The sequence below is a fragment of the Perna viridis genome, chromosome 9 (assembly GCF_037379345.1).
Source record: "Perna viridis isolate PV_CMFRI_1.1 ecotype Kerala chromosome 9, ASM3737934v1, whole genome shotgun sequence".
Lineage (NCBI taxonomy): Eukaryota > Metazoa > Mollusca > Bivalvia > Mytilida > Mytilidae > Perna > Perna viridis.
This window is the reverse complement of record NC_142453.1, coordinates 7200043-7321938: the sequence shown is the minus strand read 5'-3', so window position 1 is coordinate 7321938 and position 121896 is coordinate 7200043. Positions and strand designations below refer to the sequence as shown.

Sequence of the window (121896 nt, the reverse complement as noted above, 5' to 3'; positions counted from 1 at the left end):
GTGTGTTGCACCACTACGGATGGAAACAGGACGTTTTATACGTTTACAAAAGAATGAAAGAACTTGCTGTGTGTGTAGTGATATTATCGAAACCGATGAACACGTCGATCCTGCTTGAATGTCCATTGTATGGCGATATTAGTTGCGAACTTTAGGACAATATTACTGAGACATTTCCACTCTTTGATGGACTGACAAATTTAGAAAAACTGTCAAATGTTCTAGCGTGCCAGGATGTACTTTTGATTCAAATCTGTGCTAAACCCAACACGAAAACAAAATCGTATCTAATCCGTCAAAATTTTAAAATTAGAAAATCTCGCGAGATATCGACACCGTGGAAGTAATGGCAGATATGGGAAACCTTTGGGAAGGTGAAAATAGCGTCGTAGAAAATAATTTGCCATTAATTCCTTAAATGGAATACTGAGATACATATTCATTTACAAATACATGTTTTCACAGCCTCATTTGTTGCCCAAATACACGAATTCAGTCCTAAACAAACTGTATCCTGAAGTTGTTTTTCCTTGCAAACATTTACACAAATGGCAAAAATGTTTTTTTTTTAATTAGAGCTCACAAAATATTATTTTAATACTCTTAACACTCTAGTCTGATAGTAGAAAAAATTATTTAAATTGTAGATATAAAAACATTGTGGTTATATCTTTATGTGTAGTTAAATGATTATTAAATGTGGTTCTTGTTTACACATACAACAATGCACTGTATCTAGTACCGCTGGTTAAAATAATAGTTCAAAATTCAAAGTCAAATTACCCACAAAGTTACCAACATGACAGTGTGCTCTATGAGCTATCTGGGTTTCAAATTTATTTTCAATTATTAAAGATCCCACTGGACTTTTCCAAGTTCCATAGCAAAATGGTCCAATTGAAAGTCTGCAATCAGGCACGTAGCTGAGGCCAAATTGAAGTGTAGGCAAAATTACGGCAGGGGGTCTGGGGGCCAAGCCCTGGTAGGGGGTCCAGGGGGGGATGGGGGGGCGAAGCTCCACGGAGATAGCGTTTTAGAGCATCATTTATGCATCATTTTATTGCGCCTGGCAATAAAGTGTCAATTAAAAGGGTTGAAGGTCAATTATCCAGGTAAATGGAATTTCATAGGCAGTCTTCACAACTAACTTTCCAGTTCACAGACCCAGAATACATTTTTTCCGAAAATTTTTATAAAGTGACTGTTGGCCTGTAGTAGTTCATTTTACTGGCCCATCTCTCTTTTGACAAGCCTTGGGTATCCGACTACTGTTTAACCATGAAAACGGCATAGGTCCTGCATCAGAAATTGATTGTCCCCTACCTTGGACCACCACCAGTTGGAAACTGGGTATCATTTATAGATAGTCAGAAATAAAATTTTAGTGATTTCATTGGTTGGAAATTTATAGTTATAATGTAACAGGTTAGGATTCTGTTCATCCAACCTCTAAGATGTACTTCAGAGAGCTTATATATTTTATTCACCTTCACACATGAGAACTTGACAAAATAAGAGAAGACTGAATTCCCTACATTTTGTATTTGATGAGAAAATCAAGCATTCCTTGAAATCCTTTGCTGCAGCAGTTTATTGAACAAACTTGATTTTTAAATTTGAACAAAACAAAAAAGTTTGGCTTGTCTTCAGTAAAACAAAGATAGCATAGTAACAGCAAAACCATAATGATAACAGTTCCAAGCAAATTAAACCATATAACTCTTTTTAAACCACAATGATCATGACAAAAATTACAACAAAAGAAGTACAAATACACATATTCAGTAAAAAGCTTCAGTGTTTAACATGTACTTTTATATTAGGATATCAGGATGGCAGGGGTAAAAATATGCACACTCCCGATGGCTCACGGCAAGCAAATTTCATGATTGGCAAGTTTAAGTCAAACAGTGCTTGCCTGCCTAGCGACCTAATTTTGGAAGATGTTTTTCCAACATATCATGAAGCAAGTAAACTTTACTCCAGCCTAGTTCATTTTCAGCCAAGCTTGCCAGATTGACCAGTTGGGTCAGTTGCACCAATTTTCTTATTTCTACCCCTGGGATAGTGTAATATGTTTTCTGTGCAATGTACTGGTACAAAAATGTATTATAATTGTTTCATTGTAGATTTACGTAAACAAGCCAGACAACTTGAAAATGAAATAGATCTGAAACTTGTGTCCTTTAGTAAGCTGGGAACAAACTATTCATCACAAAATGATTACGGAAGGTCAGTTTAAAATTATATGTTCGGGTAGCTGTTGTTTTTAATGAAACATGTCATAATTTGGTGCCAAAATAGTTTTGAAAAAATCTAAGTTTAGCTACCAGAAATATTTGAAAATAGTAAATATTTGGCTGAATATGATAGTAAGAAACAATGGTATTTTGTTGGTTTATGTACATGCATGTTAAATCCCATTTGAAAAGTCATTGTTTTTATCAGGTGTTTTATGTAGATCTCGTTTTTATGGATACTTAATACCATAGGGGTAAATGAACATGCCAGTACATTAAATGTAGCGTGGGACTTCACCTGCCTTTGTCTTTTTGCTAACTGATTGATGAATCCTTGTACAAGTGAAGTAAATGTAATTAACTTGATTGGTTAGGTAAATGTACATGTACATGTAGTTGCTATATTTTAACTTTAATAAAAGTAACAGTAACTTTTTTCGTAAGAATAATTGATGTAAATGAAATTATCAAGATGATATTTAATGGATTTTACAGGACCATTCATGTACTGACTTTACACAGTCATTCTAGCAGGAAAGTTTGCATTGATGATAATAGACCCTTCAATAATAATAGGGGCTTCATCTACCTACATTTACTTCTCAATAGTAGACATATCTGATCCTTCTCAAGGGACTTTATCTACCTACTCCTCATTAATAGATCCTTCTAAACCATGTTTTAGGGCATTATCTACATTTCCTACTGTAGACAGAGTATAGACCAATCTTAAAGGCTTTCTTCTACCTATTCTCAAGTTGGGAATACCTTATACCACAAATACAAATACATGTACTTGCATTATTATAAGTTGTATACTACCTAGAGTGATTTTGAATGTACATGTATACATACAGATCTTCAAGTCTGTACAGTTGATTTCAATTGCCATCCCCCATTAAGAAATATTTTGCCATTACTTTGCAATTACCAATAAGCATCTTAAAGCTGTCACAACTAAAAACTTTATGTTCTTTGTTGTGTATGTCTGTTTCCCATGTCTGGTCTTTGTCTCTGGATTACATTCTTTTGATTACTGCTATAACCTTGGTTCCCTTGATTACTCTTACATGACATTATACATGTATTATTATTACATGTATATAAAATAATGCTCTAATTTTTAAAGCTGAGTACCCATTCCTTGAATATTCATTTTTGTGTTTAGTTTCATCCATTTCTTAACATTTTTGAAAGTTCTGTAATAAGTCAAAGACATTTTGGGCAAAAATTGGCTTTACTATATTTATGCATTGCCTTCTTGAAAGGTTTTATTTTGACTGTGAATTCAAACAAAATTTTTATACCTTAGCAAGCAAAATCTCGGAGAAACATTACCAAAAAGGTAACAAGTGTGCCACTGGGTCAACCTTAATTCATATCCATAATGCTATAAATAGAATTTTGATATTGTGCATGTTTAGAACTCAAGTTGCCATAAACATGTGGTTTACTGTGAAAGAATTATTGTTCATGGTGTACTAAATTTTGTGGTTTTTGTGGGTTTGGTAAACCACTAAATTTTGTTTTCAATGATAAGAAAATTTCCCATTCATTTGTATGATAGTTTTCAAATCCGCAAATTCAAGAATGTATGAATTCATGCTTTTTTTGCTCTAATCAGGAAAATTGGTATTCACGAACTGAAGTACTTTCACAGTAATTGATGGTGGTAGTGAAACCTGTCTAAACTGAACCCTGAATAATCCCAAAACCTGTATAGATGAGACAATATATATAAGTCTCTATCAATCAATTTGAATGTATTTTGAAGCTTGTTAAACCAAACATGTTGTTAAACCAAATACCTGTCTAAACCAAACACCTGTCTAATCGAATCAGTATTGAAGCCCAAAATGGTTCAGTGTAGGCAGGTTTTACTGTATCCTTTTGTTGTGTTTTTTTTTTAATTGGAAATCAGCACATCATATCAGGAATCATTCTAGAAGAGTTGGGGACATTGCTTTTTATTCTTTTCTTTTACCCTTGTATTTTGGTAAATTGGGGCCAAAAAATCCTTTAATTTGCAGTCATACTTCATTGAAATGCTGTAATGGCTCATGGAATTTTCTCAGGGATGAATTTTTTTTTGCTTTTTATTGGAATTCCATTATTTCAAATTCAGATTCTGTTTTTGTCTTTTATTTACTTCTGATTTTGCCTCTTTCCACTTTGTAAATCAGCCCTGTTTTCTGTATGGCCTTTTTTGAATTAAGTCCAAGGGATGTATATAGCCTTATTGCCTTAATCCAGTTTCCATCAAGGGAGTTTCTTGCATATTCTTTGACATGTATGATACTTATATTCATTTATTTCATTATTCATATACACATTCAAACTTGTGCATGCATGGATATTGGAGCCATTTTCCTTCAGTAAAATATGGCTTAGAAATGCAGGTATGCTTAGTTTAAACTTTAATCAAAATGTGTTTATTGGTTAGCAGTATTAGCTTGTCCATTACAAGAAATAAGTGTCAGTCTCTGTAAGAATCAGGAAGTGGGTGAAACAATATGATATTAGCCACCACTTTACAATATAATGTGACTGATTGTACATTGTACCTTCAGAATTGAGAAAGAAAGACAAGATTTTTCATATTATTTTGGTGAAATAATTTCATTGCCATGCACTGTGACGGAGTATTTTTGGAGCAGTTTAATCTGTATAGAAAAAAAATACAAAAAATAGACTGGGAAAAGGAAACTGGTAAATTGTACCACATGTACAAATGTAGTTCATGAATATTTATTAATACATGACTGTATATTGATTGATAATTGATTTATTCAAAAGGTAAAATTTAAATGAATTAAATTCTAAATTTACTACATTTACGGGCAACTTAATTTACAGAAAAATATATTTGTGTTTATTTATTCAATTTCAGTGAGTCCGCTCCACTTATAAACAAATCCAGCAGTGAACATATGTTTGAATCCATGGCTATGCAGATTGAACAACTTCTTTCAAAGGTTAGCTAATATATTTCATAAGTACATTTTGTAATGTTAAGTAGCACTCCAGCTAAGAATCATGCAAAATGTGATTCATGGGAGAAAAGCCTACATATATTTATTTTTGATGTTTGGCCATAGTAAACAATAATTAAAATTCGGTTTTTTAATAACCCGTGTTCTTTTGAGATAAAAATTATGTAGAATGCACTGTAGATTTCAAAAATAAGGGAGATAACTCTGTAAATGACACTCAAATACAATAGAAGCTATTGGATTTTCAATGTTGATTATCTTCTAAGAGCAGACAAATTGGAATGAATAATTACACATTTCATAATATAGACCCATAAAACAACTTAATTACAAAAATAAAAATATGTAGCCTTTTTGGGTTGTATCATATTTTTTTAGATTTTGTGTGATTCTTACAAAGACTATTAAAAATAAAAAGCCCTATTTTTGACTTTCTTTTTGTCAGAAATGTATTTTTATTTCAAAGTAAAAATAGTTTCATTGTTACAAATGTGAATGTTATATTTATTATAATTCTAGATGACTTTAACACTTGCAGCTAAGCCAGTATTAACCAGTAAAATATTTTTTGTAAACAAAAAAATGTTAGAAGATCTACATTGTCAGTTTAATATATATTTATTACACATTTGCATGACACCCAGATTTTGGAATTCATCATACCCCATTTAGCTTACCTGTTTTTAGAAATGAATAAATTTTTTGTTAAATTAAATCATGGACAAAAAATAAAACTAAAAAATAAAATAAGTATAGAAGGAACAAAAGTAAAACAAAATCCATTAAAATTGTGAAACAGGAAACAGAGGTGAACTGCAAACACAATGTAGCAAACAGAACAAAATACATGTACAAAAAAAAAACTGAAGGTCAGGAAAACAAGACGGCATACAAAAACTAGACTAGTTGCTGATTGCAACATGAACACTCACAAAAAACTGAGGTGGCATCATATTGCTACTTCATCAGTGGTTTCTTTCGCATGTGAGTATAAAATCCATTGGGCATCAAGTTCAGTTGGTTGTCAGTGTGGTTAGATGTGAAATCTTCCTGTTGTTTCAAATTATAGAGTCTATCATTACATGAATTAATTTGCAAATATTTGTGTGCTTGTGTTTGAAATCTTGCATTGTATTTTTGCATAACAAAACAATTTTGCTGGGACTGTTTTCCCTCTTACATGTTCACCAAAAAGAAAAAAAAACTAAATTCGGTTAATGATACAATATTTTCAGTATCTACTTTTAACCAATCGAAAATTTGGCTAAAATATCAATGTAACTATTCAATGTGTTTTTTTCCTTTCAGTTACAAGATGTGAATGATCGTATGTCTGACTACACACAGAATATCAGTATGAGCTCGCCCAGTGCTGCCCTCCTTCACACACTACAGAGACACAGGGATATTTTACAGGATTATTCACACGAGTTTCAGAAAACCAAAGCTAATATTTCTGCCATCAAGGAAAGAGAAGATCTTTTAGGCTCTGTTAGGAGAGATATAAGGTGAAAATTTTATCTTAATTGAGGATTTCAGCCATTTCTGCTATTCTAACTTGTACTAACTATGCTAATATACATCCTTGGGTCACAATAAGCATTTTCCCACATTCCTGTAGCCAGAATTTTTTTTGGATGGGCAAGTTAAAGTCAAACAGAGCTTAATTCTGGGTTACCAGACATATCTTTATGATACATACTAACACTTTATTTTTCTTTTCATTTTCAAAGTTTATTATTGAAGATTGTGTGGTGACCTGTATTTATTTAATTGTTCGTTGCTTGGCATTCGGTAGATGAATATCTCATTGGAAAACATTCCACATTTCCTATTTTTATATTCAAAAGTATGTTTATTGCCTGTGTTTCTAGCTGTCATTACTCCTTTTTTGACTTCACAAAACAGCAAATATAAATCTTCAAATAAGTGAACACAGAAACAAACAATATGAACTCTACTAAAAACTAGGTGCCCAGATAATGAATACAATATAGGTATATTAGAACTTAGTTTGTCTTTATATGTCATACATTTAAGAGAGTATTTATTTTTTTGCATGGCATCTTTTTCTGTTGCTTTATTTAATGTACTCTCTTCTTCCACAGTGCATATAAAAATTCCTCTGGGCTCAACAGAAGAACAGATATGTATTTAAAAGAGCATGAACACATACGAAAGTAAGTTAATTGTAATTTTTTTAAGCGATGTTGGAGTTAGTAAACGACATCTTTTCCCTATTTTTAATGTAATAACTTACAAAAATTATCAATTCAGAAACTGCAGGACAGAATTAAATGAAAGTTGATATGATTGTTCCTTAGCTATGAATGTTAGGAATTTTTATTCAAGAAAAAACATAGCAGCTTTTACTAAAAGTAGAATGTTGCTTATCAAGCCAAGTGAGTGATTCAGGCTCATTAGCCTCTAGTTTTCAATCTTGAACTTGCATGTAGTTCCTCAAAAACATCATATTCCTTTGCCATTGCAGTCTGCAGTCTGCTCTGTGGTGTAAGGGTTCCCTAGTCATTCATTGAAGACCTATTGGTGGCCATGAGTTGACGTTTTTCATCCTAGTTGGTGTGGGAGTGGTGTCTCTTTGACATATCCATTCTTGTTCGTATATAGTTTTGGTAAATTTAGCTTTGATGTTACTGTATATTTCTACTACCATTTACTTTATTATACTTGTTGAAAGTTTAACATTTTCGTTTTTGTTTATTTCAGTTCAGAAAAAATGATAGATGACCAAATCAGGTAATAATTCAAACCTATTAACAGTTAGTGTTAACATTTAAACAGTGCATCACTATGCATAAAGCCAGATCATACCTAAGACTGAAACATTAGTAGTCACTGCTTTATAGCACTGAAAGAGACATACCATGATTGATCACTGGCAACAACACAATTACACACAATTGTTGTCTTTAGAAATTGCTGATATTTTTCAGTATCACTGCAATAGCCTGAGATAGAAAATATTGAGTGGTATAATCAGTGGGAAAATCTTATAACTGCTTATGAAGTTTGATAAAGCTGTAAAGAATGATAGATGAAGTTTTGTATTAGTAGAACCTTGTTTTGTCTAGTGTAGAAATTTATGTGGTAGATTTATTTAAGGAATGAATGTTATATTTTTTTTATCCAATCAGAAGGGGAGTTACTGAAATTAACTTATGAACTGATGGTTTTTTTTGTTTGTTTTACAGTATAGCAATAGCAACAAAAGATAACCTACAGTCACAGAGAAAAGTATTGGGAACAATCACACAGAAAATGAACTCATTAGCAAGTATCCTTTTACAAAAAAATCTGACAGGTTTGTTGGTTAAGTTTTAGGGAATAAGAAAGACAATTCAAGACAGGTTCAGGAACATCAGAATTTATCTAGTCAAATAATGTAAGATCAGCTTTACTTGTACAAAATTTGAAAGTATACAAAATTGCTAGGAAGAACATCTGGATGTAAATCTATCAGTAGTTCTATCATTCATTTTCATTTGGGGGTATATTGTCCTTCAACGAAATCAGCCACTGTGATTATTCCATTACATAAAGCGTCAATACATTGTATTTAAATTTCTTTATTGAATTTGGGAAGAACAAAACGAGGATTAAGATTGAATAAAGTCTGTTAATCATAAAGACTTTACTTGTGCCAAACTAGTGTGGAAAGATTTATTTCTGTAGAGAGTATTGACATGCTTTTCAAAAGTCAACTCTCGTGACTTCTACGTGTATGTCTATTTTAACATACCCTCACACGATGACTATTAGTGGTAGTATAGTGGAATATTTTAATTTTGTTAAATTCTGAATAGTTCAGTGTTATCGAGCAACGTTGTCCATTTTATAGAACCTAACTTGGTATTTTAGCCATGCTCTCTTAACTACAGAACTACTCCAATGAGGTATCCCAAAACACAGAAAAAAATGGCATGTAAATCACAAATGGTGCAATTAGTTGACAGTTGATAATAATGATCTGCATTGAAAAAATGTTGGTTTCATATTATAAAAACAATAAATTGTGATTTTATTTTTGTTTTCTGGTGTTTTTTTTTAATTAAAATATAAGAACTGTTTTCTATTGCTGGTTATAATATGGGATATATACGACTTTGGGTCGGTTTATGCTGCAACATAAACTGCATTTAAACAATCCTTTTATCAACCTCTCCATCTCTCCATCATTCCAACCACCCAAATTTCACTGCAGTTTGCACAACTTCAGATGAATGGATTGATTTTAATTTGGTATGTGGCTTTATATAGATTATAAAGCAATTTAATTTGCAGTTGGATGTAAGTGGGAGTATGTCTTTATGTTTGTATTACTTTCTTAACTGAATACCAGATCGCTTTCCATTGATAAACTCATTGATGCAGAAAATAAACCTGCGTAAGAGAAGAGACACAATCATTTTAGCTAGCGTGATAGCAACATGTATAATCATTTTATTGTTGTATGCTTTTCACTAGTACAAACTATTTCTATCTTTTTTTTTAAATTAAAAATGTGATTCTTTATTTATCATAAGTGATGACATTGCATTGTATATCATATCACTGGTGCATTTTGTTGTAATTTTTGGACAAAAACTCTCTATTTGTAACTTTCTACTTTGTTAGTGAGACTACAAATGTAATATAAAAAGAGAAGATTTGAGAACAGCATGTATGAAAATTGCAATGTTAAAAAGCTCGATGTATTAAACCTATAAACATACAATATAGTATGTTGTGTCGATATAAGTTGAATATTTTAATCACACAAAAAATTTATTGGAATTCAATTTTTTGGGGATAAAGCTGCTGTCACTAAGTAGGTTTTCTGTGATGTTGGAATAGTCCTTTTTAATATTTACGGAATGAAAGCCATTTTAACAAGTATTGCAAAGAGGCATAATCCACGACTACATTGTTGACAGTCTCATTGGGGAAAAGGAAGAACAGTAAACACTTTTCCTTGAAACTAAAACTCTTTTCACATCCATAAGTACCTAAATGGTTTAAAAATAAGTTATTTCAAAGTATTCAAGTACTTACTGTAGCCATAATAAAAGACATATTTCAATTTGAAGCCTTTTGCTGTCCATTGCTCCAATTAGACAGTAAACTTGTCTGTTGGGTTATAGAGTTACTTCCCTTTGCTTAGAATTTAAAAAATGAGGTCAAAGTCTGGAATATAAAAAAGGACTATTGCACATTGTGATTGATGTTGTAATATTTAAAAAAGTTTTCTGTACAATGTATCTGTTTGTGTTGCTGTTATAAAATGTATTTATATTCTTAGGGTTTTCCATTTTTATGTACTGATAGAAGCATTTTAAGTTATGGTTTCTATTTAACATGGAAATATTTTTTATATGCTCATTTTTTGAAAGAATTTCAAGTATCATTGTATATCCATGTCTGTCCACATCTAATCTGAAAAACAATTGACAAATTTGATCCATATGTTTGTCCATCCCCCGACGGTTTCCGTGATAACTTGAGAACGGATCAGTGAATTTTTCTGAAACTTTGTACATTTGTTATGTACCATTAAATACAGGTAAAGTTAAATTTTCAGCAAAGTCAAAATGTAAGTTTCCAGTAAGGTCATTTTGAACATTTTGCTACCCACCTTAACATTGGGGGGAGGTATCACTTGATGTTCAAATAATGCCCTATTTTTATCAAGGTTATGGGACTTTGAACATTGAAATTAGGATTAAATATGTACAGCATAAGCTGGAGCACAGCTGTTTTGTCTTGACTTATTTTACTTCATGTTTCCTTTGACTTCTAAATTGAGTGCTCTTGTTAAATTTTATTTTTCTACTTTGTTGTAATCAAATTGAAATTGACTGTTTTAGTATTATGTATACTTGTGCTGTGAAACTACTAGTGAAATTATATTTTCTACTTGTGTTATCTGAAATTAACTATGTTTGTATGAGTGTGATTTGAAAATAAGTGCATAATACCTTTTTCAACATTCCAAGTGTTTTGTGTATTTGAATGGTGAGTGAATAGTATGTCTTGTGTTTATATACTGTATTAGTACATGTACTAGTTCATGTTGGTAAATATTTTTGTGATTGGTCTTTTTCAAACATTTTTGTTTGGGTAAGTTATGTTGAAAGATATCATATGCTAAATTGTACACAGGTAAAAATGCCACAAATTTGTGTACACGTGTGCCACACAAATTACACATATTAGCGGGTACTTGTTTTTTGTGATTAATTGCTGGTAATAAAATTCAGGAAAATAAGTACACCTTGAATACATGTACAATTATAGTATTCTTCTTGTTAGTTCTTATACATTATTTACGAACGAATGCCGTGTAATGATGGTAGAAGTGTGGGATCTTTGTAACAATAGAATAGTAAGTACATGTGGGTTGTTCATTGATGCAAGCTTGATTTTACTTTCTTTATGGGGAGGTCTGATCATGGTAAATGGTGTCACAAACATTTTCTGTCTCATTAGTATTTACATTTACTGGCTCCATGAGCTAAACCATACTGCTAATTAGTCATTTCATTTATCCATGTTTTGTTCTGACTTTCCATTCCTAACGTCACAATTTTCATTTTGTCAATTTTCCATAGTTCAATTATAGTATAATGTTTCATATCATCTTATTTATATACAAAACCATAGCTATAGGTCAATATGATATCCTTGTCAAATTTTGAATGCTGTATGCGTCATAAAATGAGCCTGAAAAATAGGGCCCAGTTACATGATAAATCTATTAAAATTTTCTTATATCTTTGATTTCCAGCCATCTGATTGGTCAAAAGTTCAGTTCAGGAAGGATCCAAGGACAAACTTTATTTGAGATTGTTTTTAACCTGTCAAATTCATAAGCTGTCATTCCATATAGGGCATTTATCATAATTCATTTCTTTGAAGGGGATCACTCCAAATGGATATCTGAACTTTTTCTTATTAAACATTTGTACATTATTGTATTGTTATAAATTTATTTATTCAGTTGTACATATTGTAGATAAAAATAAATAAAAAGATTCAAGTAAATTTTTGTCCTTTCTTATACAACAACAAAAAAATATATGCCCCATAATGGTAAAAAATATGCTCCAGAATGGTATAAAATATGGCCCATAGTGGTAAAAATATGCCCCAGAATGGTATAAAATATGCCCCAGAATGGTATAAGATATGTCCCATGATGGTATAAACTATACCCCATAATGGTATAAAATATGCCCAAAATGGTATAAAATATTACCCAAAATGGTATAAATATGTCCCATAGTGGTATGAAATATGCCCCGTAATGGTATAAAATATGCCCCAGAATGGTATAAGATACATCCCATGATGGTATAAAATATGTCCCATAATGGTATAAAATATGCCCCATAATGGTAAAAAATATGTCCCATAGTGGTATGAAATATGCCCTGTAATGGTATAAAATATGCCCCATAAATTACTCACCTCTATATTATGTTTTAAATTCCTGAAACCACTTGGTCATCTGAGAAAGGTCTTTCAATACAATAAGGGTGTCATGCATATATTAATCATGCAGTCAAATTTACTCAGTTTGCAAACTATAATGCGACCTTCATTTTTCAAAAGTTGGCAGGTAAGCAATAAGAATACTAATTACTGACTTAACACAAACATACAAAAATCAATGTCCCTTTTTTGTTAAAAAAATATGCTTCGTGTTGAAGTGCCCTCTTCTCTGCACCCCTCTATTTTCAAATCCTAGCTAGAACACTGATAATGGTATAAATTGTGCCCGATAATGGTACAATGCTATTTTTGTTATTTATGTCTGTTTAACTTTCATTTATTTACATTACAGTAATTTGGGTAAAATTTTAAGACATTGTTCCTTGGGACATGGTGGAAGACCCTATAGTTAGAGGTTTTTGGCCCATCCCCCTTTGAAAATAAGTGGCAAAATGTTAGCTCACCTAAGCTGAAGGGTCATGTGAGCTATTGCCATCACTAAATGTCTGTTGTTGTTGTAGTTTGTAAACACTTTCAAACATCTACTCCTCTGAAACCACTGGACAGGTTGTAAGAGCTTTAGTTGAATGTTCCTTATGTTATCTTTAACAATCTGTGTGTGTGGATTCGTGCATGATGAGATTTCTGTGGGCAATTTTTTTTTGAAATCTGTTAAGCCATGTTTAAGTTATTGTCCTTACCGGCTCACTTGACCCTATTGCCATCACTACTTGTCCATCGTTGTCCATTAACTTTTTGGCTTTTTGATCCTTCAGGATAACAATACCTTATGTCACAATTTTGCCTGGAAATTTCCTACTATTTCTGAACTCTACACAAAAATATAGTTCAAATGTAGTTCCTTTTATAGCATTCAATATCTCTTTTATAACCACTAATTATGTTTCTGGCAATTGTTCAGCTCAATAATATTCTATAATTTCTGCAAAATAAAATTAAGATTAGCCTTCAAATCAACTGAAATTTTAGGGATTTATTTTGGACTTGAAAGATGTTTAGTAATAAAAGGCATTTAGGGAATTTAGTTCTTGCAGTGATGTGTCAACCAATATTAAATAAACACACTTGTCAGTAAAAATTTTCATCCAATCAATAATATTTACCAGTAATAATTAATAAACAGGAAGTTTAATCAAGTAAAACTAGTGGGAAAATTCAAATCGATGAAAAGTGTCCAGTTTTGCAAAATCTTATGTTCATAAGCTGAAATTGATTTTATTTCAGTATAATTACAAGGATAAATACTCAGTTAAAATAGTTTTTGAAGGTAAATGCAAATGAACTTTTGAACAGGTTAAAAAATTTGGGAAAAAGGTGAAATGGAACAATATTTGTATCAAAACTGTTTAACTACAATTCATACTTCAGAAATCTGTATTAAAGATTGACAACATTTCTACATTTTGGAAAAAAAAAGTTTTAAACAATATGGGAAAATTAGAGTTTATTTTACATCGTGTAATCTTTGAAAGTTTGACCATGCTACATTTTCACTAACATCAAAATCCTCCAATTCTAACAGCACTTTGATTCAAACATCTCCTTTGAAACTACAGAACAGATTGTGACCAATTTGATTGAATGTTTCTTAGGGTATCTTTAACAATCTGTGTGTGTGGATCTCTGTTCTTGCAACCAATTCTGACGGTATAATTGATTGGCATGGTGAGACAGACCTATTTTGTGTGAAAATCTATGAACCTATGTTGGTGTTACTGCCCCTAAAATGGAATTTTTGGCAATTTAAATTTCCAACTTTGAAAATCTCATCTGAAACCATTGCATTTTTCAACTAATCAAACATATATGAATGTAATTGCCCTTGAAGAGCCAAAAAATGACTATGAGAGATTTATTTTATAATTTGAAAAAATGGGTGGTAAGTTAAGATGCTCTCTATTGATAAACAATTCTTATAACACTGATACAGTAGGGTCAAAGGTCCAATTTCAAGTTATTGCTTTAGAATGCTAAAACAACTGTTTTTGACAAGATGAGTGGTACAAGCTCTCTAGAGCCTCTGGTTATAATTATAATTGATAGAATAAGTTTATGGTTAATCTGGTTTTGATGATTCTGTTGTCAATTTTTGTCAATGTTTGAAATTATGTTTAAAGAGTTTAAAAGACTTGTTTTTAACAGCTGTTGGGGTAAAAATTAGGCCATGAGAAAAAAAAGACCAATTTAACGAGGTATACTTTGGGTAAGGGACACAACTCTTAAAAATCACTGGAATGTTTGTATTCAGCATTTTACATCAATCTTATGTAAGCATCTAATTAACTTGGATTCATTTTATTCTGCTTCAAAGGAAAGCTAGAGAGGCTGTGGTGAAATTGAATATAATACAAACATATCACTGATTTCATGAGTTGTGCCCCTTACCCTAAATCTACCTCCTTAATTTTTTGTCTGATTTCAGATAACTCTTCTACTTTCATGTGTTATAGGGATCAAGGGCAAAGGTGTTTGATGAGCACTCTGAAAGCAGAATTTCTTTTAAATCAAATTGAATTTCAATTTGTGAAATATTAAGTCGAAATCAGTTTTTGTGTCAGCAATAAACCGGAATCCCCATGATTTAGTGTGTCAAAAACAATATTGTGTCCACATTTGCCACAAGTGAACAGAGTTCAACATGTTGATTCGAATGCTGTTCCATTTATGGTGAAGATCTTTAATCTCCTCTTAGAAACAGTTTTCATTAGTGTGCTCTGAACTGAGATTATATCTTGAATTAAAAATCTGCTGTATTGGCATACAATTAGAAAACCTCACATCTTATCGTAAGCTGTATAATGCAGTTGCTATTTGATGAAAAAATTGCTGATTTTATTATAAAAAATTTATTCTGTAAATAACATATAGTAACAATAAAAGAAGGCAGATAGAAACATGTTTTATATAACATGAATTGAAATGTAATACACCAAAAAAAAAGAAAAAAACAACTTTAAAAAATAAGAAATGTAAATTTCGGTATTAACAACTACCTTTTCTTAAGGAGGTAGACCTATGGTATGAGATGTAACTTGAAATCAATGATACGTTTGAATCATATTCAATTTAATTAAAGCCTATTAAGCTTTTATTTGAAACAGAATGAAATCAATCCAAGTTACTCTGATGCTTACATGAGATTGATGTGAAATGCTGAATACAAACATTCCAATGATTTGTAAGAGTTGTGTCCCTTACCCTAGGTCTACCTCCTTAATAAAATAAAATAAAAAAAAACAAATACTGTGAAAGTACTTTTATTAGTGGGTACCAAATTTCATGGTTTAGGGAAAACTTATTTGTTCATAGTTTCTTGAATTAGTGGATTTGACAACTCTACCATACAAACGAATAGGAAGTTTCCTTTTCGTTGGGAATCATATTTCAATGTTTACCCAACCAACGAATAAAGATACTTTCACAGTAATACAAAATAATATCTCCCAGTTAAAGTGAATCTACTAAGCACTTTTTAGTACAATTTAAAACAAAGCACCAAGTTATTGGACGGAAAACAGAACACCAGAAGAATATAGAGACAAAATCTGAGCCACAACAAAATATCTAAATTATAATGAAGCAGTGACTAACAATAATACAGATCACAAATTTACCATAACAACAGCATCTAGAAAAACTGAGAGCAAAGTCCATTTACAGATACCTCCCAACTCCACACTCCCCATCCCAATACAAATGTGGGCAAAAATTTAAACATTGTCAAAGTCATTGTATAGGTTGATTGATTGATCATTGGAGTTTAATGCCCAAGCAGCAATTATTTCCGCTATATTCAGGCGATACTGTGTAGAAAGTTGATTTACCTCAGTCTGAAATTAAATCTCAAAATGTGGCATACCTATATAAAGATATTGTTGAGTGGTTGTGATTAGTAGTTGCAGAGAAAACTGTAACAAAAAGTTGTTTATTGCCATTATGATGCCTCTTGCAAAATACATAAAATAAGGGGGAGAATAACCAAAAAATAGAAAGGAGAAATACGCAAACTTGCCCCAGCTAATACACAGGTATATCATGAGCTCCAATGAGTAGATGAGAATAGTGTTTACTATGGTTTGAGTAAGAAAACAGAATATTCATTACTCAATAGCAGATCAAGGGGTTGGGTGTAGAAGATTTGTACCCTCCTTTTTATTGGAAAATTGATCATTTTCTTGTGTAAAATTGAGAAAAAATTGCAAAAAATGTCCTGGCATCCCTGTTTTCTGAGGAATCCAACTGGCTCCCCTCCTTTCCGAAGTATCCGGATCCCTCCCTATTACCTATATAAATATCATTATTGCCTAGCAAAGGAATGTATGTGTACACTTGTAAGGTTCTTAATGCAGTAACCATTATATTCAGGGGTGAGATTTTGAAAATAAGGTTCCAGAAAAATAGGTTATTTCAGGCCATTCTTTGATCATTTTTAACTAACTTTTGCACAAAATAAACAAAATTTTACAACAAAAGGAGGAAAAACACGGAACACTCCATTCTTTTGATCCACCATTGTTAATTGATTTTTAAAACAAACATTTCATCCTGTACAATATGACATATGTATTTCTAAATCTTTAGCTTTTGAGTACATCTTATCACAGTTCTGGCAAGTAAAACTAGTTTTCCTGGAGTAGTGTTCCCCATCATCAGTGGGTGGTGACCGTTGTGGTTTTCCAGAGGTTGGCCTGGTTGGAACTAAAAAATAAAAATATTATATATTTTGTACATGTAAAAAGGGGAGACAATTAAGATGTTGCAACAAAAAGTTATATGCACATTGAACATTTATTCAAATGTTGTAGATTTGCATAATGTAAATGTATTGTATATTGCCTCAAGCATGAGTCTTTTTGTTCTTCAAGAAAACAAAAGCAGAGGCATTAATGGAAACAATATAAAAGTTTATGTTTTTTATTAGATTACATCCAAAACCCTTCCTGAACACCTTAGTTGACCCCAGTGTTAAGGTGGGCTCAGGCTTTCCCTTTCCTGTGTGCACTCATCTAATTAAATACAAATCCATATAAAATTCAGACACTGCATATACCAAAGTGATTCATGGTGAAGAAAAAACAAAGTGAACAAGTGATACTTTTTCATCCTACATACATGTGTATACTATATTTTCACATAACGATAATCCTTTCTGTATAAAAATCTGTGGCTTTCAGAAAAACATTCATTCATCTCCCACTAAAATCAACCAAATCTCAAAAGTGCAACAACCAAATAATAAACTAAGACCAGTTTTGTGGTCTGTAACCATTACTACATAAGAAATAAAAGTGATTTCTGTGGGTTTTTGACATGCATGAATCACCCCCTGCCTGATTTTTACAAAGACTGTTTTTAATTTTTGTCTGTTGTGCTTTTGGTTTTCCCAGCGATGTTTTGTCTACAAATTCCCCTTGTTTCTACCTTCAATATCTCTACAAATGTACTTCTTCCTAAGATTATGAAGATCGAACGTTCAAGATCAAAGTTTACTTCATAATAAATGTAATGTTTTTTATTTTAAATAACAGGTTTACACAATACACACATATCCTCTAACTTACATGTTTTAGTTTTTGGAGGTGAGTCTGACAGGTTGAGTTTTCCAGCTTTCTTCAGCTGTATATAAGCACTGATACTGCTGTTATTGATAGGAGTATAGACAGATTTTCCACTTCTAGGTCGGCCAGTTGTGTTCTCCTTCTTTTTAGCACTTGGAGGTCGACCTCGACCCACGACAAATTCATCAGCTGTTAATTTATTGTCTCTTTGTGTTGGTTGTGTCTTGACTGTATTAATGTACCTAGCTCTGTTTGTTACCGGTGCTGGACTGTTGTGATGGCCTGTCTGGTCTCCTGTTGTTGCGTTGTTGTTCTGGTTGCCGGAAGCAGGTCTGTTATACTCAGTTGTGTAAACAGAACTGAAATATATATTGTTCTGGTTATTCCACTTAAAAGATGAACTTGGTAATTGTCAGCCCTCTTTAGAATAATATGAAAATAAACTACAGCAAAAAAAAAATGGTTAACTTCAGGGAATTGACTTGGTCTTCCCTTGATTGAATATTCCTTACCTAGTGAATGTTTTAGGTAGTTAATGGGACAAGGAGATTTTAACTTTCTATTCCATAGGTACAGTAATTGAATCTAGGCATGTATGTCTGTATGTCAATTGATCAGTTAAACTTCAAAACCATAACTTTTAGTGTTAACAGTATAAAAAAACTTTACGTTTTATTGAAGTTTGTGCCATTACTGACCTATAGTAGATAAATGTCCATTGCTAGAAATTTCTGAAGAACATTTGATTGATTGAGTAGTCCCTACTTTGTACTGGACTGATATGCAGAGCTGTATTATTTATGTGCTAGCTAACAAAAGTCAACAGGAAGTCATGTTACACCTGACAGCCACATTATCCTGAATGTGAGCTAAACAGTTGCCAGTCCATCTCTTTTATATCCTATCCTGTACTTTGTGGAAAATTTAAGATTGTATGATGTGACCCTGCAGTGGATAGAACACAATATTTCTCATTTTTGAGGCAAGCATTGTACTGCTAGACCACTAAGACAATTTCTGTGCTGTTCCAAAGAGAATGACTTATAAAAAAAGTTTTTTTAATACTTTTGTACAATGATAACAACTGAAATTGACTGTAAGCTTATCAAAACGTAGACTACCAGAAACTAACCTGTCAGGCTGCCACACATGTTCATCTTCAGTTTCTTTCAGTCTGTTTAGATTCTCATGTGTCCACAGTTGTTTAGGGGCTGCCAACTATAATTAGACAGATTCAGTTAAACTTTAAGATGATTGTTTTCCCTTAAAAGTTTAATTTTTTAATTGTTGTGAAATTCAATCACTTCTTCAAGAAAAATGGAGTTCAGAAACTTTTAGTATTTGTCACTTTCATGAATTCACTTTGTTTCCTATGCATTAAATTTGTTAATATGCTCCCCTACCCCCCAAAAAATAACACTGACAGACAGACCAAAACCAATAAAAAATGAGCAATTATAAGTAAGCAATGAGGAGACTTATTCTTATCATTGCCAATTTTAACATCTAAGTGCAAGTACTTCGTAATATTGTGTCCAAAAAACTCACATGAACCTTACTTGCAGTTTAAGATGGAGTAGCTTTCTGCAATGTTTTAAAAAAAAAAATTAATTTGGAATCTAGCACCTTTAAACATATAGTCCTTTATGGAAGACCTAAAATCATTCAGCATGTGTATTTATACACAGTGTCAAATACAAAAAACATAAACCTGTTAAGTAGTTTTAGACGGACTTCCTTACTGAGTTAGGGGTATTTAAAACGTAACTCTAATATGATTTGAGGTAAAAAAAAAACTCAGTTGAACTTGTTAAGGGCAATGTCGCACGAAACAGGAATACGCAAGACTTCCTATGACACACACAGCATGACAATGTTATAAGTTCAAACAATCACTTCCTATTTCAAAATGCGTCACTTCCAACAGAAAGATTTAGAGTCGTTCATTTTTCGTAGCATCCACAATGTAGATTATACAGATATAAGATATCTCTGACTCTCCATCCTTGTAAGTGTCCAAACTAAAACACACAAACCTTATCAGCAGTTTTAGGCAGGCTGCCCTTCTGAAGTGACATAATTTTTGTAATGGAGTTCCTCAGCCCCTCATTCTGTTCTTCCAGAATTTGAATCCTCATAGCATTGGCCTTTACTTGATTCTCCATGTCAACAGCGATATCTCCTGTGCCTAGTAATATAAAAAAAATAATATATAGTGTGAAGTGGTTTATTTAACTGCCCATATGAATAAATAAATAACAGTGAAAAATGGCCATATTTAAAAGGTAAACAATATAATTAAAAACAAATGAACTACTGACAAAATGTGCTGATAAAGATCAGAAGCCAAGTTGACTTCTCTTGACTGGTGTAGACATTTGAAATTCTCCTCTCTTCTCACTTGGTGTCAGTCACCCCTGATGAATGCCATAAGGCCAAAACTTGATATCTATCAAGGTTGGTAGGATTATTAAGATAATTTTACTGAGATGATAGGACCATTTAGATAATTTACCAGTAAGATCAGGGTTGATAGGACCATATAGATAATTTACCAGGAAGATCAGGGTTGATAGAACCATTAAGATAATTTACCAGTAAGATCAGGGTTAATAGGACCATATGGATAATTTACAAGGATGAGGGTAGATAGGGCCATTTAGATAATTTACCAGGAAGATAAGAACTGGTAGGACCATTTAGATAATTTACAAGTAAGATCTGGGTTGATAGGACCATTTAGATAATTTACCAGTAAGATCTGGGTTGATCGGACCATTTAAATCAGGGTACTCAATCATTAGCCTCTCTCGTTCAGCAGCCTCTTCTATTTTTGTCTCTAAACTCTGTATGTTCTGTTGTAGACTGGTAATAGATTCTTCAAGTTCTGTCTTCTGTCCTGTGATAGTATCTATCTGGTTCTGTAAGAAAAACAAGTAAACTACAGAAACTCAGAAATTATTATTCCCTTCTGCAAAGAAGTAAGGCAGGAAGGAAGAACAGAAGTACGGAAGGAAGAAGAAATAGAAAGATGGACACCTATCACTATATATCCCCCACTTGATTGCAAAAGTCAGGTATAAAAATATAAAGTAGGAATTCTACACTTAGCATAACAAATTAGCAAGTCACATAGATTTCTTTTGTACAAAAATATGCAGGCATTTTGAAAAAGGGATAGAAATTCAGAGTCATCTTGATAGAGTATCTTCAAACTCTTTTTAAAAAAAAAAACAAGCATACATTTTTTTATAAACTTGATTTTCTGTCCTTTGATAACAATAACATTGTATTTTAAATATTTTTTAATGCATACCTTTTTGTTTGAATAATACCATATTTTTGGACTCAGCAGTTCCTATCTTTGTAATGGACTACATTTTGAATCATCTGGTCAATCATGATCATGATAGTGATCCAATGAAACAATCTATATCTAATCAGTCAAAAAGTTTGATAAACATGTGTTTTACACAATCATGTACCTGTTTTTCAGTGGTATCTCTCTGTAGCTGAGTAACTTGTTTCTTGGCAGCCTTTAGAGATTCTTCTATTTCTTCTTTTTCCTCTTCAAGAATGGCTACCTGGTCCTTCAGTTCTTGGTTCTCTCTATCTAATGAGTCCACTCTCTGTAGTAAGGAACCTTGCTTATTCTGTACGTTCTTAAAAGAAAAAAAAGGAAGAAGAGATCAAATATTAGTAATTTTCAATGAAAAAAGTAACTAATGTGAAAGTACTATTGTCTGTAGGGTACCAATTTTCGTGGTTTTCGTGGGTATGCCAAACCATGAAATTTGGTTCCCAACTAAAAGGACAGGCTTACAAGTGACTTTTTGTAAAAAATAAGGGCTATTTTTAGGGCCAAATTCTTAAAAAAATAAGTTAAATTTAGGATTTTTTAGGGCTTTTAACACAAAAATAAGGGATGACATTCTTTCTTTTTCAATCATAATACTAAAGGAAAAGCAAGTTACTTACCACTGGCTAAAGACAACAATATAAAAGCTATTTACCACCCCAGAAGATCATGTTAGTGGTCATCTACAGTTGTATTCAACAACTGCTAATAACCACCAAAATGTCTTCTGACGTGTTTATTTGATCATAATATTCATTTTTTGAAAGTATACTAAGGTAGATTCCATTAATACAAACAATATAAAGGAAAATTTCTATTTAAAAATTAAAAAATTCGAAATATACCGAATTTCTCAACAAAAATTTGGCTTTTTTAGGATTCTTCAGCTTTTATTGGAAAAATTTGGGCTGCTTTTGAATAAAAAGGAAAATAAGGGCTTGTTTGAAAGCCTGAAAGCCAAATTCCATTGAAGTGTATACTGAAAAACCACAAAACCATGAATTCAAGAATGCATGTGTTTCTTCCCCAATCCATGAAAATTGGTATCCACAAATACAAAGTACTTTCACAGTTATTTATTGACATGGATGCTTTTCAGGACAACTTGAGAATATTCTAGATGTTTTATCACCGCTGAGTTTAATAGCATTGAAAACATGATGCCATTCAAGGGTCAAGTCCAGTTAAATGTCTGCAATTCCAGTAATCAGCTAAATTTCTGGGATGTTATGTAAACATTTTGAGATTTCATATTCACTGTATTACCTGAAATTCATAGTACTTTTGCATTAAAATATTGAACCTTTGCAGGTTTTGTCTGCAATAATATTTTAAGAACTAGTCTGTCCGTCTGTCTGTCCATATGTTCATCCATCCAATGATTAAGTATTATGTACAATTTATTTACCATTTGAGCCAATAATGGCTTGTTATTCAGTAATAGTTGAGTGATATTTTCAAGCCTAGATAAAGCTCTTGCAAAAAAAACCAAAAAAAAACTAAAAAAAAAAAAAAAAACAAACAAACAAACCAAAAAAACTAAAAAAAAAAAAAACAAAAAAAAACTAAAAAAACAAAAAAAAAAACAAAAAAAACTAAAAACAAAAAAACAAAAACAAAAAAAAGAACAGGATATATGTTCAGGGTTGAGATCCCATGGGTATTAAAATGTTTCCATATTTTTCAGCAGATGTTACACCAGTTTCTATTTTATTGTACCTGACTGTGTTTAGATGCACTCCTACTTTTAGCCTGTTCCTTATTTAATTCTTTGGTTGACACTTCAAGTTTCTTTGATACATCTGATAATTTAGTCTGAAGCTGGTTGATGTCACCTTGAAGTTTGGATATTTCTGATGCATTGGCTTTGTTTTCTTTTAAATCTATCTCTAACACTGATTTTGTCTTCTCTGAAATATAAGAATATATGTGCAAACTGAGAAACAATTTCAATATAGTTATATCTCCCCAAATATTTATTGTAACAATAGTGTTTGTAACACATTTGGCATTGACATACAATGTAGCAAGAAATATTGCTACTCAAGTTTTTGAGACAAAAAACCTTGTGACTTGTGTCCAGAAGCTGTATTTTTGGTCCTATACTAAAACTAGATTACACTCACTTGCAATATTATGGGTCCCACTGACAAAACAGGACATACTTACCCTTCCAGAGCATCTGATGTCACTCCCATTTTTTGGCTTGAGTTCATACTGCTAATGCTTTAGTATTTTGTGTTACGTCTTATTTTCCTTATTTTCAGTTTTTATATTTAATCTAAATTGGGTATGGTGTGCAGCTGGAGCTGGAACCCCCCATTTTTCATACATTTTTCAGTGCAAATACATACCCATTCATATATTATACCACATGACATCAATTTGAATTTTAAAAGAGAAGATAAGAGAAGATACTAATTAAAGATTACTTGGTGATGATAGAAAAGCAATAAATTACATACTTAAATTGTAGAAAATTTATGACCCATTGATATAGTACAGCTAAGAAATGACAACCACTTCACATAGGAAAGTAGAAAATTTATGACCCAATCACATATTTCAACTCTAGAAAAACAGACCCATTCCAGCAGCACGTCAGTATATATACTAGTATATATGAAGTGACCCCCTCCCCACCCCTTGTGTTTGTATTGAACCTTATGCTAATACAAATACAATGTAAAATCAGATAATGCAAGTTGTAATACTTGACAGAACATTGTTTAAAGCATCATTTGCTGAGGTTGATATCTTGACTAGCAGAGATATTCTACATGTATGTACTTCCTTCAAAAAAACATTTTAGTAGTCATTTTTTATCATTTGAGCTTTATTTCATATCCATTTTGTACATCTTTTGCAAAGTTAATAGTAAATGTTACAAAATTAAAACACCCACTCTCTGCATTAAAAAGTAATCCAATTATTTCCAAATACAAAGTGTATATCATTTCTAACAGAACAGTTTTCAGCAATGTCTGTTTTAGACCCCCTACACATAAAAGACATCCCCAGACACTTGGTCTTTTTCACTATACTAAAAAAACTCAAAACCAGGCTACCTATTTCTATTAGTTTTTTTTCCTGTTGTTCCAAATGTATCTTCAATTTACTGACTTCTTTTTCCAAACTTTGTTTATCACTTAAAATTTCCTCCTTTTGTCTAGTTACCAAGGAAACTGTTTCATTATGACTTTTTTCCAAATCTTTCAATTTAATGTCGAATTGTTTTTGTAAAGCATATTGCACTTCTTTTTCTTTCCTCATATCACTGTCAAAATTTGAAACCCGCTTTTCCAACTGTCGACTTTTCTTTTCTAACTGTTCAACTTCCTCTTTCAAAGGATTTATTGAAGCCATTAAGCTATCCATGTGTTTAGTGATCTTGGCCAGATCTTTGTTCTGTTCTGATGCCCATCTTATCACATCGTTAGCAGATAGCCACTTCACTTCGGCAACCATTGGTCTAAATTTTTGCAATGAGGATGGAAGTTTTTGTGCTTGACACATATTGATTAATGTATCACCAGCACTTTTTAAAGATTTCTGTACCACATGGCATGCTTCACAAGGAACAAATGCAGTTTCAACAGTCTGTGTATTTTTACTACAAGCGTCTCTCGCAATTTCTTCCATTTTGATTGGGCTTAGATATCCAGTTGTCACATTTCCAAACTTGCTTGGCGTTACACCCTCACCAATCACTGATGTGTGAGATGCAGTGCTTGCAGTGCTTTGATTTGATATATCTTCTGATAATTTCTTCATATTTGCTTCTAAGTCAGCCATCTTTCTATTCTTGGTTTTTATCTATAAAAAAACACCTTATACTTAGAATACTGTAAATGGATAAAGTTTCATGGTTGCTAATTTTCACAGATTCTGTCAAGTGAGTATATTCAAGGATATTAACAATGATCAATTTGGCAGTTTTAATGAATGATAAGCGTTTCAAAGTGTTAGAAGTCAATTTCGTTAGTACTGTTTTTCCTGACCATTTGCCTACCGCATAATAACAGAAATTAAAATATTCACCTATTGTACATTCATAACTCATTCAGATGTTTTCATAAGGAAGACACCATTTGATTTTTATGGGTGTGCTAGGATGAAATTTTCTATCCTGCTTTTTCATTTTGAGAAAATATAGGTGCTGGCATATTTGTTGTTTGGCACAAATCACCTAAATTGAAAAAAATATATATAAACAATGAAATGTTAGGACAATAAGATATCAAGCATTTTTATTTTTTCTTTATGGCCTGTCCTGCCTTTTTATTTCAGGAAAATTTTGATCATATAAATCATTTGAGTGCCTTTGAACCTCCGAAAGCATCATAATTTCAGATTTTGCTTTGATTCTTGTTTGTCAGGGCACTAAACTATTAACAAATTGATGACTTGTATTTACTAAAAAAAATATTCCAAAGCTAAAGTCGTGACAATAAATTTTCTAGGCCTATATTCACAAATGATGCATATACATGCAGAAATCCTAAATGTGCAGTAAGTGACGAATGAATGAATCACATTAAACTTGTTTTTTGTCACATATAAGAAAAACAATGGAGCTGCTTCTATAAAAAAATGTGTGACTGAGGTTGTTTAACATTCTTCCGCATGTACTGCAGCATATTTCATTGTAATTGTGGAAACATATTAAATTAACTGATTTATTGACTAATTGTTGTCTGAGGTCAAAATTTCCTCTTATGGCATCACAACCCATGAAGGGAGACCTAGCCCATTCATCCACCAGAGGTTAACACTGAAACAGCTGTATTGGCTGAGCATCTGACAACTTCCCAGAATTCAAAGTATTCTATATAGTTTTCTTTTATGTAAAGCTCAGTTCTGCCTTAGACCTGTTCTTTATAACATGCAAGTCAAGCATGGGTCTTAAATCTGCTCTACATGTGTGACTGCATGATAACTTACATCCGATATAGTTTGTTGTACAGTGACTAATAACTTACATCTGACACAGTTTGTTGTACAGTGACTGATAACTTACATTTGACACAGTTTGTTGTACAGTGACTGATAACTAACATCCGACATAGTTTGTTGTACAACTTACATCTGATATAGTTTGTTCACAGTGACTGATAAATAACATCCGACATAGTTTGTTGTACAATGATAGAAAACTTACATATGACACAGTTTGCTGTACAGTGACTGATAACTTACATCTGACATAGATTGTTGTACAACTTATATCTGATATAGTTTGTTGTACAGTGACTAATAACTTACATCTGACACAGTTTGTTGTACAGTGACTGATAACTTACATCTGATATAGTTTGTTGTACAGTGATAGTAATCTTACATGTGACATAGCTTGTTGTACAGTGACTGATAACTTACATCTGACAGTTGTTTGTACAGTGACTGACAATTTACATCTGACATAGTTTGTTGTACAGTGACTGATAACTTACATCTGACATAGTTTGTTGTACAAGTGTATGTAACTGTATCTGTTTATTACAGTACTGTTTTACAGCAAGTCCTACAGAGGAGCTATTAGCCTCAGTTGTCTCCCCTCCTGCTTTATTTAACATTGTCTTTGTGAAGGCTGATAGAGTCTGGATTAAGTAGATGAACCTAAAAATGAAAAAAATATTATGTTTTAAGTTATTTATTTTCCCTATTTTCATTACAGAAAACTGCAAAAAATAGTACACGGGAAATTGATTTTTATCACAATATAATGCATATAATTTTTTTTAATCTGCGAAAATCTATACCTGCAAATATGCTCACTTGACAGAATCCACGAAAATTAGCAAACATGAAAATAAATATGTTTACAGTAACTTTTTCTCCTCTGTAAAATGAACATTTCTGTCAACAATAGTGAGTACATTTGTCGCTTTCTTAGTTTCTTTTACTCATGATATTACTCATAGAAATTCCATTTCTGCACCCAATGGCAGTAATGAGTAATTACTAGGCAAAGTAAAAACATTTAATTAGTAACAATTCATATTTTGTCATATATGTACTGTGTAGTTCAGAAGACAATGTTTTGATGGAAAACATGGTGAAAAAAGGGAATTCTAAAATGACTTACTTAAAAGGCTTTGAGACCACAACTGTGGTTGATATTCGATTGCTACATGAGCAGAACGTGACTTATTGGGCATGGCTTGTGTGTGTGTAAATTACTGCCTACCTTTATCATGTAAACAAACACACGACACATTCCGATATGTATTAGCTGTTTTCATTCATTTCATTACTGAGAATGAACATCAAATTCGTATTTAATGAAAATAGAAAACGTAATGTTTTAGAAAAGTTATATTATATTCCGTAAAAATCACTTACACATGTACAAGGTAGCACATGCCATGTGCAAAACCATATATGGAAACAAACAATAACAATCGCCAATGAATGAAACATTGTACTTGTCCATGTGTGAACACTGTGACCTTTTAATGCAAACGACAATTGCCATATCTAACAATTATATAACTGAATTTAAGAGTTATGTCCCTTACCCTAGGCCTACATTGTACCTCCTAAATACCAATCCATATAAAATTCAGTCACTACAAATAGCAGTGGTAAATGAAGGTACAGAAAAAACCACCAATAGAATGAGGATTTTTCATTCTACAAAATGCACATATGTGTACACATCCTCCCCCCGGCTGAAAAATGTCAGTTCAAGACTAATTATGTTGTCTGTAACTACTTATGAAAAAATAAAAGTGAATTCGGTGGGTTTTTTTTATGTTCATAAATCACCTCATGCATGACATTTATAAAGACTGCTACATAAATACTTACCTGTCAATAACCAACTCATACAAGGCTATATGAGCAACTTGACTTCCTTCTTGGTCCTCCTCATCATAATCATACAGTTCAAGCAAGTAATTAACATCAACTTCTCCTGAATTCTTGTCAGGGAACTTCCATGATGGTTGCTCAACTGGACCAACTCTTGACACAATGTCTCCTATTGCCCACTGTAAATCTTTTATGTCATTACGCAGACTTTCAATAATCAGCTCATTGCCAAGAATTTCCGCCATTATGACTCTTTTTCTGAAAAAAAAAATTCAACAGATATGAAAAGAAATATAGAAAAAAACCTACCTAACCTTGGGGTTTAAATTAAATGTAGATATACAATGCAGGTCCAAGGTCTGGACACCCCACTTCTGACCCAGAATTTTTCAAGTTTCAATTTCATAGTTCCTGGACTTTCAGTAGATTAAATTGAAACTCTACTGATGACATTTAGTTAACATCAGCCTCAGGTGGACATTTTGATTTGAAATCTATGAATTAAAAGGACCTTCAATTCTAATTTATGCTTAAAAACAGTTTGTTTTATCGAAGTCTTTGCAGCATTTGAGACTATATGGTGTTTTCATGCTCTTGAATGCATACATGCATGATCGACTTAGGCATAAACAGAAGCTAGTCAGCAGCATGGCCACCACAAATATAGTTATTAATACAATGTAATACATTTTGTACATACAATTAAATGTACAAAGATGTTGTTAAAATGTTCATGAAATAACAATCAGAGACTAATGATTGGGTTGAAGTAAAGGTGAACCTGTGCAGTAAAAAAAATAGTACAATGAAAAAATAAAATAACATGAATATGTCTACATACATGAACAAAAAATGTTCCTACCCTAAATTTTTAGGTTCATCATAACGTTTTGCCAAATACATATACTTATATGGCCTCAAATTTACTACAAATTCACTCTGACTACAGATAAACCTGTGTATTGAGAACTTTTCTAAGGCATAGCATGCCCTAGATATGAAAAAAAAAAAATACACCGAATTTATGTAAAATTACATGTATATATAAAACTTATTCAACTTATGCTGTTTATTTTTTTATTAATTTTTGTAGAGAGTGCCAAAATAAATTAAGTTGAGATATCGTTTTGAGATGTTCCCTACCTATTAAAGATAAATTCTATTCGCATGACATCTGGTAAATAGAAGGACAAAAGCCGCCTACATATCGTATACACCGTAGGTGATTTAAACTTATAAATAAATGGACCATATCAAGTGAATCTCAGGTGTTGGGGTTACTTTATTTTGGTACTCTCTACGAAGATTAAAAAAAAAAAAAACAACCAAAAAAACCCCAAAAAACAGTACAAGTAAGGTCAGTTTACGATATTATTTTACATAATATTGACGTTACATTCTCATATCTAGGGCATGCTATGCTTTAACAATTTTCTAGATACACCAGTTTGTCTGTAGTCAAGAGTAAATTTTACGGTAAAATTGAGGCCATATTTGTCAAAAGGTTATGATGTACCATTAACAATGTAACCATAAATGGCCATAGTGTACTTTGGGAGGCTCTGGTATGTCTTCTAAAACTTTAAAAGAGAAGGGACACACTGTTTTTCTTTTTTCACTTTAGGGGAATTTCATTAATAATGTTCAATGTGTCTTCCATGTCATGTATATACACGTAGGTTGTTGGTCCTTAAAATACACTAAGGCATTATTGGGATCATTAAATTTACTGTAGGCATACATGTTAACCTAGTCAAACCTACATGTAATTGTGGGAGATCTCGTGCAATCCATCATAAAACTGAGGGAGATTTTGCATGACAACATTATCGACATATTTTGTTATGTTATAAATTAACTAAAACAAAGGATTTGAAATATTTTTTTCAAATAAATATATGATACATACAAATGAATCAACAAAATGAATTATACATGTATTAACAGAAGTGATGATTGGTATGGCATAAAATAGACTTTGCCCTGTTCCAATGTTCACCACTGGCATGTCAATGGATCTGATTTTGATGGACCTGCTTCCATCTTTAAAAATGCGAACAAGAGTAGCAAAGAACGTTTTGGCACCCCTACCATTGCTTTCATCACATAAAATACTGAATGGTTTCTGTTTACAGTTTTTAATCACTCTGCGTTTGTAGCCTCAAGACTTGGTACGATAACCTGCTTTATTATTTGGGTGCATTTAGTCCTTTTATATTAAAATTTCTCAGCAATTTTATTGTCAGGGAATGTTTTTTTTTCACAGTCATAAAATGATCAGCCACAGGGATCAGCAAGTTGTGTTCGGCCACAATGTTCGTAAATTCTTGACATAACTATCCATTCTAAATTGTAAATCATGCTATTTGTCGATATGAACAAAGATAATTCAAGAGAGACTTGTATGTCAACCAGCTGTTCCAACCTTTTTGACGACAAAACACTCTCGCGACCCATGCAGTTGTTGACTATCACCATCTTCCAGTACGAAAGTAGACTCCGCAAGGAGTGTGGAACCTCCTGGAAATTGCTGTGCTATATACATGAAATGGGGGTTGGAAATTTAGTGTTAAAAGATAAGTTCGCAATTCATTGCAATTAATGTTAAAATGTATAACAGAAGTCAAACATATTTTACATTATGTACAATGGTTGGGGTTATTTGATTTTATTATTGAGCTAGATAACGTCCTTCAAATGTTATCATGGCAATACCACTTTTGAAGGACTCTAGGGAAGGTGACATACATATAGATTCTTGGAGATTTTTCCAATCTGTTGTAGTGTTTGGGTAGAAGGAATACTTATAGAATTCTTTGTTTGTGTAAACTTGCCTAAATTTATGTTGGCCTCTAATGAGCCTATCTGATTGTGTGAGCACATCATTTGTAACTTCCACTAACCCCCCATGTATCTTATAAAGTAAAACAAGCCTTGCTTTTGTTCTGCGAGATTGAAGATTGTATGCCTTAAGGGACTCTCAAAAATAGCGTCTTGTGTGTGTTCCATGTCATATATGCAGGCTGTGGGTCCCCTAAAGTACACTGAGGCATTATTTTGACTATCATAAATTTATGGGCTGGGTCCCCTAAAGTATACTTAGGAAATTTTGAGTTCCCTAAAGTAAATGAAGGCCCTTTAACAGACATATTTTTCTTGGCCTAATAGAATACTTGATTTTTCTTTTTATATTGGGCATGTTTCAGGTTACAACTGTCTCAAATTTAATACTTTTATTGTCCATTTCCAAAAGTATTATTTTCAAGGGAGTCAATTTACTACAGTAAAACTGACATTTGATCTGTTGTGTTGATTTATTGCATTTCAAATCCCATTCATTCAAATTTCGTCCTTGAACCCAGTCTAGCCTACCCAAGCACAAACCAAAGCAATCAATAAAATGTCTTACAATCAGTTAATTACGGTAATTGTGACTAAATATTATGGTGAAACAAAATCAGTGGAATGGTGTGGAATGTTGTCCTCCATGTTGTTTATAAATTTTAGTTTTAGGGGTTTTCCTTCAATTTTGAAGGAAATTTAGAAAAGTTCCGAAAATACGCATAAGGGTAGATAACTCTATAAAATAAACATTCCTGTGTCAGGTGTCAGGTACGACTAGATGGAAAAGAAACCGGTTTAGCATCAATTTATGATCATGGCAGCAGCAGTTAGGACGACCATAGCTGACATCAGGAAGGCACACGAGCGTTTGAAACCCTACATTCACCAAACACCAGTTTTTACAAGCTCAACATTTGATAAATTGATAGGAAGAAAGGCGTTTTTTAAAGCTGAAAATCTTCAGAAAACTGGATCATTTAAAGCCAGAGGAGCATTGAATTCCGTGAGTGAAATTAAACAGAAATGAAGATTGTATAAGGAACCTTGTATAAGGCAGACAAAACAAGTAAGAAGCAGACAAAGGTTTTTTTTGATACTTTATAGTAGTCTATAGAAATGGGCAGAATTATTTACATTATGTTATAACACAATTAAGAAAATAAAGAAAGCCACCCCCATCTTTTCTTGTACACATTTAAAAAGCATACAGTAGAATTAGGGTGGATCATAACTATTACATGGCATTCTTTCCTGTCATCTTGCTTAATCACACAGACATATACATGCATCTCTTAAATAATTTAATAGTGTTTGAAATGATGTGAAAATGGTATATTTAAATTACTTTGAAAGATTTTTTTTACATTAAAATTTGTATGGTAATTTTACAAACATTAATTGTAAAAAAAAACTCTTTCAAGGGGAGATAATTGGAGGGAAAATGTTCTCAATTATCTTAAAATCAAGTTCAGTGACCTACAATGTATGTTTTTTTTTTACATTTAGATTCAAAAGTATGTCCATTCAAAATCTTCTTTTAGATAAAACAAGAAAAATATTAGGTATGATCTACCTTAAAAGATCTTTTTAGTTAAATTAAATGAAAAAAAAACAGTATAGGAATGAACAGCTACTTTGGTCGTCATGCATGTATGAACGGATCTCAGAGCTCCCAAACTCAAGGCCGTTCATGTAATATTTGGGAGTGGAGAGATCTGTTCATACATGCATGAATGACTGAAAATAACTGTTCAATCCTTATAATTCTATCTGACAGTCAAAGTTACCATATGAGAGCCTCAGTCAGTTATATTGGTACACTGTGTTTATGTTTATGCTTCAATACACACACTTTCCTTTGCACACGTATGGGAGCACGGACGAGTATTTACACATAATCAGCTGCACAATCAATAACAGTGAAGGAGGCATGGATGAAGTGATAGTTGGCATTGAAAAATACGAGATGTAAACAAGTCAACAGGAATATAATTTTTAAGGAAATACAAGAAGGAAGGAGGAAAATTACAACAAGGTGTTTTCAAGGGTTCAGTCAGACTCAGTTATAAGTTCCTTTCCCCGAGCTGAAAATTACTTTCTGTAAACAAACATGACCGGTAAAATCAATATGCATATGATAAACTATTCTTACGGCTATATTATGCTGTTCAGTTCCTTGCCACACTCTTTCGAATTACACGACCGCCATAGTGGTTTCAAGTTGACTGCCGTTCATGCATGTATGAATGATCTGGCGAAAATTCATGCATGTATGAACTTTCTGGCAACAACATTCTCGGCCAATTAAAAACAGCTATAAGCATGAAGAACCTCATGATTAGAATTATTTAATAATAACCACATGCTGAGATCACATAATTCAGGCCTCCAGAAGTTTATCATGTATCTCAATCATTGTCCATGGTGGTAAAGAGAATAGTTATGGTGAGGTGATCTGAAGTTTTTACATGTGTACATGCAGAAAAAGGACATTTTTGCCATTTTTGGCTTGCCTTAATTTCTAATTCTTCCAAAGATGTTCAGTCTTCCTACTAAAAAGAGCATCTACATGTACCAGCTTCAAATGTTGTCTTTTTCTATTGGGACGCTGTAACCAGTATTTAAACCAAGTCTCCTTTTGAACTTGGATTCAGTTTAAGCAGGTGTTCAGTTAAATAGGGTCAAAATGCATTGACACTAATATGAAGGAATTAAAATCTTTGGTTTAGGCAGTGTCCATTTATTTCAGGATTTGGATCAGACAGATTTCCATATACTATCATGACTTTGTGAACATATGCAGGGAAATGGTTATGACCTAAATTCTGTGTATAACTAAAGGTTCAAAATTTTTATTTTATAGTGCAGTTGGAAATAAAACGCTGATCATTTGTGGATGCGTATTACTGCCTTTAGCTAAAATAATTTTTGTTGGAAAGTGAAGAAAGCTGTTTGCTCTGGTTTACCGGTAATTAGAACATGTACATTTTTATGTACAACCTTTGAGTGTGTATGAGGTGGTTTCTGGTATTCCAGTTTTTGTACAAGTGTACATTGTAATGTATGAACAAGAAATCATTTTTGTAGATCATTATGATATCTAATATGAGGCTGTTGCAGCATCTACATGTATATTGAAATAGAAAATATTGCTTTATATTTTCAGGTGTTGATTTTGAAGGAGAATAACCCATCCTTACCAGGAGTTGTAAGTATGAATATCTAGTATTGCTGTTTTAGAATTAAGGATATACATGTACTCACTATTAGGAATATATCCAATATGTCTGGAAGGTCAAGAGAAAAAGATGTACATGTATCTTAAGTATATCTCCACCTACGAATTGTGCTAAAGTTGGCAACAAGTGATTCATGACTATATGTAACTTCTTCTTTCCTAACCAATAATTTGAGAACTGAACAGGTTGTGTCTAATTTAACTTTTACTGTTTTGACTTTTCATTCTTGAGAAGATTAATTGGCAAATCTTATTCATATTTGTAGGTGACACACAGTAGCGGAAATCATGGGCAGGGTTTAGCATGGGCAGCTAAAACTGCTGGTGTTAAATGTTGTGTTGTAGTCCCTAATAATGCACCAAAAACCAAGGCAGAGGCAATAAGAGGGTATGGTGCTGAATTGGTATGGTGTGAACCAACTCCTAAAGACAGGTATAACTTTCAATACCCCTGCTTTGATAGTGGGACTCGTGGAGGTATATAGTGATCACAGTGTGCATCCTTTCATGCATCTTTCCATCTGTTCTTTCATCTGTCTATTTGTCTGTTATTCTGTCTACATTGCTTGTAAACACATATTTTCCTAAAATACTGAGGGGATTTTAGTAAAATTGTATAGCAAGGTTGTGAATCAAATGTTTATGTTTTTGAAGGAATATAATTATTGTTGGAGGACTCGAAAGGGAGATAATCCAACTGAACGGCAATACAGGTTAAATCCCATTATGTGAAACTCCTCCTAGACTGCTTAAGGTTCTTCGATGAAATTTTATAAGAATGTTTGGCATTATATAGAAATATTCATGGTTGTGTAATTGTATCTAGAGGACTAATAAGGGAGATAATCCAACTTCCAAGAATTTGCATGTTAAAAAATGCATGCACCACTCCTCAACTGCTCAAAAGGAAATTTTGCAGGAAGGTTGAACATCAAACGAGGATGTACATGAAGGAATATAATTATTGATGGAGGACTCTAAGATAATCTAACTAAAGATTGAAGTATTTGAATCTGTGTGGAGCGGTGACTACCAAATTTTGAAGTCTTTCGTGTTACTTGGCTGCAGTATAAACCTATGACTTCCTGAACTTGAGGCGAGCTTTCTAACTTGAGACCACCATTAAGGTGGTATGAAATATTGGACATCAGTTCTAATATCATACCCTGTTAAATTAAGATGATCTGTTTCTTTGATGATCATGCTTTTGTATTGGTTTTAGGTCCATTACTGATACAGGTATTCTGTTTATCTTCTAGGGAGGAGACATGTGCTAGATTGGCAAAAGAGAAAGGATTAGTAGTTGTTCCCCCTTATGACCATTACAATGTCATCGCTGGTCAGGTATATTTTGTTAAATGATATTAAACATGTTTGCTGTTCTATTTAAGAATAACAAAGATTTCAAAATGTTTTGAAATCTTTTGAGATCTTTCACGCTAGAGCAGTATAATAAGAAAAAAAGATTGGTCAGTGTGTTCAATTTTTGAGATATTTGAAATTTGAAATTACGGCAGGAAATGGATTTGTCTTGATTTTCCATAGGTTTCTGTTAGTAGGTTTTATCTATTAGTATTATAAACACTGAAGAAATAAAAAGAATTTCATACAAACTTCTCAAAAAACATCTTAAGGTGTGTTTCATGAAATTATGATAAGAAAAGTGAAGGTCACTAGGCAAAAAATATTAATGCTATGAAATAGGTAAACCTAGAGTCCGAAATTCTGTCAAAAATGGCTGAGCAGGAACATGTCTCACAGTATAATTTGTGGATTATTAAATTTCTCAAATCAAAATCAGTGGAAATCCAGAGGGGGTGCAGGGTGTTGGCACCCCTCCCCCATTTTGTTGGAAGATTTGTCATTTCATTTGTAAAATTGACAGAAAATGGCAAATAGTGTCCTTGGCTGGCACCCCTTCTTTTCAGTATGTCTGGATCTGGCCCTGCTAAATAGTTAAATTACTGAATTTTATGCACTTCTAAAGCTTATCATAAAACACATTTATTTGAAAATAACCATTAATTTTGAAAAAATTCATGTAAAAAATATGATCGTAAATAACAAAAATATGAATCCTTGTGCCGAGAACACTTAAAAATTTAACTTGTGCATGAAAGAAGTTTTGCTCACTCATTATCTGCACTTATGATCATATTTTGGTTATTTACTTTTACCGATTTAAGGAAGTAGGCCTAGGGTAAGGGACACAAATTTTACAAACATTGGAACTTTTGTATTCAGCATATGTAAGCATCAAAGTAACTTGGGCTGATTTCAGTCAGTTTCAAATGAAAGCTTGATATACTTTGAAGAAATTGAATATGAATATATAGGTAGCGTAAGGCACTGTAGCGTATCCTAACAGCTGATTTTAATCAGATGGGATACCAACATATCACTGATGTCAAGAGCTTCAGGATGAATTTTAATATCTTTTCGGTTGTTTTCTAGATGTGTTAAATATATTTGAGGCAAAAAGACCAAATTGAGAAAAATGATGTGCTGTCCATTGCCTGGTTCTTACAGAGAATTGTTCTTTAAAACCGTATTATCAAAATCTGGAAACAATTTAAACACAGGAAAATGAAGCTGTTCAAGACTAATATCAAATTCTACAATATTGCATACCTATAAAAAGCTCCTGTCTTCTGGGTGATCTTGTATCATTTTTTTTGTTGGTTGAAAATTTTTGCATTTAAATTGTAAACAACATTTGTGCGTAATGTGATTTTTACAATTCTGGAATCTACCAAATATACACAGAACCAGAAAGAACTCTAAATTTGTGGGTTAAAATTTTCACATTTTTTATTTCTGCTCAATGATATCTATGCTACGAATAGCATAAATAGGGGCCTAGCTGGCATACCTATATGTAGTTTCTGTCAACATTTTATTGGCTCTAATAAGTACTCAGGTCTTTCCACCTATACGTTATAGGATACACCTTTTACAATATGTAATTTACAATACACCATATACAATATGTAATTTACAATACACCTTATACAATATGTGATTTACAATACACCATATACAATATGTGATTTACAATACACCATATACAATATGTGATTTACAATACACCATATACAATATGTGATTTACAATACACCATATACAATATGTGATTTACAATACACCTTATACAATATGTGATTTACAATACAACACATATACATTTTGTGACACACCATATACATGTACACAGTAAAAGATGTGCGATACACGGTATGATGCAATATACAAAATTTTAGTTAAAAACAAATTTATTTAAATTAATTATGCATCCCTTTTCATTTTTTAAAAAAATTTTATCTCATCACTCTGTCAACGGCATATGATAAATCAAAATTTAATGATAAAACTATCCGAATAGTTGAAACAGAATAAATTTTAATTCCATGGGAAATAGAATGCCCAAAGTTAAATCATAGACCTGCCATTAAAGTTTGAATTTTATTAAATTTTTATAAATTTAATACAGGTTTATGCTAAAAGGGCAGCAAATGAGTGATTTTCTTAAAAGTATGGATTAAAACGTAGTCTTATTTTAAAAAAAGTATACTTGGGGTGGGTGCAATGACTTCTAATGTATCTGAAAAAGGAAAAATACATGTTTTCAGGATTCACAGAGTATTGGGAACCTTTGTTCTCATTGGGGACATCCAAAGTTTAAATTTATGGAATATGGAAAAAAACAAAATTTGGAGAATATATAAAAAACTTAAAAATGTATGTTATATTCTAAAATGTAAGTTTGCACTGTACACAGGATATTGCAAACACTTTTTCTCAATTTAAAGTTACCAAAATACCAAAGATTCTCAAAATGTTTGTAAAACATATACTATATTTGGAAAAATGTAGTACTTGAGGAGGATGTGGTAATCTTATTCTCTTTCAAAATGCAAAATGTATGTTTTAGTTAAAAATGTTATTTTCATTATTCATGGCAAATCAGGAATATTAGTTCTTTGGCAGAAAAATTATTAAATTTCTCAAAATTCTGGTAAAAAATGACCCTATTAAAAAAATATAGTATTTCAGAGCTTTTTTTTTCTCAATTAAAAGTTACCACAACAAAATTTCCTAATTTTTGTAATAACATCATATATGGAAAAATGTGGATGTGATAAATCTTAAATATACATCTAAAAATCCCAAATAAATGTTTTTTTCCAAAAATTGTCAATTTCCACTATGCACAGGATATTGGAAAGACTTTTTCTCAATTAAAAGGAATCTAAACAAAACACTTCAAAATTCAGGTAAAAAATGGTCTGATTTAAATGAAATGTAGTATATGAAATTAATACCATAACTTCTTAAATCAGAAAATCAATGTTTTTGGCCCCAAAAATGTTAATTTTCATGATTCATGGGGCATTGGCAACATTTGTTCTTAGTTAATTGACAGAAAACCATTACTAATTTTTAAAATTCAGGTTAAAAATTTGTTAATTTAAAATTGCAGTCTTTCAAGCAAATATGAAGATTCTTAATATATCTAAAATCCAAAATAAATATATATGTTTAAGTCTGAGAACTGGTCATTTTTTGCTATGTATACATTTAGCACTTTTACTCTATTAAGGGTCAGCAAAACATTTAAGGAGGTAGACCTAGGGTAAGGGACATAACTCATGAAATCAGTGATATGTGGTATCATATTCAATTTCACCAAGAATCCAAATTAATTAGATGCTTACATAAGATTGATGTAAAATGCTGAATACAAACGTTCCAATGATTTTTAAGAGTTGTCCCTTACCCTAGGTCTACCTCCTTAAATGTAGACAAAAAGGAACCAGTTTTCCTAATATAATGTTACAAGTGGTTGAAATGACATTTTGATTGCTCTAAAATCCAATATTAATGATTAACTGGCTGAGAAATGTCAATATTCAGATATTTATGTGTACTTTGAACATTGCATTTCAGTTCAGGGGCAGCCAAAATAAAATAGTATTTTATTTTTTTTGTTTGTTTAAAATAAAATTTGTCTAATGATAATAAAAAAAATGAAATGCACATTGCAGCCTGTTGAAAGTTTAGGTACATGCACGTATATGATTGATTTACAATTTCTAGGTATACAATGTTTTATTCACACATTTAGTACATACAATGTATGTAAAGACAATTTTATTAAAGCTACATCAAATTTTATGTTTGAATAGTCATATTTTTCAATATTAAATGTAAAAAATCATAACAAAAATTGCGACAAGAATTGATTAAAACCATTATTTTTAACACTTGCCATGTACCATTTACAATATATGATATATGAATTGCAATACACAATTTGGGTTATACAATGCATGATGCATAATGTACAATATATGATAGAAACGGAAGTTTACTTGTGCAGAGGACTTTAACCATTGGTGGGAGAGACACCATGATTACTCTAATTATTCAGTGCCTACTAGGGGAGATAATCCATCATTAGGGTTTAAAACAAATGAAAGCAGAGAGAAAATTTGGTTATTCTTTTGAGAGATTTTTTTAATCCATGCCTTAGGGCATCTTTGGACATTGGGGCAATACATGTAACTGCTCTCCATATGTGTGCAATAACCAGTAACACTTCAAGGCACAGATTTGAAATTTGGTGTGCCGCTTTACCTTCGTGACTTTGTACAGTTCAGTCACACATACTTCAAATTCCTGTTTGCATGAAATATTTTGTTGCTTTTTAGCACACCTGGTCCATTTGAGCTATTGTCATCACTTGGTGTCAATTGTCCTTAACTTTTAAAAAAAATTCTGTTTTGCAACCATGAAGTTGAATATTTTCAAATTTGGCTGATGTCAACCTGACTGATTGCTTAAAATGCTATTTCCATTATACCAACTGTACAATAACCATGGCATAATGCTCCATGATAAGGGGTATACTAGTCTCAAATGATGTTAAGTCGGGCCTCTTAATATGAAAATGATTTTTCATGTTTTGCTTGATCAAATACACAATGTTCTGTAAAGGTATTAAGTTTCTTGTTGACTTATATTCTTTATTTTCGAAGTTCACAGATAAGCACAAAAGATAGTACCAATAAAATTAATTTTTAACACTTTGAAATGCTTATTTTTTAAAACACAAAAATTGATACCCACAAATATGGTCATTTAACAGAATTTAGTGATTCTTTAGAGATTTGTTAAAGGTTATTGCATTGTCATCAAAATAGATTCTCAGCTGTCCTGATTGGTCTAGCATAAACTTCTTCTTTTTCAAAACTGGTATTGTGGCTTTTTTGGGGTTTCGATAAGTCAGTCACAGAAAGCTCGGCAACCTTTCATGTATCAATGGAAACCTAAATGTTTTGGTCATTATGTTATTTTTTGTGAACCATAAAAGACTATTAGAGATCAGTTGTGCATTTACCCTCCATGGAAACAGTTTGAAATTGAATATTAACCTTTACGTTGGTTAAAGTTTTCAGCTCAGTTGTAACAACATTCTGTTTGTCAGAACAGTTTTGTTGTATTTTAGTGTTCTTTAAAGATCATAGCCACCGATTTAAGTAGCACCCTAGCTAAGAATTATACAAAATATGATTCTTAATAGGAAAGCCTACATATTTTTATTTTTGATATCTTGTTTAAATTCTAAAGTAAACAAAAAATAACTTTTCATAGAACCCTTGTTCATATGAGATATAAATTATATAGAATGTACTATAAAATTTTAAGGTAAGGGGGATAACTCTGTAAGAGTCACTAAAATACAATAGAAACCATTGAATTTTCAGTGTGAATTATCTACTTAGAGTGGATAGATTGAAATGAATAAATATACATTTCATCATATAGACCTGTAATACAACATAATAACAAAATTAAATATATGTAGCCTTTTTAGGTTGTACCTTTATAACATTTTGTAGAATTTGCATGATTCTTACAAAGACTGCTATTTAAATTATACTTGTAGCTTCACCTGGTTATGTTGTAATGTGATTTAGGTGGTAATTCTTTACTGCAAATATCTTAGTAGCCCTTCATCAGAACAATTTGAATTTGATGTGGTGGCTTGTACTGTGTGTAAGCTTGTGTTTTTTTTGTTTCACCTCAACATACTGTTAACTGAAATATTTTTATTGGTGGTTACCTGAGGGTTTTTTTTAAGTTTTTGTCACAAAAACATCTGTAAATCTTCATGGGAACAATTTGAAATCATCTTGCAACATAACCATATGGATTATACTTTATGTTTAAGTTTTCAGACTGTTTGTTGTTTGGAAACTTTTTGTTGCATTTTGAGGGGTATGAATTTTTCCTTGCAAAAATCTCAACAATACTTTCATAAGAAATACTAATATTTAAAATTCACTGGGAAGTTTAATGATTTGGCTTAAAACTTCAGTTTATTGTGCTATATGTGAGAATTTGGGCTGCATTCATTTTTTTTTAATGTTTTTTGAATTTCATTGAAAAGGGGTGGAATTTGGGTGGGGTTGGGGTGGGATGGGGTATCAGTGTCCTATATTTCAAAAGGAAGAAACTAGCTAATTTATTCTGAACTAAGTAAAAAGACATTAACAACAATACATCTTAGAATATGCAGTGCATATGTGGCTTCACAATTTTAATTGCTGTCTTTGTAAGAATCATGCAAAATATGAAAAATGTGATACACCCCAAAAAAGGCTAAATATTTTTATTTTTGTAATTTAATTGTTTTATGGATCTATACTATGAAATGTGCACTTATTCATTCAAATCTGCCTGCTCTTAGGAGATAATCAACATTGAAAATCCAGTAGACTCTATTGTATTTGAGTGTCATTTACAGAGTTATCACCCTTATTTTTGAATTCTACAGTGCATTCTATACAATTTTTATCTCCTATGAGCAGGGGTTATACGAAAAACCAAATGTTAATTTCTGTTTACTAAAGCATTTTAAACAAAATATAAAAAATATGTAGGCTTTCCAAGCATGAATCACACTTTGCATGATTCTTAGCTGGAGTACTACTTAATTCCTTCTTGTACAAGAATCTGTTTTCTTAAGATTTATCAGTGTTATAGGTTGGTTTTATCTGAACTGACGTTTCTACATTTACATCCAGAGCAACTCTTGAGGCTCCTTATATTAACCATAAGCAGTTCTCTAATATCCTGACACATTATAATGTAGATAATAAAGTTCGCTAAGAATCCAAGCATTAAACATATGTCACTAAATTGCATTATAACTAAAAATAATGAATCAGTATACAAATAATATGGTACAGTATTTGAATACGATTGTCTCATAATGTTCAATGTTTCTGAGATTAAGAATATGACACAGATTACAATCACCATTAAAGTTGATTTTACAAGGTGTTTACTTGTATGTGTGCCAAGTCTTTTTGTCCTTAGACTGTTCAATTTAAAACTCATAACCACTGTGCTGGAAACAATAAGTATTGTTAAAACAAAATAGATTATACCAGTAGGGTGAACATTATTAAAAGCATTAATGCAGAAAATTCCATCACAGTTATATATATTTGAAATAATCGACACGTTGGGTACTATGTTACATATTGATGTAATGACTGATATTAAGATTGTCCCAACAGCACAGCGTCCTGTCAAGTTTACCTTGCTCCATAGTGGAAACATTATTGCAAGTAATTTATGTGCACATAATCCACATGTAATGCAGACTGATACCAGATGGAACAGAATTTGAAAAATTTCAGTGATATACACGAAGTAGGACTTGCTGTTGTATTTAGAAGAAGTTATTCCTATTTTTCCAAAGTCTAAGTCATCTTTCACTTCTAGAAATGATAGTACAGTTATAAATATAGCAGTGCATGTATCTGAAACAGATAAAGCTGACAGTAAAACCATGACTGGTTTTGGCTTCTTAATTTGTAGAAATACATGTAACATGAATAAGTTTATTATAACAATATTAATAGTAAGTAACATCTGTATTAATATTAGCCAGAAATTTATCAAAGAAAATCTATATATCAGAAATCCTTTTCCTATGTAGTGTAAAGAAGACCATATTTGTAATGATGAGGCAGTATTGATGATTTTAGCATGAAAACTAATCCCAGTAAAACCGGATTTATTTTTGAGGATATCTTCTGCATTTAGAAATTCCAGGAATTTTTTTTTACATTTTTTTGTGTTTAATCTGATTACTGCTATGGAATTTATGTGTGTGGTATATTTCAAAACTAAGTCGTAAATCATGTAGGTCTCAAGTCCTTCTTCCCCTAAGAAGTCTATATTTTTTTCACGGGTGAAAGATAGTCTTTTTTTGCAGACAATATTCTGGCCAAAGAGATTTACAAAATCCAGTTTAGTTAGTCTGTGATTTAGTTTTTCTAGGATACTCACTAGCTTGTTAGTACAGTATTTATCAACATCACTAATGAAATGAATCTCAATACCAGAAAAATAAGGAATAAGTGTGTTCTTAACATAGGTCACATTGAACAAGTCAAAAGACTGATTCCAAATGGCATTTTCAATCATTTTGTTGCATTCATTATTGATATCCTCTTCCCATATTGAAAATAAGTTAAATTTGCAGTCACAATTCTTTTTCCTTATTTCTAGAGACTTGAGATGTGGAACTTCGGAGGATAAATCCCAGACACGAACTATTTCTATGCTGTCATCTCCTGACAGTGTAGAAGATTTAACATCATATCGTAACTCCTCTGATGTATAGTTAAAGTTGTGAGAAACCGATACATTTTCATATCTACAAGTTCCATGACAAGTTATGATAATAAAATTAAACATTACAAGGACAAATTCGAACATTCTTGGACGATTTTGGTGAAGTTTTTAAGTCAAAAGTATACACAACAGTGACCAAACTCTTTATAAAACAACATGAATTTTAAATTACCTTTATATAAAATTTTTTTGGTTAAGCTTTAGCAATTACTTAATGAAATGTTTTTAATGAAATGTTTTTGTATCTGAAATACAACTCTGACATTTTGGTGTACCATATTATTCATCTGCCATCATATCCTCTAATGTGCTATATGCCACAGGAGATATTACTGCCTGCCAGCCAGAATTGTTGTTCTCAGGCACAGAAAGGATTAATGTCTGTATGTCTGAATTGTAGGGATGTATCAGTTTACCTTAGCCACATGCTATAAAACTGTTATTGATTGATTTATATATTATTGTAAATATTACCCCCAGTAATGCAGTATCATATATATTTCATTGGTTAAAGGAAGAAAACATTTGATAAATCAATACTGATCCTACTTTTTACCAGTAAGACATGCCAAGTCAGGTTTTTAAAGTGCTCACTCATAGAAGCAAAAGTCTGCATGGAGATAGGGAGGCATGCCACTATACTCAGACAATTATCTGAACCCATGCAATCAAGTAATTAATCTGTTATGTGGCACATTCTATGGGAAGTGAGGCACAGACTGTAATGGCATAGCTGGGGAATGTACCAATAACCTCTTGGCAGGAAATATCAATGAATGAAGTACTGTACTTTAGTGTTTGGTGTTCTAGTAGTTGATTTGGATGGACAATGAGAAGTCCTTTAACTAAATACAGTACTAAACATACACTTCATATGTTATGACATGTATGAAATCTAATCATGGATTTAATGGTCTTGATATTTGTGTCATATATATCATTATTGTATCAATATATAAAATTTTTTTTTGTGCAATACCCATCAGGAAATTAAAATATTATTGAAAAATGTCAAATCTTCCTAATCTCATTGTTATTGTGCACAATTCTTTTTAAATCGTGCAGAATTATTCTAGATTATCCATGTCAAAAACCCAGCAATTCTATCGTACACATTTTAGACAGTTACACTCCAGGGGCTGTTATAGTGACTGAGCAAATGCAATGATACATACAAAAGTATGTAAAAATATCCCATCACAAATGCATCTTTTTCCCCAAGTTGAATATTGGTTTTTGATAAACTGCAATGATTAAAGAGAAATAAATTACATGGAAAGCATTGAAAGTCATTGAAGAAAGGGAGATAACTCCTCAATCTGAGCAAAATTTGGTTGCTTTTTTAGGGAACTTCAAAATCATTTTCACAACCATCTATTGTCAATTTAAAACACACTTTATACTATTTGACATACATATGATACAGACAATACATTGGAACAGAAAAATCAGTGAGATAAAATTTACCCTGTGTCACCCATGTCATAGGATCTGTATGATTTTACATGGGCAGCCTCTTAATTCTTGTTGTAATACTGAGACGAGCTATTCAGACTTTCTGGGTCTGTTTGCTTGTTCAATGCTGTTACTCTAGCCAGAAGTAAATCTCTGGTTAACCTGCCCAGTGTGTTTTGATTGAACGTGAGAAAGTGTGAGCATATATTAAGATAACTAAGGGGATAACTATTGGTTGATATTCGTTGGGGAACTATCATTTGATTTTTACGGGGTCTTAGGATGAAATTTGTAATAAAAAGGCAGGACAGGCCATGTGTAAAAAAACATGATCTTTTAGTGTGCAAATATTCTTTTTTATTAAGAAGGCAGGACCTTTATTTTTTTTTCCAAATAAAAAGACAGGATAGAAAATTTTATCCTTATCTCCTATAAAATCAAACAGTTGCTCCGTAAGGGGAGTTAATCCAATTTAAGAGTTTTACTTACTTACTGTAATTGCATCACCAGATAATTTGTTGAAATTTTTAGATGGCTGCAAGTAGGAATAATCATGTTTAAGAATATAGCAAACATTTTGTTTCAGGGTACTATTGCACTAGAATTTTTGGAGCAGGTACCAGATTTAGATGCTGTTTTTGTACCAGTTAGTGGAGGAGGAATGATTTCTGGGATAGCCATAGCAGCAAAGAATATAAAAGATGATGTGAAAGGTAAAGTAGGAGTAAAAGGGCTTCACACAATCTTTTTCCAAAAGGTTTTAGAGTTTTGGAATTAAAACATTTCTATGTCAAGCAGTCACCTGTTTCAGTGAGTGTGACACATTTTATAAGTGTAAGTATGACTGCAGTAAAACTTTTTATTCATGATATTTTTTATGTTTCAGTTTTTGTGGTTGAACCTGAAGAAAAGATGGTAGAGCCATGTCTGAGAGAAGGTCAGTATCATTGGTGAAAAAAATGTGGCCTGAATGTGAACACATGAAAAAAAGACGATTTATATACACAATGTAGCCAACCAAATAAAAAAGACACTACACATTAAAATTGCAGATAAATAAAAACGAGAGGTCGTATGAAAAATCTAAACCACTAACAATATGAACGTCCACAAGAAAACTTGGAGAGATATCAGATGCTCCAGAAGTATAAGCATGTGCCAGTCCTGCTCCTGCTAGACAATAGTACCCATCTAGCAAATGATTGAAATTCATTGAATATTCAAAACCATAATGATAGACTGCTTACCATTGATGTGATAAAGTTATATTAGTTTTATATATAACTAAGCCATAAAAGACAATGATTGGTAGGAAAGTTGTAAATAGACTTTCTTTAATTTCTATTGAATCTTTTTTTTATCATGAAATTTGTTTCAAATATGTCTTCTTGTGAACTCATTAAAATTATATTAATTTATGTTTTTGAAAGAAAGTGCTGATGTGAGTTTAAGCTGTATGTAAGCACATTGTCATGATTTCATATAAAGTTAGCAGTGCATTAACTCATAGCTTAATAATGGTGATATGATTTCCTATTATCAACTGCAGGAAAGAGACTGTGGCCAAACCCACCGAAGTTCCTAAATACTATAGCTGATGGTATTCGGCTACAGCAGCTTGGTCACCTGACATTTCCCATCATGCTTGATTTAGTGGAGAAGGAAGTGTTTACTATTGTAAGTGATAGTTGTACCAAAGCCAGCTTAAAGTAATTTATTGGTTCACAGACCTTCACTCATCATTATTGCTCATTTCATCACAAAACTTTTTTTATAGGACTGCAAAAAAAAAATTGTGGTTGTATAATGGTATTGCCAATAAAGGGCCAAGTAACAAGCTTTTCATGGAGTTTAATCATATTACTCCTGTAAAAGCATGTGGACATCTTATGATATTGTTCCACAAAATTCTATACCACCAAAGGAAGACTAGGATTAATTTCGTGGATTTATAGACTTGAAAATTTCAGAAATAAGGGCCAAAAGTGTGGACCAGAAGTATGCAGTTCCCTGATGTTCTGATGATAACTTGACTATTAATGAATGAATCTCTTTTAATTCTTATTACAAGGTGCTATACCACCAAAAGAAGACTCAGATTGATTTTGCAGGTCAATACTTAAACCTTGTAGGAATTAGGGTCCTAAAAGGGGCCAGAAACAAGCATTTTTCTTATGTCCAAACAATAACTTTAGTAAAAGTGATTGGATGTCTTATAAGTACAAGGTGCCATACCACAAAATGAAGACTGGAGTTTATTTTTGAGGTTGTGACTTTAGCAAACTTAAGAATGTGGGGCCACAAAGGGGCCAGGAACAAGTATATTTTCTAATTTCTGGATGATAACTTGAGAAAAGGGAATGGGTCACTTTGAAATGGTACAAAAGGTGCCATGCACCGTAAAGTAAGGTAGGGATTGATGTTGGAGTTTTTGACTAGAACTATTTACAATTCAGGGGCCAAGAAGTGGCCGCTTCAACTCTTGTCAAATTTTAATCCTCACAGTGTCAAATGTCTAAATGTTTTTGAAGTTTTTTCATTTAAAGTTGAAGTTTAAACAGGGTTTTGGTGTGACAGAATTCAATATATTACATAATGAGTATAGATAAGTTCAGCATCATTTCTTTTCTTTGTAGGCTATAAGCCTGTTTGTTTTCATAATGTTATTAGAACTTGAAGTGTTTGCAGGTGTTTTTTAAAGTCAATTTTTTTTGTGAAATAATCAAGTTTGTCAAATATAATTATTTCTTTTTTTTCCAAAAAGAAATATCAAGTGTAAAAAGAGAAAACTATTTCATATGTTTAGCGATCAAATAATATCAATCTTTATTTTTATAGAAAGATGAAGAGATGAAAGAAGGAATGAAGTTTACATTTCAACACATGAAGGTACTAAAGTCAAGAATTAACACATTTATCTGTTTAAAAAACTTTTGGTGAAAGAATATATGAGTGGCAAAGTCATTTGAGACTACACATTGTGGAATAATAAGAGGGGTCTTAAACCAGTGTAAAGCTCTCTGGAAATTGTATACATGACCTGTTGACCATATTAAAACATATATAAAGTATCTAACAGTCAAAGAGAAGAAAAGTATACAAGGAACTTGATTGCAGCATTAAATTTGCATACTTGGAATCAAAACTAAGTTTTCACAAATTCAGTTGCAAGCATCAATGATTTAACAAATAGCCCTGGACAATATATATCACTGGTTAAAATATAGCATTGATAAACAAATATACATTTTACATACATGTAATTAAGTACCAGTCCATATGCAATTCAGACACTGCCTATGGTAAAGTGATTCATGGTGTAGAAAAACCCATTGATCAGGCAAAGCTTTTAGGTCTACATATGTTATATTTCTATGTGACCATAGTCCTTTCTGTATTTAGATCTGTACTTTTGAGAAAACTGCACTTTAACCTCCCACTAAAATCAACCAAATCAAGAACAATAACTCTTGCAAAGTGCCAATTTCATGTACAATCTTTTTAAATTTTATCTTAAAAGTGCAACCCCCAAATGAAAAACGAAGACTAGTTATGTGATCTATAACGGTTTCTGAACAAGAAATAAAACTGAATTTGGTGGGATTTTGACATGCACGAATCACTTCCTGTCTGATTTTTATAAAGACTGATACTTAACTTTTGAAAAAATGTTGCTTGTCTATAGCTGCTCCGTTGATAAGATCAAAGAAAAATTAATTACAAAATTTGAAATCTATGTTTTATATTATTCAGCTGGTAATAGAAGCTGCATCAGGTGCTGCAGTTGCTGCTGCAATGTCTGACAAATTAAGGAAGATGGATCCAAATATGCAGAACATCGGGGTCATACTCTGTGGAGGAAATGTTGACATTAACAAGTTACCATGGTATTGATAAATAGGCTTGTAATTTGAATTTATATTAAGTGATAAATAATAGCTTGTTTATTTCTATAGCTATGCCTGAGATAAGGATTGTGCAGTATATCATTGTATTAGCACTTAAGTTTTAAAATAATTACAATGACTTTGACAATAATGTAAAGGGTCAACACAAAATGGCAGATGCCAATCATTCTAAAATGCAAGTTATTTGTTGTTGAATCTGTCAGGTGGATATTTGATATATGAAAATAAAGTCAATTTACAGTAGTTTTACATTTATAACTGAGTTGACAAAAAATCAAAACTCAGATGTACATTATAAGTTTAATATTAAATATTTTTTTAAAAATATGCATTTTATCTTGAAAATTACAAAAGGATGCTCGAAATAATTACTGTATAGAATGAAATGGTTATTGCTTTTTTATTGTGTATGCTCATGCAGTATAATATCTGCCCTGGAAAAATATTCACCAATATAAGTGGAATAACCCTTTAGTATTCCATATAGGGTATGCTATTATATTAAAGAAGCATTTACTGTTAAAATGATTTATGATTATATAATGGTTATTGCATTTTTATTGTGTACACTCATGATATCTGCTTGGGATATAAATGCAATAACCCTATAGTATTCTATATACAATCAGATGTTGCATAAGACTGGTATATACGGAATTTTTGACAATAGAATCCTCTTTGGTACTCAGGTGAACATTTAGGACAGTTGTTATTGTGTATTAGTCCCAAGATTATATTTATCTGTTGTGCAATTACAAAAAAAAATAGGAAAAGTGAAAGAAAAGGTGTTAAATTAATTGAGATAAGATCTGTGCACCTCGACAATTAGTATGTTGGTAAAAATTTAAAATCTCAATCGTTTGTAATTTCATAAATTAAAAAAGAGAGTATAATTATGATCTTGAATTTGCTCAGTGAATTTCTGCACTAACTGTTCTCTTGTTATTTTTTAAATTTTCAATCCTCTGCCCCCTCTGGCCAGACATTTCAAACTTAAACTCTTGACACTACACAAATCAATGAAAAATGTGTCTCATTTCTTTTTTGGTAAATAGGGAGATACACATGCAGCTATATTGTATTTGAAATTTGAAGACTTTTATTTAGGTTTTAATGGTCACAACTTGTTTTTATTGGACATAGGTCTGCAGAATGACTTAACAGTTATTTTAGATCTGACAGAGACACGTTTTAATACAATTCAGTTTATCTCCTTTCTAATTGAACTCTCAAAGAGTAATCAAGGGAACCAAGGTTATAGTGGTAATCAAAAGAATGTAATCCAGGGACAAAGACCCAACATGGAAAACAGACATACACAACAAAGAAGATACAGTAACTAAAATCATACATACAAAGTAACAAAAGCAAATGAGCAACTCGGACTCCACTAAAAACTGGGAGCATGGACTAGGTGCACCGGTAGGGTAAGCGTCCTCTGTTTTTCTAGAAACACATGCCGAGTTGCTCATAAAAAGTCAAGTCCGGGGTAGACAAACGAGGAAAGGAAAACTATGACCCGTTGAATAAATCAGTTTTCATGGTGCAGATGGATACACCATAACGATCCACAAGTTCATGATGACAACCATAGAACTTCTGCCTTCAATCTTGTAGCAACAAAAATATAGATTTGTAAAACTGACAGTTAAAAAACTTAAAAATAGTGCATGCAGAAAAAAATTGACGATGTAATTAAGTTGTTGAATATATACCTAGAATTTCATTGTGTTATCCAATAAAATTTAATGTTCCAGGAAATGCTGCAAATGTTTTGAAGTTATGAAATGGAATTTCTGCACATAGAAAGTAATTGCAAATAATGCATTAAACCTTTGTTATCAAGGTATCCAAAACTTATATTTTAGTGGGGTATATACTGAAATGTCATTGGAATAAAATATTAATGAAATTACGGCATTATGAAATGACAGAAAATTTGTAATAATATTAATCTGAAATTTTTTATTGTTGAAGATTTTGGTGAAAAATGAACAATTATACCCCCGTTCAACAACTGAATGGTAATTTGGAATCCTCTGGTCCGTCTGCATTCTGTATTTCATCACAATTATTTTGGCGTCTAATGGATGGCTTGATTTCAAATTTAGTGTGTGGCTTCTTAGAGATTGGGTATATTGTAACCTGTCCAACTTCATGTTTATTTTGCACCAGCCTTAAGAGTACAAGATATATCTAGTGAAATTACTACTGCCATATCAATCTTAAATGTTTATATCGGCATTTATATGACTCATTTTAAAATTTATATAGATATTATTATCATTATATCAGGGATTTTTATTTATAAGTTGTATTTGAATACCCTTAAAAGCTTATTTTATTCTCTATTATATATATTTTTATAATTTAAAAAGAAAGTCATTCTATACTGAAACAGTGGTTGTATATGTTATTCTTGGGTTCCATGATTTATGTTTTTAAATTTGAATTTTTGTTTTGTGGAATTAATAGTTAAAACTTCATGCATTGAAATGCAACATACATTTTGTTTTGATATTGTATTTGTACGAAATGATTTTAATTCAATACATGTTTAATAGTACACCAGCATTAGTTTTTATCAATTTTACTGTTCCAAATATTAGTCATAGAAGTTCTTCATTTAAGGGTAATGTGATCATATTTCATGTGTTATTGTCTACAGTTAATGATATGTTTGCAGGAAAAAGTGATAGAAAAGTTTTTTATAATTAATTATAGAATATAGAAGTTTTTACAATCAATTACAGAATTCTGAAGTTTTCATAATCAATTACAGAATACAGAAGTTTATTTTTGTTACTTACGATCAGTGAATTTTTATTCCATTAGTTAATGAGTTTTTATTATTATTATTAATTATTTATTATTTATTAGCTTTTTTGTCATTTAAAAAAGAAGTTACGGGTTGTGAACTGTTTAATTGGCTTTAATGGGCATATGTCTTGTAATGTTAATTTTGTGTGTCATTTGCAAATTTCCCACACACAACCTGTCAAATGTACTGTAATCATTGGCTTTTTTTAAAAATTAAATGATGCTGAGGTGAATGGCTAGGGAAATGGTTATAATGAAAGATTCATGATCCTCAGCTCAAGTAAAAACAGATGTTTGTAATCTAATAGTAATGTCATGTAATATTGTTTCAAACCCAGTCCTAAAACCTACATCAGCTTTTTTATATAATTTTTACTACACTTCAAGGTCTGATTTGTATTTGATTTGTATTTTTAAGTCAGAGGCTGACAAAAATTAATTTGTATCTAATCTATATTTTGTTGTTGATATTTTTCTTTAGGTGATAAAGGTTGTTTTTTTCTTTCAGAGAGAGATGTTTAATATGTACAGCCAAATGGTGCTACTTTCATATTTTGTTAGTAAATTTCAGTACGGTAATAAAATGGTAATCGTACTACTGGTTTTGTTTATCATTTCAAATAGGACAGACACATTATTATCAAAGAGTAATCAAGGAAACCAAGGTTATAACAGTAATCAAAAGAATATAACCCAAGGACAAATAACAGACATGGAAAACAGAAACACACAACAAAGAACACAAAGCAACTAAAATCATACATACAAAGTAAGAAAAGCAAATGAGCAACTCGAACTCCACCAAAAACTGGGAGCATGGAGCACGTGCACTGGTAGGGTAAACGTCCTCTGCTTTTCTAGAAACACCCATCGATTTGCTCATAAAAAGTCAAATTGTTTTAATTTTTGTTAACAGTTTTGTATTCGTTTCCATTCAGCAGCCTTATATTGCACCAAGACATGGTGTTGAAAACAATCCCAACCAACCTTGTTAGGACAGCAAAAACATTTGTTTGCTTTAGTTGACATTATGTAAAAAATATTGGGTAGGTAGGTAGTTGAGTTCATTTTATTCTTTGAATTATTTTGTACAGATACTTAAGGTAGGATTTCTTGACTTTAATACTGCACAAGTAAAAAAAATATGGTTTAGTGGAATCAGAATTTCATTAAAAATACCAATAAAAAAGTGCTTAGGTAGGCAGAAAAAATAAGGTTGGTAGGGTAATTTTAAACAGATAAATATTTTTTTTCTTGGCCTTACCATATTCTTGTCATTTATACATGTTACTTTTATCCCCTGAGAACCAAGGTTTCAATATGTTTGTATGTCTGTCCAAATTATTTTCTAAGCAGTTTGCAGCATTGTTAGGAAACTTTGTGGGATGTGATATCTCCATGGCCGAGAATATACCGATTGCATGCTTTGGTCAGAAACAATGACTACCAGTTAGTATATCTTATCCAGTGATTGGAGCCATGAATTTATGATGGAAATTTTAGTGAGTTAAGTATCTTAATATTTGAGGATCTAGGTGTGAATGTGAAGAACGCGGGGAAGTCCTGTAGCCAAACTTAATACAAACCACCCATTATATATATTTTATGACATGGTTACCCTTTTTCTAATCACAGATTTAATTTTTGATATCTATGCTAAATTTATCAGCATTATTTTAAGCAACAGTTTATGAAAAAATCAGACAAAAGAGAATTTATACATGTCAATCACCCAGCAAGCTCACTTTTATTTCTAGTTCAAAAACACTTACAGATCATATAACCAATCTTTGTTTTTCATTTAGTTGTTGCACTCTTGAAAAAAATATAGATTATACATGAAATTGACACTTTGCAAGAGTTATTGTACTTGATGGTTTGATTTGGTTGATATCAGTGGGAGATGAATGATTGATTTTCTCAAAAGTACAGAAAGGATTGTCGTTGTTTGAAAATAAAGCACATATAAACCGAAAAAGCATTACTTGTTCGTCGGGGTTTTTCTACACCATTAGTAACCTCTACCAGAGGCAGTGCCTGAATTTTATATAGACTGGTACTTTATGAATAATGCTTATTGTCGTACGCCTATTTGAATAAAAACTACCGATGTAACGAACGAAAAATCAGAAACCTTTGTATGTTTCAATCTTATCATGTACCCTAAAGAATCAATCAAAATAAATCGAAAATATGCTTGAAAAAAAAAACAACAAAAAACAAACAAACAAAAAAATTACAAGATGCATTCAGATTTATACTGGTCCTCTGTACTTAATTAAACATTAAGATCATATCTTTCTGAACAGGTAGGGTAACTGTTCAATGAAATGACAGAAAATTAAATATGTATCAATTTAATCAAACCACAATAACGGAAATGACAGACTCTTACGTTTAAGTAAGAGTTGTCTCCCTTTTTAAGTACAAAGTTTCATATGAAGTTTAACACATTTCGATTTTATTGTTTTTTCATCAGATAAATCGGAGGAACCTATTTTTTTGTTGTTTTTGGGTGACTTTTCCATTATATGCTTAGTGAAATCATTTGAGAAATAACAGACGTCTTATGCAAACAAAAGCTACAAATTACTGTCCAATTTAAAAGGAAACAATCTTCATAATTTAATTTCTAATGAATAACAGTCCAAATATTAATAATTGGTTCATAATTAACTTTGTTTGATCAAATAGAACCAACTTATATGAAAACTTGTCAAATTAATTCATACAAGCTGTGCAGCTACATTTGTTGTCACTTCTGTATTGTTCAGATATAGGAACTTCAAGTGACACTTTCAAAAACGTTTTCTAAAACTCATAAACATGTTTGATCATATGAACTTGTGTCAATTTTTTAAAAAGTACTTTAAGATATGTTAAAAGAGAAAGCTTTCGATGCCTCAGATGTTGACATCGAAAGTTGCTTTGTATCAATAACGGTAAAGTATGAGTTCATGCTTACACATTTCAAACAGATCAGATAAAAGGCAGTTATGCATCATCTGGTTCCCTGAATATTTGTAATGGTGTTCGATAATGATAACATACGACGAATATTCTTTTCTTGACTCCTTTTTGAACTCGAACGTATGATCTTCGTGGCTGTTGATAAGATATTTAATCAACCGGTAAACGTTTCTATGATTTTCTGACAACTTATTGTTAATAAATTGTAACTCTGTTTCAGTAAATGAGTATGTCTCTTTGATAATGAATACCCTTCCAGTTGATTTCACCTCTTCACGAAACTCTTGTTAGTGGCATTATTCAGAAAAATCACCCTTTAAAATAGCAGCGGGTACACTATCAACAGAAATATCCTGTTCGTGTCCTCTTGATTTACATTTTTGAAGTTAACTTCTATGGCAGCTCTTGCATCTTCCACATACTTATCAAAGCAAACAAAAGGTGGTTTTTCAGCACCATGTGGATATATCAAAGGGTCTTTCTGGTCTTATATTTGACTGCGTGCGATTTCATACATAGGTGACAATTGAAGACGAGAGATAGGTCTAAAAACCCAACAAACATTATTAAAGTACGACTTCAGGGTCTAAATGCAACGAAATGGGAAACATGACTTCAGCTTACCTATATTCCTTTTCATTGATTGCAAAATAAATGTACCTTTTCCACTTGATCAGGCGTAAAGAATTGTTAATAATACCTTTAAATGCAACCTGTATCAAATTTCATTCATAACCTATGAACACACGTGATGATGATACATAGGCAAATCTTCGTTCAAATCCAAATGCACATTAAAAATGTAAACATTCGTCTTCAAAGTCTCGGAAAGGTAAAGTGCAATTAAGCATCAATAAAATATATTGCTGAAAAAAAAATAAATATCATCCTTCTGTTTTAACTTCGATTTTAATCACAAAATTGATATTATATATTTTTGTAATTAAGTTGTTTAAGGGTCTATATTATGAAATGTGTAATTATTCATTCAAAATTGTCTGCTTTTAGTAGACAATCAACATTGAAAATCTAATAAATTTAAGTGTCATTTACTGAGTTATCTCCCTTAATTTTGAAACCTACAGTGCTTCTATGCAATTTTTATCTAATAAGAACACGGGTTATATGAAAACCGAATGTTAATTTCACTTTACTATGGCAATTCAAACGAAATATCACCAAAAATATGTAGGATTTTTAGCCATGAATTACATTTTGCATATTTATTAGCTGGAGTGCTACTCAAAACAAACGAAACAGATGAGACAGGTTTAAAGTTCTCATTAAATAACATTATCATTTTGTAAATAACATATGCTGTGAAATTGTATAAATTCATTTATATTATTGCTTAATTATCTTAGCTATTAAATTATAACTTCTTAAAATGTTTATTCTATATAGTTTATATATTTTTAAAGTATTTTTATATATAATAGGAGAAGTATATTGTGGACTGTAGAAAATTATAAATAAAAGACAACTTTAAAATTGGTATGTTTTTACTATCAAAGTGACACTTACTGCTTGATATTTTAAATATAAAATGGCCCTTTCATTTTAAGCCTTTTTCATTTAAAGATTATGTAGTAAAAGAGGCTAGTAATGTAAAATTGTAAGATTCATATAAGAGATGAACACTAATTTTCATATTACACAATAGAAAAAAAATAATTTGGAGTAATGTTGCCGCCTGTCATTGAATTATGTAAGCGAAAAAGTGAAACCAGGTGTAAAATGAATGAGTAACAAGAATATCAAATATTTCTGAAGTCCCTATATGATTATCAAGCTTTATAATCCATGGGTCAGATTACGAAACCCTGACCTGAGGAATTTTGCAGATCTATATACATATATTTTGTAAGATATTTAAATTTAAAACATAAATCCGCCTGTTTGTAAGAAAAAAATAAGGGCAGTGTTTTCATGGAAACCAGGTTCTATAGTAGACCTCGAGGTAAGTTTAGGTATTTGGATTTGAAATATTTTAAGTAAAAGAAATACTTTTTTTTTTTGCACATACAGATGATACCAAGAGAAAGCTTAGAAATTTGTCTACTATAAAAATATAAAAAAGTTGCAATCCTTTTAAAACATTGGAAGAGTATTCAAAATTTTACCCCAACCCTTACAAATCGTCTAGTAGAGACCAAACGGTTTGATTTACTTGATAATCTATGCTGTAGGTAAACAAAAATGGTTAATTTTGATACAAAGGCGTCTAAAAATATTAGAAGGGCAAAAATGCCTTATTCCCAATCAAAAATATTCGTGACCACTAAAAAAAAAAGAAAAACAAAACAAAACAAAAACAAAAACCAACAAAAAAAACCCCCAAAAATAGGAAATTTTGTAATGAAGCGGTCTAGTTTCTTTGTCATGTTGCCAAATATGATTATTTCTTCTAACAATTGTCCTTCATGACAAAATGCACAACATACATATATATTATGATACAACATTCCATATTTCATCAGTCCTTTCTGATAATTTTTTAAGATAAAATTATATTTTCCGATACTGCATTACTAATTCTCAGAAATATACAAGCCAATTTATTCAAGGTTTTATCGCTATCAACTTAGTACTTTGGGATTTACCATTAGGTTCATATTGTTTCCGTTTTTACATTGAATGAGCAATTTCGAACTAATTCTTAAACTATTACTTCTTCATTGACTAATAAATTTCAAAGCAAGTAATTGAAAAAAAAACATGCTTCGTAATCACCATGTTCTTACCTATAGCATCTACAGTGTATACTAAATACTTGGGGAAGACTTTAAACGAATATTATAAAAGAGAACGTATGTCAAAATCCCATAATTCGTAAGACAAATGTCCAGTTTACATTGTTCAAAGTAAAAATATCTTCTTATTTCTACAAGTGATAAAAAAAAACAAAAAAAAAATAATCAATTTTCCTCTTAAATGATTATCTTTATCACATTCATCTCACAACCCTTTACTTTAAAGACGAGTATTTCATTTCTTTGAAATGCGACATATTTAACAGATAGAAATCCATGAATAGAAATAAATTTTTCTTCCTTTACTGAAACTCACTTAAGTTACTGTTGAAATATTCAAAATGAAATGTATAACTAAGGTAGACCATTATACACTCAAATGAAACATTTTGTTTGCATTGATTAACCACCACCACCATCATCATCATCAGCAGCAGCAGCAGCAGCATCATTTAATGACCTCTTTTTAAGAATTTGAAAACAAAACAATTAAAACGTATTAGTACGTTTCTATCAAAACATGAGGAAATGATCTAAAAAAGTTCCATTTTATATTAATTTAGTTACATATTGATTCATCAATCATTTGTGGCCTAACCCGAGACTTCTGAATCGTATAAAACTAATTTTCACTCATTAAAACACATGGCGGACTCTCATCCTTTTAAGAGACAAAACCTTTAAGTAATGTGTGTAGTTTTCTGTTTTATAACATAACGCATCAGCAGTAAAACAATTTGAAAATTTCATTATCAATTGAAAAATGTATTATTGCATATGAAAAAAACCTATCACCTATCAAAAAGAAAAAGTTGTGCACCTGGTCCACGTTCCACGTTTTTAGTGGAGCCCGAGTTGCTCATTTGCTTTTGTTACTTTGCATGTATGATTTTAGTTACTTTATGTTTTTGTTGTGTATGTCTGTTTTCCATGTCGGGTCTTTGTCCCTGGATTACATTCTTTTGATTACCGCTATAACCTTGGTTCCCTTGATTACTCTTAGAAATAGGTAAGCATCACGTGACATGTCATAATAAATTACTATACAATATACGCATATAAAATTCATTTTCTGCTTAATTGTAATCTTTATGAAGCTTATCCTGATGTATTTGAAAAGAAGATAACTGTTAATTGCACATACATTAAATAAATGATCAATTTGCAAGAAAATAAGTTAATCCAGAATAACATAAAAGATTACTTCCACATGTTAAGAAATAAGAAATGATGTAATGTTATTAATAACTTCAAATTTATAAAGCAATATTTTTCTCCGTTCCTCATACATACGTGTGTAATTGTGTTGGAGCTAATAAAAGAATAAACAAGTATGATCAATATCAGATGCTTTAAAAAAATATATCTAATTTATGAAGAAAGGGTACAAAATTATTTTATTTATTCTATGTGTTTTATTTGTTTTGTTTTAATTTCATTTCGTTATCCACTTAATCACTCCCCTTGGGAAGAATTATTATTAAGCAATGTCGAAAAAGTATGGGTGATAATATTGTTTTCTGTAATACAAAGGGTCTAGTGCACCTTTCGGAAAGATTGAACTGTTTTTAGGGGACGTTTTTAAAGATGTCAAAGAGGTTCCAGGAATATGACAGCAATCCTCGGAACTTGATGAATGTAAACACATCTTGAGTCATTCTATTTGGTTTAATTCAAACATCAAGGTGAATAGTACTTTTTTTATTTTTAACAATAGTATTGTTAAAAAGATATATTTTTATTAATGATTTTTCATTTCTGGTGGTGGAATGGGGTACCCCTGGCGTGTTACAGGCTGTAATACGGAAAAACTGACCGCAAACCATAGTGGTGCACCGTGTTGGGAAAGATGCCACGTTCCTAACACGTTAAAGAACCCTACTGTGGTATTCGATATGAGTAGGAACCTTTGCGCTCCGCCACAGGAGGCTAAATTGCCCGATCCTACCCACCTCTCCCCGTTTCCAGTGGCAATCAAAATTTGTCGACCCCATTGTCTTTGTGTCCCATCCCTTTTTCATTTCTTCATCATTTCATGTTCATTTTATCATCAATTTCATGTTCATCGTCTGAATATAGCTGAAATATTGCTGCTCAGACGTTAAACCCCAACAAACAAACAAACTTTATGAAATTTAAAAATACGTTAAGCACTGTTGTTTCATTCCTTGCATTGCATGTGGCGGAACCTCTCGATTATAGATTAAGCTTTCTCTTTCGATAGTTTTGGTTTTGAGTATTTCTTGTATACCACTAATATTGTGAATATGATCTTCCTATGTATTTGATTTCAATGCTGCTAATGAAATGTTACTCCTTGAAACACGTGTACAGCATATCGAAATTTACAATGTATAAAACCGGTGTTTTTTGTATTTAAATGATATCGCCTAAGTGTGAAGTGACGGCACCTTTAGTTGGACATTGTAACTGGTGTCGGGTAGCTGCATTATTTTGCTAGACTATTACCGGATAGCTGGTTGAGCAAGACTTGCTTTTTCTGTTTTGTGTCACAAAATTCAATAAAATTCAATTTTGTGGGACAAAATTAAATTCTGTCTTAAAAAAGTCAATTTTGTATGTAAATTATTTTACAGAATCCTTTGGATATGCAAATGAATTCAAAATGTGCAGTATCATGTACACGTGTAATATAAACTTAAAACAGCGGATAAGGTACGAATGTGCACGGTTATAATAAAGCACATAAGTAAAAGAAATATCGGATAAGGTAATCGTATAACCCACTGTGTCACTTAAACTTGAATCTAAAGATAGATCATTTGAGCATTTGTAAACAAAAGGGAAACGAAAGAATAGAATCGAAATGAAATAAGGAATCTATCTGTATCTAGCAAAAATCGTGAGGGATAGTGGAACAACAAAATCTTTAGCCGACTTTGACAGATTAACACATTTCACCGCACAACATATTTCTAATATGATTTTCTTGGCTAATCTGACGATTCATTTCTTTTTCCAGCAAATTTTGGGACAAATACATTAATAAAAATTATCTTTTCAAATTTTAACAAATTTGGCTGCGATTAAAACATCGGGCGAAAGCATTTTATAGTTGAGTTGAAAGATATGTCAGGAAATGACAACGTGATTCACCAGGGTAAATCCCGATAAATCGAAAGTAGAAAAATCGCGTATTTTAAACCTGGTTTATAAAAAAAAATCTTATAGAAAACGTATAATAGCAACTTTAGTAATTTCAAAACAGTTATACTGTAGAATGCAACGTAAGAGATTTTTTAAAATTTCACTTAAAAGTAATCGGAAACCTGTTACTATCCAACGAAAAACCTACTTACAAAATCGTGACGAAAGAATTCATTTGCATATTCAAAATTGAATTTTGTGACACAAAATTGTCTTTTGTGAAAAAATCAATTTTGTCACACAAAATTGAATTTTGCGACTCAAAATTGACTTTTCTTTTGTGACACAAAACAGACTTAGAATTGATGTTTGTGACACAAAATAGACTTAGAATTGATTTTTGTGACACAAAATCGACTTTAGTCTCACAAAAGACAAAAGTCTGTGACACAAAATTGAAAATTTGTAGTATGTTATAAATTTTGTTAATCTGAATTAATTTTTGTGGAACAAAATTCACTTTTGTCTGTACAAATTCACTTTTGTCTGTACAAAATTGAATTTTGAGTAGATAACCACAAGAGTCCCATTCGGCGCCGCGGCCCGTGGCAAAACAATGATAAAATGGAGTTTCTGTAATTTATTCCGATTCTGACATGACTAGTTCTTCATATTTTTGAATAGGCACGGCCTATATGTTATCATGTTTTACCATGGCCGTAGTCTAAAGAGCTTTTAAGCATTAATATTATAACGCGTCATCAAATTTAATGACGTATGCAATGGTAAGTAATGTGTGTGTGTGTGTGTGTTACAGGGCTAATACACATCATAAATGCATATAAACGTCTCAGAATGTGACGTCTCTATTCGCTACATTGCTCCGTCGGATCAAATTGATACAAGGAAGGTAAAGTAAGCATAGCAGGGTCTGAAAAATTTCCAACGATGTTAGAACTGTCAAATTTGCAAAGCAAATTTTTTGTCGTTCCTCTCGTACCACTGTGACATCTATGGCAACACCGCCTGGACAAAGCCCAGATCCCGAGACCTAAATTCGTTGGAAATTGTCTTCCTAATATCAATTTGAAATTAGATGATACTTTTAAAGAATAAAATGAAAACAAAGTATGACAAAATTAGTTGAAAAGCCTTATAAATCTCAAGTTATAAGAAAAGAAATGAAACACTATTTATTAATCCGAAACTTCACAAAAAGAACCACCCGTTCCGTACAATCATAAACGGCCGAAATCACCATACCGTGAAAATTGTGGAACTGGTCGAGAATGAATTGACAGAACACGTACGATCACTCCCAAGGTTCATACAAGATACAACAGACTTTTTAAGAAAAATAAATGACATATCACAGCCATTACCGAAAAATACAATTTTATTTTGTCTTGATGTCAAAAAATTTTACCCTAGTGTACCCAATGAGGCAAGAGAAACTTGTATCGATTGCAATCTCCTAAGGCAAATTGAAGCGAAGACTGTTTCTGGAAATATGGACATTTTCCCGGTAACAGGTAATGTTTTTGTACATGAATACGGTATAGAATAACATGATAATAAAACATGTGAAAAAACATAATTTAATTAATGCAATGTCTTAGTTAAAAAACTTTTATTCGATCGCATCATATGATATGATATAATAGTTTACACTTTTACTAATTTTGTTTTAAGATTTGTTACCCAATTCATAACACAAAACATCCTTTTCAAAGTTGAAATTGGTTTTCGCTTAACTTTATAATTGAAGAGTAATGATTTACATAGAAAGCATTGAAAAAGTGGAGATAACTCTTTAACTTGATAAAAAATATGGCTGCATTGTTAGTGAATTGTAAAGTCGATTTCTGAGCCATCCATCATCGTCGATTTAAAATTTTAAAATTCTGGTTTTGTAGGTTCATATGCTCGTCTATGTGTGTATTTTTAAAGGAATACCCCCCTTTGACATATCATCACTTCAGTATTTCGCTTTTTTTTCAGAAATACTCTCACTGTCATAATTTCATAACTTACGTATGCGCATTACTATTTAACTGCAATACTAAAAAAATGTATTTGAGAATTTAGAAATAAACCGTTTTAGATATAACCTTTCTTCTAAATCAAGAAAACAATAAGAAAAGGATGTAAGCTATACTTCTTAGTAAGATCTGCAAGGACCATTTCTCTTTTGATCATTTTCATATAAAACACTTTTACAGGTCGAAAACATGATTGTACAGGTGGACACGAATTGGTGAAACCCCGAGGTTCAGGGCCACCTGCTTCTTGCTTTCTGTTATATTTCTGGTTAAAATCCACACTAATATTGACACAATGGTGGAATGTAGGTTTAAAGTCGGGTCCGGGGATAGTTTATTTTCAAAAACACATAGCATATCATTTGAGGTCAGGGAATTCGTTCTGCAGATATTCTACCGTTTCATGTAATTTTTATTGCTCTGATATATATGAGTTCTGTAGTTTTTTTTAAAAATATTTTTCCCTGTTACATTTAAGTGCTAGTTTCTTTAAAAGGCAGGCAGTGGATGAAACACGATATCAAAAACCCAACAATTTTGAAAGTTTAGCTTGTATATTTGCACCATCAAAATCAAGGAAAAAAACATGCATGATTTCTCTTATCACTTGGGTAAATTGGGTTATAATTTCATCGATTATTATTTGTTGTGTTTCTTTTTATTACATTTTTGTTGTATTGTTTCGGTCAAAAACATAGAGTGTTTGAAAGAAAGACCGCAATTATCGTATTTAGACTAGAGATATCAATTGTTCTTTTAACAACTAAAACAACATTGGCAGCAGACCAACATTGTATGTCTAGACCAAAAAATTACAAACATGTATGCGTTTTAATGTAGAACAAAATCAACAGCAGCAACCTTAACAATAAAAGCAAAGTTTGAAAGAAATAAACAGGACCATAATGAAGCGAATAAAACGGTATCGGACCACACACAGAAAACTATAAGGGTAAATAAGCAGTCTGGAATTCTATTTTTAAAAAATGGATTACTTTCTATTCAAGAAACAAGACTAAGCTGATCCAGTAGCCCAATTCATGTTTGGTAAATAAAACTAGGGCAAATTTAACTTTTTCGCCCTATAGGTGGTACAGTCCATAGATGTAATTCTGCATTTAATGAGTATAAATGGGACATGGGAATTAAATGGGGAATCGGCAGTGGCACGGCAGATATGGAATTAGTATTAGGTCTCACTAACCACTTCTAACGTTTCCATTACTTTACATATTAAAAAAGTATTTTTCAAAGTTTCACTGTGAATTCCCAGGACAAATGACATCTTAAAGTTGCATACCGTTGCAAAGCTTGGAAAATAAGGTTTCCGAAATCATTATGCTAATGGTACGATGATTGTAGAAATTCTTCACAAAATTTACTTGAATAAATAATACTGAAAATCTACATTTTTACCTGTTCTGCTCATTGACAGCATGGAGGCAAATTACTCACACATGTAAACAATATTCATACACTTTTGTAGTTAATTACATATATGATTTTAAAGTACACATTCTCAGCTTTATTTTGACTACTTTTAATCATAATACACACAAATAATGCACTTACAATGCATATGTCTAGGTTCAGTGTGTTTTTGGTACTATATAGGGGGTGGCCATTTGACCCGGAAGTGGTTAGTGAAACCTTAGTTAGGTACCCAAAGATGTTAATAATAAAAATAATAATAATAATATTAATGATAATACAAACTAGGTTCCAGCAAAACGATGTTTCTTCTTTTGGATCAGATCAGCTATATAGTCAGCCTCATAAAAAAAGAAGGAATAGGTCAGCAAGAAGAGGAGCACAATTCGTTCCTATTGGAATGCCGACCGTTTGTTGAAAAAAAAAACGCGCCCACCACACTGGTCAAATACGTTGTCGATAAAAAAAATTCTGGTATTTTGAAAACATTTTCTACGGTATATTTGTTAGATGATTTGGATATTTCTTTTTTTTTTTTTACAAAGAATGAGGAATCTCTACCAATAAGTACATATTTGCATCTAGGTGTACCGTCTTTTTTTGCAACGAAACGATGTATAATGTTTTTGAGTCGGGATTTTAACTGAGTGTGGGGAATAGAAGTATAAAGAGTTAAAACATCATAGGTTTTAATGCTATTGTATTCTGATAATAATCGAAGTTGCGATATGCTCTGTTTAAAGTCGGGTGACTTCGTAACCGTGATGACCCGAATATTTCTCAATCAGAACAACCCGGAGACCAGACATTTCTCAGCTAAATTACAGAAAGTCCTTTGTAAACCGATCATTTCAACTTTTATTGTAGACCTCCCGATCTCACACAAATAAAAACACACGTCGAACACATGTACACGTATTGTATGTAAGAGGTACATTTTGATCTCGTCTGAAACTAAAATGGACGGTTCTGCGGCACCGATCAGCAGCATAAGGTGATGTAGTAATATATAGTTATGCATATCATATACGGAAATTACGAGTGCAAGAAGTCGCTAACAATATTAACGACTTAAAAAGAGGAAGGTTGCATGGTCAGAGGAAATCGGACCAGCACATTTAGCTTTACATGCTTATCTGTAGGCATGGTTTAGATTAAAACTCATTGTTCTACGTATGCTCAAACTGTATTCTTGTCGTTTGTTTTTTTACGACGCATATAGTTTCGCTTTTTACCCTTTGACCGTAAAGACGCTCTTCCACGGAAGCGCAAGTCACCTGATCACAAGATTGCTTTCCGATTGGCCAAATGCTTATAACTTAGAGGCGTTATAAAAAACAAAATCGAATATTGAAATTGCGTGTCATGTGTTATTTCCTGAATGAAATGCAGAAAGTTATAAGTAAGAAGAACAAATTTTACTGCGTCGGCTATCTTTTTTTAAAGATGATACTTGATTTCCAAGCAGGTGTTGTAGAAAAGTAGAGAACGCTTACCCCACCGTTGCCCTTATTTCAATGTTTTTGTTGCAATGTTTTTGTTGCGTGTGTGTGTGTTCCCTGTCTAGTCTTTATCCTTGGAATATATTCTTTGGATTTTACTTCAAATCTTGGTTCCTTTGATTACTCTTTCAAGAAAATACTTTACATTTCGACACAAAGTAATGTCACCGCAATTATTTGTTAACTTAACACCAAAATGTGAATGTTCTCTGCTAGCTGCAAAATGCATTCTGTTTAAAAAAAAAAACGGTTCATTGATTATTATCTGCTTAATTTCGGTTTGCGTTTTTTCCTAAGCCAAGATTTATGTTTTCTAATGGGAAGCAAAAGTGATGGATTTTTTTTGTCATTTATATTCTTATTAATGAAATGGCGCCAAATTAATACATTTGAATAAGATATCATATGTTGAACTGGTTAATACAATAGACAATAGACAATATTTATTAGCTCAAACACATTTACATTAAATTGTTATGGTATATAATATAAAGAATTACAAAGCAACATATCAACACACATAGGATAATTACGTATGAATATTTTGAAGTGACAGTGATTTAACTTTTATAGAAATATTTATACATTTATTCTGATTTCCTTCATTTTTTCATAAAGTTTATTTTTAATTTTAGTATGCTGTATGAGCTGCTTTTTAGTAATTAAATCAATTCTTTCACTGGGTAAGATGAATTTAAGTACTAAAAACTACAGATTTTTTTTTCATTTTTCAATTAATTGTTTCTTTGTTGTTTATATTGAGAACATATTGAGAAAAAGTGGTGTTCGTCCCCAATATCACCATTATTACATGAATTACAAATTTTCTTATATCTGTCTATATTTATGTATCACCCTTTTTCTGTTTCTAAAGTATTGGCACTAATATGGAATTTACAAATGATTTTGTCACGTCTAAACCACGTGGTCGCAACCTGGCAATCTTCCGACTGGGATCAGGAGTATACTGCAAGAGTAATCAAAGGAGCCAAGGTTATAGCGGTAATCAAAAGAATGCAATCCAGGGACAAAGACCAGACACGGAAAACAGACATACACAACAAAGAACATAAAGTAACTAAAATCATACATACAAAGTAACAAAAGTAAATGAGCAACTCGGACGCCACTAAAAACTGAGAGCATGGACCAGGTGCACCGGTAGGGTTAGCATCCTCTGCTTTTATAGAAACACCCGCCGAGTTGCTCATAAAAAGTCAAGTCCGGGGTAGACAAACGAGGAAAGGTAAACTATGACCCGTTGAATAAATCAGTTTTCATGGTGCTCCTTGATACATCATAACGATCCACGAGTTCATGATGACGACCATAAAACTTCTGTAGTGATGACTTCAATCTTGTAGCAACATAACACTGTTCCAGAAGTCTATTTGTCAGAGTTCTAGCGCGATACAAAAAGTCTGCGTAGTTTCGGCAAGCTCTAGCATAACGTATGAGTTGTGATATGAACACTCCATACGCAGGTGCTGAAGAGATGTTGCCACAGATGAAAGGAAAGTTGACAATTCTGAATGAAAAGTAATCACATTTGTCGTAAAGTTTGGTCAATAGTTTGCCTTTACCATCGATTTCTAAGTGTAGGTCAAGATATGAGGCTGACCTTACAGTGTCTGTAGTATCCTTTATCTCAAGTTCTTTTGGGTAGATGCGATGTATCAAATCCCCGATATTAGGATTGTTTAAAGATAATACGTCATCTATATAGCGGAAACTGAGATTAAAGGATCTAGCCAAACGATATTCTTTCTTTCGGGTCAAATCAGATATTAAGTCAGCCTCATAAGATTGAAGGAATAGGTCAGCAAGTAAAGGAGCACAATTTGTTCCCATTGGAATGCCGACCGTTTGTTGAAAAACACGTCCACCGCACTGGACAAATATGTTGTCGATTAAAAATTCCAGCATTTTGTAAACATCTTCCTCTGTATATTCGGAAGAGGATTTGGAATTATTTCTTACAAAGTATGATGCATCTCTACCAAGAACTATATATTTGTATCTAGGTGTACCATCTTTTTAGGAAAAACCACGATGTATAATGTTTTTGAGTCAGGAATTTAACTGAGTATGGGGAATAGAAGTATACAGTGTTGAAAAATCATAGGTTTTAATGCTATTGTATTCAGATAATAGTCTTGAACTGATTGTCTCCAAAAGATCTTTCGAATTTTTCAGGATCCACATTGAATTAATATAATTAATGTAATGTTAATCATTATACAGCATGTAAAACAAAATGGCAAATGTTAATCATCATTATACCCTCTTCGTATACACAAATCTTTCTAACGAATCCTTCTATATATACAAGGCAACTATAAGGCCGCCTAGTATATTGAGTCAGGTTTCCAGATTGGGACCTAAGACGCCATAAGTTATTGATAAGACAGCATAGACGGATCCAAGCGAACCTTATTTCCACCTCCTTTATAATAGAAAAGTTTGTTTGATTAAGAAAAATCGTCAATCATCTTTGGAAGGGTGCCTGTCGGGGTTCCTCAGAAAAAAGGGGGTGTTGGGAAATTATTTACCATTTTTGTAAATTTTACGCATGGAAATGACAAATTTTCCAATAAATAGGAGGGATGCTAACGCCCTGCGCCCCTTAGGTCATAACACATTTTATTTTTGTAGGATTAAGCAATGTATATTTAAAAGGCAAATCTTACTACATTTTTGGCAATGTTGCTCTTCGTACATGCACATTTGCAATATTTATTTTTCAGGTGAGTTATTGAAGCAATCATTTATATTTTTTCAATACTATAAAGTGTATTCATAGAAGCACCGAATAATTATATTTATTTCTGGTTTCTTTAATATTGTTTGCAACAGAGCGGCATTAGTTACATAACATCTTTGATTTTGAATAAGCGCATGGTTAAGTGCGACCTACTTTCGTTTTGAAAGACGTGTTGTTTGAAAATTTCAAGTACTTTATTTATATTTATTGTTTACCGAAATTTCATAGAGATACAGCTAGAGATGTAAAGTACATATGCTTTCATGTCTTTGTATACCATTCCCGTTTGTGTTTTTAAACTAAAATACCAGACTTGTTTCTTAATATAGATTCAGATATATGCTCACATTCTTAATGGGATAATTTTAGCATTTCGATGTTTCTCCGTCCCATAGTTGATATAAGCTTGTATGCCTGAGTGTATGTCAATCTGCTCTTACAACAACTCAAAAATGGTAACTTGGATTCGTTTTAGTCAATATGATCATTCATTTTTGAGGCTATATTTTGGTTTACGCGGTTGACGGATGAAGTCAGTGTAGGATCTAGAATTTCCGGAAAATGTGGTATGATCTAAGGGGTGCAGGGGGTTAGTATCCCTCCATTTTATTGGAAAATTTGCAAAAACATATGCAACTTTGTTGTGCATGCTGTATAATAATGATTAATATATGCCACTTTGTTTTGCATGCTGTATAATGATGATTAACATTTGCCAACTTGTTTTGCATTTTCTCTTAATAGATGAGTAGAACAATTTGTTTAAATTTCAATTGCAGTAAAACATTGAATATGGGTGCATCTCAAATTATACAGACAGTTTTGTTGTTAGCAATAACGGCAGTGTTTCTTCTGTCATCATCAATAAAAATATTACCTCAGTTTTTCCCGTCGGAACTTGGACAAATGATGGTATGTAGTCCTTTATAAGTTTTTCTTGGACCTTAAAAAATAGATGTGTATTACATTGTATCTTTAAAATTTAGATCTGCTAGTACTTAGTGTTATCTTGAATATTATCGATAATAAAAGCAACAGGGGATGGGATATTCATAATCCGGGATAAAAAACTAGACAAACACAGAAAAACAAACAAAACAAAACAAAAACAAAACAATGACCCAAGTTATACTAAAATATTGTAGTAAATATGGACCAGGCGCAGCGGTGGGGTAGGGGTCGTCTCCTTTTGTAGAAACACTCACCGAGTAAATAAAACAGGTAAGGGAAACTATGACTAGGTGAACAATTCTGTTCTGGTCACACAAAACGGGAACGATCGAAAGAACGGTTCACAATTTTACATTTTGTACATGTAAAAATGCCGTAAAGTCGTTTAAAGTCGAAGAAAATTGCTTTTATTACACATCATATGAGTTGAGCAAATCCATTAGAATTTACAATCAAATGGGTGCACTACAAGCATACGCACTGCATGTGCATGTACACCCCGATCATATGAACCAAGAAACGCGGGGTAATCACAAAAACATAGTCCAAGGACGAATATCAGATAGGGAAAGCAGATACACGAAACAACAAAATAACACAGAAAAAGTACGTGAGCAACCCGGACTCCATTAAAACTGGGAGCATGCACCTTATTATTTAAATGATTTTTTTTTATTCCGACTAGAGCAAGCCTCTGATTTTTTCCCGTGTTTTTGTAGGATTAAGCCTGACCTGTGGTAAAAAAATCACCGTAGCTCATGCGACTTTTAAATTTTACAGTTATATACTGTTCATATCGCGTAAACGCTATTTTATTGGAACTCATTTTCTCTTTTCTCATAGGACCAGAAATTCCAGGCCTATTGTAAAGTGTGTCCAACTGTTTTACTCGGTTACCAGCCAAAACCTTTAACCTACAAGTTGGTTGTCGGTATCTTGGAATTTGTTGCCGCTTTGGCATTAATTTTGAGAGAAACCAGAACGATCGGTGCTGGGATTTTGACTGTTGTAATGGTTGGAGCTGTACAAACCCATGTCTGCGTGGACGAGTTCAAAGATTGTATAGTCCCAGTAGTTTTAGGATTAGTTTCTTGCTATTTCTTTTTCAAATCCATGCGCAATGGGCAAACGGACAAGCGGAAGTTAGATTAATGAATTGTGTCCTCAAGTACACATATTTTGGGACATGAGAAGCACGTATAATATTAATTACTTTTGAAAGATGTCTCAATCAAGAAATTAAAGACAGTTTAATCATTTTCGCACCATTGGCTTACTTAAACCAACCTTTACAGAGCGGATCCAGAAAGCTATAAAATGGTGGGTCTGATTGTGAGATTTTAAAAAGGTAGAATCAAGAATTCGATTTGATATTTTTCCCCCTATAATTCTTGCGCAATATTAACTAGATTTTCCGAGAGAAAGTAAGGTTTTCTGGACCCCTCCTTTTTTGAAGCCGCCACTGCTTTGTGGAGCATTTACATTATTTGTGCATATATTCATGTATGATATACACTTTGAAAATGATTTTTTTAATAAATCATGAAAATTATTCATTCAGTATACGATTGTCACATTCTGTGTTGATCGTAACTATAAGTGAGATGTCTTCAATATGCTCAATTTTAACATGTATGAAAATGTATAAAATGTGCTTCAGTTCATTCTTAAAAGTATATTTACTGCATGTTCTAAGTTGTTGTTCGAAAGGTTTTATGGTCATATCTTTTAAACTTACCCAATATTATTGGAGCTCATTTTCTCTTTTTTCACAGGACCAGAAATTCCAAGCCTGTCTATGGTACAGGTGATTGATGGTCTACACCCCACAATAAACAATGTTTTGGGTCTTCAGATGCTATATTTTTATGTAACAGTAGTCTTTTCTGCATTCAAGTTTGTACATTGGAATAACCTATACATTCATCTCACACAAAAATCAACTAAAACAAAGCAAATCAAGAACGACAACTCTTGCAAAGTGCTGATTTAATGTACATTCTATATGAAGCAAAGCACCTAAATGAAAAAAAAAAAAAACTAAGACAGGTTATATGGTTTGTAACTGAATCGAGTAATTAAGAAATAAAAGTGAATGCGGTCGGTTTTTGACAAGTTTGACTCGACTGATACTTAACAATAAGTAATGTAATGACATTGTCACATGATCAAACTTGTAAAGCTCACTGACGGACCCAGATGAAAAAACTTCGAAACTTTACTATTTGATTAAACGCCTATTTCTACACAATGTATATTCAATGGCGTTGTACAATGCAAAAAATAAAAATATGAACAAACAATAGAGCAACTGTACATAACATATACTTATACCAATAATAAACTGGCATCTTACACTGTTAACTAATGACTGTTTAAGCTCAGAATAATGAAAAATAATCTTCAAAAATACCGTGACTTTAATTGACTTTTGAAAATATCAACAGATTTGGAATTTCTTATGCTAACTGGTAACTCATTCCATAATTTATGACCAATAGTACAAAAACTTCTATCTGAAAATGATTTCTTCTTGTTAAAAGGAATAACATAACAACCTACAGAAGACTCTGATGACCTTAGTGTACGTTGAGATACTTGAGGAGACAATAAACTAATTAAATATGACGGTGCATTACCAACAGAACAATTGTACATGTATGTTAATATTTTAAAACTGATTCGAGCTTTTACTGGCAGCCAATGTAAATCATATAGAGCCTGTTTAGAACTCTCATACTTTGAGCGATTCAATAAAAATTTGGCACACATGTTTTGAATGCGTTGAAGTTTTAACAATTCGTTCTGAGAAATACCATACAAAATAGCATTGCAATAATCCAAATGTGAAACAACTAAAGATAACACTAGAGTTTCCGTGGCTTCTTTTGACAAACATTTTCGAATGCTTTTTATCATGGCTGTTCTACATTTCCTTTTTATATGTTCTTTGAAATTTAGAGTGTCATCCAAAAAAGCACCCAGACATCTGATACAGTTTTCTGACTTAATTTTTTCGCCACAAATAGAAATTTCTTTAGTAGAACACTTACCAAGTTGTGACCGGCTCCCGAAAAGAATAAATTCTGTTTTTGAATTGTTCATCTTTAGCTTATTATTGTTATCCAGTTGTTAATATCAATAGTACAGTTCATTAGTTCTTGAATGGCAATGGCTTCATCTGCGGGTGTAGGTTTAAACTGCTTATTCACTGTATGAAGAGTTGAAGAGTTACTGGGGTTGGAACAGAATAAAGGACAACATCAAAGGACAAAATATCATAGACAAAAAGGTCACATTGTAAAGAAACACAATTAAAATTTTATTTCATGTACGTGAAGGACAAAATTTTCCCACTTTCGAAGGATTTTTATTTTGCTAACTTTATGCTAAATTTTGGAATAATGAGCAAACTAATGACTCGAAATCCCCCACTTTATAAATTTATAAATTTTGACCCCCCTCCACCCATTTTATGAATCTACCAGCAAAGAAATGAGAATGATCGGCAGCTACAAGTATGTTGTTTGATATTTTAGCTGACGAATAAAACATTCCTAAAAAATACTTTGATCTGTGTTATGTATACCTGAAGTAGTAAATATGCATTTGGTTGGTTAATTACACAGAATATTACGTTTATACGAACCTTTCTCAATCGAGGAGAAACTGAGACTGAGAGGACTGAATTTTAATGCAGGATTATCAGTTCGGTTCATCTTACCGGGATCAGTGTCAGCATTGACAGAAAACATGAAAAATGGAGAAGATGGCAAATTGAAATGCCAAAATCACAAGAAAAATGAGTCACAATATTATAGATTTGGATATTAACCATGGCAATAAAGGAAGCTGTGCAAATTGAAATGCCAAAATCACAAGAAAAATGAGTCACAATATTATAGATTTGGATATTAACCATGGCAATAAAGGAAGCTGTTCTTTTTACAAAAACTATGTTGCCTTAATCATTACAATCTATCAAAGAACATTTTTCTTGCGAGTCTGTTCCTCTTTTTAAGCGAACCGTTAAGAAAACAATTAGGATTTATACCCGATATTATCAATATACTTCACCGTTACAGACTGGAAGGTTATCTCGCTACCTATACAAGCAATGGACATTTTCCACCCAAACAAGTTTGGAAGAAAATAGTCAATCAACATATTTCTTCAATTCAAACTGACAATTGGAAATATCGTATAAACAATAATTGTAACTTTTCTAGATTCCGAAATATTCATACATCTGTGACATTTGCGAAATTCTGGTCTGAAGGAAAAACTTACAGCGAAATTATTATGTGACATTCCTGAACTTTCAGAGAAGTATTGCTCCGTTTATGATCGAATATATAGAGATTCGTTCTTGCATGTTTCATGCAGTTGCCCATGCACAAACGTTTTGTGTGATATCTGGTCAGACATAATAATTGAAAACTTTCCTCTGACACTTTACCAGGAACTCTGGTGTTATGATGATGAGGATTTGTACACAATTTTATTAGGAAAACGGCCACAAACTAATCTGCAAGACTGGGGAAATCACGTCGTTTGCGAAACTTCGTCATTCCTACATTATTCAGTGCTCCGCCAGATATGGTCAGTTTACTGCCAATGCATAATAAAGCAATACACCAAATAAATTATATATATTGCGTTCTTGTGATCATATCTACAATTTCTATTATATCTGACATTTTGTTTTTGTTTTTGTGTTTTTTTTTTTTGTTTGCTATGCTGATTTTGTAATATCTATGTTCATTATAATCTCATTATTGAGGAATTAAAGACATCAATAAATGAATGGATACTAAGAGCAAATGGCCGCTTCTTTTCAAGTTACTCTTTAAAAAACATTTTACTCTAGATAGTGGCTAATTGATTATATTCAAGTTGGTTAACACCAATATGTTGCTTTGCTTCTATTAAGACCGATATCTCAAATATCAGACTTAAGAGTGAAAAATTTTCTGAATACACATGCAAAGAACTGCATTAAGTTATGTAAAACAAAATTCAATTTTAATAGTGGTTGCTTTGTTTAATTTCAAAATATAATGTCGTGAGTATAATGTTGTAAATTTGGTAAATTAATTTGTTTGATGATTAAAGTTCTTTTGGTGTTGTAAATTGATATAATTTTACATAATTTATATATTAATTTGATCAAGGTTTTATTTATGTTATTTTTCATTTTGGATTTGATTAAAAAGCTTCTCAACTTATTTTGAAGTATTTTTTTTCCATTAAAAAGAGAAAAATGTCAAAATTAACTTATATAGTTTGAAAACTGGGGTTCTACAGTACCATTTTCAGAAGCGCCAGAGAGTTTCGCACAGACAATGAAGTAATTGTCATATTGTCAGTTGAAAATAGTGTAAAATTGTTACATCAGTTGTCTTAATTGGTACCTTTTAATATTCCTTCATTTTAGTCAGAAAAAATCTTATATAAAATGAATGGTAAATTTCAGATATTTCCGTTATCATTTGTAAAAAAATACTTTCAAATATTTGTTTGAAAAAAAAAATGTGATTTTACAAACATTTTTTGCAGAAACTAAGGGAAAATGGCAGGATAAATTTGGCACGTAATTATACATAATTGACAAACTTTTACGACAGTCAAAATATAAATAAATAAAAGTATAATAGAATAATGAAATATCCATCATGTAGCGATTCCCTAGTAATATCTATTAAAATCTCATTAAAACTAGGAGCAGCGACACGTGGTAAGTGCGTGCATGAAAATTTGAAGAAAAAAATGAAATAAGAAATATTCTCAAACTTGCTTTTCGTTCAATTTTAAACTAGTCTGAACTGACACAAATTATATCTCCATATAAAACGATTTTTGTCACACAACTTACGACTAATCGATTCTTGATAATAAATATATGTTAATTTGGCCCTCCATAAAAGCTTTTGATTCAGATTTATCTCCCTTGATTTCCAATGTCAAACGGGTCAAACACGTGACGTCAGGATCTAAACAAAGATGGAAGCGATCAGCTGTACGTAAACTTCGCAATGTGATTTTTCGTTGATTAAGGAGTGTTAATCGCGCCACAAACTTGGCAGACTGTAGACGAACGGGATATGCAATCCGTGTACCATGGGTGGCGAGCGCTGTCCCGTGCTATTTTATCAGGAATACACAATGAATTTCAACTAAAAACTCGTCCCAAAGTGAAAGGGCCAGTGCAGTTCGTTACTGGATGCTCGGGATTTTCAAAATCACTCACCAAACCTCATAACTTCAAAAACTGGTCTTTTGGTGACGATGCTTATTTTGTAGCGAGAAACACGAGTTACGATGTTATAGGTAAGAGTGAGTGTCGACCTCTTTGTTATTGTGCAAGGTCAAACATGTGACACTGTTTATAGGGTTAGCAAGAAGCACGTGTTTTAGTAGAAGGCACGAGACCGCAATTAATTTACAAGTGCATTTCAATATACACATTTGAGCAGATTAAAAAAATTCCACCGGCGCAAACTGAATAAAACTTCTCTGGCCTAAAGATATGTAAAAACAGGATTTTATATATCAATTGTAGAAAATTTTACCATCATTTTCTGAAATTAATACATATAATTCAGAGATGGGGTAAACATGACAAATGAACTGAGTTAAAAGTCCTAAATTTTAACCTTCTTCCACTGAACCAAATCACAACTTTTAGTCAGAATTGATTAATGAAAAAAAATCCCAAGTAATTTTAACCTATTTTCTACCAATTAGAGGCAAAACTTCAGCTAATAAGTTTCCAGTAAAAATATGAAAAAATGTGGAAGGTACCTACTACCAAAGTTGGAACTATATTCGTATACAACGAAAACCAAGGGAAATTAATTGTGTTCTCGTACCAGAAGGTGTTACCTGTGATAAACAATTTTTAACCAAAAAAGAAAATTTCACATGTACACAAACACATTTATGTACACACTGTACATGTACACACTAGTGTACATGTACATGAATGCAGATACATATATGTACATGAGGTACAAAAGCTTCTTTGTCTACACATGACTACATGTATTTCTATTATAAATGCTTCAATTAGTAAAAATACATGTACATGTACAAAATGTACTGTTGATGAACTTCCTTTGTTAGAAAAGGTTTTATTCGGAAAGTAAAGAACATGATTGCTTCAAATAAAGGTATCAGGTGTGTTCATCCTAGTAAGTAACTTGTTTGCCCTGAGTCCATTCGCCCTGGGTCAGTTCACCCATTGGATCCATTCCCACTAGACATGTACATTTTGTACAATCAGTTGAATGTATATACATTTATATATGTATATTTGGAAAAAAATATGAAAGCAAGAGAATATTTGAAATGCTGACACAATTAAAAAAACATCACGATCAGTTGCTGCATTAAAAAATATGGGTGCCAACAGGGGAAGTTATAATACATGTACATGTAAGTCCTTGACGCCAGTGAATTCTTCCGTTTTATATCATAAAAAATATGTTTTAATTACTATATTGACAATAAGTTCAGAAATACACATGTGTAAATCATGAAATTATATTTTAATCATTTTAAATTACATGTAACTTGAACTAACACTCATGGACAAAATACAGGGATAAAAATTAAGAAATACAAGCTGTTAGCCCTGACCATATTTTTGTTTAATATTTTCTTTTTGTTCAACTAAATTATACCTCAGAGTTTGGTAGCCCAGCTCAAAATATAGTAGCCATGGACTACTTAGCGACTGCTAATTTTTTTTTATCACTGAACTATTCTCTTGTGGGTAATCAATTTTAATTTTAGTGTGTCTATAAAAAAAATAAGAAAAAAAACCACAACCCATTATATATCATTGAATAATACAAAGCACATGTATTTCTTTGTAATTGGTAATTAGATGTAACTTATACAATGTACAAATGTATTGCAGAATTGTCAGTTGATTGGCCTCCTTGGTCTTTTAGAATTTATTTTAAGATAACAGACTTTCATTTTTATATAAAACTATTTCATCATAGTGTCATATATATGTACATGTATATTCTGAATGAAAATCTTATTTATTGTATTTTTAAGTAAGACATTTTTATTCAAAAAGAGTTCAGAAATTGTATTCAGCTAATTTTTTATCATTTATTGTTACATGTACATATTTTATCTTCAAAATGCTTTCAACTATTTAAACAATTTTGAAACAACAGCAAAGTTTCAAAAATATACATGATTACAGTAGTTATTCACAAACTCTTTAAGTGAATAAGATATCCTTACGTTACATGTACATGTACTTAAAATCATATACTATGTACCTGAAAATTACAAAATGTATGGACTCAGGGCGAAAGAGTAATTGGGGAACAGGTACTATGTATATTTTGTACTAGGGTGAACAATATTCAGCATGTTCAGGCTGAACAGACTCAGATACCAAATAAAATTATGTGTACATGAATATACATGTACATTTTGTATACTAGGAATGCAATGATTCATACATGTATATACTGACCACAATATACATTTTGTATTGGTGATATTCTGCTTGACAATACCATACATAATACAAGTGAGATCAATTGCTATACTGAAAATATTTTTGTTTTGTTTTGGATAATGTACAAAAAATGTGTTGTATCACTGATTTAACCATAAATACAGTACATTGTTAAATATTGAATTTTGGGAAAAATAACCTTTGTTTTTACGCTTTGTGCAAAATTTGTGTTCTGTGTTATTTTTGTTATGTACATTTAAGTGGCCTTAATAAAAAAATAGAAACTGGCATGGAATTAGAGCCACCACTGTCTGGGTACATGTATTTGTTTACAGTACGTGTCCTGATACAGTGTACATATTGTCAATTGTCCACAATATTGCAGTATGTACAAATGTATCATTTGTGGTTCAGCGGTCCTTTTCACAAAAAAATTGTAAGTGTAAAATGTTGTCATAATAGTTACATGTAAGTATTGTGACATCACAACTTACAACTAATTTTACTCTTACGATTTTTTGTGACAAGGGCTGCAGGTGTATATATTTCCAGGTCTATGATTAAGTAAGAGTAGGTATACATGTACATTTCAATTTGTATCTTATCCATTTATTGGGATAACCCCAGCAATAAGAAAGACATTTTATACTCTTTTTGTTGTTGTATTTGTAAAAGAGTTGAAAGCTTTACTTACTTTGTACATGTACATGTTCATGTGTACATTTGTACATGCAATGTGCTGAATGTTGTATGCTACATGTACATGTTCATATAGCACTTCATTGACCATTTGTTTGTCATGAAAGAATGATGAATGTCAATTTTATACATCATAGTCAAAATTTTGTGTTAACTGATTTACACATAAATATGTACATGCACTGTACATTGTACATGTACATGTATGTTACAAATCATGTTAATAAATGTACAATGCACATTCATGTGTATGTAAGTCTTCCTGCAATTTTTTGCTGAAAGTTGTAAAATTTAATGTACACTGAATGATACAAATCAAATTGATTTAAGATCTGATACATGTACATTTGTACTTGAAGGGTCCATGTTGCACTCTGTACATTATTGTACGTGTATGTGCATGTACAGTATGTTCAAGTATTGAATGATTGCACTTAAGATCTAAATATTTCTTGCAGTAGATGCAACTCTTACTCTCATCATTCATACAATGTATCAACTACATGTATGTACAGGTATATACATGTACTGTGTACATATACATTGTTTATACAATCTTTAACTTAAATAATTCTAAAACTACGGAATTTCATATAATTTCATTAGTTAAAATATTTTCTTTAGTAAAAGGATAACTGGTGAAGGAAAGGAAAATTGATGCCATGATTGTTACATGTTGTACATGTACATCAATATCTATATGTAGATATATGGTATTGGAAATTTTGTCCATTGTCTATGACAAGCAAGTTCAAGTTCTTTCAGTGGCACAGCAAATTTCAACTTCCAGGGCTCTCAGATACAAACTCCCAATTGCAAATATACAAAAAATTGCTGTGGAAAGACAATAACATGTACATATGTACCCATAAAAATTGTACCATGTTTGTCTTACATGTACATGTACATTTGTAGATTGTGCATTGAGACTAATACATGTATAAAAATTTACAAAAAAAAGATGAAAAAGTGCTGCTCTCGATGTACATGTACATATACATTTATCTTTTAAATGTACAAATATAGATGGTTTAAATGCACAATTTGCACAGTAAATTCATGAGCATCAATTTTTTTTCAAGTACAAAAAAATGTACTTGTAGTACAATGTACATGTATTACATACAGTACAAATGTATGTACGTGTAACCAGTGTTCTAGAATTCCATTTTCTTGTTACCTGTCTCAAGTGCAATTTTGGTGTGGGAAAACTTGGTTGTTATGCTTAAATTTATTAAAGATTTGTAAAGTTGGAAAGTAGTCCTTTCCTACAAAATTTTCAACAACTAGTCAGGATAATAGAGGGCTGTATAGGATTCAACTAGCCCAAAACAAGAAATGTACATATCATTTCACTTGCTGAATTAATTTTTACTAGCCCTGGGCTTCGTGCTAGTGGCTAAAGGCGAGCACTGGGAAAGCAAACGTCAAGTGTTAGAAAGTTAATCTTTATTTAGAGTTTTCCTTTAGGAACCTAAAATTTTGAAAAATCCTAGAACACTGATGTATGCATGTACAATATAAAATTTACAAATAAAAATAGGAGAAGTGGTAAGAGAGAAAGCCAAGAAATTAACAACTAAACTAATTCAGATCACCACACGGTCATCAAGGACAGGCAAAACCCATATCATAAAGCAAGCTGTACAAGGTCCCAAAATAAATGAAGTGAAACTAGTCATAAAAGACGAAAATCAACCTTATCTATAGAAAAAACATAAAAGAAATAACATAATGAACATTAAAAAAAATGAAAACCACTGGACTACAGATTCCTTGGCTTGGAACAGTGTGTGGCAAGATTAAATATAAGAGCTCTCAACCTCCTCCCCCTAATCTGGGACAGTGGTGTGAAAATACAATAATGAAATGAACTATAAAAATCTATTGAATTTGGATTTAACTCTAAGAGGTGAATTGAGAATGCAAATTTATCTAATAGGAAAAAGACAACAAGCCATATCTACCTCAAAAGAGTACTCATTTTTTCTGTAAGCTAGTTCAAAATGTAAAATCCAATCATACATTTTGTTCATGTTTATTGAAAAAAAATATTAACCTTTTGATAGTACATATACATGTATCTTTCTGACTTTATATTTTTTTGTAATGGTTATAAATTACAGCTTGTGCTTCAGTTGGTAAACTCTGTACATGTATATTGAATATGTACATACATGTACCGTGTATGCATGCATTATAGCTATAATATTGTAAGTGAACATGCACGTACACGTACGTTGTAATTTACTAATGAATTCTCATGATTTAATTTACATGTACATGTAGTACATCATACATGCATGTATTCAATCAGCTACAATAACAAGTGGGTGTATCAAATGTCATGATGAGCTGATTTTACAGATAACCTTAGGTTATACATGTAGCCTATACGATCCAGGAATGGTTTTGCTGCTGCGTTATTGAATCAAGTTTTATTTATATCCCAGCTAAAACTGATTAGTGGGTTGAAATGGGATCACCCTGCCTGCCTGTCGGTCAGGTCCCATATCTTGTTGCAGCAACCACTGGAATTTTGGTGATATCTGCATGATAACTTTTTGTCCCATTTTTTTCTGCTAAATTATTTTGGCAAGTGTTTTATACATGAACATGTACATTGTAGCTTTACACATTTGTACATGCAGTTTTCATAGTGATTTTTTTGTCCATAGGCCTGACCATACTTTATAGATTTATGTACAGTTCGTGAAGTTTTTACTTATTTGTGAGTGGAATTTTCAGAGGCCAACTAACTTTTTTTTCAGCCTCAGGCTTTGGATTTCTGGTTTTATTATTTTGAATAGTTTACACACACAAGTATGCCACATATGAAGGTACTTGTAGTACATTGTACATGTACACTGTACATGTTTATACATTTTTTTGTACAAGTGCATGAATATGCATGTATATGTACATTTGTACATGTACATGTGTGTCACATCCTTGGATACATGAGAAACGTACATGTACTTGTACTTCCTGTGTTAGACATTTTTTATACATGTACACATGCACATTTGTATTGTCATTTGCAAGTACACATGACAACCATAAACAATTGAACAGAAGCTCTTGTATTCATGTACATGAAGTGGACATGTTCAGTGTGCATGTACATACTGGTACATGTGTAGTCAGAAATTTGATTTTTCAGGCTTGTCACATAGTACATGTATGATACATTGTACATGATGTAAATGTGAAACTAAGAGTACATTTTAACTCTAAGATTGTCATGATCATTTAGGTAAATGTAAATGTGAAGATGTACATGTAAGCATGCAGTACCTTTTTGACTTACATTTTTTGTACATGTTACGTTTAAATTGAGAACAGTTTACATGTTCATGTACACTGCATTTGTACATGTACAAATATTCATAAAATTTTATATAATGGAAATAATTTTATTTCATACAGTCCATCTCTTTTATTTAAACATGAGTAAACATGTACATGTGCATGTAATGCATTTTTGCATACTGCTTCATAGTGTTCATTGACAGGAGAGTGTGAGTAAATGTGTACATACATGTACATGTACAATGTGTATGTTCATGTACACTTTTGCGTACTGCTTCAAATTAATAGGATGCAGATACATGTTGCAAAACTCATGCTACATTGTATAATACACATACACATATGTAATTTTGGCCCCATATGCTTTTGTTAGTTATTGATATACATGTAAAAGTACAAGTGCATGTGTACATAAACATAAATTTATGTACATGTACATGTATATTTGTATACAATATAAAAACAAAATATGTTAGAAATGTAAATGGACATAATGTACTTGTTCATGTAAGTTACAGCATTATTACATTATTCCCATTTTTGTTCTATTTTCCAGGGGTAGCTGATGGTGTAGGTGGGTGGAGGAATTATGGGATTGATCCGGCTGCTTTCCCAAGAACATTAATGAATATATGTGAACGTGTTGTCAAGGAAGAACATTTGAACTTGAAGACACCTGTCAAAGTGATAGAAGCAAGTTATGAGGAATTGCTAGAACAGAAAACTCCACTAATTGGTTTGTAGATTCGTTTCTAATACTAAATAAATAAATTTAAAAAAAAACAACAGTAAAGTACATGTACATGTATAGGGAAACTATTGTGTGTGAGTATGATGTCTTATTTTTTCACTTTTAAGACAAGCATATCGCAGCTGGCTTGATAAACACCATGTTTGTGATTTCTCAGTAAAATTTTGTACAAATGTACATGTACACTCATGTATGACATTTTGTACAATGTAAATGCATAGGAATAATGGCAAATTGGGTGTTCTGTAATCTGAAATGGTGTATTGCAGTGATTGGGATATGAGGGGGCCATGTGCTTTTTATCAGATTCCTCCTGAAAATGTCCCATTAAAATCAGAAAATTTAACAAAAAAAGTAAATGAATGGCCCATTGAAATTCTAAAGATCATTAAAAATGGCCCATTCTCAAAATTTTAATCCAAATAACTGGTATAGATCACAAAATTGAACTTAAAAGTGAGAAAAAGAATCAAACCCTTCAAGAAATCCCAAGACAAGATTATCTTAGATCAACTTATCACTGTTCTCTAAGACATTGATGGATACATGTAGCAGAAACTACATGTACTCATCCATGTAAAATTGTACATGTAATTCTTTTCCTTAGATGCCTTAAGTCTTCTCTGTTTTGTACTCTTTACTTTTGTTCGATACATGTGTAAATAAGTTTTTATGGGGATAGATTCGGGCATGGTTACATTTAAATCACATGCTTTTAAAGTAAGAAGTAAATAAATGGAAAAACTTGTTTACAAATTACATTTAAACTATAAAAATCTTAAGGTCATGGATGTAACAAGGAAGTATTTTGTAAACTGCTCAATGGGCTTTTGTGTTGCATCTGAATTACATGTTTCTAATGATATGGTGTAAACTTCATGAATGTAAAAAAAAATCTATGAAAATTGAAATCTGAAACATTAAAAATATAGACAAGCAGTACAAATATTGATTAACTGCCCAAAATTCTGTATATTTTCAACCTAAAAGTATACCTTTGTGTACATGTAGATGGTACACTTTTTTGGTACATCATGAACATCCGCATGTAGTACATGTACTTGTATGGGATTTCATTTAGACTTCCCCAAACAACTATAGTGATTCTTCAAGGTTTAACCTTGTGCATGTACAAAATAAACATGTACGTTATACATGTAATTGATAAAAGAAGAGCATTTCTATTGGAAATAAATACTCTTGAAATAAATAAAAATATGCATCTCAAGCAGTTTTATGCATCATATACGAAAATGTACAAGAGAATTAACGGGTGTATATGTAAATCATTATTTATATGTAATTGAGGATTCAGTTTCTTGGTTAACATCCAAAAGATTGTACAGCATTTAGGTATTTAAATAAAGGTACCATGGATGGAAGTTAATTTAAATTATACTGTTTTTGGCATGGTTTGTTCTAGTGAATGGTGACAACTGTCATAATGCCAAAAGTGTGGATATGATTTATATTTTAGCTACTAGTTATTTTAGGAGTCAGGCAAACTCCTGGATTTTGTTGATTGAAGAACATTTCTACATGTGAACCATTTTACTTTAAAAGAAACATGTTCCTACCTCTAATGATCGCGGTTTCAGTAACTTGCTTTTCTTTTTAGAAAAAAAATGTACCAAGGATTAATGTGCTCATTTACAATGTACATTTGTATGTGAATATTCAAATTAGTCGTTATGTTACATGTAATTTAATATACATGTACAGTGTAGATTATACAATGTACAGGAACATGTATAAAAATGTATTTGTGGTTTTATTACATGTATATGTATGCCCCACTTTGGTGGGGATTCATATTATGTTTGGCCTGTTAGTCTGTCTGTTCATCAGTATGTCTGCCTATTACACTTTTGTTAGTACAACTTTTATAGAAACAACTGCATCTATTTCCAGAGTTAGAAATAGTAGCATGCCTGCCAGCCTGAGACTGGCTATTTTTTGGCAGGGCTGGCTAATTTTAGCAAAAATCTATGTAGACATACAGTAAATGTATTGAAAAGATGTATTCAGGATTGGCTAGAATTTGAGTGAGTTTCCTACCCTGCTATTTCATGACTTGTTAGGCAACATGAACCTATTATTTTTTGTTGAGACTTTTCAGGCATTTGAATTTGCCCACTTTCATTATGTACACGTGTACTTGGGATTAAATGAACTGGTACCTGTGCATTATCATGTGCATGTACACACATGTACATGTATGTGTGTCCAGATTAAGTACATGTATGGGGTTTATCATGATATCGTTGTACATGTACATGTACATTGTACATGATAAGTACATCTATAGAAATTTGAATAAATGTACGATGTACATTTGTACATGTAAGAAAGTAAATTGTAGCCGTGATAAGTTAGTGATGGAAAACAAGAGAGATAATTTCTCACATATTTGAAGGAGTTCATGGCATACTATGTATAAAGTATGGGTAAGTTTTTTTAAGTACATGTACATGTACTCTACTCATATTTGAAGTCTACATAAGTTGTATCAACGAATAGTTATTCCCTGCATCAACTTTGATCAGATCTTATTTAAAAGAAGGATTTTTATTTACATTTGAGATCTTTTTCAGAGTGTTCATCCACTGTAAACGATATTACTACACCATTTATATCCTGTAAGATTTGGAAAAATAAACGTATAAAATTGTCCTTAGAGGGTTTAAATATGCTTGAGTTGATGTAAGAAATTAATCTAGTATTACTAGTATGCTTTGCTGTATTCTGGTAGTGTTCAAGATAAAGGTGAATATTCTACTTTTGGCTAAATAGCAAGAAAAGGTCAAAGGTCATTAGAACATAAAGTACAATAGAATGATAAGTACATGTACAAAAAAAAGATATTTAAAAATATGAAATGAGGGTAACAACAAAATTACCAAACACTAATCCAATCCATAATTAAGTCAAGTCCAAAACAAATCTGGGAAAATAGATGTTACACCACAATGGTCCTGACTTTGATAAAAAAGATTAATCACTGGCATATCAAAGTTTAAAATAATACTATACTTTGTCACAGATACTAATGTACATGTACAAAACATGTAGATATTTGTACATTTATATGTAATTTTTTTATGATAAGGTTGTTTATAATCCTGATTTATTTGAGGAAACCTGAATTGTGTAAAAGTGGAAAAAATGCAAAGCAATACTTGAGATACAAAATAATGTAAAATTGTTCATATATACATGCACATTGTAAATGTATATGTACATGTATGTACAGGTAAGGGTTGAATCAAGGGGAAATCAGTTAAAAATTCCATAGTATTTTATTTATGCTTATATTTGGGTTGATCAGGGTATTACATGTACATACATGCAAATTTTCATGTAAATTGTACTTTCTTGACATCCTGTCGACAAAGTTATGCAACTTTACCTAAATAACGTCAAACTTTAAATGTTTCTCTGTTGTAAATATCTTACTATGACAAAGGTCAATATGTGACCTTCATTTTACATTATTTTAGATGTAAAGGAATTATTTAAATGGCATGTCTACCTCAAAAGTTACGTAAATGGTCAATTTATGACCAAATGAGGTTTGTAATATTGGGCAAGGGATATTAAAAGAATGTGGTGTGTGTTAAACTTTGTCTGGACATTAGTTTATGGTGTAGACTTGTCTTACTTAAGTACAGACAATAGGGTATGGATTAAATATGGGAAAGTACCATGGTTTACTTATAAATAAAAAAAAATCCCTATCATAGTTGAATTCCCTGTCAAAACAAGTACAATGTACAAGTTAGTATTTGTTCACTCAGAGATTTCTAATAGCATGTACAATGTTCAACATACATGTACATGTAATTCCTATTCTCTTGTATAAAAAAAGAATGCATTCTCTCCTAGTTAAAATGGTTTCTACATGTACAGTGTACATGCATTAAGAAAATATACTGACGCATCTGTACATGTATTTGTACAATGTACTTGCCATTCAAGTTGGCTTTGCATGAGTAGTACTTATTGTACAGTAGGAGAAACATGTACATAACATATGTACTATTGTACAGTTGTATGTTGTATGTCTTCAGTGTACAAATGCCCATTAAATCAAGTCAGTAAATTGTTACCAATTTTCATAAGCCAACCCCCTCTTCTTGTTATTTTATTGAGGAAAATGAGAAAAAAATGGTATAAAACAGATCTGCATGAGATGTTACAAACATGTTCTAGTACATTTGTATCATGTGCATATGCCACCTTGTACATGTACGGGTACATGTATTTTGGTGTATTCAGAATAATTTTCATATCATTTTGCCAGTAGCCTACACAAATGTAGCTGTATTCAAGATAGTTTAATGGGGAACAGAAACACTTAAAACTTTTATTTACATGTATATACACTACCATATGTGCAATGTTTGATTTTCATCTGACACCATATGATAATCATATGATTATTGTATGTTTTAAAAAATATGATTATCATATTTTCGGATCATGATTATCATATGTTTGGATCGTATGATTACCGTGTGTTCTTGCCCATATGAAGTCATATGTTTTTCAGAAACATATGACAATCATATGTGAATGTAAGCAAATTATTATCTTATGTTCTGTAACACATGAAATTAGATGGATTTTCAGAAACATATGATAATTATATGTGGCACATTCATTAGTATTTAAGAAATGTATGCGAAGTAAATGCTGACAAGAGTTTGTCTTTTGTAATCTGTTGTTGTAAATAAAGAATGAATCTTTGAAAGCTGTATTCAGACTCATTACATTTTTTATTGATCTTCAAGTGCATACTATTTACAGTATACATGTATATACCTGTACATTTTGTACATGTGCATGTAAGTTTGCAGTATTATAATGTTACTAACAAGCTTTGAAGTTATCCTGAAAAAGTTAAGCAATATGGTGATTTTTATATTTATTATTACATGTACGAATGTACATGTACATGTATCATGGAGATGTTCCACATTTGTACAGTCAAACCTTTCTAAGGGACCACCTGTAATCAGAAATAACCCATCTAAAGAGACTGATTAAAATTTACTTAAACTGTGAATGAAATTAACCCGTACATGTGCAATGTATGTAAAGACCACATGATTCTGCCCTCCTTGGACCTTGGATGGTCACTTCAGATACATTGTTGGTTTAACTGTATATCCTAATGATCGATTATGTTAATTTTTGCTCTATTTGTCTTGTAGGAAGTAGCACAGCTTGTATCATTGCCTTAAATCGAGAAGAGAGACGTGTATATTCCGCAAACTTAGGGGACAGTGGTTTCTTAATTATCCGAGATGGTGAAGTGGTTCATCGGTCTGAAGAACAGCAGCACTATTTTAATACTCCGTTCCAGCTAGCAGTACCTCCACCAGATCAACAGGGGCTAGTTCTCAGTGATAGGTAATTGCCTACTTCGTACATGTATGATTTGTGATCATTTTATGAAGTCATTGAAGATGTAGTCAGTTTTTTTGATATACTGTAATGGTCACACAGAATTACATTGTAAAACCCATGAAACAACTAGCCTTAATATTATGTGAAGCACATGTGGTACTTTGTTAGTCTAAGTGAAGGAGGGCTCTCTTTAAACAGGCAAAGATTACTTACTGTTGACAAAACCAGTTGTCATTAAATAAAGACATCCTACTAACGTGACTAAAAATATACTGCAATGAACAAAAACGGAAAGATAATAAGCAGAAATTTAAGTAGCAGTCTTTCTGAAATCAGACAGAAGATGATTCAAGTATGCAAAAACCCACCGAAACAGTAATAATTACTGATTACATAACCAGTCTTAGTTTTTCATTGGGTTGTTGCGCTTTTAAGATAAAATTTATATACTGTGAAAGTACTATTGTTCGTGGGGTACCAATTCTTGTGGTTTTCGTGGGTAAGCCAAACCACGAAATATGGTTCCCAACGAATAGTAGATTTAATGTATATACTGAAACTTGAAAACAATGAATTTAAGAATCCATGAACTTGTGTTTCTTCCCTGATCCACGAAAATTGGCATCTGCGAATAAAAGTACTTTCACAGTAGATTGTATACAAAATTGGCAAAAATTTATATAGGTTGTACACAGAATTGGCAAAAATTGACATAGATTGTACACAGAATTGGCACTATGCAAGAGTTATTTAGTTTGATTTGATTGATTTTATTGGGTGATTAATGATTAAAGATTTTCTAAAAAACGAAGACCTGAATGCAGAGAAGATTATTGTTATGTGAAAGTATAGCATACATGTATGTAGACTGAAAAAGCATTGTTCATTTGTTTGGAAGGTTTTTCTTCATAATGAAGCACTTTACCAAAAACGTTTGAATTTTATGTGGACTGGTACTTAAAAGTCAAAAGATATTGTGTATAAGTTTCCAACCTACATGTAAATGGTTAAAAGCAATAAGGTATCAGAAGAACCTAAGAACTTCCTTTATTTGTCTTCAGTCATAAGAAGTAAAAAAGATCTTTTAAACTTGTTTCATGTAATTCTTTTTAACTTCTTTCAGTCCAAATATGGCCGACAGCTCATCGTTTGCAGTACAGGAAGGAGACGTTATTATGTTAGGAACTGATGGGTTGTTTGATAATCTATCGGAAGATATGTTACTACATCATGTCTCTAAATTAGAGGTTAGCATATGTACATGTACAGTGAGACTTGTCTAAACCAAACCCTGAATAATCCAAATACTTGTCTAAACCAAACCCTGAATAATCTGAAAACCTGTCTTTACCAAACCCTGAATAATCCGAATACCTGTCTAAACCAAATGCTGAATAGACCGAATACGTGTCTAAACCGAACCCTGAATACCTGTCTAAACTGAACCCTGAATAATTTGAATACCTGTCTAAACCAAACCATGAATAATCCAAATACCTGTCTAAACCAAACATTGAATAATCGGCACACCTGTCTAAACACAACTGAATAATCCAAAAACTTGTCTTAACCAAACCCTGAATAAATTGGACACTTGTCTTAACCACACATCTCATGATTGAGATGTCCAGTATTAGTGCATACCATTTTCAGTGCATTTTGACCCTGTATAAAAACCAAATACCTGCTTATTAAGAACTAAGTCTTCGGTTGGGAAGGGGGTAAGTTAGGAGAGGTTTGAAATTAAGTTGAATCTGTACAATAATTGACCTACTGACCCTTAACAATTGGAACCCCAATGAAATATCATAATTGGAAGTTTTTGTAATGAAAACTTTAGTGACATAAAGAGAAGACTAGGATTGATTTCATGAGAATTGGATTTAGAGTAAGTCATATATATGGAAAGACAAACATTTTTGACACCATTTGCAACATATGCCTGGTATTGATTTCTTGAAAGAATTTAAATACATTAGATTGATCATTTTACACAATTGAACATGCATACCATGAAGCTTTAGAAGCTCCATCATAGTTGAAATATTTATAAAAGTGTCATTTTATGTTATAGGACCATCAACCAGAAAGTGTTCAATCAACTGCTACATCAATAGCTGAAGAGGCTCACATGTTGTCATTTGATGAAAACTATTTATCTCCCTTTGCCTTATCAGCCAATGATATGGGTATAGACTTTATTGGTAGGTACAGAAACAGATATTTGTTAGATCACCTCCCTTTCCTGTTAAGTAAATGGGTATATGTATATGATGAATACCCATATAGGATTACCCCATTTACCTTTCAAATAAATTAGTATATGTAGAACAACAAAAACAGATGGATTACCTCCATTTGCTTATGGGGTATGGACACAGTTTTTGATGTTTGTTGGATCATCTCCCTTTTCTTCCATATAAATGTTTATGACTTTCTTCATCCTGATGGATTGTTGTCTCGTTATATACATGTATGAAGACCAACAAAAATAACAAAATGGATTACCCTTTGTATAGTTGACCCACAAAAGTAGATGGATTACCTCCCTTTGCCAGGTTAGCCAATGATGTGGGTATAGACTATTTTGTATGTCAGGACAAAAATAAAAAAAAAATTGTTTACAAACTTAAGTAAACAGACTTGGCATAATTTAGGTATCAAATGCTTCTAAAAGTTGATTGTTGTTGATCTTTGTTGTTTGTTAAAATTCATTAATAGTTTTTATGTATTGAAGATTAAGTTACTTTAAAATTACTATCATTTTAAATATATTTTTTGGTATTTAATTTATAGTAAGGCATAAATCTGCAACCTGATACAATGTTATGATGTAATTCTAACATGTTTTTTAAGGATAAGAATAGAATGAACTTGACTTTCACACACCAATGGAAGTACGCTAAAGTTAAATGTTTCTTGGGTGAATTTATTTTTGATTTTGGTCAAAGGGAGAGCAATATTTATTATTTTAATCTTTCCACTAAGTGTAAGAAACATTAAACATCTCAGGTTACAGAATGTTTGAATTTGGGCATAAAATATTTTTCTCCATGGGAGGATGGGTTTCATTTGTAATTGGAAAAAGGAAGAAAAAACTTGCATATTTGTACTTTGTATGTATTGTATTGTTTTTTAGCAAAACAAAATTTATGTAGTACATGTATATGGGCAAAAAGGATAGCTTTTTTTTCACTTATATCAGTGGAAAATCAATGTTAGCGGCACTTTCAGCCTTTTTTATAGTCTCAACAAGTTACATGTTAACGACCTTTTATGTCTGTGTTGTTAAATATGTCCCAATTTCACTGCAAATACCTTGACTGCCAATAGATGGATTGATTTCATTTTTTTGGAATGTGCCATTAAATAGATAAGCATACATTGTAAGGTTTTTAGTTGTCAATTTTTTCTTTTGTGGAACTGCCTTTTTTCACTATATGGAATGATAGAGAATATTTTCATGTTTTTTTCACAAAATTCGTGGATTGACATAAATGTGATATATTACTTCATGTCAATGGGGCATACTGTAAGTTGTAAGTGATTTTTGTTGCTGTCGAAAATATCAACTTCTTGTGTCTTTTCAAATTTATATATATTGAACAAGTGAGGGTCTTGTTTAGAATGACAAAATACAAAAATACCTATCATGAATACAAAGCATGAAATGTCATGTTTTTGTTTCATTTCAGGTGGCAAACCAGATGATATAACTGTTGTCATAGCCAAAGTCACGAGCTTTGCTGAGTGTATATAGTCAGAACCTTAGCATGGTCATCGTCTGAGTGTGCAAGTGTGTGTGTGTGTGTGTGTGTGTGTGTGTGTGCAGTTTCAGAAATACATTGGCTATTGATATTAATGAAGAACTGTCTGTGCCAAAGGATTGCAATGGTAGTGACTAGAAAAATTCAATGTAACTGAACTATAAATAAATCCAGGAACATTATGGATTTCTATTAGTAATGTCTGTTCAAAAGATATATGTGTGAAAGAAGGATTTCGAAGCAAAATTTTCTAAAAGGATGTATCAGCTGGGATCAGTTGCAGGGTTTGTTTTTTTTACAGAAAAGACACATGTATCTTGACTTAGCTGATACATGTACGTGTATAAAGTTGATGTTTTTTGCCTTGCTACTATCAAGCTTGACTTAGCTGGTACATACATTTTAATATCTATGTTGATTTTTTTTCAATGTAAAAATCAAAACAAATATTTTTGTGTAGAATTGTACCTTCAAGACTGCACAAATGCTTACTCTAAATGAATTAAGAATTTTAACTAAACAAGATTGGTGCACTTATATTGTGATATGCACTTACATGTACATGTAGTTATTGTAGAAATATAATATAGTTAAAAGAGAGCAATCTAATTGCATTTATAAACAGGTCCATGCAAGTATCAGGCATTATTATGAAGTTGAAGAACTATATTCTGATACTGTATAGCTGGTAGTTATCGTAGGGTCCAAATTTGGCCTATTTTACTGGACTGTCTAGAAATGCCAACATAAATCATGCAAAATATTTACTCTGGCCTTAAGTACTTTGTGCACATATAAGTACAAATGTATATCTCCTAAGATAAGAAACTTTGAAATTTTTTGTGCACCTTTTTGCCTTGAAGTCACTACATTTTACAAACACCAAAATTACTCACCATACAATAGTTTTATCTATATAGAAATAGAGCTTTTTAAATGTGATAATTGTTTTTTTTTTGTTTTGTTTTTTGTTTTGTTTTTTTTTTACATTTTTGATAACTCTAAAAATACAACACACTGTACTGTGTTTACATGTATGTATATACATGTATGTTAAGGGATTCACATGTACATGTATTTTATTAGTATAGTGGAAACTGTCTTTACCAAACAATCCCTTAGTCCTTTGTAGAAATATTTTTCACACTCATACTTGTACACATATCAGTAAAAAAAATATACACGTATAGTTTAGCTATTGCCACCTGTCCTTGATGTTTTATAAACACTTCAGAATTAACAGCTTTGTTTGGATTTTAGCCAACCGTAGCACTAACTTATATAAATATCTAGAATTCTATCGATTTTCAACTGACTTGTATATGAATTTAGCCCTAATTTAAGGTTTTGACAGGTCACACCACATGTTTCTGGTCTTAAGAAATCACCCCGTGTACATATTTGTCGACATAATTTCAATCACAAAGTAATGCCTGGTGCTTGCATGTACAAATTCTTGTCAAAGGGTAAAAAGTCAGAAATATATATAATATGGGTATTGTGATCCATATCATTGTGTGAATTAATATTGTGTTGCTATAGTAACAAAAGTCTTTCATCTATCTGAGTATTTTCTTGTGTATAGACAGCCAAATGTGCCACATATGTTAATCATATGGTGCTTGATTCATATGATAATCACATCATATGATAACTGAAACATATGATTTTCATATGATGTTTGTTACATGTGATTACCATATATTACAAACCATATGATCTTATGTGGCTGTGTAAATGTATGTTTGTAAAATGTTTGTACTAAGTAAACTTGTCTTTTATACATGACATGTTTTTTTTTCTGTTTGCATTTGTTTTTTTTTTATTTTTGTGTGTTTTAAATTTCCTTTTTGACTTGTAGATAATATAAATACTTAGTTTGAATCCTAAGATGGAATAAAATAGATAAAATAGCTCAAAATATTCCAAGAAAATAGGTTACCCATAAATCTACAATGTATTATATTGTCATTTAAATTATTTGTTTGTATACTAGGCCATTCAAAGTTAATTTTTTCAGTTCTCACTTTATTTAAATGTCAGTCAATAAGCCCTCCATTTTGAAAGTTTAGTTTGCTATTTGCTTCATTAGAATTTTGGAAAAATGACAAGATTGTCCATATTATTTTAGTAAATTGAGTTATTATTTCATTGAAATGCACTATAAATGGAGGTGCAAGGGCAGACTGTCAGAAACCTCATTTTTGCTAACATTCTAATATTAAAAAATCTGAGTAGAGATCAAATAATAGAGGAAGCATGTTTAGTGAAATTATATTGTCAGATAAATGGGGTTTTGACGTATATTTATATATGATATTTTATTTTCATTCAATTGACATGGCAGTAAAAATGGGTAACATTACACCATAAAAAGAGACCAGGAAAGACATGAGGACCCAAAAATTATTTTTTATTGGCCTAAAATTTTGAATTATTTATATAAGCAGATCTTTTAACCTCAAAATCTGAAATTTTGTTACCTTATTATTTTCGTATATCATTAGCGTTGAAATGGAAGGGGTAATTTATCATGTCAATATTGCAAAATGGCACTTGATTCTGTACATTTTCCCAATTATTTTTTCTTTTTTTTGTTTTAATCTCAGGGTAATTTGTTCCTAAAGCATATTATCTCCCTTTGGTATATACGGGGTAGTACTGGAAGTGTGTACCGTAATATGTTCATTCAGTAACTATCAATCCATATGAAATTCAGACACTGCCAATGGTTGAGGTGATTCATGGTGATGAAAACCCACTGAAGAAACAAAGTTTTTTGAATCTATAGACACCATATTTTTTTACATAACAATAATCCTTTCTGTATACAGATGTGTATTTTGGAGAGAACCTTGTGTTTTTCATTTGATCTTCCACTACCTAGGGTAAGGGACATAACTCATGAAATCAGTGATATGTTTGCATCATACTCAATTTCACTAAAGCCTCTCAACCTTTCGTTTGAAGCAGAATAAAATGAGGCGCTTAGATAAGATGAATATAAAATGCTGAATACAAACGTTCCAATGATTTTTAAGAGTTGTATCCCTTACCCTAGGTCTACCTCCTTAAATCCAACCCAAGAATGGTAACTCTTACAAAATGTGGCCATTTTATGTACAATCTGTATAATTTTTATCTCAAAAGTACAACCACCAAATGAACAACTATGACTGGTTATGTGGTCTGTATCTGTTTGTGAATAAAAAATAAAAAGTGTAATTGGTGGATTTTCTACATGCGTGAATCACCTCTTGTCTGATTTTTATGATGACTGATACTTAAAAAAAAGTAAAGAGTATAGGATAATAAATATACAATGTATCCAAGTTAAAAAAAAATGTACTGAGAAATTAAAAAAAAAATGCATAAAAAAGGTTACCAATAAAGAAAAAAAAAGATGATTTATTAGTATTTCAAAACTTATAATATTTAATAGCCTTAAATCTAAATTTCTTTTAATTGTGCATCATTATTCCAGCACTTCTTATAAATCCCCATTTTAAAGCCATCTTTCTTGATCTCATTGTAATCTGTTGCATTGTATATATATATCATAATAACTTTTATCATTAATAATTTGTTAATGAATTCAGAAGTGTTTCTACCCATTAAGTTACATTCCTGTACAAAAGAATAGAAATGTAGAAATTCAGTTGTAAGCCTAGGTTACTAACACATTTGACAAAAGATCTATGGAAGCAAACTTGCCAGTGACAATATTCGGGAATAAAAATTCTAGTTATAAGATTGCATGATAAAAGTCTATACTTCAATTAACCTTAAAACAGAATAAAAATTCATCATGAGTTCTGAGGTTTGAGAAATGATGGTTCTTTCGTTTTAGTTTTAATACTTTTTCAAGTGCTTGATTACAGTTTTAAAACTGGGTTCTGGTTTATCTACTTTCTTGTCACATGCAAAAAAACTTTTTCTGTCATTAAAATATGACAATCTCATAATAAAAATCCTAGTGAAAAGTAATACACAGTTAATCATTAAACAATGCTATAGGTTATTTGAATCTTATATTCCCTTCAGTATTGGTTCATATCGCAGCCGTATGTAATTTTTCATTATGGTTGCTTGATTGTGAAAAAGATTTTAAAACACCTTGTTTCATAAGCAAAGTGGAATCCCTGAGAAGCGTAAGATCTTTGATGTACCAGACAAAGCTGGTTATATTTTTAGCACACCTGGCCGAAGAGTCAATAAGAGTTATTGCCCTTTAATGGTGAAAAATTTCATTTTGTTTTACACTTTTCAGCCAATATCTTGAAAACTATTATAGATAGAAAGAAACTTTCAATTGCTGAAATGATTCTTATAAGTCCCACCTAAGTCTTCTTGAGTCAAAATTGTTGGACAACATTTTATTGCCCTTGAAAGGCAAAGTTTATTCAGCTGAGCGATTCAGGTTCCTGGGAGCGTCCTGTTTATTAAGACTGAAAATTGTTGAAAAAATATAACTTGGACAAGGCTTTATTAAAGCAAAAGCATAAAATATATGACCAATCTAGCATTAGTTGTATAGTTGTAATTCAGGTTTATTTCATGTACGTTAAATATCTATGAAAAAGTGGCATTCACTGTATATTAAACCATATTTTATATATTTTGTTGTAATATTTTTATTATCGAGATAGCTGTAAATATTTTTTAATTTCTGGTATTATTTGTTGTAAATATTGTACAAAATATTTAGATAATTGATCCTTTTTTGGTGTTTGTCATAATCAATTGTGATCTTTTTGTTAAACTATTTGGTAGTTTATTTTGAATTTTCTGACATTTTACGCAAATAGTAAAAGGAAAAAAAAACTGTTCTTCCAAAAAATTAGTTGGAGCTGATTTATGAAGTCAAAGAGATTTTAATATCAAAATTTACGCTGTGAAAACATTTTTGTGCATTTCCTTTTTTTGGGCAGTTTAGGACTTCAATTTACAAAACGAAAACTTCTGTTTAATAAGAATTCTATTTCCTAAATAAGTTAAATTGCATTACTTATGTAATTTGAAGGAGCAATAATTCTTCACTTATTTTTTTTTTTTAAAATACTTTCCCTTTTCATTATCCCAGCAGTTTTTGGTAGAGTTTATATTTATTTATCAACATTTTCCTTTAAACAGGTATTTGAAGCTTTAAAAATAACAAGAACAGAAGAAAACAAGTCCCAACAAACCAGCTTAATAGTATTTTACTATTTTTTTGTTTTGTGAATCATTGCTGTAGATAATTTTATAGTTTTTTTTCTTGTGTTTGACATGAATGTTGTTTTTGTTTGTGTATACTAGAACTGTGTGCCATAAATCTTGTGTAGAGTAAAATCAGTAATCAAATGTACTTGTAACACACTGTTTTATCGAATTAATAGGTTTAATTTGTGGTATCTGTCCTCTGTAGCGCAAAATTTGCTGACATTATAATGTTTAGTTTTTTTGGGGGTTTGGTGTGATGAAGTTGTTTACTTTGTTTTACTCAGATAGGCTTACATTATCATTATCATGCATTTCGATAGGGTACACTCAATAACTATGAAACACTGTAATGGGGAGATTATTCTGTGGTCAGGAAAGAATTTTATGAAGTGGGTCATTTTCAGTGTTTTTTTTTAAAGATTGCAATGGGCCATATCGTAAATTCTTAATGTAATCTTGTTACTTAAATGAGCCACTTTTAACCTAAATTGACCTATGGTCCATGACCCCTGCCTTAAAAGTTGTATCATGTTTTATGAATGTTTTTACCTATTTTTCTGTAAATCAGTGCTGTCAGAGCTTTTAGATCTTCTTGTATAAACTTATAAAATGTTTGGTGCATACATATATTTCTTCAATATTACTTTTATTTATCTCCTATGTTTTTCTTGCATAGATTTTTATAAATCACAAAACCTTTCTCACACCACACCAAAAAGAGATACCAGTTCAAATGTCTTGTTTTGACTTTTTTTGTGTTTAATTTAAATCATTTCTTAAAGGGACATGTTAATACTAGTATGGTTAAAATTGAAGCGAACAAGTCTTTTTTTGATTAATCTGTTAGGTGTTAGGTGTACTGTTTTCCAACATATTTTCAGCAGGACAAAATAATATCACAGACCAAAAAAAAACCGTCATTGTCTACTTGTAAAGTGTAAAAATGTGGCAGATTTGTACATCGTAAAATTAAATGCTTAATAAAGTATCTGTGAAAATAAATTTGTGTACAATATACATTTGTATGAATGTCAAGGTGAATTATTCGTATGCAATTTGTGGAAATGCTTATTTGTTGGTGTGTCTTTGTCAGGATAGTTTATTTGGCCTAAAATTGGTTTTATTGTATATTAAATTACAATAATGATGGGATGTTTTTTAGATTGTAGGAAGGAACTTTTTGAGGAGTATAGTCTGTAAAAATGTAGTTTCATCTTATTAAGGACCAAAACGCAGTTTCCATGTAAGGTATTTGATACTTTGTTATTGTACAAATCCTTTACTTCATAGTCTTGGATTGTTAACTCAATAAATATATGAACATATGACCTAATGTTTTTTTATTGACGGTATTTTATCAAAATCAGACATGAGGCGATGCATGCATGCCAAAAAAAAAAACCCCACAAAACTCACTTTTATTTCTTAACAGTTACAGACCACATAACAAGTCTTAATTTTTCATTTTGTTGTTGCACTAAGATAAATATGATATTGCGTATTAAGTACCATTTTGTATAAGAAACAGGCAGTGGGTGGCACGCCATAATTTTCTGTTTGGTCTTTTTTGCCTTAACTATATTCAATATATCTAGAAAACAACTGAACAGCTAATTAAATTTATCCTGAAGCATCTGTGACATAGATATTTTTTGACTGCTTATACAAGGAAAAAATGCGGGAAAATTTTCCTACCATTTTTCCATAGTGCACTTCAACTAAATTTGACCTATCAATATTTTTAAAAGGCAAACGTTACAAACACTTTGACAGTAATTTCTTGGGGTTATGAGGTATAAATACTTGGATAATGCAATAAAATCTCTGTATTTTTTCTTCATGTGCCACACCTTATACACATTTTGCCTGATTCTTAGACGGAGGAGTACTTAAAATGCTACGTTGATTTGGTTGATTTATTGATAAAGACAATGCCTTCCGATATGGAGTTGTTAAGGGACTAGATTATAATACTAGTATGTTGGTGAAAGTTAGAGTTTGTAGATATCATCCGTTTTTTAGAGAATATTCAAAAATAGTTTCCCTTTTCGAACAACGTCTTCTATATAATTCTTGATAAAAAACGGAAGAAATATTTAAATCATGTTGACGCCTAGGGTACTTAGAATAGTGACTACCCTCCCACCATCCCCATCCCCGTACATGTTAGAATCAACACAACCATACTATACATGACTACAGTAAGAACTCATCGAAATAGTCAAATATTAACTTCAAAATAACTTTAAGGATGAACGGGTTTTCTCGACTATAAATGATGATAATACTAACAAAATCGATTCCCACTCTTTCTTCCTAAATTGTGACATGACGTAAATATCGGCAAAAATTGTAAAATACCTATGACTCAAATCAACAAAGAGGCATTATAATCCAGACAGGACCAATACAGGAAGCAGAGACAATAAGTATAATTCAAAATGTTATTTACATTAAAAATTGTTATTAAACAGAATTGAACAATTAACAAAGGAACTTCGCATTCTACCAATAAGAAAATCAAGCATATGTTCTATGTGGTGACTTTAATGTATCAAAATATTCATTTAAATGCACTAATAATTACTGAGTGGTGTTAAATTTGCAAGCATAAGATCTAGATTTCACGAAGATCATAAATACTTACATGTACGCAGCTTTCATGATATATTTATATCCTAATTAACAGAACTATACACTAACCAATGCCAACAATATTGTAAGACAACAATAAGTAAAAAGATCCGTGACTACTTTCACACGCACGATGCGTATGCCAAAAATCACGTACATGAAAATTATTTTGTCACCAGTCAAGTATGTTTTTCATTTTCGTTTAATATGTATACCAAACAAGGTGAACTTGTAATAGTAATTCTTTTGTTTATCTATTGAATTTCTAATCATCAATGATCACATACACAATTTATTAGCATTAAAGTTATAAACGGTGATAATATATTTGTTCCAGGCAAATTTAAAAGTGTCAACATTAAACTCATTTGACCTTATTTCTTATATCAAACTTTATCGTCCTTTTTTTACATTTAAAGATCTTCCCCGAACTTATTTTGAATCCAAATGGATATTGATGAAAACAATCAGAACACATTGTATAAAAACATACAGTACATTATCACTACTTTTTACAAATATACTGTTGTATCTTATCATCCATATCTTTCATCACATCTGATGTATTAATTTATAATCCACAGTACTTATAACATATCATACGATCATAGTATTTTCTTTCCAAAACCTTTTATTTGAATCGTAACAAGCTTTCTGATCGGTTGGTTCTTTATGAGCAAATCAGTGGTCCTGTTCACAAAAAATCGTAAGTGTAAAATTAGTCGTAAGTTGTGACGTCACAATACTTTGATTTACTATGACGTCATAAGTTACGACTAATTTTACACTTACGATTTTTTTGTGAAAAGGACCACAAGTTATTTTGTTTAACTTGGCTTGTTACTATGATGTCATAAACGTCGATTGGTCCGCACTCCAAATTCAAATAATTCCATACAAAATAAGATTTAAACACAAATCAATTACAAATATTATTGCTGTAATCCATTAGAAATTAATGTATATTTTTGAATGGGTTATACGATATAACCTATTTGAGAAATGTTTCAGGATGCTAATGGTTTCAATTCCGCCTGTGATGACCGTAATCTTTTGTCAACCTTATTAGGAAAATCCGGAAAAAGAAGTTAGATTGCTGGTTTTTCGACCAAGAAAACCAAGGAGTGAATTGGTCATAAAGGGGACCAGATTCACGCGGGAATCAAAAGAACGCACTCCAGGGACAAGACCAGGGAGGGGAAACAGAGACACACAAAAAAAAAACAGAAAACGAACAAAATGATACGTACAAAGAAACAAAAATAAATGAGCAACTCGGACTTCACTAAATCTGGGAGCATGGACCATGTGCACGTATCAACAACGTTTTTATTAATGCAAATGCAAATATGCAAGAAAACTTGCGGCCTATAATTTTCAATAAAATATTATTATTTAGAAGTTTGTTTATCAGAATCATGTAACGCCATTTTGCACCGCTCATGGCATAATCAAAAGTAACGACTTAATACCTTTGAAATGTAAACATTAGTTATTTTAGATAGAAAGCTGAAATTATATCTATAACACAAGAACATGCATTTGTAGATATATCGCATCTACCCAAAAGAACTTGAGATAAAGGATACTACAGACACTGTGAAGTCAGCCTCATATCTTGACCTACACTTAGAAATCGATGGTAGAGAAAAACTATTGACAAAACTTTACGACAAACGTGATGACTTTTCATTCAGAATTGTCAACTTTCCTTTCATCTGTGGCAACATCCCTTCTGCTCCTGTATATGGAGTGTTCATATCACAACTCATACGTTATGCCAGAGCTTGCCGAAACTACGCAGACTTTTTTTTATCGCGCTAGAACTCTAACAAATAGGCTTCTGGAACAGGGTTATGTTGCTACAAGATTGAAGTCATCACTACAGAAGTTCTGTGGTCGTTATAATGAACCCGTGGATCGTTATGGTGTATCCATCAGCACCATGAAACTGATTTATTCAACGGGTCATAGTTTGCCTTTCCTCGTATGTCTACCCCGGATTTGACTTTTTATGAGCAACTCGGCGGGTGTTTCTAGAAAAGCAGAGGACGCTTACCCTACCGGTGCACCTGGTCCATGCTTCCAGTTTTTAGTGGAGTCCGAGTTGCTCATATACTTTTGTTACTTTGTATGTATGATTTTAGTTACTTTATGTTCTTTGTTGTGTATGTCTGTTTCCCATGTCTGGTCTTTGTCCCGGGATTACATTCTTTTGATTACCGCCATAATCTTAGTTCCCTTGATTACTCTTACCAGGACATATTTCCAGATATTTGTGTTGATATTTTTATATATATACCTGTCACTGAAAAATGAAAGGACTATATACATATTTAGTGCCTAATTAATTCTAACAAAATTGTATCTAATTAAGGTACTTGTACGCCTTCTATACAGCGTACAAGGTGCGTTTCATGCATACGAAAAACCTACCACATTCACTTTTTTGTCTTATTCAAAACCAGTTACAGACAGGATGAGGGACATAGCTCTTGAAATCAGTGATATGTTTGTAGCATATTCAATTTCACCAAATCCTATCGAGCTTTCACTTGAAACAGAATGGAATCAATTCAAGTTACGTTGATTCTTACATGTGATTGATGTCAAATGCTGAATAAAAAGGTTCCAATGATTTGTAAGAGTTCCTTACCCTAGGTCTACCTTCTTAAATATTAATGCATAGTAAGTGTGAATCCCAACACAGATAAAAGAACTGCGCTTGGAAATTACAACGCAACAATAAAAACTCGATTAGAAACGTATGTAAAGTCTATTAACGTACACAATCTACATGGAGTTATTTTAAAAAAATGACCAGATAATGAATTTTCTATTTATCTATGGTAAAATCCTTTGGCACTAGAATTTTGTAAGTAAGATTCATTTATAGTATTTTTTCAAAAGATGTTCTTTTTTTCATAAAACACCACATAGAATGGACATACTATAAAATAGTAGAAGAATAAAACTTACTTTCGAGTAATTGAGCCTTCACGTAGACTATTTTTTATCATATATTATATAAGCTCTGAAGAGAATTTTTCGCATACTCTAAATATGGTATATGCAATTTCTTCATACTGACATTTATCAAATATTCTTTCACATTAAAAAAGAAAATAGTTGGTCATTTTGGTGTACTAAGTAACAGCCCTAGATTAATCCTACGAGGAATGACCCGGCAAGCGAAAGCTATATTTTTATATAGCCTAGCTGGCCGAGTGGTCTAGGGCGCTCGACCTTTTGCAGGCGGTGTTGCCATATATGTCACAGCGGTACGAGTTCGAATCCCGCGGAGGGAACGGCCAAACACTTGCTTAGGAAATTTGACAGTTCTCACATCGTTGAGAATTTTTCAGACCTTTCTATGCTGACTATCTTCCCTGTATCAAATTGATGCCGTGGAGCAGTGTAGCGTATAGAGTCGTATCATAAAAGAACCGTGCAGCCGTCTACAGTGTTAATTTTAGTAGCCTGGTGCATAGTCTTAATAATCACGATTTCCGTAAATCGTTTAAAGATTTTTTTTCTATCAAAATTTTGTTGTTTTTTTTTGCAACAACTTCCTACAGTTATACTAAATGCATATATTGAGATAAGGTTATTACAAAAATGTGCACAATTTTCGCTGTATTTACGACGTACACTTATGTAGCTGGATTATTGCAAAATTTTAATTCGTAATAAAACTTAACACATATACTTGTAGCTTATAATAAAAAAAAATACGTGGCCGATATGAACTATAAAACTAAATTTTATCGTTAGTAAAAATGTAATTTTAACCGCTTTTTTCTCTCTATTGATCCAAGTATTAAACGCAAGTAGGAAGGTGCGTTCAGTTGGATGCCTCGGAGTGTGTATGCTTCTACATATGTGAATATCAGAACTAATGAAAGTAAGTTAATTGATAATAGGTCTAGACAAAATGTGATCTCGATCGTGGTTTTATGATTTAACTTAAATGAACGCTAGAAGAAAAAATAACATCAAATTCATACAAAAGAAAAAAAATAACGACAATAGCAACATTTGAATGGTATTTTTGTAATAAATTTTGACATAATGCAAATAATTGGAAATCAAGAAGGTATTGAGGTCAATTTAAATGCGTGGCAATGACACCAATAACAGATACACACTCATATGTTGAAATTCCCTCGAAGAAATCAATCCTTCCACCGACATAAACTAATTTAAATGCGGATCCAAGGGGTTTCTTTAACTTTGTCACTTTTAGTACACAGGTTATCTTTCACTATCATGATTGTTATTAAAAATATCATCATTATAAATAGACTTAATCAATATTTTATTATCATTATCAATTTCAAATATGTTTTGGGCAAAAAATATGTTGAAATATGTTGTTTAATTAGTTTATCTAGGTAAGTAGGTGGAAAATCACAAAACAACAATAAATTTTACCTGCACTGAGAAACTGTTTCGGGGGTGTATATTTGGACTAGTGTTTGCGCCATTTTGTCTTTAATGTAACGAATTCCACTTCATTTGACTCTCCAGATATGCTGCTTTTTTTTCTCAACAAAAATAAAATATAGCAACCCCCTTTTTCCACTCTTCTGCTTTCACGTGTTCTTTATCATTTTATGAATTGTTCAAGTCCATTCTCTTCCTTTAAATCAGTACGAACAGATTGTTGAAATGATATTAACATATTAATCAAAAACTTAAAAATACTAAAGCATTATTTACATTTGCACCGAGAATTAAAATCTGACCGGAATTTAACGATTCAATGTTTAGGGAGAAGCCGTTTGGCTAAACGAATGAGCAAGTCATTTAAGACAATTTAAACGACGGTAGGTGTCAATAAAGTCGTAGAAAATATTTGTATTCAAATTTTAACAGTATGTTATTTATGTGACGCCGAGTATAAGTGCTTTTTTTTCAACTTCAGTTAACATTGTGTGATCGTTGGATTGATATTCTAAGAAAAGTAATCAAGGGAACCAAGATTCCCGCGGAAATCAAAAGAATATATACATTTTTACCAAGGATAAAGGCTAGGCAGGGAAAACAGACACACACTACAAAGAACCAAAGTAACACGTACAAATAAACAAAGGTTAATGAGCAACTCAAAATCCACTAAAAGTGGGACATGGACAAGATGAACTGGTAGAGTGGGCTGTCTCTGCATTGTTAGAAACACTCACCAAGTTGCCAGTATAATTTTAAGTCCGGAGTAGACGAATGAGACGAAAGAGGAAAGTCCAAAATATAATTCAATTGATATAACAAGGCTTTAAGAATGTTCGCTGTTTATGTTCAACCATTTTCAATCAGATTTTCAGACTCTTATGGTTTAATCAATTTCATAGCATTGATATTTTTGCCTGGTGACCCCCAATTTTCTTTTAACAATTTCATTAAACACGCCTTAAAATGTTATATGAGAAGTTTTTAATGCATTCTTTGTTATTTCTTCGGGGTTTTCAATATATAAAATCTATTATGACAAAACCTATGAAAAACAAAGAGATTTCCTTTTCCCGCAAAACTGCCAAAATGCTTATATCTCAAGAACAAGCACACTCATTTTTATTGTACTCATGACAAAAGATCTTAAAATTTCACAATCCTTTGACATGCTCGTTGTTGTTAAACAGAGTAGCGAACATCCTTAAAAGAGTCCAGAGAAGTCTAGACAGGTGTTCAGAATATTCAGGGTATTAGGACAGGTAATCGAATTATTCAGGGTATTTAGAAAGGTGTCATAGAAACACATTTTTGTTGTAAAATTGGTAATTTACATTGTAAATTTGATCTGGGAGAAAGAAAACTGAAATCATATTCCATATAAGTCATTCTAAAGCACAAATCGTCTGAAGTGACACTGTGATACTCTGAATATGACAACCTGTTATAATATTGCTGTAACTTATGTTGTTTCTTAAAAGTAGGATTTCAGCCAAAGTAAGACAGGTGATCGTTACCCTTTAGGCAGAAACCTACTTCATCTAGAACAACAGAATTCACACTCTCGTGGAAAAAAGTGAATCATGTTGTTTATTGTTGCTCACATTGTCACAGACGAGAAAGTAAACTCCCTTATTTCGAGTGTAAGAACGATTTTTAAACATTGAAAAATAACCTAAAATCAAATAAAGCTACAACTGTGAATAATAAACGATTTGGGGTTGGATGTACGTCAAATGAAAATCGCGTTGTATTTGTTCCAAAAATAAAAATAAAGCATAAACAACAAACCAACCAACAAACAAACGAACGAACGAACAAACGACAGAATGGAGAAAAAAAAAACTCAAGTCAATCATAAATGTATCTACCAAACGAACTAAATCTCTACTTACTATAAACGTACTAATTTTTGTTATTATCGCAGTGGACAAAAAATCGCGAAAAAAGGTACCAATGAAATTGAATTTTAATACTATATGTTGCTTATCATGTATTGAAACCGTGAAAATTGATACCCACGAACGTTTTTGCTTGACAGAATCCGCGAAAATTGATACCCACGAACGTTTTTGCTTGATAGAATCTGCGAAAATTAATACCTCACCTGTATTACTTTTGGTATTAGCCTTTGAACAATTCCATAATCTCCGGAATATGGTAAGTATATATGACATTTACATGAGTGTACCTGTAATTGTATATGCAAATTAGATTGTCAACGAATTCAAGGTTTCTTGTACGTATTTATCGAATATGTAAACAATCTACTTGTTTTTATAAATCTTACTTTGTATACCACTTGTGTAAATATTGTTTATTTGTGAATTTTGTTTACGCAATTAATTTGAAATATTCGCTTAGATTGTGCCATTTTTGAGGCAGAATTGTATTTATCCCTAGATTGATATTTTTTTTTTGGGGGGGGGCAGTGTTATTTAAAATTGCATTTTTGAAATATTGGCATATTCCTTGTATATCATAGTTATAGTTTTCGCGTTTTTGTCTGTATCGTTTTGAAATGTAAATTTGATCTCTGTTCATTTGTGGTTATTCGCAAGGAAATTCTTATACTGAAGTCATTGTGATAGTCTACAAATATAAATATCATTTATAAAAAAGAAAAAAAGGAAAAGAAAAATAGATAATAATGAGCATCGTAAGTGAGGTTAACGATAGACATTCAAACCGGAATAGTTTTAGCCGGGCCCACAGAAATGGGTTAGGGAAATTAATTTGAATTGAAAATAGTCTTTGAAGTAAGAAAAATAAGCAATTCAAAGACAAAGAAAAAAATCACTTACTTTATCTAGATCCGGTACAATGAATGATTTTACAAACGTAAGAAAAATGTATAAGAGCAAATTCTCTGTTGTAGGCGGTGCATAACTCATATTAAAAAAACAAACAAACAAGACAAAACATCGCTCACCTGACAAATTATACCCTATTAACTAAGTAAAGGTATCATGTTTTGTGACCATGTTTGACAAAAAAATGCTGAAAAAACATAAATTGATGAATGCTGTAAGTTCAAAAAAGGCACTCTAAAATGTAAGAAATGCCTTCAAAGTGTTTTCAGAACCTCTTGAAAAAATTTGGGAAGGGGTCCCCCTATGGCCTGTTATTCCACCAGGTCTGAGGGGGTATTAGCCCAATTAAGATTTTCTGGAAAAGAACATAAAATGAAGTTAAACCATGGCTATTCAAAAATTTTCATCATCACCATTCATATCAGGAGACCATGTTTACTATATAAACCAATTATCATTGAAATCAAAGCAAGTATAAAAGTTAGCGGAAAACTGGCTGCCAAGAACAATCTTTCATCATCACCATTCAACTTAAAACACCTAGTTTCCCTAAGATGGAATCTGAGCAACTGGAGAAAATTTTCATCAATCAAAAATCCAAACGGTCACCCTGCAACAGTAATATCAATTTTCATTAAATTGTGTACAGTACATTCTGAGAAGAAGATTTAAAAAAAAAAGTAATAACATCAAAAACAGCAAAAACAAAAGTCCAGAAAGGGCAATAACTCCAACGTGGGTCACCAAAATAACATCATAGAGAGATCTAATCATGCTGAACACTTTTACCCTATGTCAGAATTTGGCTAAACCTAACAGTTTTTAATTATATGCTATCTGACACCTATGTTCTTTTTTTAGTAACGGCGGCCATGTTGTTTCACCAATCGAAAATCCGAACAGTCATTGTGTTTAGGATACTCTTAAACAGTAATATTAACTTTCATTGAATTCTGTAAAGTAGTTTTTGAGTAGAATATTTTTTTTTAAGTAATAACATCAAAAACTCCAAAAAAGTCCAAAACGGGCAATAACTCTAAAATAGATCAACAGATCTTCACCAAAATTACATTACAGATATATCTTATCATGCTGAACACTTTTACCATGTGTCAGATATTGACTAAACCTAACGGTTATGAATATATATGCAAAAACCTGCAGTCTGACCCCTATGTTCTATTTTTAGTAAGGCGGCCATGTTTGTTAAAGGTAAAAAGTCCAAAGCGTCATTTTATGCAGGATACAGTTAAAAATAATCCTGTTAGTTTCATCCAAATCCAGATGCTTTCAGAGGAGAAGATGTTTTGAAGAATTGTTGTTAACGACGACGACGGACGCCAAGTGATGGCAATATCTCACCTAGCCTGTGGCCAGTTGAGCTAAAAAAAACAATTAAGCAAAAAATAAAAACAAAACTTCAACACCTCAGCTTTATCTAAATTGTTATTAAGGGGAGTATATCATTTCTATTATGTAACTTACAATGTACAAACATTTTATTAGTTTCTTTTTTAATTCTACAACAACAGCCTCGATTTCACCTAACAAACCCCTCGGTCCAAAAGAGCTTCGGTATCGACAAATTCTACTGTTATATAGAAAATGTGATGTTCAAGTTCTTTATACATGATTTCAATGTAAGTATTGCAAATAAGGAATGACATATATTTTCTCAATCACGTGGTATATAGGTTATTTGAGAGTGTGTACATAGGGCACTAAGATTATTTCAAATAGACCGTTCCTTATAATTACGAAACTTAACCTTAGTATCAAAATTAAAATGATTAATGATTTTAATGATTAAAAAAAGTCGATGATGTCGCAGTTATTTCCACAGTTCGGTCTGTAAGATGATGAACACATTTTTTTATCCACTTCAAAAGCCAGTTACTTTTGATACTGATATTAAACTACTGCATTTTGTTTTACAACATCATAGTATAATACTGTTATTTTCCGTATAAAAAACAGGATTTTTTTCTTAAACAGAGCATGTAATAGAATTTTTAAACGATGTTTCAGTGTTTAAAAGGTCGTTAAAAGGTGTTGTAATTTTACGTGATTAAATTCGTTTTCTACAACAATCGCGGATGTGTAAAACAAAAAATAAAAAAAGTAAAGAAATAAATAAATAAAAATAAAGCAAATCCTCTCCTGTCTGATATCTGCTTCTTAAATTTAGAGAAGCTGCTGTATTTTACATATGTATTCAAAACATAAACTACGTATATCCGTAACTTTTACTGGTTCTTTGACAAAACCTTTCTTGTATGCAACGAAGTTTGAATCTCCAAGAGCCTACCACTATTTTCGTGTATCTTTGAAAAGGTATACAAACTGTATTCAAATGGTCGATGTCCCGTACTTCTAGAATATTGATTCAAAGATTTAAAATTAACAATTACGATCCGAGAAAGATGAAAGTGTTAAAAAAGGATAATTATGTGTTAGATAAGTTATTAAATTTATGTCGTACATAATGCTTATATACAAAATTTTAATACAACAACTAACTAGAAATGGTAGGAAAAGTGTATAGCGCCTAAACTACATCCATTGTTATTGGAATATTGTGAAAGTGTTTGAAATAATGATATTTGAGTCTGTTACAAACGTGACGTTTAAGATAACCAGCAAACCAATCGTTTGATACAAGTAAGACGACAGCTAGTACAAGTACGGCTGAGAAACATCTATTTCAATTTGTGTCGTTTGGTGGTATTTAGTGACAGATGTGTTAGTTAAATCGAATGATATACAATATTTGTTTTGTAAATTTATACTTAAAAACTATTTCATTAGCACTCTTCGTTGGAATCATAAATTTTGAATCTTCTTGATTACAACAGAAAATATAAGAGGAAAAATAAATCATTTCATGCTCCTGCTTAATCGGAGAAATAATTCAATTTCTTTGAGATCTGTAATTTGCAGAAACTTAGCTAGGAAAAGAAACGGAACCTTATACAAATAATGAAATCAAATGCAGTCGTCAATGTATCCAGGTGTGTTTAAGTAATTTTTCTGGAATGATATTTACACATATTTTCTGGAAAATGTTTTTTTTTCTCAATCAGCGATGCATTTGTGAATAAAATCCTTAAAATTTAGTTTAATTTTATGGAATTCAACATGCAGAAAATTAATATCTACTTAAAAAGTTTAATTGCCAAATGCAAACATATCTATTCAACCTTTCTGAAAAAGCTAGAAAGCTAAAGCAAGACCACAGTTTCAAAACGAGGCACATTAGACATTTTATTCAATATCCGGAGAGACAAACACAAAACTTCAATAACATACACACACGAAAAAATAAAAGGAAAACAAATGCACACAGAAAATAAAGAATAGATCAGCAATCCAGACCCACTTAAGTAAGGACGTGATACAATGGTAAGGTAAGCAGGATTTTCTATTTCGAAAAAAAGCTAATATAATGATGTCAAATCTGATATGATATGAAAGAAGGGGAGCAACGGAGGAAAACGCATGGTACATAGTATTTTCTGTGGTATGTAAGTGACGGGTAATGGGGATGGGAATAGGGATAGTGTATTGGGAATTTTGAATGGGGAGGATGGGGAAATTACTTTTAAAGTACATTAATTACATTTTAAAAATACATCTGTATTTATTGATATGCCAAATGTACTGTTTTTCTGTTGGAAATATAGATAGATGTGAAATTGGGTATCGGGAATGGGTATGGGACTAAGGGGTATAGGGAAAGAGGGATTATATGGTGAATGTAGGAAGTTAACACATTTAAAAATTGTAAGGCTATTGAAAATCAAGAGAGTCATTTTCCAAACAAAATTTCAAATGCTTATACATATATATAACGAACACATTGACCAAACATTTTTTTACCTCTATTGTTTTAGCATGAAAAATCTTTAAACATTTTACAATCCTTGAAATCTTTATTATTTTTTTAAAGAGCAGCTAAATCCCTAAACATGTCTCATTCTTGCAAATGTGAAGAGAATACAAAGTGTGACCTGATCGAATACTGTGAAAGTATTATTTGTAAAAGTATTCTTGGAGTACCAATTTTCGTACTTTTCCTGGGTGTGTAATTCACAATTTTTAGAATCCAACGAATGAGTAATCATGGAAACCAAGTTTATAGTGGTAATCAAAAGAATGTAATCCAGGGACAAAGACCCAACATGGAAAACAGACATACACAACAAAGAACATACAGTAACTAAACTCATACATACATAAGTAACAAAAGCAAATGAGCAGCTCGAACTCCACTAACAACTGGGAGCATGGACCAGGTGCACCGGTAGGGTAAGAGTCCTCTGTTTTTCTAGAAACACCCGCCGAGTTGCTCATAAAAAGTCAAATCCGGGGTAGACAAACGAGGAAAGGAAAACTATGACCCGTTGAATAAATCAGTTTTCATGGTGCAGATGGATACACCATAACGATCCACGAGTTCACGACGACGACCATAGAACTTCTGTAGTGATGACTTCAATCTTGTAGAACCCTGTTCGGAAATATCCTTTAAGTGTGATACGTATCATGAGTCAGGACCCCTCGTCTAACCTTCCGTTGGTAAGCAACGAGAGTCGTCGTAAATCTCTTTTTAGGACGATTCATTTCCAGAAATATAATTCGATACAAAAAAGGTATTTATCTCATTACACGGGAAAACTTTAAGATTGGGATCTGTTCATGGGCGTCTCTTTTCAAATTACTTTTAATTTACTTTTAATAATTGAATGATTTAAAAACAGTATTAGAAACAATAAAAAATATATCAATTTCTAGAAATTTATGTGAAGGATCTAAAAACTACTGTAAATAGGCTACCTTCTGGACGCAAGTAAGATTTGAAAGAAAAGCAACCGAACGTTATAAAGCCAGAGCTTATTTAACAATAGCCACACCAATAGGAATATCAATAAATAGTTTTATTTTGATGTGAAATCGTTATTTATAACCATATTTCAAGTAGGGGAATATGTCTTACCACGTTTAATAAATAAACAAGATGTCACTTTTTTTTTTTTTTTTTTTTGGGGGGGGGGAGTTTATATTGCTAGTGCTTTAGATTCTTTTTGGTAACGTCATGCTTGCTTATCTTAAGTTTTTTGTTATATGATCAATACCAATTCAATAATACAATCTGTTCTTTTTGCATGTATGAAGATCGTCTTTGTTTCTTGTTTTCACCTTCAGACCATGTAGAAGTACTGGATTTTCTGAACTGTCCCATTACTGATGCTTCTTTTTATTGTTTGACGATATTTGGCATTCCATATCATATATTTACTGTTATTTTGTTCATCTGGACGTACACATGGTAGAAGCATTTAACCATGATTTCGGTCTTATGTTGATACAAACGTGCAAATAATTAACCATTCCAGGTGTCCTAGATTCAATGATTATGAATTGGCTTGGTCATCTAAATAGTAATCCAGGAAACTTAGTTTCTATCTAAAATTTAAATGCAATTAAGAGATAAAGACTAGACAGGGAAACAGACACACACGACACGACATAGTACATGAAATAACCAAAAAATAACATTGCCATATTACTGATATGTATTGCATGATTATTGTTATAAAGCAATACACTTAAGATTTATAAACACGAAGTGCGGAAAATTTCATTCATTTAGTTCGGTCTATACAATACAGATTGTTGTTTGGTAAAACGGCTTTTCATTTGAAGTATGTTTCTTTTTATTGTTTTCATGTATTGATTCCTCCCTTTCATGTATACCATCTACATCATTTGGTTTTCAATATTCAAATGTTTGCATATATATATATATATATATATATATATATATATATATATATATATATATATAGAAAGGTCTATAAAATTCACAAAGATGTTAGAAATCATATAAAAATATAGCTTTCGCTGGCCAGGTCATTCCTCCTCGTAGGATTAATCTAGGGTTGTAAATTAGTACACGATGTATGGTATATGTAGTACGGAACAGTTCATCTAGATGTTATTATGTAGGATACAGGGTCAAATTAATGATGCATGTCACAACAAATTCATATTATACAAACGTCTCAAAATGTAAACACCCTATTTGTTACACTGCTCCATCGGATCAAATTGATACAAGGAAGATAATGTAAACTTACAGAAGGATCTGAAAAATTCCAAACGATGTTAGAACTGTAAAATTTGCGATACAAATTTTTGGCCATTCCCTCCGCGGGACTCGGACTCGTACCGCTGTGACATCTATGGCATCACGGCCTGCACAAAGTCCAAAGGTACGAATTCGAGTCCCGCGGAGGGTTTAATACACATAGCGAAAATCCTGTATAGACAGACCTAAGTCTTTTTAAATCCCTTTATTTCAGTTCTAATGTATGTTGAACATTTGTAAACTAAACCAAGTAAATTTTAGATTTAGACAGGTTTTTGGATTATTCGGGGTTTGTTTTAGACAAGTTTAACTGTATATGATATTTAGAAAGGGTTATGTTTTAAAAATAATTCTAATTATTAACTTCTGGTTTATAGCATGATATTGAAATTATTTGACATTTGATAATAGTGGTCTCATGGGCTCAATGATTACCAATTGTTTTTAAATTAGCCAATAAACCTACTCATTTACCTAATTCAAAGATAATAATTATATATATATATTAATTCGATATGATCCCATAACATTATATATCTCTCTACATTGATGAAGAATCTGCAAGCATGCTGATAGCCAGACTCTGGAAAATATCACCGATATGTTTCGCATGATTGTTACTATTAAGTAATACATTTTAGATTTATAAACATGAAGAAACAATTAACAGCGGAAAATTTCATTCTTCTTATTCTGTCTATACAATGGATAGCTGCACATCCTTGCGGTGAAAACCCGATGGAGCGGGTATTACTGATGGCATTAAAAAATGGTGAGTGACTAAACAAGTGACATTTTAAGAAAAAATAATTTTCGAAATAACAATAGCAAAATCAGTTGGATCGCTTTTTTACAAGTAATGAGTTATTTCAGGTATAATTTATTACCTTTCTAATATACTTGTACTAAGATTTTAAACATATTTTAATAACGAGAATTAAATCTGCAATAGTTTTCTAGAAAACCAATGACCCGGAATTATATCAGATTTTATTTATCATATTTTTATCACAATTTGCATATTTCAAATTTCAAAATCCCTACAACACTGAGGCTTTATACATTGTATTGCTCATAGTAGAACCTCTCGGTGATGGGTTAGTAATTTTATTTCGATAGTTTTGGTTTGGAGTACGTCGTTTATACAGTGATTAATTTGGATTAAGATCATCCAAATATTTGGTTACTCGAGAGGTTACGCCTTGGAACACATGTACAGTATATCGAAAGTTGCAATGTATATGATTGGTATTTTTGTATTTATGAATGCGTCTGTCTGTTCCAATTGTATATCGAAACGGATGGGTTTAGCTCATGTTACATTATTTAAGATGTACTCTGACAAAATTTAAAACGCGATCGAATATTAAAAAATGAAGTACCTTTTTTCAATGAAATTTATTAATGTGTAATATGACACACAAACACCCCCCCCCACACACACACAAACACAAAAAGACTTTTATGTCCGTTTTGTGAGCATATGGTCCGATTTTACACACCAATAGCAATGTTTAAATCTTATAATTTTTATCCGAGAGTATCTACCATGTTACTATTGTTGTTTTGATTTTGAATGAAATGATGCAAATAATATCGTTTTACTCCTTTAATCGACTCTAATGCGTCAAAGCAGTTGTTGCCATGTTTTCTTTATAATATGTACAAGGGATGTACACTCTTGTAAATACAAAAAAAGTCCCAGTTTTATTAATTTCGATATGCTGTACACGTGTTTAAAGGAGTAACCTCTCATCAGCAGCATTAAAATCAAATATGTAAGAAGATCATAATCAAAATATTAGTTATATACAAGAAATACTCAAAACCAAAACTATCGAAAGAATAAGCCAAATCCATCACCGAGAGGTTCTACCAGAATTTATCAGAATTATCATTAAGAAAATGGATTCTCTCACTTAGCCATTTACTCATCACCCTGATTTTATCCATCTTTTTATATGCTACTTTGTATTTATCTCTCTTACTTTTTTGTTAGTTTGCCATTTATAGTTTAAACTTTGTTCCTCACTGTATTTATCTTTCTTACTTTTTTGTCTGTTGGCTATTTGTACTTCAATCTGTGTTCCTCAACAACTGTACATTAATATTGTAAAATATGCAGGTATATCTGTATACCAATGTTTCTACATAGGTTTAGCAGAAATAAAGTATATATACCATATGCAATGCAAGGAATGAAGCTTCAGTGCTTTACGTATTTTTAAAATTTGGAATACTGCAAGATTTCATAAATAGGGTAGATAAAATATGATATAATTCGGGGTCAGACAAGTCTGACCACTGGGTTGGTGATACATGTCACTGAAGCATAGACGGTGAATAACTTCTCATAATGCACGATAAAGACGTGTAATTATTTAATAGAAATAATTGAAATACAGTGAAATCTATCTAAATCGAACTTTGAAAAATCCGAAACCTGTTTAAGCCAGAAAATTTTCGAAATAAATCCTTTTGTATCAATTTTATTGTAATTTTAACATGGGTAAACCGATCTCCTTCTAAACCGAACAAATTTAAAGTCCGAAAGAAATTCGTTTTAGACCGGTTTCATTATGCGTATTGTGACATACACCACGAAAATGAATACGTTTACTTTTACTATTGGATATTTTTTTCAAATATATAGATAACATAAGGAAACACAGACTTCGATTTAGATAAAATCCAGTCATATAAATATTACAAATTTAGGTGTGATGTACACGTGTTTCGAGGAGTAACTGCCGTCAACAGAGTAAGAACCACACACATAGGAAGTTGAAAGTTCAAAAATAAATTGTATGCAAGAAGTACTCAAAACAACAGAAACAAAAATAAAAATAAAATAAAATAAAATGAAAAATAAATAAATAAATAAATAAATACATAGAATAAAATGAATCAAATTGGAAATAAGATCTGCCACAATTCGTCAAAGAAGTACGAGGAAATTTTCACGGGTTTCGAATTTTATACTATGGTACAAAGTTCGGCAAAAACTAAAAGAATGTCTATCAAATTACAGCTAGGGTTTCAATATATGCAAACCAACCCAGACTAGAAAATGTCAATGTCAATCAAAAGCCTGGAAATATTTTTTTGGATAAAAATGTACAAAAAGGATTTTAAAATGTTTACGCAGTGCATTTTAATGGACACAAACATGATTTATAGTGCTTTAAATATTTAATAGTTTTTATCAGAATAATTCTAATCCTTCTTAGCATTTTAACTAATTTAGAATACACATAAATATACATTGCATGTACATTACTATGATATATTACTTATATTAGATATATATGCCTAAAAACCAGTCAGTTTACAGTAATTCCCAGAGCAACTGTTTTGTAGCAAGAACAAATGAATTTTATATATATATATATATATAATATTGGAAACGTTCAAAATCCGAAGTTTCATATTTAGTTAGAAAGTTCTGGGTAGATGCAAATGATGCATATTTATCTTGTTTATTTATTTTGTAATGTTAAAAAACTTACTGCAGAGAAGAAATATTTAAGCGTCACGTTTTATCATTGTATTTATGCATTGTCGTATGATTTGAATGAGAGGTAGGGGGAGGGTGGAACAATTTCAATGTAAATAAACAGTGTCACTTGGCGAGTCATTTAAGGAGGTGAAAAAAGTTTTGTTCAAAATACTAGAACTACTTTTCAAACTGTGATATTTTGCAGGTACACCCACGAAGATGTTTTTACGCAGACTCGAAGTAAAAAGTCCGGAAGCATATTTCCAACTCAAAGATGTTCTGAGAATATACAAAGAATGTGTTCAAATGGCGGACGTTTCGTACTTTAAATGAAGACTCGGTTAACCAGTGAACAAACTTGCAATTCTGATTTCGTTGCGCGCGTGCTAAGATTATTCATTATCGCCACTTCGAAACAGTTGTTTTCTTTTACACTCCTGTTGTTCACACAATTTTCTTCCCCTTACAATTAATATTTTTTCTCTACTCTATTTCTAAATTATGTAGCTACAAGTGCTAAATAAAACTGGAACTGAACTTTAGCTCCTATTTGGTCCACAGGAATTGTTAGAATTAAAACAGATGCCTGCCTACCGTTTTCAACCAATCGCAAGCTTCCCGATATCCCATTGCCATGTTTTTCGTACCCCAGTCACCGATTTCCTATTCATGTTCAGCGTCATTCTTCACACAAGAAAGGTTTATAAAGAGTAATCAAGGGAACCAAGGTTATAGCGGTAATAAAAAGAATGTATTCCAGGGACAAAGACCAGACATGGAAAACAGACATACACAACAAAGAACATAAAGTAACTAAAATCATACATACAAAATGTGAAAAAGTAACGAACTGAACTATTTCTTTCCGACATAAAATACTGCGAAAAATCAAACAAAACACAAAACGGAAAAGAAAAACATGACACGAAATCTTTTGGTGCTTAAGATAATGTATAATTTTATAACACCATAAAGAAAAAAAAGAAAAAAGTTCTATAAACACAAGTTTACTTGTACATGTACATCAATGAAAATTATTTGGACTTCGAGCGAACCCCTCATCACCCTATCTTACGTCACATACTTAGCAGTGAAGCATTTACTACCATTTTATAACTATTTTGCATGAAAAGATCTAAGACTGATCCAATGACAACCAGGTAACCGCACGACCATGCCAGTTGGATTTTAAAGGAGAGTTTTGCTTTTATCAATCATTAAATATTCTAAAACATCGGCTCATATGGCTGTATGTTGACTTGCTTGTCGTTTCCATATTCAAATTGACATACCTAATATAGATTGGTTAATAATTGGCCAATCTTTTTACTGCCTTAAATCCTCAACAGAATAGAATTTATGCAATGATTATTTTGCTTTACAATATATTCATTTACTAAAATATCATGAATTCACAACATTGTATACGACTCGCTATTTTTTGCTATTGGAAATCGTGTGGGACCGGAAATGATGCGTGGTAATAAAAGTGTTAATAGTGATATTCAATGCCAAATCAAATATAAAGATTACATCATACCATTAATATGGATATAATCAATTAGTCGTCTGATGACCATTTACAGATTATTATTTACAAATATTTTAACAACTTCCGTTACATTCAGTCGTACAATTATACAGTTAGATGGATCACAGTTCACAAACATGCAATTTGTTAATCTATCCTTATAAACAGTTATACCCATACATTGTAATTTTGATCCCAAACACTTTCCTTTCCCAAGCAATATCCAATCGAACCGATTATTTTTCATTATTATTCAGTCACCTCAATTTGATTTACCAATATAAAGTTTTTTCCCACAGATAAGGAATTATATCTTAGTTAAATTTCACATCTTTACGTCCCGGTGAACTTGAGACTTATCGGTTTTATATCACGCAGAATGTGACAGGTGTCGCTTGTATATTAGAAAATGCATACTCACCCAGAGCATCTGCATTTAAATAATCTTTTTAAAAAAGAAAGTTCAAATATTTCATGACAGAGAAAACTTTTGGTGTTAAAACTTCTTTCAATGGATAATCTAATTATCTTTTCAGAGTTTTCAGGGTTTTTATATAAAAAAGGGCTTTGTAAGGATTGAGCGCTATTTTTTGGGCAATGCATGTAATCATTTTACATATACGTTATATTAATTAATTGTTCTAGTTAAAATATAAACAAATCCAGATCGTTTTTCATACGATGATCATCGAAAGCACTTGACATCAAACGGAACCAGCATTTCATGCTTTTATATTGCTTTGACTGAGGTCAATAAAAAGTAAATAATATTGACCAATAAATTGGTGCGATTGTACAAGTATTTACATTCGGAACAAACAATGCTTTATGTTCTACATTTGCTATATTTTCAATGGACTACAGTCGTTTCTGTATTTAAATCTATACTTTTGAATAAATCACACTTGAACATCCCACTAAAATCAATCAAATCAAACCAAATCATGATCGATAACTCATACAAAGTGTTCATTTGATGTACTATTTATATAAATTTTATCTCATAACCGAAACATCCAAATAAAAAAAATTAAGATAGTAAAATATAAGTAAATCTCGTAGGTTTTTGACATGCATGAATCATGTACCTCCTGTCTGATTTCTATAAAGACTGCTAATGAAGCAGTATATTAATTTTTTGTAACTTTTTTCGGCTTACCAAATAAAATACTCAATGACAAATGGTGTGAAGAGAATGACTTAACCCACACAGAAAAAACATTTATGAACCGTGAAATTATAGGAACGTCACAAAGTGTAATATCGTTTTATGCTACTTTCATAATTTTTTAACAAAATATGGCGGTTTCCAAGTGCTTTTCGATAGAGTGAAATGGGTCACACGATTCAATGAATTGAGTATTTTGTCTTGTTAAAAAAAAGGCTTTTTATGGTTTTTGTTGAAGCATGTAGCCAAAATCTTTTGCAAAAATGTAATGAAATCAAACAAACAGGCATATAAATGAGAAAGCTAACAAATTGAGGAAAAACAAAACAAAACAAACAAACAAAGAAATAATAACAAATAGATTTACACAGAAAGAGTACATGTTGATATACTGTTATGTTGGTATTTAAAATTTCCTGAACTATTTCAAATTTTATCAAGTTGTCGACATCAGTATTAATTAAAATTAAGTAATAAAAATACAAATTTTTACTGAAAATAACTGAAATCTTACTTGAAAGAAGCCGCCCACGTAGACACCAGGCAGATCCTATAATATTATTGGCACAAGGTAAATTTTACCCCATCAATTGTTTTTTTTATTTTAAATGTAATGTTTAACTCATTATTAAGTCAGGAGGAACAGGGATGTTTCTGTATCACATGTGAATAATGTAGATTATATATTCAAAGTTCACACGAAGATCAATCAAATTGAACAGATCAATTAGATACTGTCATTTATCTTCAATTTTATAGCACTTTCGAAAAAATCCATGTAAATTATTTCATTCTCATCATTTCCGGAAATTGCAAAATAACATTCATTTTTCAGAATACGTGAGTTTTTGCCTCTCAAATGAATAAAACAATTTACATGTGGACTCCCCAGTCTGAGTCATCAATAGACACTTTTTTAAAAGTAAAAGATAAATGATCAGATAAACTTATTAACTTGGTTATAAACATTTGTGTAGATTGCAAAAAATCTGAAATCTCGAACTCGTACCGCTGTGACATCTATGGCAACACTGCCTGCACTAAGTCCAGCGCCCTAGACCATCATTAATTTGATCCTCTATCCTACATAATAACACCTAGATGAACTGTCCCGTACTACAATACATCGTGTACTTAGTTAGAGCCCTAGATTAATCCTACGAGGAGGAATGACCCGGTCAGCGAAAGCTATATTTTTATATAGCCTAGCTGGCCGAGTGGTCTAGGGCGCTGGACTTAGTGCAAGCGGTGTTGCCATAGATGTCACAGCGGTACGAGTTCGAGTCCCGTGGAAGGAACGACCAAAACTTTGCTTCGTAAATTTGCCAGCTCTAACATTGTTGGGAATTTTTCAGACCCTTCTATAAGTTTACGTTGTCTTCCCTGTATCAATTTGATCCGATGGAGCAGTGTAGCGAATAGAGTCGTCACATTCTGAGACGTTATATATATATATATATATATATATATATATAAAGGTCTGAAAAATTATATAAGAATATATATATATTAAAGCAAATTACATCAAAATACTGAATTATTAATAGTCTAAACAGAATTCATTGCAGTAGAAAAAATATGTTTGGTTTTAATGAAAAAGGTCAGAAGTTTAAAATTCGTAGAAAGAAATAGCATTCTTATGAGCTAAATATAGTTCAAGATGCCGTTCTGTAACATACTTGTTATGTACAACACAAACAAAAACAACACACAACAAAATAAACACACACACACACACGAAATAGAAAAAAAATAAAATAATGATAAATAAAAAAAAAACAAGCAAAAAAGAAAAAAAGTCAAAGAGTAATTAAGGGAACCAAATTCCAGCGGAATGCAAAAGAATGTAACCAGACATGGAAAACAGAAACATACAACAAAGAACATAAATAACAAAAATAATACATACAAAGTAACAAAAGTGAATGAACAACTCGGACTCCACGAAAAAGTGGGAGCATGACCTGGTGCACCGTTAGGGTAAGTGCCTTCTTATATCGTTATATCGAAATCCGTGTCATTTTTCCGGTGACCATCCTTTAA

The 121896-nt window shown here is 31.7% G+C and overlaps 5 protein-coding genes and 2 long non-coding RNA genes across 12 annotated transcripts; 5 read left to right on the top strand and 2 right to left on the bottom strand.

Annotated features, from left to right (window-relative positions):
* Positions 1 to 303: 303 nt before the first annotated feature.
* On the top strand, positions 304 to 12274 carry LOC148606512 (Golgi SNAP receptor complex member 1-like). Of its 2 annotated transcripts, XM_088544819.1 has the most exons (9): positions 304 to 374; positions 2130 to 2232; positions 3553 to 3585; positions 5131 to 5215; positions 6542 to 6741; positions 7342 to 7413; positions 7961 to 7990; positions 8446 to 8528; positions 9594 to 12274. In XM_088544819.1, exons 1-9 carry the CDS (start codon positions 347 to 349, stop codon positions 9716 to 9718), a joined length of 759 nt encoding a protein of 252 aa, XP_088400945.1. In that variant the 5' UTR covers positions 304 to 346; the 3' UTR covers positions 9719 to 12274. The 2 variants fall into 2 exon arrangements, with proteins under 2 accessions (XP_088400945.1, XP_088400947.1); XM_088544821.1 differs by lacking the exon at positions 3553 to 3585.
* A 3262-nt stretch (positions 12275 to 15536) lies between these two features.
* Positions 15537 to 31990, bottom strand: LOC148606511 (coiled-coil domain-containing protein 157-like). Of its 2 annotated transcripts, XM_088543830.1 has the most exons (11): positions 31887 to 31990; positions 28475 to 28735; positions 27115 to 27280; positions 24730 to 25477; positions 23381 to 23571; positions 21789 to 21965; positions 21056 to 21224; positions 20340 to 20491; positions 19436 to 19521; positions 18307 to 18662; positions 15538 to 17443 (listed from the first exon to the last, which is right to left on the bottom strand). In XM_088543830.1, the coding sequence occupies exons 2-11, from the start codon at positions 28720 to 28722 to the stop codon at positions 17286 to 17288; spliced, it is 2451 nt and encodes an 816-aa protein (XP_088399956.1). In that variant the 5' UTR covers positions 28723 to 28735; positions 31887 to 31990; the 3' UTR covers positions 15538 to 17285. The 2 variants fall into 2 exon arrangements, with proteins under 2 accessions (XP_088399957.1, XP_088399956.1); XM_088543831.1 differs by lacking the exons at positions 27115 to 27280; positions 28475 to 28735; positions 31887 to 31990 and adding an exon at positions 27077 to 27092 and having other exon boundaries at positions 15537 to 17443.
* A 20-nt stretch (positions 31991 to 32010) lies between these two features.
* LOC148606510 (serine racemase-like) lies at positions 32011 to 53051 on the top strand. Its single transcript, XM_088543833.1, has 9 exons — positions 32011 to 32324; positions 34488 to 34529; positions 34826 to 34992; positions 35819 to 35903; positions 46315 to 46441; positions 46615 to 46665; positions 47278 to 47405; positions 48567 to 48617; positions 49482 to 53051. Exons 1-9 carry the CDS (start codon positions 32130 to 32132, stop codon positions 49620 to 49622), a joined length of 987 nt encoding a protein of 328 aa, XP_088399959.1. The 5' UTR covers positions 32011 to 32129; the 3' UTR covers positions 49623 to 53051.
* A 13678-nt stretch (positions 53052 to 66729) lies between these two features.
* LOC148606508 (uncharacterized) lies at positions 66730 to 75991 on the bottom strand. Of its 3 annotated transcripts, XR_015915479.1 has the most exons (6): positions 75853 to 75991; positions 73627 to 74588; positions 73031 to 73188; positions 71716 to 71920; positions 69904 to 69969; positions 66730 to 67229 (listed from the first exon to the last, which is right to left on the bottom strand). It is a non-coding gene; the product is annotated as an uncharacterized LOC148606508 (long non-coding RNA). The 3 variants fall into 3 exon arrangements; XR_015915477.1 differs by having other exon boundaries at positions 73627 to 75962; XR_015915478.1 differs by lacking the exon at positions 66730 to 67229 and having other exon boundaries at positions 69800 to 69969; positions 73627 to 75962.
* Positions 68941 to 71831, top strand: LOC148606509 (transmembrane protein 35B-like). 2 transcript variants are annotated; one of them, XM_088546927.1, is made up of 4 exons: positions 68941 to 69009; positions 69806 to 69938; positions 70821 to 71048; positions 71753 to 71831. In XM_088546927.1, exons 1-4 carry the CDS (start codon positions 68966 to 68968, stop codon positions 71786 to 71788), a joined length of 441 nt encoding a protein of 146 aa, XP_088403053.1. In that variant the 5' UTR covers positions 68941 to 68965; the 3' UTR covers positions 71789 to 71831. The 2 variants fall into 2 exon arrangements, with proteins under 2 accessions (XP_088403053.1, XP_088403051.1); XM_088546925.1 differs by lacking the exon at positions 71753 to 71831 and having other exon boundaries at positions 70821 to 71540.
* Positions 75952 to 98936, top strand: LOC148606507 (protein phosphatase PTC7 homolog). The gene is made up of 6 exons (XM_088546924.1): positions 75952 to 76307; positions 83033 to 83212; positions 88444 to 88642; positions 89763 to 89886; positions 90714 to 90843; positions 92335 to 98936. Exons 1-6 carry the CDS (start codon positions 76082 to 76084, stop codon positions 92397 to 92399), a joined length of 924 nt encoding a protein of 307 aa, XP_088403050.1. The 5' UTR covers positions 75952 to 76081; the 3' UTR covers positions 92400 to 98936.
* Positions 98937 to 114209: 15273 nt separating this feature from the next.
* LOC148606506 (uncharacterized) lies at positions 114210 to 117691 on the top strand. Its single transcript, XR_015915394.1, has 2 exons — positions 114210 to 114427; positions 117360 to 117691. It is a non-coding gene; the product is annotated as an uncharacterized LOC148606506 (long non-coding RNA).
* The last annotated feature ends 4205 nt before the right edge of the window (positions 117692 to 121896 follow it).

Coding starts and splice junctions, on each gene's coding strand:
- LOC148606512 (XM_088544819.1), top strand. CDS start 347: ATGGCAGATATGGGAAACCTTTGGGAAG. Junction 6,742..7,341: donor TCTGTTAGGAGAGATATAAG/GTGAAAATTTTA, acceptor CTTCTTCCACAG/TGCATATAAAAATTCCTCTG. Junction 7,414..7,960: donor GAGCATGAACACATACGAAA/GTAAGTTAATTG, acceptor TGTTTATTTCAG/TTCAGAAAAAATGATAGATG.
- LOC148606511 (XM_088543830.1), bottom strand. CDS start 28,722: ATGGCGGAAATTCTTGGCAATGAGCTGATTATTGAAAGTCTGCGTAAT. Junction 27,281..28,474: donor TATGAGTTGGTTATTGACAG/GTAAGTATTTAT, acceptor TTTCATTTTTAG/GTTCATCTACTTAATCCAGA. Junction 19,522..20,339: donor TGCCTAAAACTGCTGATAAG/GTTTGTGTGTTT, acceptor GTCTAATTATAG/TTGGCAGCCCCTAAACAACT.
- LOC148606510 (XM_088543833.1), top strand. CDS start 32,130: ATGATCATGGCAGCAGCAGTTAGGACGACCATAGCTGACATCAGGAAG. Junction 34,993..35,818: donor GAACCAACTCCTAAAGACAG/GTATAACTTTCA, acceptor TTTATCTTCTAG/GGAGGAGACATGTGCTAGAT. Junction 46,666..47,277: donor AGAGCCATGTCTGAGAGAAG/GTCAGTATCATT, acceptor TATCAACTGCAG/GAAAGAGACTGTGGCCAAAC.
- LOC148606509 (XM_088546925.1), top strand. CDS start 68,966: ATGTTGCTCTTCGTACATGCACATTTGCAATATTTATTTTTCAG. Junction 69,010..69,805: donor TTGCAATATTTATTTTTCAG/GTGAGTTATTGA, acceptor TTTCAATTGCAG/TAAAACATTGAATATGGGTG. Junction 69,939..70,820: donor CGGAACTTGGACAAATGATG/GTATGTAGTCCT, acceptor CTTTTCTCATAG/GACCAGAAATTCCAGGCCTA.
- LOC148606507 (XM_088546924.1), top strand. CDS start 76,082: ATGCAATCCGTGTACCATGGGTGGCGAGCGCTGTCCCGTGCTATTTTA. Junction 76,308..83,032: donor CACGAGTTACGATGTTATAG/GTAAGAGTGAGT, acceptor TCTATTTTCCAG/GGGTAGCTGATGGTGTAGGT. Junction 88,643..89,762: donor GGGCTAGTTCTCAGTGATAG/GTAATTGCCTAC, acceptor AACTTCTTTCAG/TCCAAATATGGCCGACAGCT.